This window comes from Electrophorus electricus, chromosome 6, assembly GCF_013358815.1.
Source record: "Electrophorus electricus isolate fEleEle1 chromosome 6, fEleEle1.pri, whole genome shotgun sequence".
NCBI classification, from domain to species: domain Eukaryota; kingdom Metazoa; phylum Chordata; class Actinopteri; order Gymnotiformes; family Gymnotidae; genus Electrophorus; species Electrophorus electricus.
The window spans coordinates 18,367,815-18,481,005 of NC_049540.1; the positions used below are offsets into that span (position 1 = coordinate 18,367,815).

The 113,191-nt window shown below is 40.1% G+C and overlaps 9 protein-coding genes, 1 long non-coding RNA gene and 1 pseudogene across 15 annotated transcripts; 8 read left to right on the plus strand and 3 right to left on the minus strand.

The window, feature by feature from the left end:
* Positions 1–2,192: 2,192 nt before the first annotated feature.
* cryba1b (crystallin, beta A1b) lies at positions 2,193–3,586 on the plus strand. Its single transcript, XM_027017915.2, has 5 exons — positions 2,193–2,237; positions 2,394–2,512; positions 2,694–2,835; positions 3,065–3,207; positions 3,439–3,586. The coding sequence occupies exons 1-5, from the start codon at positions 2,193–2,195 to the stop codon at positions 3,584–3,586; spliced, it is 597 nt and encodes a 198-aa protein (XP_026873716.2).
* A 1,282-nt stretch (positions 3,587–4,868) lies between these two features.
* Positions 4,869–13,864, plus strand: cpdb (carboxypeptidase D, b). The gene is made up of 21 exons (XM_035526905.1): positions 4,869–5,461; positions 5,642–5,889; positions 5,973–6,115; positions 6,517–6,683; positions 6,766–7,118; positions 7,356–7,547; positions 7,628–7,816; positions 7,900–7,982; positions 8,095–8,185; positions 8,688–8,833; positions 9,061–9,230; positions 9,618–9,893; positions 10,007–10,202; positions 10,830–10,968; positions 11,120–11,251; positions 11,498–11,593; positions 11,948–12,009; positions 12,727–12,858; positions 13,010–13,195; positions 13,355–13,451; positions 13,653–13,864. The coding sequence occupies exons 1-21, from the start codon at positions 4,869–4,871 to the stop codon at positions 13,862–13,864; spliced, it is 3,903 nt and encodes a 1,300-aa protein (XP_035382798.1).
* A 4,044-nt stretch (positions 13,865–17,908) lies between these two features.
* trarg1b (trafficking regulator of GLUT4 (SLC2A4) 1b) lies at positions 17,909–19,134 on the minus strand. Its single transcript, XM_027019398.2, has 3 exons — positions 18,751–19,134; positions 18,421–18,544; positions 17,909–18,298 (listed from the first exon to the last, which is right to left on the minus strand). The coding sequence occupies exons 1-3, from the start codon at positions 19,132–19,134 to the stop codon at positions 18,291–18,293; spliced, it is 516 nt and encodes a 171-aa protein (XP_026875199.1). The 3' UTR covers positions 17,909–18,290.
* A 1,799-nt stretch (positions 19,135–20,933) lies between these two features.
* LOC113583094 lies at positions 20,934–26,269 on the minus strand. The gene is made up of 2 exons (XR_003411229.2): positions 26,187–26,269; positions 20,934–21,381 (listed from the first exon to the last, which is right to left on the minus strand). It is a non-coding gene; the product is annotated as an uncharacterized LOC113583094 (long non-coding RNA).
* Positions 26,270–30,226: 3,957 nt separating this feature from the next.
* Positions 30,227–34,775, plus strand: LOC113582228 (annotated as a pseudogene).
* Positions 34,776–36,645: 1,870 nt separating this feature from the next.
* c6h17orf97 (chromosome 6 C17orf97 homolog) lies at positions 36,646–38,683 on the plus strand. The gene is made up of 2 exons (XM_027019202.2): positions 36,646–37,154; positions 38,044–38,683. The coding sequence occupies exons 1-2, from the start codon at positions 36,953–36,955 to the stop codon at positions 38,424–38,426; spliced, it is 585 nt and encodes a 194-aa protein (XP_026875003.2). The 5' UTR covers positions 36,646–36,952; the 3' UTR covers positions 38,427–38,683.
* Positions 38,684–44,182: 5,499 nt separating this feature from the next.
* Positions 44,183–47,973, plus strand: si:ch211-274p24.4 (coiled-coil domain-containing protein 92). The gene is made up of 5 exons (XM_027019290.2): positions 44,183–44,490; positions 45,299–45,446; positions 45,771–45,818; positions 46,210–46,568; positions 46,854–47,973. The coding sequence occupies exons 2-5, from the start codon at positions 45,317–45,319 to the stop codon at positions 47,181–47,183; spliced, it is 867 nt and encodes a 288-aa protein (XP_026875091.2). The 5' UTR covers positions 44,183–44,490; positions 45,299–45,316; the 3' UTR covers positions 47,184–47,973.
* Positions 47,974–48,474: 501 nt separating this feature from the next.
* Positions 48,475–62,003, plus strand: LOC113583114 (clustered mitochondria protein homolog). 6 transcript variants are annotated; one of them, XM_035527568.1, is made up of 29 exons: positions 48,475–48,774; positions 48,899–48,942; positions 49,210–49,333; positions 49,445–50,999; positions 51,424–51,593; positions 51,811–51,982; positions 52,311–52,454; positions 52,657–52,784; positions 53,046–53,200; positions 53,380–53,505; positions 53,636–53,783; positions 54,104–54,196; positions 54,364–54,758; positions 55,156–55,455; positions 56,817–56,857; positions 57,122–57,222; positions 57,390–57,542; positions 57,652–57,714; positions 57,855–58,099; positions 58,351–58,435; positions 58,729–58,882; positions 59,225–59,364; positions 59,496–59,576; positions 59,660–59,785; positions 60,214–60,356; positions 60,473–60,566; positions 60,889–61,023; positions 61,138–61,211; positions 61,402–62,003. In XM_035527568.1, exons 4-29 carry the CDS (start codon positions 49,469–49,471, stop codon positions 61,439–61,441), a joined length of 5,037 nt encoding a protein of 1,678 aa, XP_035383461.1. In that variant the 5' UTR covers positions 48,475–48,774; positions 48,899–48,942; positions 49,210–49,333; positions 49,445–49,468; the 3' UTR covers positions 61,442–62,003. The 6 variants fall into 6 exon arrangements, with proteins under 6 accessions (XP_035383461.1, XP_026875052.2, XP_026875042.2 ...); XM_027019251.2 differs by having other exon boundaries at positions 48,475–48,942; positions 49,155–49,333; XM_027019241.2 differs by having other exon boundaries at positions 48,475–48,942.
* Positions 62,004–68,780: 6,777 nt separating this feature from the next.
* On the plus strand, positions 68,781–82,378 carry pafah1b1b (platelet-activating factor acetylhydrolase 1b, regulatory subunit 1b). Its single transcript, XM_027018398.2, has 11 exons — positions 68,781–68,932; positions 73,109–73,390; positions 75,409–75,493; positions 75,703–75,777; positions 76,171–76,377; positions 77,519–77,687; positions 78,387–78,489; positions 78,832–79,060; positions 79,320–79,421; positions 79,593–79,749; positions 79,918–82,378. The coding sequence occupies exons 2-11, from the start codon at positions 73,359–73,361 to the stop codon at positions 79,989–79,991; spliced, it is 1,233 nt and encodes a 410-aa protein (XP_026874199.1). The 5' UTR covers positions 68,781–68,932; positions 73,109–73,358; the 3' UTR covers positions 79,992–82,378.
* Positions 82,379–88,884: 6,506 nt separating this feature from the next.
* mntb (MAX network transcriptional repressor b) lies at positions 88,885–104,085 on the plus strand. The gene is made up of 6 exons (XM_035527378.1): positions 88,885–89,179; positions 92,397–93,054; positions 93,372–93,413; positions 94,274–94,385; positions 100,641–100,833; positions 101,153–104,085. Exons 1-6 carry the CDS (start codon positions 89,107–89,109, stop codon positions 101,824–101,826), a joined length of 1,752 nt encoding a protein of 583 aa, XP_035383271.1. The 5' UTR covers positions 88,885–89,106; the 3' UTR covers positions 101,827–104,085.
* Positions 104,086–104,604: 519 nt separating this feature from the next.
* sept4a (septin 4a) lies at positions 104,605–110,480 on the minus strand. The gene is given in 16 exon segments (XM_035526906.1): positions 104,605–104,664; positions 105,088–105,145; positions 105,147–105,170; positions 105,203–105,247; positions 105,249–105,357; positions 105,652–105,748; positions 107,264–107,312; positions 107,314–107,363; positions 107,493–107,613; positions 107,615–107,656; positions 107,803–107,923; positions 108,109–108,161; positions 108,163–108,187; positions 108,294–108,390; positions 110,211–110,297; positions 110,352–110,480. Coding segments are annotated over 16 exon segments (1,167 nt in total).
* Between the last annotated feature and the right edge of the window lie 2,711 nt (positions 110,481–113,191).

Consider the following 113,191-nt stretch of genomic DNA (forward strand, 5'->3'; position numbering starts at 1 on the left):
CTACTTTCCAGAGAAAAATATTTATGCTCAAAATAAAGTCCTGTCAAAAATAGATCAGTTTACCAGTTGACATTGGCATTGTGTAGTCTATGGTTTTATCCACAAGAGGACGCCATTGTCAAAAATAAACGAAATAAGCTTACTAAAATAAAACTTAAATATTCTTTTATTAAAACCTTTTTTTTTTTTTTTTGCCTGGATGACTTTTGGACTGTGTACTTTATTATGTATTCTATTTGATTAGTAACAATTCCATCCATTATGCTGTCAGTTTAAAACTGTACAATAAGATAAAAACACAACATGGCATGCAGCAGTTTGTCACATTAACTTGTGCAGTATTCCATTCCATAACTATGAAGCTAACCACATGTAGATTCATTACATTGAGGAGCATAAAATAAAAGTAAGATTATAGCCATATAAGACCTACAGCATTTTGTCCAGAGGATAGTAAAGACTGAGAATGAAAGGGGGTACAATGTGCGTACCTGTGCCCCCCACACTGTTATTTTATCTCACAGAACTGCTGACTGGTTATGCTCTTTGTCATCAGCTGCTCTCATCAGCAGAAAACATATGCTCTCACATACAGACATTTTTACACACATTCAAGGTTACATTGGAACAAGTACACAGACACTCACTAAATTTGCACATGCACAAATACACCTTTCCCAACATCCCTGGATGCTGTGGGATCTGAAATATATATTTCCCAAATATATTTTAAACAAGTTGCATAATTTCACTTATATTAAGCAAAACATGAAAAGACCAGTGAATATAAACCACTGTAACTTTACCATTTAAATAACTCAAACAAATTGGAAGGTGGAAATAAATCATATTCCATTTACAGCTGTTTACTTAAAACAACAAACATTTTTATCACCTGTTAATATAAAATGACAAATGTTTTTTTCTCTGAAATGTTAAACAGCATTGTACATTCATCACTATCCATCACTGCTTTCCTATATTTGTCCCACATTTTCCCATATTTAACTGTATTTGATGTATTTCTCGCTCTATTTTCCTTAGCTCTGTTTATATTATCTACATTATGTACATTTCTTGCCAAAACCAACAAAGAGACTCAAAATTAGAAATAGTCCATCTAACTCAAACTAAATCAGAGCCTTAGAGCAATCCAGCCCTGATTTTTCAGTGCTGACAACACACATAAAATATATTGCTATTAACACTGCTCAAATTGCACTTCCTCTATGGCAGGGGAACACTGACCCACACAGGTAGCAAACTGTGAAGGGTAGCCATAGCATACGTACACGGGCTGCAAAGTTTTTGATTGTCAGAGTCAGGCTTCTACGTGAGAAGTGGAGTGACAGAATTAAAGGCCCACAGCTCAGCCCAGAAACAAAAGGGTCCCAAACCAAAAAGTGCTGACAGCGTTCAGTGTCTTTGAGTCAGGGAGCCCAATTCACCTCAGCTGTGTATAAATAGCGTTGCATGCAGCAGGACAGGAGGCCACTTGGTGGAACCCACCCCTCTGCTCACATCTCATTCATCGGGGTAAGTCTTTAAAGCACCGAGGTACATGCCAGATTCTGCCTCCAATTAATTAGCCATGACAGACACACCAAAAAAACCCCAAAAAAAAAACCCCAACCTGCATGAGACACATCCAGTTATGCTAATTTTACTGAGTGATTCATATGGATATGCTAAATTCAATGAATGATTCATACAGATATGCTAATCTTTGCTTATTTCATTCTTGAAAGGATTTCTGATGTAGAAAGTGTTCTGAGTAATTATTTCAGGTAATGTCTTGGCATATGAAAATGGACAGCCCTAGAAGGTGTTAAAGAGTAAAACAGAAAGTACTATGAAAAAGTAAAGGGAAAAAACAGACAAGTTTGTTTTTCATAAAACCCATCGAAGACAACAGTAAAGACGATTTACATCACAGCCATTAGTTTACAAAGTATTGCTGCTGAGGATAAAAATACTTAAGTAAACAATGAACAATAAAACAATGCTTCGCTCAAACCATCAGTAAAATAAAAGTTCATTAATCTACATTATTTTAATGTTTGTGTGTGTGTAGGTGTTGATCAGGTAGACCTGTCTAAGAAAATGATACAGATAGCACTTATGAAAGCTGCATACAGGTGTGAACAAGCTTCTTCTTGCCCTCAGGTTTATCAGCACTGAGATATCAGACAATGGCTCTACCAAACCAGACAAACTTGGCCATGGGACCATGGAAGGTAAAGCCTGCATATCTGCTTTTGGACCAGAACATCAAACTCAAATTTTATTATATCATCTGACCGCTAGGCTGCTACTTACCCACTGATAAGCACTCAGGTTGTTACCCATTTCCCATGACAGTGTAAGTTTAGTGCATCTGTGTTTTTCCACAGATTACAGTTTATAACCAGGAGAACTTCCAGGGCAGATGCTGGGAGTTTACTTCCTGCTGTAACAACATTATAGAGTACAACCTGGAGAATATCCATTCCCTGAAGGTGGAATGTGGTGTGTGAGTAGATAGGGGCATTTAAAGTTTCAGAAAGACACCTATCCAACAATAAAAAAGCCTAAAAGACACATTCAAACTACATATCCAATCTTTTTCTGGACACACACAGAGTGCATGTGTTGTACCAGCATGAAAATGTGAGTTGACACCCTTCTCCATGTTCTCCTCTTGTTGCACCCAGCTGGGTGGGCTATGAGAATTCCAGCTTCAATGGCCAGCAGTTTGTTCTGGAGAAGGGAGATTATCCTTGCTTCGAGGCCTACATGGGAAGCCACTCCTACAGTGTTAAGAGGATGATGTCTTTCCGTCCCATCTATTCCGCTGTGAGTGATGTAACAACATACATCCATCAGTACAGGCAAAACAGTTCTAACAGGTTACTTATATTCAGTAAAGCCTACACCAGTATGTATGCTTACTAAAAATATTTAAAGCTAAAGTTTAATCTTCTTATCACTTGTGATCAAAGCACATCCATTGTCCATAGGAAGAGTAATGGCAAGGCTTCAAATGCTAATCTTTCTTTTTTAAAAAAATTTTATGTTGGAATAGTGCCACAAGGATTCCCGCCTGTGTGTGTGGGAATGTGAAAATATGAAGGGCAGGCAGTGGGAGTTGAGCGGGGACTATCCCTCTCTGCAGGCCATGGGCTGGCACAGCAATGAGATTGGCTCCATGCACGTCAAGAGTGGCGCGTAAGCACCTCCGGTGGCCACACATCAACACACTCTCAGTCATAACATAATTGTCTCAACTACTGCTTGTGATGATAATTATCTATGGTTATGGGTTAAATTAGCAATTATCAATAAGCAGGGTTACAAATTTTGAGAAATTTTAATAATAGAATCTACTGTGGTACCTTTGGTGAATTAGAAAGTTTTTTTTGCCTGACTGCCTCTGTTATGGTCTCTGCCCTCTTCCAGCTGGGTGTGCTACCAGTACCCTGGTTACCGTGGCTACCAGTACATCATGGAGTGCAATCATCATGGAGGCGAGTACAGACACTACAGGGATTTCGGCACCCACGCCCACACGCCCCAGATACAGTCCATCCGCAGGATCCAAGACTGAACAGCCTCCCCACCACCCCCAATTCTCCTCCACCTCCAATTTCTCTTCCTTTCTGTACAAAGCTCTGCTGGACGGGGCTAGTCCCCAAGGCTGCCGGTTGACTGATGTGCTACATCAGTGAAACATGTCCAACCCATCACTCAAGGAAAGAAAGGCCATACAGCCAACAAAGAAAATGATAAGCTCTCTGACAAGAGTAAATCTTGAAAAAAGTGAAAAAAATCCTGGAAGGTGCTGCTGTTAGTTGGTTGTTGAATTTCTTCATAGCCATCAATTGTGCTTGTCATGGTCAGCTTCTGTACAAGACTTAATAAATAAAGCCAGCAAGCAAAATCACTTTTTTTGGAACAATTTTATTTCAAGCCTCTCCAGAAAAGCAAGATTTTTAAGTCCATCTAGTTTGTTTTGAAAATGAAGGTGTTTTGAAAATTGGCATCTAGGACTGAATGATCATTTAAGAAAAGCAAAAACATTTGGCTTGGCAAGCAATACATTGCTATGTTGCATGTTTCTCACCATACAGTAGTTTAGTCAAAGCAAATACAAGGGATGACAAGGGAATGGAATGCAAATAATCTGCATCAGATGGTTAGAGGAGAGTATCAACATTTAAATTTAAGGAAGTCAGCTACAAAAGTTAGTTAAATTTTTACCTGATATTGCTAGCACACTGCTGGCTGAATTTAGATGCCTCTGAAATCTTCCTTGGCTCAACCACTACAGAAAACAAAGACAGATTTACATCAAATGTTTATCTGAAGCCTCTAGATACTACATTCTATGCATAGCCTACATTTATGTCGTATTTTAACAAGATTACCTATGGTAAATCCTACAGAATCAGCACCCCGTTTACCAAAAGCATGGTAGTATTAAGATCGTCTTAAATCTGAGAGAGTGTTGAGTGTAATTCTCGGTATAGGCTACCATTTAAAGATTACTTTTGTGTTACGTTGCTTTTGGGAAACCCCCCACTAACTGTTTAAACAGTCATCAAAGATGTATAATAAAAGTGAATAAATTAAATAATAAAACTAGTGAATAAATTATTACAAAATCGAGTATTAGTGGTTACTTACTTATTATTTGATTAGAGTTAATCAGTAAATAAGTAAATTATTGGCGTATTCAGCAATATTAATTGTTTTCCGTAAATTATTTGGCTGTAAGCGCCCTAGAAGTGCAACTGCGACATTTCCGCTGAATGTGGCGCGGAACATGAGCGTGCACGTTCATTTACTATGATATCTTGAAGGCCAAAAGCAACTAGATCAAACGGGCAATGGCGTATTTCTGGATAATTCTACTACTCTTCGCGGTTTTGCGTGTTATACATTGTGAAATAAGCCCATTCGGGCCAGAAAATGAGGAAAATTACAAAGAATACTACAATTATTTGGCGCTTACACGGCGTCTTCATAGTTTTGTTGAGAGGTACCCTCGTATTTCTAATCTAGCAAGCATTGGAAAGTCGATTGAAGGCAGAGAACTTTGGGTCATGAGGGTGACAACTCACTCTATTATGGATGTGCCTGGAAAACCACGAGTCAGATATGTGGGGAACATGCATGGAGATGAGGCGGTATCCCGGCAGGTGTTGGTTTATTTAATTGAATATCTTTTAACTCAGTATGGAACTGATCCGAGAGTGACCGCACTGGTCAATTACACGGATATTTATATAATGCCTAGTATGAATCCTGACGGTTTTGAGAGGGCCATAGAGGGTGATTGTAAGGGTAACAGTGCGGGTCGAGATAATGCAAAACACGTCGATCTAAATCGAAGTTTTCCTGAGCAATTTGATGCCACAAGTACCTTGGCAAATGATGCACCTGAGATTACAGCTGTCATTAAATGGATTTTACAAAGAAAGTAGGTGTTTAATAATTGTTCTAAAACTATTTTTATTGTGTTTGCTCTGCACTACGTATGTCAATTTATGTCCTTGTTTTCAGATAGATGGGCTGTATGTACCAAGAATATTCATTCAGAAGAATTAATTTTTAATGCGTAATTTTCCTCTAATCTTCCAGTAATCCCTCTGTTTTTAAGATTTGTTCTCTCAGGGGACTTGCATGGAGGTTCTGTCTTGGCCAGCTACCCCTTTGATGACACCATTTCGCATATAATGCTAGGGGTGTACAGCCCAGCTGATGATGCTGCTCTCTTCCGCTATTTGGCACAGACCTATGCTCAAAACCACCCCATTATGAGAGAAGGCAGGGCTCAGTGTCCAGATGACCCAAATGAAAAGTTCAAAGATGGCATTACAAACAGAGCAGAGTCTTATGATGTGAAAGGTAAAGCGCAAGCATCTCCCAGATCCATTTGTTCCTGATGTCAATTTCCATCTAGATGTTGTAGACATTTATTTAAATTGCAGGAGGCATGCAATACTTCAGTTATCTCAGGGGAAACTGCTTTGAAGTCACTTTTGAGTTGAGCTGTTGCAAGTACCCATTGGCTTCAGATCTGTATACTGAGTGGAACAATAACAGGGAAGCCCTGCTCACATACATGGAGAAGGTGAGAAAAAGGCAGAAAAAGATAAGGATATAGCTCCTTACAGGTTTTGGATATCTGGTTCTTCATACATCAAACTTTTGTCATTGAATTATTAATGATTGGCTCTTTTTCATCTTTCAATCAAACTACTGTTACAGTGAAACTTTTTGCTATCTTTAAATAGTTTGCATAGTTTCAATAATGTTTCAATGATATCCACAGTATGTACAATATAAATATGCTGCTGAGTCATATGATTGATCACTATCTGTAAATAACTTCTAGGGTCTTATTAAAAAGAAAGTTGTTCAATACAGAGAGTAAGCATCTGTGGTGAACAACAGTATATGTGATGAAGATTTCCTGGTGCATGAACTTGTAAAGTTCATTGTTGACTGAGCTTTCATTGTTCCTTTTTTAAGGTACATATTGGCATTAGAGGTTATGTCATGACAAGTGCAGGAATAGGTCTGCCAGACTCGAACATCTCAGTCGCTGGGATAGACCACAGCATCACAACATGGATATTTGGCGATTACTATCGCTTGCTGCTGCCAGGAACATATAACATCACGGCCAGCTCTCCTGGGTGGTTATGCTATCATAATTGCTATCAAGCTGTGTCTGAATACTTTTAGTTATCTTAACTTTCAGTGGCGTGTCTTTCTCAGGTACCATTCAAAGACTGTACACAATGTGAAGGTTAATGAAGGCAGAGCCATGCTTCTTAACTTCATCCTGAAGGATTTGATTGAAGAGATGCCTTTGCTAGAGTCTCCCGCTAGTGCTATACCCACCACAGCAAGGCATCAAGTCCTCAGCAGCCAAGGGGTTTCCACCCTTCTGTCCAAAGTCCAGCAACATGACTCCAGTTATCACAGTTACTTGGACATGGAGCAGTTCCTGCATCGGATCAGCACAGTTCATTCTTCCGTTGCCCACTTCTACTCTATTGGCCAGTCGGTGCGGGGCAGAAAGCTCTATGTCATGGAGATTTCCACTAATCCTGGCACTGATCAGCCAGGTGCAATTTGCTGAACTCTGTTGCAGTAGGAAAAAAAAAATCTGCCCCTCAACATATAAATAATTAGCTGTTTTTTTTGTTTAAACAATAGTATGTTTTAAGATGTTTAAAACAAACTGCATGCCTCATAGTGTGGTATTCCCTTTGAGTAGAACAAAGCCAAAGCAAATTTGTTAAAGCTGAGCTGGTGATTTCTTTCTCTTTTCTTTTTTTTATTCGTTGGCCACTCTTAAACAGGTAAACCACAAGTCATGTTTGTGGGAAGTATGCATGGCAATGATGCTGTAGGTCGAGAGATTCTCTTGAACTTGGTGGAATACTTGTGCCTTAATTATGGCAACGAACCTTTAGTCACACAACTGGTGAACACCACAAGAGTTCACATATTGCCTTTCATGAACCCAGATGGCAATGAAGGAGCAGTAGACGGTAAATGAAAAAGAAATGGACAAAATTTGTTATTTTCCATATTCCTATAATTTAATTAAATTCCCTTCTATATTTTTTAGCTCAAAAATACTTTGCAGTAAATGAAGATCTGGGTGGAGGTATGAGATACAGCATTGATCAAAACACTGACTTGAACCTGAACTTCCCTGAACTTTCCTATGCAAGGGATTTTGTGCAACCCGAGACAACTGCAGTTATGAATTGGATCAAAGCTTATTCCTTTGCCCTGTCTGCTAGTATTCTTGGAGGTAAGTAATAGAATTAAAGTCTGAGTGCTTCACTTTTAACAGAAAATTCAGGCTCTCAACATGAAGCTTTTTATGATCTCTAGGAATGATTGGAATAAAATATCCTAATTCAGTTGGCTCCCTTGATGAGGCTGTATTTAAATCAATTACAAATGCATATTATATGGTAAGTGCTGAATTGGTGCCATCAGTGTCTGAGTGATAGCTGTGGACTAATTGACTTTCAGATGCATTTATTCTTCTTGATTTTTTTTTTTTTTTTTTTTTCCTCCTCCAAGGAAAACCCATATCTAGCGATTTCCCAGCCATGTCAGGAACCAAGGCCTTTAGACAGAAATTACATTAACCCTGACTTCTCAGCCCCCAAACGTAAGATCTTGTCATAATTTCTGCCAACATTTTGTAAACATTGTTTTATGGCCTCAGTGCTGATTGGAATTAAAACGGCGACAGCGTTACATTTAAATATGGTTTAGTTTTAATATGGTTTTTTGATTTATTGTGAATGGGTTATGCATGTTTTTAATAACTCTGTGGTGAGACCAAAGAAAAAATATTCAGCCTTGGACAATAACGCTCTGTTGAGTTGTATGGTTCAGAGGTGCGTTCTATTCAGGTACAGTAATTGTCTACTTTAGGCTTCTTGAGATCAAAACAAAACACTGATTAATGCATTGACACAACAACAAAAAAAACTGGGGGGGCGGGGTGTATGTATGTGTGGTTTTTTTATTTAATTATTTATTTTTAAATGTGTATATTTATTTATTTATTTATTTATTTATTTATTTACTTATTATTTCATCATACATGGAGAAAGCTAATTTGAAAATTGACTATTTCTGTTTTTTACTCTTCTTCCCAGGATCAGGGATTGATCTGCAGACCTGGGCCTACCGTAACACAGATACTCTGGGAGTTAGCATTGGCATGAGCTGTGATCGGAGTCCACCAGCTGAAGACCTCCTTGCCTATTGGAAACAAAATCATAGGGCCTTGCTAAAATATATTCAGCAGGTTCTTCTATCTATAGACCTCCTATAATCCCCTCTCTCTCTTTCTCTCTCTCTGCCATCCTCAGAGGTTCACAGTAGAGTTTGTGTCATTGCATGAACATTCTGTGATTATAAATACCCTTGTTAGTCCTTTGTTGAAAAAAAAAAAGATTGCATGTTGCATCACTTTCTAATAGAAACTGTTCCTTTCCATTATTTTCCATCTTTAGAGCTGTTATTTCTTGTCAGGTTCATTTTTCTGTCAGGGGCAGAGTGACCGATATCCAGTCTGGTCAAGCCATTGCTAATGCTACCATAGTGGTGGAAGGCTCCAGGCACCAGGTCCATGCGACTAGCACAGGGCGATACTGGAGACTCATGGCACCTGGTATATACCAACTCCATGCCTTCGCTCCAGGGTGAGAATGAAAGTGCCTTAAATTTTTTTTAAACATATAGAGTATTCTTCATTTACAGCTCAGTTCCTTCCCTTTTTGTATTTGTATTACATTTTTTGTTGTGGCTTTAAACATGGTGATGCTGATCAGTTAACCTGTATTAACACTAGCAGAAGCAAGCCCTCATTTTTCATATCTTAATTACATTAGTGCTTCTGTGAAACATGAATCATAACTATGCTTAGCTGAGAGATCTGGGGGTGCTTCTCAGAAAATGTTAGATGCAGATGAGCTGTGAAACATATTCTCATTAATGCATTTTTTTTCCACTCTCACAGAACTTAAATGGATGGCCGGCCTTGATGTGTTCTGATTTCAGTGTGATCCATCACTGTATTTTCTCACCAGATATGCTGCATCCGTGATGACAGTAAGGGTGTTGGAGACTCAGGTTGAGCAGGTGGACTTCTGGCTCACTCAAGAGCAGCTCCTGCAGTCTGAAGGCCAGATGGAGGAAGAAGAGTTCAGGAAGCTGGTGGAAGGCCTGTCTTCTGCTCTTAGCCTTGAACAGTTGGTCCAAAGCCTTCTTCCAGCTGGGACGTTGCTTTACAGGAACTACAAGGAGCGGTCAGAGTTTCTGCGTGGACTTGCCCTGAGCTTTCCTCATATCACTCGTCTCTATGGGTAACAGTTTCTAAAGATAGGCATGACTTAACAAAAGCCAGCATGTTATACAAGAGCTTACAAAATACCCTGCATCTATCAATGTGTGAACAAACTGTTGTTCTTTGTACCAGTCTCGGTCACAGCTGGGAGTTCAGGACCATCTGGGCCCTGGAGATCTCTGGAAGTCCTGAGTCACTTCGGCCCACAGAGCCCAAGATGCGCTATGTGGCGGGTGTCCATGGTAACGCTGCTGCAGGCCCAGAGCTGCTTCTGGAGTTTGCCTCAGTTCTCTGCATAAACTATGGGTGGAATCCTACCATCACCAAGGTGGGCATCATGAGTCGGCACACCACCTCCCTTTTTTCCTCAATACTTCTTCGCAACTTTCTTTTTTTTTAGGCAATCGATTTTTATTTGTTGATTTTTACTCTCATCCTGCAGTTTTTGTCTTTTCATCTCTCTTGTTCTTCATGACATTACATTGTATAGTCTACAGTGTTTTTCCTAGAAAATATTAGTGGCTGGTATTTAGTTGCTGATTTGACAGCGGATTACAACAAAAAAATACATAAGATGGTTTGTTTTAAACCATTATTATATTAAAACCTTTACATATAGATCCCATTTTTAATTAAAACTTTTTAAAAATAGTTGAATCAAACACATACTACAAGGTTAGCCTCATTTTGCTAGCCATCTTAGAGTGGAGGAATAAGAAATGGAGGTCCACACAAGTGAACACTCAACATGGACAGCTGTTGGTGCTGTGCTGTTGTAGCAGTGTGCCTTTCTGTTTGCTGAGGAAAGAAATGGGGATGATGCGATTTCGTAGGCATGTGATCCAGATTACTGGGCATCCTGCCCCCTAATTCCTGTGGTAGGGGAACCACTACTGTATGCAGCATGAGCATATACATGGCTGAAATGAATTAATTCAGCCCTCTGGTCTTTAAGCTTATCGACAGGAGCAGGATCGTGATTGTGCCATGTGTGAATCCAGATGGGAGAGAGTTGGCCCAAGAGGGCAGGTGTTTCTCCACTGCAGGGCTTACCAATGCCCACAGCGTGGACCTCGACACAGACTTCCTTTATGGTCAGTCAGCACAATTCAAACTGTTTTTGTCATCTTAGGCTATAAAGGACATTTTTGTGTGTCTTTAAGCTTGCAGACCCAAATCAAAGGTTTATTGGACCTGAAAAGGGCTACACAGCATAGTAAACTACATTTCTGTAAATGTGTTTAGGAAACATTTCTGTGCAGCCAGAGACACATGCCATGATGGATTTGATAGAGGGAGGAGGCTTCACTCTGTCTGTAGTCTTGGAAGGAGGCTCTCTGATGGCCACTTATCCCTATGACAGACCCACCCAGGCTGGTAACTAAAAACAAAACCATAGCTAGCACATTTTCAGGCTTATTTAGTGTTACGTGGAGCACTGATACTGTTACACTTCCCACTGAACCACTAATCATGTTGATTCCAAATGTACCATGAAATGGGGAAAGGCATAACTTGCCAGTCTTTCCACTTGCAGGACAACAGTATTTTAAGTAATTTTGAAAGTTTTCATTTCAGCAAATGAAGATTAACAAAGTGTTTGTCTTTCTCGCATCTCTCTAGTACAAAATGAAGAAACGCTGAGATATTTGGCCTCTGTGTATGTCAGCAATCACCCTCTTATGCACTTAGGGTACATTGGATGCTCAGATGGACTAGGTAGGAATGAAAGTAATTTACACATCAACTCTGTGATGATGCTTAAGTATCTTAATATATCAATTTGAGAGGACATGATCTTCACTTCTGAAGAGCTTCAATGCAGTGCAAGTAGTATGAATGCTAGAAGCCATGATGGTATACTCAATATTGTGTACTGTACGTGAACAGCATAATCCATGATGTCAATCTATAGTGTGTGCTCAGTCTGAATGTCATAATCAATATTGTATGCTTAGGCTGAATACCACAATTCCTGTTGCCATAATAAATGATGTATGCTCAATCTGAATGTCATAATCCATGATGCCATAATCAGTTGTGTGTGCTTAGTCTGTTTGCCATAATCAACAGGGTCAGTCCCACAAGGGGTTCTGAGGGGTGCAGAGTTCAACAGTCACACAGGCAGCATGAAGGTACATTGGATGGGTATTCTTAACTCATGTCTCCCAAATGCAAGTCATGCCATATACAGTACATAAAATGTTATAAAACTCTGTTTCATATTACACTTAAATAGCTCATTAACATTTATTATAATTTGTATAAGTCTTTTTGTATTAGAATTGTTGTATTAGAATTGTATGTATTGAACACTGTGTAAACAATTTATACTCTGTAAACAAAGCAAGAACCTTCAGTGTAGTTGGTGCATGGTTACATTAGTTTACACAGACGAAGAATGCAAGTCCTCAAAAGGTAATCTTATATTCTGTATTTATTTACCAGGAAATAACTTCACTAATATTAGACATTAGCATTTAAATAAATATGTACTGATGATAAAAAAGGTAGGAATACAGGGAGTCAGGAGATGGTGGTGGTGAGAATATAGATCAGTCACAAAGGTGCTTGATTATATACAAAGATAACACTTCAGGTTTTAAAATTTTGATTAGCTACAACCAATCTACAGATATGGTTTGATGATGGTCTTATTGATAGACATTTTGCATAAGGGGGTCATCGCCTCATGAGGTCACTTAAAGTATTATTTCACTTTTAGTTTTAATCGTGAAATATTTTCTTGTGCTCTTCCCTAAGGGGAAGGAGAGTTGCTTCCAATAATGTCCTGTTGGTTCTGACATGTTTGTTGAAAATGTGATTCGTACATGTCTCTGCGGTGTTTGCAGGATTTTAGCATGGATGTGGACGCGTGTCCAGAGGTAACGGTGTACGTGGGCTGTTGTCTGTACCCACCTCTACAGCAGCTGCTCCCTCTCTGGACAGAGCACGCCATGCCTCTGTTTGCCATGCTGTTGGAGGTCAGCCCTATGGACACACAGCACTCTTTGAAATAGCCCTGCGTGCACATTAACTGTGTGACCTCCTATAGGGACACTATTTTTTTTTTTAATAGGTGTGGAGTTTCTCTCTCTTACCTTGTTTTTGTTTGTTTGTTTTTAATCTTGCCAGATTCATAAGGGGGTCAGCGGTGTGGTACAAGACAGGGAGGGCCAGCCAGTGGCCGGTGCTGTGGTTAGGGTGAACGGCTCTCTTCTGGTGCGCACGGACACACGTGGTTATTTCCACACGCTGCTGGCTCCAGGCACACACCAGCTTCAAGTCCAGGCTCCGGGCTTCCAGGAGCAGCTCACACAGGTCGGAGACTAAACCGTTTGTTGTGATTTCTGGTTTCTAAGTATAAGGCAGGTACCTCCAGTGCCCAGCAAATGGGAATAAACTATATGAACTATACTCTTTTTCTGTAACTCTGCTGGACCTGTACTGTGGTGCTCTGTTCTTTTGGCTCATCTTCAGGTGAATGTATCCTCTCATCAAATGGCAAGTCCTATCATGATCCAGTTCACTGCAAATAGTAGTCGCTTTGCCCAGAAAGTGGAGTTGGCTGCTGCTAGTAAGGACATTCAATAGCATAAAAATAACTTGTGCTCAGTGGTAATACACACTGAAATTGCACAGTTTGCATTTCTGTTCAAATCAATGTGAAATACTATCAACACAGCAATTTTATTTATTTATTTTATAAATGCCCTATTATCTTCAATTTATGATTATCCCAGAATGACTACATTGTGCCTTGTTTCTTTGCTGACAGTCTCAATAGCTACAGTGATCCTCTGCTCCTTGTTGGTCTGGCACTTCCGCTCCTCCAAGTTTAGACGAATCCGAGACCACGTTCGATGGCTGCATCGTCGACGAGATGACCTTCACCTGGAGGCTATTTTGTCAGAGAAGTCGCCCCTGCGTCGGGTGTTTCTGGAAGAGAGCGAGAGTGATGATGACACTTTCTACCTTGAGCACCACTGATGTGAATCTTATTAAAAATGTTAATTTACATCAATCTGAGTTAAACCACATATTTCTCCAGTTTTCTTGGTATGCTCAGTGTGTTTGATACAGTAATTAATTAAACAGAAGCTTTCTGTGCAATTTAATTTAACTTGTGTCTTCTGTGATTACAATTACTGCTGGTGATTTCAGTCCAGAAAAATAAGGTTTGTACATTAGCTATGTGCTGTCATGGACTAATTTCAGTGCAATTCAGTCTTATGTCCACTGTAGTACAGCAGGTGTCACTAAAGTGCCAATACCTCAGAGACAGGTTATTGAATAAGGCTTAGAGCTTTAGTGTTATTTCTTTGTAGGTTTGCTGGCCCAGACTTCCAAAGGATCGTAGTATAAAAACTGACCTAGGATCAAATTTCTTAAGTTATTTAAATGCTATAGTTTTAAATCACTATAGTTTTAAAAAATGCTACACTGATCCAGAAACTGCACTGCTAAGCTGAGGTGTTCTGTCTATAGAGAGGGGTGTTTCGATGTCTTGCTTTCTCTCATATTCATTTTTCTTCTTCCTCTGGAGAATTCTCTAACCTGCACAGCATCTCTTCTTTGTTCAGTTCTAATAACCAGAGCTGCTTTGGTGTGCTGTGAGAGGGCATAGCTCGCATAAGAGTCTACATACAGGAAGCCTTAGGAGAATAAGCACTGATTAAATCACCAATATATTATGGCACTGATTTAGCATAATTTAATTCCTTATATTTCAGCTTTTGATCACATTCAAAACTATAATTTCAGAATAAAGACACTTTGAAGTAATTTGACTGAAAGAAGGACAAAACAATTTGTCCAGTTTCTTACAGATATGCTGTGTTACCTGTACTGCGTTCTACAAATATATTTCGGGGTGAAGCACCCTTATGTTTCTGTGTAGCTTTCTAAGTGCAGACAGGAGCAAGATTAGGCTGGCGGGTGATCACCACAGTAACAGGATGTCCCAGTGGTGCTCTCTTCCAGTAAAGGTGAAGGATGAGGAAATGGTGGGGAGGGAGCAGGGATGTGTGTGTGTGTGTGTGTTCATGTGTCCGTGCATGCAGTTAGAAGTACTTACTATATGGTGAATCAGAGCAGTTATCTTTTTTTCTATACATTTGTACTTTTGTATGCTCACATATAGAGAGAGGAGAGACTCTAACTTCAACTATTTGTGCTACACACAAATAGTATCACAATTTTTGTTCCTTATGATATCATTTATGCTGCTCTTGCATCAACAATGATCTTGTGTAAAAAAAAAAAAGCTTTCCAGAAATCAATGTGTATAAGCTAACAGCTTTATGTAGCAATCTATTAAAAGGCCTCAGCACTGTGAGCATGATATCAAATGCTTGAACTGAGACACTGAAGCTGGCTTTTGTCTTCAGTCAAAATAGCATTTATGTGACAAGAACATGAAACCAGCATAGCGTAATATAACAGACAAGCAGAAGAATACACTTGTGAATACATGATAAAATGATGAATGCACACCCATACTTCCCTTCTCCTGGCTGAGGCTTTGTTCTCAGGAGGAGGATGCAGGAACAGTGTGCTATTGATTTCTAAACTTCATTTGAGCTGAGAAGGATCTACTCTGTGCCAAACCAGCTCACACTGCTCCATATAATTGAGCAGAGACCTGTAATTCAGTCACTGGTGTGGCAAATCAGGTTTTCTGCAATAATGTAGTTTTACATCGTTTAAACAGCCTGGTGATATACCTAAAATAGGATGACTTGATATGACTGGAAGGTTTAGCTACACTACTGAGATGGGTTGAAATGCCCACACTGGATTTATTAATGTGAAGATAATACTTGAAAGTAGTATTCAAAGAAAGATTATGTCCTGTGAGATGTAGTTCAGAGCTTTGAAAGCTTTTAGATTCAGCATAAAATAATTGTAAATTGGTTTTGTTTTAAGTCAGAATTGGTACTGAAGTGAAAGCCAATCCATGTGTCTCTGGTAACTATCAGCAAAGCCATTTATACCAAGGCAGATGCTTTTTTGCTCTCTTATGGCCCACATAAGCACTAGAAAAGATGAAGATTCTTTATAGATAGTGATGGATGAAATGCTCTGTGGTTCATGGAGATACTGCAAAATTCTGCCCTGTCATATAGTGATATTGACAAAAGAATGGAATATAAGGAAAGTTGCAGGACTGATTTCTATATTAAGCATCCAAGACCTCCCCCTAATTTCTCATATCCCTTTCCAAACTTACTGTTGTTAGCTCTTATTGCTATTTATTGCTTATTGCTTATTGTTTGGTCTCTTATATAGCATTAAGGCATTAAGTGAGGAGTATATCCACTGCATCCATAACCAGCCTTCTTGTGAGAGGCATATATTTCTCCTGACTGTACTGTGAATTTACTGACAAATCTCAGTCTTATGAATCCATTGCGTGCTTTGTGTATGGTCTGAAATTCACATCACCAACACAACACATCTTCTAACTGGGTCTCAGAATGCAATACCAATAAAAAATAATAATCACAACGATAATTTCTGTGATAATTGTGCAGCCCTAGCACACAGTTAGTGGTCATGATATTTGTGATTTCCGGTGAGAGAGTTCAGTTTTGCAATGCCACTGCCCTTCACTTTGAAACTAGTAACGACTAAATGCACAGACATATGAAAAGAGTGCACTTATGGAGACAGCTTATCGATTACTAGAGATGCCTCTGTCTCCTCTGATCTCTGTTTCTCAGAGCCTCCCTGAACTCTGCCTGTTTCCTTAGCTCTGGAAGGCTAATTGATACCAGAGCAGAAAGCCATTTAGTCTAATGTCTTCCCACCCCTACTCATGTGCACATTAGATAGGTTGTGCACATTCAGTGGTTGTTTGTAGCACATCTTGGATTGAATGCTAATCTGTGAGGGGTTTTTTTCTATTCATATCCTTAGATATGATTTACATTTATAATAAAAACAAAGATGCAACTTTAAGGCATAGTTACAATGAATACACTTAATCTATTAACCAGGCATGTTTACTTTAATTCAGGACATGCAAAGTGTTAATATGGCACCTTGTCTGTCAAGGTCACATTTGCACAGTGCATGGATATCAAACATACATAATGGCTTTCATGCATTTCAGACAATTCACTGCATACAATATGAACACCCCATTTGCATATATAATGATCAAAACTGAAAGGAGTCAACATTCAACTCCTTGTTAAGGAGGACTTTTTAAATGGCACAGGACTGTTTCACTGGAATGCTATGCCAAGGATGCGGACCAGCCACCTTCCTATTACTGAGCTCTTTAACATGTCAGCCTCCACATAATACATCATGATAATGCAATATGACCTTCTGATCTGTTTCAAAACAAAACAGAAACAAAACAAACAAACAAACAGTGATGACTGAGTTGGTCTTCGACCTTAACCACACTTTTGGCATTAGTCAGTTAGTCTTTAGTATTAAATTAATCTTAATTGAGTTATTTAAATACAATTAATGAATAGGTAAGTAAAAGATAACAATACTCTATTTCAATTTAGTGTGATCTTTGTATGCAGTTATACATTGTCTAAATAAAGGTTATAATGACACCTTTAAATATTACCATTGCAAGTCATTTTACAAGGAACTAATTCTACTAATAAAACTGCAACATGTGGATATTTTGTACAATATTAAAATAAATAATATTTAAAAATATTTCCCTCATGAGTTTTCAAAAGCAATATTTAAATGCATTGTTGCTTAAGCATTTTTTCAAGTGGGTTGTTTTTGAACATTTACATAAAAAATGAAAGATTATTAATTTAACTAGACCTATTTTAAGAAAAATAGTGCTTGAAATTATTTGAATTATTTTCTACCTTTTTAAAATTTATTTCAATATACAGAAGTAAATATGAATGAGGCCTAAAATATTTTTAAATGAGAAAATGTGAAAATATAAGGGAAAATTTTACTTCAGAATTATAGAAAGAAATGTTAATAACAAGTGCATATAGATTCAGTTTATATTTTATATCAATCTCTTTTTTGCTACAAATGCTTGTATTTTTTATTTCTATTTCTATTTTATTAAGTTTAATCAGCACAGTTCTACTCATGAGTGCATTTGGTCATATGATTATAAAATAATAAAGTTTGATAACACTGATCTTTATCAAGGTGTCAACACAGCCATGAAAATGAAACAAGATAGCCCTGAAGTAGACTTTCTCTGATACCTCAGAGAACACAAACTGAGGCACACCATGCATTAGAAATCCATATTGATAAGTGTATTCTGTGCATTGTCCAGAATATGACTTGATGCTTGACATCTGAATGATTTTTCCTTTAGGTTGAAGATTCTGCTACACCAGGTCACCTCTTCATAAGACTATTTAATGTCCAATAGATCCTCCATGGTGTTCTATACAACAAAATATCAACTCCCTAGGGAACACAATAAAGAGAAGGAAATGAGAGTACAAGGGAGTTTGTTTGTTTGTTTGTGTGTGTGTGTGTGTGTGTGTGTGTGTGTGTGTGTGTGTGTGTGTGTGTGTGTGTGTGTTTACCTGTGATCGCCAAATAAAGAATTACAATCAGACCCAAAGTAATCGCCATGATACTGAAGATCAATGCACGCCGTCCCAGTTTTTTTGCTCCCTCAAAATCATTTGCCTGTATCATGGAGCGTGACTGAATATCACAGATAGAGACAGATCATACATACCGACATAATTTAAGCGATACATAGAGATAAAGTACAGTATTAATAAGTTACAGATTTCAACTAACACTTCAGATATCCTAAGCCTACCATTATAGCAAAAATAAATGTAATTAAACAAATTTCAAATTGTTAGATTCTATTATTGTTGCGCTTAGGTTTCGAGCAAACTTACCACATGCGCAAAATAAAGCGCAAATATGTTCAGTGGAACGGAGGGACAAAAACATGAGATTAAGGCAAGCCACATAAAGCTTTGGGGTTCCGGCACGTTTGGTGCTGGTGATGACGCACGGCTAAAGCTGAGAGGAGACGGAGAGCGTGACGCCGTAGTTACATTTCCAGCAGATCTTGATCTAAATGGCGACCTGTGTCCATTCTGCTCCGCATTTAACGATTTCGCACTCCCCCTACGCGAGTCAGAAGTTTTGAACCCGTCTTTTGACTCTGTGGCTCTGACGCAAAGAAGTTTCTGAGTATCTCCAAATTCCCCCGACTGCGACGCACCAGTCTCGCCTAAGGTGCTTGTAGCAAAATTGGCATCGGTATTAATGGCCATTTCTTACAGATAACCGATAATAAAACAGCAAAAATATTTAGATCGGAACTGTTCTACATGAAACTTATGATGTAAATATTTTTAATTAATGCAGTCAAGCGCATAGGGGTTAGGGCGATGATTTCTTCCAGGAAATAGATCCAACTGCTTCATCAATATTTGAACAGACGTACATTTAGGAGAGGCTTTAAGCGGAGGGTAAATCTATGGTCAGATCTGAATGCTTTGTAGCGATCAATCAGTACATACTGAGTTCGCTTTAAACCATCCTTTCCAGCATCTTATTGGTGGAGTTACGCGCGTTAATTGACGTTATGAACGGGGCAAGGAGTTTGTTTTTAAGGAGCGAGCGCCCCTTTTTGCTTGTTTACACTAGGCCGTAAACTATTTTTTGACCGCACTCTTTCTGGAAGTCGTTCTCCTGAACAACGACGGACTGACATTTCAGCAGGAACAAGACAAGGTATTCGTAGTGTTTGTTTGTTTGTTTGTTTGTTTGTTTCAACTGACAGGAAGTATGTTATGCTTTTACAAAAGCAAGGTGTCAAGATTTAGGTGCAATAGACAACAAGTTAAACGGTAAGCAGTTTTATTTCCCAATAATAAGCAATTACGGTGCTTTTCATCTTTAAACTGATATGTGATAAGACCTGTATAAAGACATACTATCACTATTATAAGACAACTTTATTTAGCCTATATACTCTTTAAACTGTATTTGAACGGATCCACTATAAAGGAAGTTTTGAAAGGATTACTATGGGTTATATTAATTTTGCACCGGTCAATATTCCAAATGTTATGCTGCCTCTGACCATAAACGCGGTGCAGCGTACTGTATGTAACTGGTTTTCGTTACTGTGTATTATTGTTAATCAACGGTGCCCCCTCAAGGACACACCGCTACATTGCCCTGAACTCCATTAAACATGAGAACGTATTATTTCGAGAAACTTCTTGCTGCTATCTGTAGTTCTACTAACGAGAAAAAAAAACAGTTTATTCATTTTATTATTCCATTTTTAAACCACTGAAATTTTAAATAGTGTTAGTGATAAAATCAAGGTTTAAATATTGTACATTAAAAAAAATCAATTTTAAAATGCTACCTTACACATGCTTGACAAATTTCTCCAAGAGTTGTTAAAGTGGTATAAAAAGATGTTAAAGCAATTGTGGTGATCTTTGGTGTGTAATCAGACTGTCTGGGGCAGAGAATACTTGTCCTGGAATCCTCACCTACATTAACACAAATTTGTTTTTTAATCCCAGATATATAATCCCATCTATCCTGAAGGTCTTTCACTCCCCTTCTCCCATTCCTCTGATCTAATGGGGGTGTCTAATGTTAAATCATAATATCTCATATGTGTTAAATCATAATATGTCATAATAGTATTTTGCACATATCTTAAATTGCACTGTAACCTGCAAATTTATATGTAAAAATTTTCATTTTCAAAGGCAAGAAAAGTCAACAGAATTATAGGCAGGTGAGTAATATGAGACAGAGGCCTTTTTTTCAAGAAAGTTATTGGCTGCTGTATCTTATGGCAGCAGCAAAAATATTAGTTATAATTAACTATGTAGGTAGCTATTACTATAGCTATTACTATGCACATTTAATCTCTGAATCACAGGTCAACAAAGAAATCAAATATTTTATGGTGTGTAACAACACATAAAAACAAGTCTTTTTAAAGTTTTATTCCTGCAAAAACAGACAAAATACCCCACTCCAGTGTTTTACTTGCAGTTCACAGTGCACTCCAGCTCCCTTTCAAAAAATATAATTTACATTTTATGCATTTGGCAGATGCTTTTATCCAAAGCAACTTACAATTTTCAATCATGTTACAGAAGCAGGCAAGGGTAATTATTGGAGCTTTGCCCAAGAACTCTTATTGGTATAGAATTTGCCCACAACACCCCACAGGTGTTGCAGCATTGTTACCTACTACACTCTACCAACAACATGCGTAACGTTACATTTTCTCATCACATTTTTGAAATAGTTATTTTCAAACTGCCAAGAAAGCTCAGGCAAAACATACTAGTTTAGAGGGTAAACGCCTGAGATGGTTCCAGTTGTGAAGGGCCAATGCAGGGCAGAGCTGACCACAACAGTTCTTCAGCTGGCAGCTTTAGCACGGGGACAGGAACATAAAGTTTGCCAGAGAAGAACTGCTGTAGGTTAGCCAACAGTTCCATGCAGACTCACACTCTCCCTGGCTCCTGCCTGCACTCCTGGAGAAGGGGAGAGAAAAGGTGTCATGTTAGGTATAGTACGAAGGACGCAGACAGATCTAGTTCTGCTATGCTAACAATAGCAACTTGTGGTTTTCACCATCCTTCTAGATAACGCTTATGCTAGTATGGAGGATAGCATGAGTCTTCCGTGAACAAGAGGAATGCCTGCTGATGTAAGTCAGAGGAAGTCTGATCATGCTGGGAATGCTCAGTTCTTGCTGGGAGGAGCCTTACTAGTATGGGAGTGTAGGAGATTTTCCTGTATGGTTAGAGTAGTGAGGACTTAGATCGTTTCAAAAACACATAAGAACCTCACAGCTTAGCTATAAAACCACTGACTACATTAATATGGTTCCGGTGATTCTAAACTGCATTACTTGTATGCAATTACACAGATAATGTAGTTATTTAGCTAAGCCAGACAATATCCCTGCTCTTGCCCTGTAACAAATGTTATTCATCTGTCAAAATAATATGTATAGATAACCATTAATAAAGGACATCAATGTTCAGATACCAGGCATATGTTTATTTTCTGCTTTATATCCATCTGTTTTATTCTCATCACATACCTATGAGCCAGGAGCGACATATTATTTAGCAAAATACTTCGTCTATGAAAATACTGCAATGTTGATTAGAAGAGGACACGCAGTCTTACACGAGAGTGCCTCATTATACATGTGTGCCTGCCTGTTTGTGTGTGTGTGTGTGTGTGTGTGTGTGTGTGTGTGTGTGTGTGACTGTTTGTGTTCTCAGCATGTATGTGACCATATTTCCATTGCCTTTACATCCTATTGTCATGGGCCTTTCTCTGACATTCCAAAGCCTGGGTGTGAGAAAGTGCCACAGGTGTGTTCACAGCCATCCCATATGACATGCTTTGATATTTAACAGGTGGAATGCAAAATTTTCAAATGCAAAATTGGCTTGAGAGACATGAGAAATCGTGACTCCCTAAATGCCAACAAACTAAAACGTAGGCCTCGCTTCCAGACACTTGCCTCTGACACTTATCTTATGCACAGACACCCAAGCTGATGCAAAAGAATCGTTATGACCCCCCCCATACACACACACACACACACACACACACACACACACACACACACACACACACACACACACACACACACATTAAACTGTATTATCTTACAGTCTGTCTGTAAGCCAAAATAATGCCCTCCCTCCCTCCCTTTACTCAGGCGTATGGCTTAGGTCAAAATGCCCAGCATTCTTCCCATTCCTCCTGCACATGCTGGAAATTCCTCACACTCACTGTTTGCATAGAGCTTCCATTCGTTCTAGGAACTAAGGACCAACTCAAACCACACATTCCCCCTCTCTGCCACACCCTCCTCGCCACTGAAGGCCATCACTGTTTAGAAATAGTTTTTAAACACATTAAGTCTTCTTGCTGGTTAACCAGAAGGTCCAGAACAAGGACCCGGGCAAGTTCTGATCAGCATTCTTCTCCGGCGAACAAAAAGCTCTCTGCACTGACTGCACTGGTGGGTGAACACTATGTCTCGAACTTACAATCTGCACTGTGGTTGCAGTGCCATGTAGACCATCCTAATCTAACACGTGGCTGCCTCCCAACACACATTAATCAGTCCATCAAAGAAAGCAAATCGAATTTGCTGAATCATTTTATATTTACAGCCAGAGACAGGTCACCCTCCAAACCCCCCACCCCCACTAACTTATTTCCTCCTCGATGGTCCATTTGGTAATGATCTTCCGTTCCCTTACTCACTCCTCCCTTCCTTGGTGTAGACATGAATCAGCAGACTGCCGGGGGGGGGGGGGGGGGGGGGGGGGGGTAAGGCTGCCTGCGTCATCATCACCAGTGTTTACGAAAAGCACAGCAGCACAGCGCACAGTCTCAGACTGGCGCTATCTGGATCTGGCATTGAGTCACAAGTGTTACAGACTAACTGAGGCATTCATTAAACATACTTCAGAAAATCTTTCAGATGTGCATTATATCTCCTCAGGGGATGTATTCACAGAGGTAGGACATGGGGGCGCTCAGATTGTGTCCCAGTTTGATATGATTTTATAGTCCAGATTATGTATGATGCATATATGTCTGCAAACTCACAGCATATTTTCCTGATGTTAAAAAAATGTAAAAGTATTAATATGCATTATTTGAACTTTGTGTACATAAATCATGTACAACTATGTTAAAAATGTCAATATATTTCAGTATTGATAAAGCATGCAGAATAGCTGACATCAGTTTGGAGGGGAAATAATCAGCTCAGGAGCATAAATCGAGATTGTTCGAATACATAAACTGCGCTCTTCCATCTCAGTGCTCCTGTTGTGAGTCGACCTATTGATCTGGGGTGGCATATGGCTATGTGGAACACTGCAATGCGTGAGCCCAAATGAGGGAATACTGTGGTAAGAGAGCTAACTGCTAAATGCTAAATGGACAACTTGCTAGCTTTTAGCCACAATGATGCTAGCCCCATACCCTCGGTGGGAATTCAAAGAAAGCCCATTTCAAAGGAAAAGCTGGCAAGGTTTCACGCCTTGAGCCAGCGTGCAGGAGACGGTCACTGGCAGCCACGCCCAGAGCCGCTGCCAGTGCTGCAGGAGTGAGAGAAGGAGCGAGCGAGCAGAGAACGGAGCCAGCGTTCGGGGGCAGTGAAATGGAAGGGCGCCAAGACGTCCCCATCAATCCTCGCCATTTGAGGGAGATCACGACATCAGCTTGCCAGAGGCTGAATCACAGCAAGGACGTGACAATGCTGACTTACCATGGGTTCCACACAGGCCAATGACGCCAACACCCTGGTGTGGCTTTCTGTTCAACAGATGCTGTCCGGCTGCATCTCAAGAATGTGTGCATGTGGGTTGCCCTACATTGGTAAACCACCAGTGGGCCTTAGAAATTTGTTAACACAGAGCAAGGATGTCATCCTCTGAGGTGTTGCGTCTGGATTTTACTTGCATTTTGCTCGCCTTACAATTGCACCCATTTTATTTAAGAAAGCTGTAGGATACATATTTATGCATCACCTAAAATCAGGTTAAGGGGATTTTTGATTAAAAACCTCGTTCCTATGCACAGTTTATTCTTGATAAAACCTGAGCCACCTGTTCCTGCTCAGGCCCACTTGCTATTATGAGGTGAATCTCAGGCAGCTGATTAATTCCTGGCTGCTCAGTCTGGTGACCTAAGTCAGACAAGGCTGGGCTTGTGACGGAGCTAGTGGAAAGCAGGAGGGAGGATAGATAGCTGGTACTATAGTACTAGAGTGCTATAACCAACCCACTATGACTGCTTGGTCAGAAGGCTTTGGGTCTGAGTCGTGGAAAGTTCTACAAGATTTCGTATTACAATGGAACAGTTACACCCTAACTGTGTGAATGGCTCCTATTTAAAATTCTTACATATATGAAAAACCCTCATGAAAAGCGAATGAAGACAATATATGTACAGTTTATGTTTTTAAGCCTGAAGGATCTAGTTCCTCATACTGCAGGTCTATTGGGTAAAGAGGCTTTTATAGAGCTTGACAAATCTCCCCAAAATGTGGGATCGCTCGTCCTACATGTAGCAGGGCGTGGTCTTTAAGAATTCTACCCACAGTTAAAGGCTACTTTAAATGCAAGAAACGCTGTTAAAGAAAAAAAAAAAAAACAGGTTTAGTCCCACATCCGGAATTCAGTTTAAACATAACTTTCAGAAGGCTGGCATGAGGATTGAATTCGTATTGCAAAGGGACAAAAGAAACAGCATTTTGAACTGTGAACACGTAAAGCATTTCTCCCACATGTAGACAGACGTGATTACGTGATGGGGAAAAAAAAAGATCAGAGTGACGCGAATGAAAAATTATTCAAGGGATCACTGACATCTACGGTAGCCACATGATAACCATTTAAAGTTTGCATTGAATGTACATTTCAGTGTAACCTACCGGTCATGGTCTTCCTTTGGCATAGCTGTGATCCACTTACGGTACTCCTAACTTTGTAACGATATTCAGTGATACATTTTATTCCATCTGAACATTAGTAGACGACATTTTAAACAGCACTACGGCTTAAGGCCCCGACAACGGAGAATTGAAAGCAAGCCTCTAACAAAATGGCATTCCTCCTCGACGGACTACTAGATTGAGAGAATTACATAAGGACGTCCTCACCCGATTCTCCTAAACCAAATCAGGAAACATGGTTAAGCAGACACGTTGGCAACTGTGCAGCAATACAGTGAGCTAGCATTATTGCGCGAACTTTGCCTTCATATCAGCAGGCTCGATTCAGTCACGACTCCGTTATGTTACATTACATCTTAAGAAAGAAGACGAACAATAAGAACACCGATGTTTTAACTACCGCTTAATGTATAGTTTGCTCTTGGTATTGTATTAACCAAGCCTACTTCTAAGCAGGTTAGCTACTCCTGAACAGAGTTGGTAGGATACGTTTTGTGCCGTCTATTACTAGGCTATTTCTAAGTTTGATCACTATGTTAGAATCTAGATTATATAATGATTATCAGACTGATTACTGACTGTTTAAGAAATGAGCAAGGTCTACTCGAATGTCTACGTTTACCTTCAGCTGTCATGAGATCAGTCTGACTCGTTTACGAACGTTTTTTTTTCTTTCACCAACGCCCCACACGTATCGGCTCGATCCAGAGTAGGTTAAATGCCTCGCCTTTCCCAGAGGCACTAATCGGTCTTATTTCTAAACTGGGTAATGCGTAAAAGTATTTATTAGATCTACTAAAAACTGAGATTAATCAAAGTTGTTTTATCAGAAAACCTCACCTCACGGGCAGGCTGCTTCTTTATCGTCTCTCACTCTACCGGTGTCTCCGATCAGCTGGCAAGAGAGTGACGCGATTTGTAACAGCTGGCTATTGGTACTCCAACGTCAAAGGTTATGTATGACGATTGTATACCGTAGCGTCTGAAAGCCTACAGTTTTACCCAATGCCTAGCCTCTACTCCCAAGTAAAAGGGAGGGATGAAGCACTATTAACCAATTACAATATGTTCTTTTCAATGACGGTTCACTTCTACCCAATAAGATATGTGTAAAAGTTTCAGAACGCAAAGTTGTATTTGCTACCGATTTATAGCGTTTATGCTACCAAGCTGTAAAGGCCTAAACAAACGAAGAAATATAATGAGGCAATACTAAAATACATCTTGAAGGAACGCTTTTTAACCAGACAAGCAGGTCTTTAGACACTCCTCCTAGTAATGTCCCATAAGTATCATATTAACCTGAAGAGGATCCATGACATTTTCTTTCATAATGAGTCCAGAGTAGAGAAAAGAGTTGGAACTAATTCTACCCTGTAGCCTTATTAAATTCTCATGTAACCCATCTAGACCCTTTTAATTATTTGGAGGAATAAATGTCCTTATAATTGTCAATTTACAAATAGGCTTGTGTCTGCTTGAATACTGTATAGTGAAGTTATCGGGAAGTCTCTGTTATATAAGATTATATTTAATTTTATCATATGCCAGACAGATTTAATTTTCACAATAAATAGTCTATATGAGCTACATGAATAGAAGAGATGCTTAAAGTAAGACTGACAAAGTTATTTAAAGGAAGTAAGGCTTTAACATTTAAATGTATTTTAATAATCATTACAAAATCCTCGTAAATCACCACACATGAATTATTAACTGACATGTCACTGTAGCTCATTTATCTGGTTTTAAGACCATCTTAATTCAAGAGTAAAAGCCGAACTGCTTTTTTTGTGCCAAATGGGAAAGGATGATCATGCAGGCTCCAGCTTTTGCAAGATGCTTTATGTATAATTGCCAGCAGTGACATGCTCTGCAAGCAAAAGTCCCACCTGTTTAATCATTATAAACTATTTAATGTACCTCCTGTAAATGCAGGAAATACTGCCCTTACTTCATATTCATCCTTTGTTTGTTATTATATTATTTTGTAAACATTCTCTGTTTTGATTAAGTTCTAGTCATCTCAGACAGTAAAGCTCTAAATAAATTTCTGTAAAAACAAAACAAAACAAAAAACACACATATAGCCAGCACTTCATACTCATTGCATTCAGTCTCCCTATACTCCTCTGCGCTGGACAGCTAAACTTTGCCCATGGAGAAGAGACAATAAGATTGGGGGCATCCCCGTCCGAAACTCTGAGTGGGTAAATTTAGCCTGTCTCTTTACCATGGACTCCCCACAGGTTTAGCCCTCATCTCTCTGCTCCCCACTCTGCTTACAAAGCATTTGGCAGCAAAGGGAACTTCATGAAGGGACTAAGCTTAGTCATGATCACATCACTGCTCAACAGAAACCAAGACTGTCCACAGAAAGTGGAAAAGCAAATATGCAGCTTATCAAATAAGTTGTAAAGATCTGTCATTGAAACTTTTAAGTGTGTTCAGAACAAATTTTGTTCATTGATCTTGTGTCACTTCAGAGATCCCACAAACATAGTCACTAGCAGACTGTTGTAATTCAGATGCCCCCTCTTTGATAAAAATCTGTAGTATGTTTTCTGGATTTTCTCTTCCCATTTGCCTGCATAGATTTAAATGGTGTCTGTATACCGGACTGTAACCTTTATCACGGCTGCTAAATTTGGCTGCCTGGCACAAGTTATGTTTCAGCTCTCCTGATCCTGTTCTAAGTATAGGGTCAGTTTCCGAGCCAAATCAGATGTTATGTCAAAGGATTTAGCAGCATTTTTCATTGGAGTAAGAGAAATATCATTGGTCTGAGACAATCTTCAAGTCTTGGAACTACATATTTCATACTTAATGTTGTTCACTGAGCAACACACAGTCCCTAGCCACAATTGATATGAAAAATACCTAGATTTTACTTGCACTCAATAGTGCTTTATTAGGTACACCCATGTAATATATTCATTTTAAATTATAGACTTCATCTCATTTGCATGTACAAATCATCCGCCACTTCATATTTTGTTCATCATTAGTCAGTTGATTTGTGTGCTAGAATATACAAACACTGGTATTATGCTAGTGACCTGACATTGCTGTGGTTGTTGAGTGGGTATTACAAGTTTAGTAAAAGTTAGTAGTACAAGTTTATCAGGCAAAACAGTGTTACTTTTTGGAGTTGTTGTTGTATTTATACATGTCAGTGTTACTGCTGAGTTGAATATCCATCCAAAAGCAGTCTGGTGGTCAGAAATTGCGCATTTATAATGAACTAGAAAATGGCGGACATAAATGGGCTGCTGTCATGGTTGGCCAGCCAACAGCCAGGAGGGACACGCCCACTCCTGAGAGGAGCCGTACTTTATTTCTGCCGCGTTCCCAATCACCAAAATATTATTGCAATACACCAGTTTTCATAATTGACTCCACTATTTAGTCCTGCAGGTCCCGAGAGAGGACATTGACGGACTACTGCCGTGAGACTAGCTGCATATTCCACTGCTACAAGTATCTTTTGTTGTTTGTGGATTTTCGTTGGTTATTATTAGAATGGATAATAAAGAACACTTTACCTCAGACTTACCGTTTGCTTCATCTGTGTCGCCAGCGTCACAGCTGCACTACTCTAACTGGACACCTAAAGTAGTTTATGATATACTCGTGTTTCTAATAACACAAAAAAAAGTGTCTCAAGCAATAAAGTATATTCGTGTATTTGTGTGAATATACTACTAATATTGAAAGTAGTATATTTACATATACAAATATACAGGATATACAATACACTGCATTTACTATAGCAGGTGACATATTAAGGTAAGAAGTAATCAGGTCACAGCTTGTCACGGTTAGTTCCTCCCAGCTTCCATGTTCCATGTTTTCCCTGTCTTGTGTATTTGAGTTCCATGCCATAGTTTCGTTTTCTCCACCCCTCATTTGATTGCTCACACCTGTCCCTCGTTTCTACCTTGTTAAGTTCATGTCTTTAAACCATGTCTGAGGCCCTGTGTTTTTGCTGTTCATTGCATTTATGTGTTTGGTGAATGTTTTTGAAAGCCTGTATATGCATGTATTTGTTTGTACTTGTGTTTATGCTAGCCTTCGTGTTTCCCAGCCTTTGTTATAGCCTGCTTCCCCTGTTTGCCTTTGTGTGTTTTGTTTGTTTGAGCATGTATCCCCGTAATCTCCGTATTGGCTCAATGACCCTGGACTACCCTTAAGACTACGACTCTGGATTTGCCCTTAATAAATCTCGCTCTTCTCCGCACATGCATCCGCCTCCTTACTGCTCACCATTACAGAATGAACAACCTACTAAGAACACAGTGAGTGCGCACCTCTCTGGTCAGTGGTCACCTTGCTGTGAAGACCAGTTCTCTCAGCAAGACCACACTGGGTAGAATAACTCCTGTGGCACTACCACTCCCCTGGGTACAAGGAGTTCTTGATGTAAGTCCAAAAAGTCCACCAAGGTTAAACAAACATCAGACACTAAGGCTTCCGGTAAGTGCTTACACCATACGGATCTCAATACTAGCATTAAGGATGCACAGCGTGTAGGGCAGGACCTAGAGGGACTAGGAGATGCGCTTACTGCAGAAGTCTTTGACAGTGTTCATGTTTCTGGCATTGTAGGTGCCACTCAAGGAATGGATGTTGGGGCTATGGACCCACAGATATTTTATCAGGACTTGTTGAACTGGCTAAAGACTGGTGAGCATTGGTCTCTCCCTTCTGCTATGGGTCCTCCACATGAGTACAATGGGGAAGGTTCATTAGAGAGGTTCATATTACAGAGCAGGTTATATTTCCAATACCTCCTCTGTCCAGATCCTCCAGAATTCCTCAAGGTACATTTCTTGTTACAGTTTTTAGAGGGTAAAGCCTTACAGTGGGCAGACCTTCACATGACCCACAGGCCCAGAGAAGTGGGTACCTTGAAGGGGTTTTTTGGCCAGCTGAGGGCCAGGTTCTCAGGAGCTAGACCCAGAGACTCCCATGTAACTCAAACCAGCACGGTACCCCATTACCCAGCCTCACAGCTACCCAGACTACGGACTATTGTAGCACTAGTAAGCAAAAGCCACCAGCCCACAAGTGTGCTCTCTACCGGGCTGCTAGATCCTGTTACAGGCACCTCAGCCAGGAGGAGCAGCTTCGTACCCTGCTGCATGCTCGAGTCGTCTCCAGCAGTAGTTGCACCTCAGGACGGCCAGCCAGTCCCTGCCTCTGGCGTGGAGGACGCAGCCGAGCCAGTCCCTGCCTCCAGTGTGGAAGACGCCGCCCAGCCAGTCCCTGCCTCTGGTGTAAGAGACGCCCTCTGTCCTGATCTGGTTCCTGTTCCCGGCGTGAGAAACACCGTCCATCTTGATCCGGTTCCTGTTCCTGGTGTCAGAGACGCCACCGGTCCTGTTACCAGATCTGTTCCTGTGGCCAAGCCTCCAGACACCTCAGACCCACTGCCGCTGAATGCCGCAGCCACTCCTCTGGATCCACCGCCGCTGGACGCCACAGCCACACCTCCAGACCCGCTGCCGCTGACCGGTGCAGCCCCGCCTCCAGACCCGCCGCTGACTGCTGCACCCCCAGACCTGTCACTAACTGCTGCACTCCCGGACCTGCCGCAAAACGTCGCAGCAGTACCTCCGGACCAGTCTGATCCTACTTCTGATGCTAAGGACACCACACAGCTTGTTCCTCTTCCTGGAGTGGAAATAGCCAGGCCTGTTCCTATGCCTCGTGCCAGGCATGTTCCTGGAGTTGTTCATCATGACTCTCCTGTGCCCAAGGAGGCTGCTACTGGTGGACTCCCTGAGATGCTTAGGACTCCTCTGTTCCCTGATGCTGCTGTGCCAGCCCCCATGTCTGCCCCAGTGATTACTTCTCATGTTACCTCATCTCCTGTGTTGCCTGCTCCTGTTCCTGGTTTTGTCCATATTCCTGTTCATACGTCTATGTCTGTTTGTGTTACCATGCTTCAACTCGTTACCCTGCCTTGTGTACCCCTGCCTGTCCCAGTTCCTGTACCCATGCTGGTTCTATGTTTCATTCCTGTACCCATGTCAGTCTTAGTTCACATAATTTCCTGTCTTTGCTTCTGTCCCTGTACCCATTCCCACAGCTATGACCCAGTCCAGCAATTCTCCTCAAATCAAACCCTGCCTGTAGTCGTGCCCCAGGACCTGTCTCCACTCCTGTGTCTGCCTCTTGCTTTGTCTCAGCCCCTATGTCTACTTCTAGTGTTGGTCCTTCATTTGTACCTCTTTTTTCTGTTCTGGCTTCTGGTTTCTTTTCTGGTAACTCCGCTTTGGATTGTTTCGTGCTTCAGGAGCCATGGGTTAAAGGGGGCGTACTATCACACCTGCAGACCTGAGTGTTCCCCGTTTCCCTGGCAACCTAGTCACTTCCGGGTTTTCGTCTGTCTCTATGGTTCCCTGTCTCCTCCCCTTTATCCCCAGCTGTTCCTAGTTTGTCCCTAATTGTGGCCCTATGTTATCCTTGTTCCTGCATCTCTTGTTTGTCAGTCATTGTTTTGGTATATCTCACTAGATTTCCATTCCTTGTTCCTCTGTACTTTTCTTCCCTCATGCCATGTTTAGTTACCCTCTCTATCTATGTTACTTTCCCTATTCATGCTGGCCAGTTCTCTGCTGTTTGTTATACTTTCTGTGTTTTAGTCTGCGTTGTTTTTCCCGTGAGTATTCATCTAACTTATTCCACTCTGCTTTCCCATTTGGTGTTCTCTCATCTCTTCACTTTGTTTAGGTTTATCTTCCCCTTTTCATGTACACAAGTGTTGTCTGGTTTTCCTTTTTAGTTCTACCTACCTGTATTTCTGTTGGTTAATCATACGTAGCCCAGTTTTGTGTATTCCATACTAGTTAGTTATAGTCCTCATCGTTATTCTTCATTAGTCTTCCCTAAGCATTTGTCCCTTTTACCCAGTTCCCATACTCACCTTGTTAGCCTGTTATTCTTATGTTAACCTGTCTTTTTTTATTTTGTTCTGTGCTGGTGTGTTTGTTATTAATTTTATTATTCATTTATTCTATCCTGTCTGTCTGTCATTCACATTATGGCTTCCTCCATTAATTCTGTTCTTCATAACATCCAAGGCGCCGGCACTTAGCAAGTGTGCTCGCTCATCACCTCTCCATCGTTACACAGCTATTATAAAATTGGAATTTTTCCTTTTGCTTTTTCAGATTATTATCTGGCATAGATTCCAAATTGGAAAATGTCAACAATAACACATAAGACAACCAAATGATGACCGAGCCATTGTTGCAGAAGTGCATGTGCTTGGTGAAATGTCTCGTAATGGTGAAATGCCTGATATGCTCATGTAAACATAACATCTCCTACCAGGCAGGCAAGGAAGAGAAACAGGACCTGGGAGAAATCCGTGGGATCCTCAGGAGGAAGCTCATTTCTCTATGTGGGGCTGAAGGACACAGGAGACAAGCAAGAGAACAGGTCAGGAGACATGCAGCCTTCATTTCAAACCCATCTGGATTTCCAACACAGCTACAAGTGCAGAAGCACAGTGGCCACTTCACCTGCTTTAAAGAGGAGATAGACCATCATCTCCTATAGTCATGCAACATGGAAGGTCCTAGGCGAGTCCAGTGCCTTGATTAATCCAACTCAGCCCATCCTTGATTTTAAAAATAATGATCACAGGTGGGGGGAAGTACAGGCGAAGTCCAGGCAGCAAGAACCAGTTCAGCCCTAGGACCCAGTGGACTGCCCTACAAAGTGTGCAAGAGGTGTCCAAGAATCCTGCTCTGACTGTGGAACAATACACTGCACTTATGATGGTTATCTGGAATAGGGGAAGGTAGCCCAAGAGTGGAGATGTGGGAAAGGAGTGTGGATTCCTAAAGAGGAGAATTCGAGCAAGATTGAGCAGTTCAATACTATTTCAATGCTCAGCATCAAGGGGAAGATATTTTTCATTGTCACGGTGTGACACCTAAGTGCTTTCTGAATAATGGATACATTGACATCTGTTCAGAAGCTTGTGATCCCAAAATGACCCAGGATGCCTTGAACATACAGGAGTCATGAAACATCTTATCAGAGAGGCATGAGAAGAGGTGTCTTGACAATGCTGTGACTGGACCTCACCAGTGCATATGGATCCATATCACACGACTTGGTGGAGACAGCACTGGAACAACAGTGTTCCAAGTAAGGTCAGGGTAGTGGGAGCTCATTGGTTATGGTGTTTGACGTGTGCTCAGAAGGTTACCGGTTAAAATCCCATGACTGCCAAGTTATCACTGTTGCTGAGCAATGCCCTTAACCCTCAATTGCTCAAGTTGTATTCAAACATAATTGCAAGTTGCTTTGGATAAAAATGACCTCATTTTGGACTATTATCATAGTTTCAATCTAAGAGGGATCATCACTGGATGGATTATTTCAGTGATGCTCTTTTCCTTGGTCATAAACATGATGAACAAGTCAGCTGAGGTGGAATGCAGAGGCCTTCTGACAATGTGGTCTTACAGCCCCCCATCAGAGCCTTTATGATGATCTAACAGTTACAGTAACCTCAGTGACGGAAGGTGGATTCTCTAGGGTTTATAGAAGCTCATCACGTGAGCACAGATGTGCTTCAAGCCAAGTAAGTCCAGGTCCTTGGTGCTGAAGACAGGAAAAATGTCTCACCACTATTGTTTACATCTAGGAGGTACAAAGATTCCATCAGTCACAGAGAAGCCGATCAGGAGCCTCAGAAAGATCTTTGACAACACTCTGAAGGATGCTGCCTCCGTTAAGATAACAAGCCAAGAAATGGAGGCATGGTTGTCAGCAGTTGACAAGTCAGGGCTACCAGGAAAATTGAAAGCCTGGAACCATTAGCAGGGTTGAGGGGCTGTATGTAGGTCAAATGGTAAGTATAAATCAACAGGGAGCACAGACAACATAGGATCAGAGAATGGACCGGAAGATGTCCTGGTCTGAGATATGGCAGGTTGAGCTCTTCCACATAAAGTATTTAATACTACCCACTTATGACATGCTTCCCAGTCCCTATGACCTCTTTAGTATGGGAAAGGTCGCTGTACCAGCCTCTTGTGCCTCAGGAAAGGAACAGTGGAGCACATCCTTAGTTGTTGCTCCAAGGCACTATGTGAAAATTGGTACCATTGGCGGCATGACCACATGCTGAAGGCTATTGCTGATATCATCTGCAGTGCCAAAGACTGAGTCAATGCTTCCAATCATCAAATGCCAGCAGTGGTATTTGTCAAAGCTGGGGAGCAACCACAACCTCAGCCAAAGGCACCAGTAGGAACAGCACATGAATGGCAGACAAGGGTTGATCTTGGTAAGCAACACAGATTTAAAGAGAGCATTACAGAGACCATCCTGGCAGTAGACATTGTGTTGGTATTATAAACATTCAAACAGGTAGTTATACTGGTGCTCACTGTTGTAACATAGATCAATCATGAGAGAGTTGTAAATGCTGAGAAGAGCAAGATATATTAAGGATAAATACAGAATCACAGTCATTACCACAGTCCAAGGTCATAGAGCCAACATCCAGAGTCTGAGAAAACATAGTAAACACAAATACACAGCAACAGAAATTGGAAGCAGGCTATAACAAATAACACTATTTACATAAACAGGGGTATTCACAAATAACTATGATAAGCAAACATAACAAAGGTTAGGATAATATATGCAGCAAAAACACAACCGTGTTTTGAACAAAACAAAGGTTTGGATTCACAATGTCCAGCAACATGACTGAACAGGGTATATATACAAGTACTAATGAGAATTAAACAAGAGATAGGTGATACAAATGATACAGTGAAAACCAAAACAAGAACCAGAACAGGAACTTAGAAAATGAAACAATAACACGAGACAGAGAAACAATGGAGACAGGACACTAGGAATGGGCCAATCATGAAAACTATGTCCTGGTAAGAGAGGATGGATGAATCCAACAAAAGGAAATGAGCCAAGTACACAAGTATGACTTGGTGAACAAGTGCCACAGAAAGGGGTGGTGAAATCAGTGTAAGCCAAGAGAGGTGGGCTGCAGAGGATTAGATGCTCAGTCTCTGTGTAAATCCTACTGTCACTTGGGCATCACAGTCACACACAAGAGGAGGGCAATCAGGGCCAGCACAGAATCAGCAGAAAAGGATTCTAGATGGTTGTAGATCAAAAGGAATGATCCATGGGTGCATGCTACTGGGACACAAGCTGCGAATTGATTACTCCCGGCTGGGTTTCCTGGAAAATGGTGTATGATGTTTTTATAAGACCTGAAACACCCAGAGTGACTCTAGGGAATATCACTGGTGGTGTGTCTAAGTGTATCACTAGATGTATTTAAACTGTCCCCTCGTTTTGAAGGCAGTTTTGTGGGTATACAATTGGGTATTCAAAATATATATAACAATTTGGTGCTTTATAAAGGCACATCCTAAAGACATCCAATGTCAATTATATCATTTATATCTATTATATCATTGCCCCCCCCCCCCCCCCCCCCCCCCCCAAGATACAGTTCATTTTCCTCTCATTAGGAAAGTCTGTGCACAAACCTATATGAAGGCCCTGCTAGGGAAAAACAAAATGGCTTTCATTAACAAATTAATAATCCTTAGCCAAATCCAGAAATTAGTCAATTCAAGTACAGCTTTATTTGAATTAAGGCTTTTCACTATTAGAATGTGACTAATGGCAAACCACTTAAAAGGTCTGAATTGTGCAGAAACTATAGGCTAAATTTAAAAATTGATGTTAGGCTACGTTCTGTTATGGCTTTCATGTATGTCAGTTGACTTGATTCTTATTTAGCCAACCAAAGAAACGATTACGGTTTTTAAGTGTAAGATAATACTTAAATTTAATAATAATTTAGCATTGAAATGTCTCATCTGATGCAAAACTTTAACTTAGTATTGAAAATGTTTTAAATCGCCATTACTTATATACTTCCCGATTGTTAATTATTTAAAAATCTTATTAAGTAACCTGACTTTAATTCAGTCTGATTATTGTGGTTCCTGTACTTAAACATTAGAAACCAGATTTGACTTGAATTATTAATCAGTAACATGTTAGTTCTATCTTCACGTTCACATAGTGATATCAAAAAACGTGATTTCATATAGCGTATTTAAAGCCGAGGATGCATGCAGCCCACCACGGCAGTAGCTTCCGTTTAAAGGTTTAAACCTGCAAATCTTCCAAAACAGCAGCATAGGAGGAGCTCGGTTACCATAGAGAGGCGTCCCTTTGTGCTTTTCGTTTCGACCCCGAGGACTCAGTCAATCGTCGACGAACAGTTTTTCACATACCGAACTTCAGGCAGCAGGATGACTTAGCATGAACTTCTTCAAAATCGTTTTAAATCTGGAAATTATTTTACAGCTCTGTATTTTTTAGGCTCTCGTGGGCCATTTAAACTTACTCTCCGTACCAAAACAACGAACGAACAAAGAAAAATTAGGGGTTGGAGAAGAGTAGCTTCTAGCAAGAGCATATTTTGTTATTAGTTCAGTAAATGTACTAAGGCTTTTGACCAATGGATTGATTAGCCTTTAAAACAACAATGAGGTAACACATAGTCACAATTTAAATGAATTCATACAATGGAAACTTTGGCAGTTCCCAGTAGGGTTTCTGAGCCCACAACGAATAACCTGCGTGCAGAGAATTCAACGAGGAAAGGTCATCGCATTGCACCCTTGACTGGGACTATTGTGAAAGAAAATAAAAAGAAGAGGAGAAACACAGCAAAAGGGAACAAGAAAAGATTACATGTTAGTACGCCATTAAACTCAGATGATTCAGGTTAGTAGCTTCTTATTTTAAAGTTTTGTTTTGTTTGGAACTTCACCCAATAAGTATTCGTCTGTAACAGATGCCTTAAGCTGTGATCATAATGCATTATGTCAGGCCTTGTTTATACTTGTATATAAGTATGTGTTATGTAGTAAAAATAATTTGAGTGTTTCATTGTTTTAATACAGATAGCTAGAAAAAAAATCTATTCTACGGTTAACTGCTGTACTGCAGTTAACCAAATAAACATCCCAGTTCTTGACTTTTACCCCAGTGTGTTCCTCGACCCTTTTTAATGGTTATGTTTAACCATTTGTTCCAATACTGGGTGAAAGCCTACAAACATTAGTGTGCCAGCTGAACTGCACCTGTTCAGGCTGATGTAGCCTACTCATGTATTCACAGATGTGCCTGTCCTTATATAAGGTACCACAAATCTGAGTCTATTTTAAAGGTTTTGTAAACTTTTAAGGGGGAATCCAGGAAATACTACAGGCTTAGCATAGAAGTGCCACATTTCACACCTCAGTGTCTGGTGAAACTCCCATCAGCAGGAAGTGAGAAGTACTCTGAGATAACAATGATTTGACATGAGTTTTTGTAGATATTTACTGGCTGGAAAAATCAGGATACTAAATTCTAGCACAGTTAGCCATAGTCTATAGTCCTTTTTGGATGGTGTGATGCTAGCAGCACAGATGAAGTGACAGGCAAGTCCGAGCTGAAGTGTTCTTTATTTTCCATTCTGACAATAACGAATGAATATGTTGGTGATTGGGAGCGTGGAAGAACAGAAGTACAGCCCCTCTCAGGAGTGGGCGTGTCCTTCCTGGCTGATGGCCAGCCAACCCTGACAGATGGTGGTTTAACCTGTAATGTTTGTTTCTCTGCATCCTAGAGAAACCTCAGGCAGACCAGTGGACCAATTCTAAGAAGAGCGGTAAACCAAATCCTGACAAAGGCAGCACCAAAGAGGGCGGTGCCAGGAAAAGCCACAAATCCAAATCCAAACCGCCTACAGTGGAGGAGGCCCCAGCACTGGCTACAGAGGACCAAGAACAACTGAGTAGCCATGCCAAGGAGAGTGTTAGGTGGGAAGGGGTTCTGGAGGATCCTGGTGCTGAAGCAGAGAGGCTGGAGATCTACCGAGCAAACCGGCGCAAGCGCTATATGGCCTCTAGACAGATGCTCTTAGAAAGCATCCAGGCAGGTTTAGGTCCAGACCCACATTCTAAGATAGGCAGCACACACAAGGTCGGGCCAGCAGCAAAGGTTTTGTAGTCCTGTGCTTGTCAGTTTTAACCTGTGATTTATAGAAATGTTTATTCCTATCAGTAACCACAGCCTCATGTAAAGTAAGCCTCTTTTCTAGTGTACCTCCAGTTTAATTTGCCACTAACTTTGTTTCAAACTACAACATGGCCCAACCCAGCTGCTCAACCCATTCAGAGGGAAATACTAAGCACCTGACAACCCTTGAGCAAGCAGACGCCTTAAACCTTCTCACCTAAAATTAGAATGTAGACATCACATGGCAGAGTGTGTGTGTGTGTGTTTATATATATATATATATATATATATATATATATATATATAAAACTTATTGATAGTTAAAGCTTTAGGGATGGCATACCATTGGGTCCTCCGTAACATAATTTATTTTAAATTACTATTTTAAATGACTATTTGATACATGAAGCACTGAGGCAGTGTTCAACAGCTTGAGTTATTCTACTTCTTTTTGTGGTGACATGAGCAATGGTGCAGTGAACATGTCCATCCCAGATTTTCAATTACTGGCAGTTTGCCTTTTATTTCTGCTAACTCACCTACAACAATTCATCCTCAACAGTCTACAAGCACTGAAATACTTCACAATATGATTTCCTAGAGAAAAAAAAAATCTTTGTCAAATTTTGTGCGATTCTTTTTGAAAATGTCAGGTTTTGAAGCCCATTGTAGCAGTTAAAAAGATCAAGGATATTTCATATTTGGATCTGAGGTTGTTGGTTTTTTTCTATTTTGTTAGTAAATATTCTTTGTTTGTTTGAGACATCATGCTTATCAACAAGATTTATTTTCTGATCTGGGATCAGATTTTGTGTTTAGCCTACATTGATGTTTTGATGCAGCCTCGACACTGTGTAGAATTGTAGTAAAAACAGTAAAACTGTAAATATAAAAAGTGAGCACAAACTAGTTTGAAGTGGTGGGTAAATACTAGGAGCATAATCGATAACCTTTGCTTTAATACAATTTCAAAGTGTAAGGCAACAATTCAGTATATGGTGGTTTTTCACTACAATGTGATTTGACACAATTCCGCTGAGCAACATGACTGAGACATCTAATGAATAAAAACTACATTTCATGCATATTCTGTTTTCATAGGAAAACTTGATCTTATGATTAGATGGCAATACAAATCCATATTTAAAAACTCTCTAATACCATTGTAATTATGTGAGTGATGTTTTTCTTGAGAATGTCTCACTATGCAAAATAGAGCACCAGCTGTTTGCCTTGGATATATGGTGCACAAACTAATGTTCCTCTGTTCTTGTCACACTCACGGACCGGAGCGTCTCCCATTTCCCTGGCTTCCTGATCTCTTCCGTGTTTTCCAGTTTTTGCCTGTTTCCATGGTTTCCCTGTCTTGTGTGTTATTTTGGTTCCAGTCATCAATTTCATTTTCTCCTCCCCTCATTTGGTTTTCCACACCCATCATTGCTTTCACCTGCCCCTCGTTTTTAGTCTTGTTAAGTTCATGTATTTAAACCTTGTTCCTGCGTCTCATGTTGGTTGGTCATTGTCTATTACTATGTCTATGCCATTTTCTGCCTCTGCCTCGCTCGCTTCTGGTTACGCTGTGCTTGTTCTCTTTGTCCCAAGTTAAGTTGCTCACTCTGTTTACACTCACCTTTCTCCTGTTGTTTAGTTATCTCTCTCATTCTAGTTCCTATGCATTTTCTGTCTGTTCTCCAGTTTACGTTGCCATCCCAGTTTATGTTTGTCAAGTTTATTCTGTTCTCCTGTGCACTGTACGTTATATTGGTGCTTTTTTCTACATTGCTTTCATGATTTGTAATCGCCAGTCTTTGTCTAGTTTTCTTCCTCATCGCTTTTAGGTTCCATTCCCCTTGTTCAGTCATGCAAGTATTGTTTGGTTTTTAAATCTGTTTCCTGTATTTTAGTCTTCGTTATTGTTTCCCTCATTAAGTAGCCCAGTTCTATGTACGCCTTCCTTGTTTTTCTACCCTGTTTGTCTTAGTTTCATGCTTCATTATTTTCCTGTATGTCTTCCCTTAATATTTAGTTCCCTTATTTATCTAGTGTTCATCTTTACCTTGATTAACCTATTATCCTTTTGTTTGTTCCTGGGTTTTGTTCTGTATTGTGTTCTCCTGGTGTTTCCATTATTAAACATGTCTTTCATTTACGCTGCCCTGTGTATAGTTTTCATTATGGCTTCCCCTGTTTTAAATTCTGCCCGCTCTCATGTCCAAGGCAGTGGTACTTCGCACGTGTGTTCTTTCCCACATTACAGTTCTCAATAGAGCATCTGTGTTAAAATGCATTTAGACTAAATAGTTGTTCATAGTTTCACACCAGTATAAATAAACAACAGTGGCAATAAGAGCTCAACTGCAACTGTTACAGAGTGTCCAAGAAATACATCCTCAACCACACAGGGGGTACTTTTAAGATTACTGCTTAGCAGTTTTGGTATTTGGTGTTGTCTGAGTAACATTCAGCTATAAAGAAAGTGTCATTAATCAGTTTTATAGCAGCACAAAGTAATTAAAAGATATCTCTAGTTTTCACTTCCCTAGTTGCTCCCAACTGTTGTGTAAACTCAATCTGCTGACATAAATAATGTCTAATTTGGAATGCTGTACATGTCCTGAATACTGCTTAAACCAACTTGTGTACATAAGGATATACAGAAATTTGGAAGTATGGTGAGCTGGTGAGTAAATATGGGAGATAAAGGGTGCAATGAGAAACCACAAAATGGCATTCATTTAATTAAACAACTCGTAATTTAAACATGTTCTTTTTGTGTTCTCATTACACCCCATTCACTTCCAACTACTACCAGAATCCTTTGGTGATCTCAGAATAATTAAGCATCTCTTCCAAGATACTGCTTGGTGTTCACATAATCCCTTTTCCCCAACCTCACCATCACACACTCCAGTGGTCCACTCCACCCAGAGGTCTGGTCAGTGGTAATCTGTATTGTTATGTCACAGGTGCTTTTCTGCTCAGAGCCAGACAACTATCTAGCTACACCAGATTCATCATGTGTCGAAACACCACATTGACAGTCATTTTCTGATCAGAAAATTGCTAGTAACTTCATCCTTTTTTTTACTGAATTTTGTTTTTCAGTTAAGATGTGATATGATAATACTGCATATATGGGTGATAGGTTCTGTGAAGTTATGATAATGCCACATACATGTGTGCTAAATACGGTGCTGTGTACTTTCTGATTATGATGTTTATGAATTGTTTATTATACTGTTCCTGAATTTAACTACATTAAAAAATCATGTATGTGTTACATTCTGCAAAGTCCAGACTGCAGTAGCCTTTTGTACAGCTGTCCTCTAGTATTAGTTTTCGTCTAAGAACAAATGAAGGTAAAGCACTGAGGAGCCTGAGTAGCAGGAGAAGAGCATTCCGGAAGTGCATATCGCTGTCAGTGTTCATCAGGCACCAGCTTCAGCCGGCTCAAGCCATCTAACCCTAAAAAAAGAAAAGAAACATTCGAAGGAGCTCCCACTGGTAGTGGCCCTCCCTCATAATCACCTAAATTAAGCTGTGATGTGCTGGTCCATGTATTCTATAACCTATATATTTTCATCATGCTCAGCAAAAGGAGAGGCAGCACATCTATCATCTAACTCTGCCTCGTATGGTGTTTCAGACAGCTATTAATGGACACAAACACTTTCGTCTTGTGACGGGCTGGTGATGCAAGTGTCCTTGGCTCACTAAATCTGCTCTTGACTTTGTAAGCACTTTCCCTGCTGTTAACCTCTCATTCAGGAAACCTCATGGTCAAAGTTCAAGCCTGCTGCACCCCCCACCCTAGCACCACAAGAGGTAAATGTTAAAGATATCTGTTCTTATGGCATAAAAATCATTTTTGGTAAAATGTCATGAAAAGCACTGGCATTCTGCAGTTCAGCTAATTACTTACATTGATGGCATTTAGCTGATGTTTTTATCCATAGCGACTTACTATCATGACTGGACACAACTTGAATAATTGAGGGTTAAGGACCTTGCTCAGGGACCCAAAAGTGGCAATATGGTGGTGGTTTGGCTTGAACTGGCAACCTTCTAATTACAAGTCAAGTACCTTGTAGTAATTAATGCTCCCCTTTAAGACTTATTTACTTACTTGAGGTAAAATGCCAAGAACCTCATAGTCTATCCATACTAAGTCTGAATGCCCTTACTATACTCTGTATGTTATGGTAACAGATGATAGAGTCACATGCTGTTAACATCCTAAAAATGTTCAGAGGCAGTCAATGAGCAAAGGCAGGATTTGCATTCATATGTGACTATGGTTTTGCAGAAGGTTAACTGTAACTTGTAATAATAGTCAGTAGCCCCAGTTATAATGACAAAAATTCCATGTCCAAATAATGACTTTTAATATAAATAATTTAAATGAATAACATTTAAAGATAAATCCAGCAATAGTATAGCAACTGAAAGATATTTTTGAAATTAGCATTATTAGAGCATGAGTAGGTACATGTTTATATAGGATCACTTCATTTTGCTATTAATGATCTTATAGCTCTAATGGGAAGAAATAAAAGTTTTAGCTTAAAGCCTTTCCTACTTTATTAGTCACACCTGGGTGGGGGGGTGGGGGGGGGGGCATTTTAAATCAAACTATGCCTTTATCCAAAGGACTGGCTATTCCTACATATCCAATGATCTTCACCAGCAGAGCGGTCCAGTAGAATGAAGTTGATGTACTGTAGGATGCAAATGTGTGTCTAAACTTTAGTAGTTCCATAGTTTGGAGTAGCACTAAATGATTTTCTCCCACAGTGGACAGTTCAGTATCTAGAATGGAAAGCAAGCCAGTGCCAGAGGATCAAAATGAATGGGATGGTATGTAGGGATCAGTCCCCTATATGTCATTTTTTTGTTTGTTTGTTTTTTTGTTTTTGTATGAGTGTAGCTGATTTGCTAAATGTTGAGGATTTTAGTGGGAATACCATAAAATAAGTAGATTCACTTATCAAGACAATGTGATGAATGCAGGGACTTCTGAATTTCTGAATTGTTAAAACTGAGAGAGGGATGTAGACAAGCAATGTTACTCAGGTGGAAGAATACTACGTTAGTAAAGAATATTACTTTAGTTAAGGAGGTAATATTTGTTTGGAAAGAGAGTGTAGGGTAACGTTACTAAGTGCTTTAAAGGGGACTATACATCTATATATTATGTATAAGAGGTTTAAGGTTTAAGATTAATTTTAGTTATTGATACTTTCAGACAAACAAAAATAATTTTAATTTGTCTTTTTTCCAGCCTGTGCTGGCAGAGAGCATTTTTTGAAAATCATAAATGCTTTTGTCCAAGCCAAAATTTTGTAAGAAGGTAACATGTAAGCTATAAATTATATCTATATAAATTGTATCACTTTCACTACACGTGCTGGGACGTGTGGTAATTAACTGGTGTAATTAAGTCAGTGTAAACTTTCTATATCATGTAATAAAGATATGATACAGATGGCTGTAGGAGATCTCATTTTCCTCCTGATGAATACGACTTAAATAGACGCCTTTTAGATCATTCAGTAGCATAACACTATTCAGGTGCTACCGGAATCCGTCGAAGAGTGAACTTTCAACCTAAAATCATAACCGCTATAAACCTGACCACTAGAGAGCAGTATGTCCCTGTCCAAGGTACTGAAATTATAGGGACACGATTTCTAAAAAAAAAAAAAAAAGTAAACTAATGACACATTTTTGGCCTGTGTTTCAGTATCTGTGCTCGTCTAATATAAACATTCCTCTATAGGATCAACAGTCTATTTGACTGTCTTAGTTTCGAAAACAATTATTCAAACAACCTAGTTTGGATACCCCTGCACATTAGAGTAAATTATGGGGAGTGAATAGACTCTTTAACGAAATCGACCTAATTTGTCACTTCATCTCATTGGCTAAACGTGTCCGATCCTTAACATCATGGCAGAGAGCAAACCCTTTCCTGTCACGGCGCCTTGACGCGCCGTCCTGGCGGCGATGCTCTTGTCGAGAGCCGTCTTGCACCATTCATCTGTTCATCCAGATCGTAAGTAACGCTTTTCACAACATTGAAAAGCATTCTTTAACGTTTTGACCTCATTATTCAGTCGCACGTAAATCGTTATGAAAATGTCGATTTCTTATAACTTAATTATTGGAGTGCTTGAAAGACAAACTTCAGGTCACCTAGCATAGCTGCAAAGACATGCCATATTTGCGATTACATCACTGTCAACAAATGCGGCGCTCTTTGGATTATGCCAGAACTATAGGTTAGATAAAAGGAAATTAACTACATTGTTTGGATGATCGGGACGGGAAAGCTGAACGGTTGGATAAAAATTAACATCTTTAGAGAAGAATGTTGTAAATGAATCATAAGACAGCACTGGGTCAGAGTGTCATAAGAACGTGGACATAATTTGTGATTCTTGGTACCTTTGGCTAACGTTTACACAAGCATGTTTAAACGAAAGTGTAGAATTTGTGGCTACGTGGGTACTTCGAAATTGTGATGTTTATAAATGACTGCAGTTGTTACGCAGTTCCTATTCCTAGTTCACCATGCCCCGGCTGTAAAGATGACGTATCTAATGTTGCATTATACTTACACGTGGTTTCAAAAAACGAGGCATAAAGAAGTTGTTGTTTTTTTCCCTAGACTGTTACCGTATATGCTTAATCTTCTAAAAGTTAGATCTTCTAACGTGAAAATCGCAGCTTACTGTATGTATCCTGCATTTATATGGTACGGGAACTTGGTCAAGTAAAGGTGTTTATTTTCTATGCACATGGCACATTGTCACATGGCCTCCTGTATCTTGTATATTGAGATCCTCTACCCCTCTGTTTAGAGTAAACGTGGTGTTTCCATGGATACTGGCCCCCTAGCCCTTCAGGTGGAGAGTGTTGAGCGTAACATAGCATTCCTGCAAAAGGAGCATCAGCTCCTACTGACTGGCCTGCGCCTGGAGATCCGACACCTGAAGAAGCGATGTAACGGTCTGTCATTTCCTTTCCCATCACTCGTCCTCTCTGGGCAGCTGTGTCTGTTACTGGCGTCATGTACTTACATGTAACTGAATGTCAGTTCCATCATATGCAACATTGTGATGAAAGGCCTTGAACCTTGTGCGGCTCGTTGGTCTTTGTAGATGTGCTAGCAAGTTGGGGGGTAACATCTATAACTGCAGAAAGTTTTCTTTCAAATCAACCTCAGCACATTCCTTGCGCATCTTATCTAAAATGTGTAGCACACAAATCTAGCAGCAGGTTGTCACCTGTGCTGTTAGATTCTTTCATTTGTGTCCACCTCCCTCTGTGCAGATCTGAGCTGTGAGCTGAGCAAAAGACCTCCTGGAAGAAGTAGTGAAGGTGAGGACACAGCTTAAAACATTTTACAAACTATTTTACATACTGCACCAAGAATTCTGTTCTCATAATGACAGGTGATTGAGTCCAGAAACCCAGCTGTCTAGATGTAGTGGATGAATTGCATTGTCAAACTGGTGTGGGAAGATGGGAAGATTATTTAAAAGAAAGGAATGAATCTGGAAAGGAGCAAGAATGTGATTTGATGTAGAAAACAAAAGGAGATATTCAACAGTATGCATGGGCAGAGTCATATAAATCTTCTAATGAAATCACTACCACAGAGCTCTAATTACTGTACCTATGCAGGCTATGGACAAATATTGTACTTACATGAGTCACCTTGAACCCTCCTGTGAGTATTAAGAGTGTAATATTTCGGTATGTTGATCAGACATAGAAGCTGAGGAGGAGCAGATGCAAGCTCAGCTGCTGGAGACCGAACAGCGGCTGGCCGAGCAGGAGTGCACGCAGGCGGAGCTGAAGGCCAAACTGCGACTCAAGGGGGCGCAAGCGAGTGCCCTGCAGGTGCGACTGCGCGACGAGGAGCGCCGCTGCCTGGCCGAGCTGAAGCGGCGCGGCCACAAGATCACGGTGCTGGGCCGAGACTTACGCAGGCAGACCGACATCGCCGCCCAGCTCACCTTCAAGCTGCACTCGGCTCGCTTCCGCCTCTATCACCAGACTGAGGAAGACGAGGAGGAAGAAGAGGAGGAGGACAACGACAATGACAACAATGAAGGGGACATGCAGGTTAGAGAAAGCGCACAAACAATAAATACATTAATAAATACATGTATGACACAACTTGTAAGATTTTTTTTTTATTGCACATTGTCATAGGTCTCTACTTGACAGTAATATAAACATTTTAGCATTAACATTATTGTCATACCTCACTGTATCATTCGCTAGATACTATACTATCATACCTATCACTAGATACATTTATTTTGTGAAATAGCTGAACAGTAAAAAGTGCTTTCAGTCATTTTATTTCAAAGTCACTGTGCTCAAAAGCTATTGTTCTCTGCACAGGGGCCAAGCTGCTCAGCTAGCTCTCACCAGGCATCCCTTGTCAGAGCAGAAGCCAGACATCATAGTCACTCCTCAGTGAGGACAAGGCGGTCAGAACGAGCGAGGGAGTGTGTACCACAGGAAAGAGTGCTGGGACCAGAGGAGCCTCACCCCATGCCTGATCCTGCCCTCTTCCTATACCCCTTCAGACATAGGCTCCTCCCACTTCACATGTCACTGGGTGGCCACTGGAGGGAGGGGAACCTATCAGAGAGGTCAGACAGACAGTTAGGTAGACTAAGGACCCAATCACTGAGAGAGGATACTGGACCAGAGACTACAGAATTATAGGGAAACATTAGGGTAAATAAATCAATCATGCTTTTAAGAGAGTTATAAGTTACACTATTTTTCAACTCTGCAGTCTCTTATTCCAAAGTTAGTCTGCTAATGAAGACCATATCAACTGCCCAGCAAAACCAAAATTATTTCTAATCCTGCAATTCTTAGTACACCTCTGAATGTTAAATAGAAACAGCTAAGTATGTTGAGTCTTATTGCTGGTGGTCTCACTGGATGCAAAGAGTTGCTTAGTTATTTTTTGCTGCTGGCCAGTTGAGGGTGTCCACACTCACATGCATAACTAAGTAATTAGTGCTCCCTTCCAAGAGTGTTCAGCTATTCAGCCATGTTTGGAATGTTAACTGGCTGCATTTGTTAGTGAAAGCATGCTTCACCCTCCCAGCCTGGAAGCTGTTGTGTACAGGGAGAAATTGATGCAGTAGGGTTATAACTGGCAGAAAATGTAGTTAATGTCTTTAACCCTCCCCTCAGATAAAGACATTCTGGACTCTCTGACCTCACATAGTTCAAATGGAGAATGTTGATCTTCTGTTCGAGTAACGTGTAGACATAATTTATATGGTTTTCAGCTCAAAAAAAGAACCAGTGTGGAGTCTTAATAAAGTTGTCAGAATGCAAATAGATGCTGTAAAGGGAAACCCAAAACCTCACTCTGAGTTCACACTGTAAGTTTTTGTTGTTTTTCAGCTCGATGAGATATAGAACTATTAGAGCTATATGTCTTTACAACAACAGTGATGTGGTTTATTTAAGACAGAATAAAATCATATTTATGTTATCTCTTTGATTTGTGCCATTGTTTTGCCATTGTTTTGTTGTTTATTTTGTTCTGACAAAAGTGTAATGGAGCTAAACATTAACAACACTTGCTGGTTCATAACCACTGGTCTTTTGTAAAGGATTCTGGGACCCCAGAATATTACAGTTAAAAGATCTCCCACTGAAAAAGTGTGCCCTTGAATGCAAGCATACCCTTGAATGTGTGTGTGTGTGTGTGTGTGTGTGTGTGTGTGTGTGTGTGTGTGTGTGTGTGTGTGTGTGCGTGCGCGTGTGTGTGTGTGTGTGTGTGTGTGTGTGTGTGTGTGCATTCCGGGAGAAGGTAGAAATGACATAAAGACATTTCACATAAAATTTCATTCACCCTTTTTGCTTAGATTTATTGCATTGTTGCTTAAAAAACCTTACATATAACTGGAGCCTTGCTGGCTCAGCATTCTGCATTACTGCAGCGCTCTGTCATAGCAACCGCTCGGGAGCAGGCATGAGCCAGCAGTCAATTCAAAGGGGACAAAGAAGAGGTGTGTCTAACTCGAACCTCCCCCTTCTGCTTGATAAGCACATCGCATTAGCAGAACACTTACCCTGGCTATTTCTGCAGGCGATCACGCCGAACAAGCAACTGCACGTGGTGGATGTAATGAACTGGATCCAGGAGGTTATATCACATGGTCCAGTGCTTCTTTGAATGGTCACTGCCTGTGTCTGGAGATGAGGGATGAGAGGATTTTCACTGCTGGGAAAGAGAAATGGACTAGGGAAAGCACTGGGGCCCAGACTCCTCCTCCCTGGGAAAATGTGTGTGAGTGCCTGTGTGTAAAGGAGAGTGGAGAGCATGAGAGAAGTGCACAATGAAGGGCAGAAGAGGATACAATACGAGGTTGCATAACCTGAAAATAGTGCTCTGCTTTCTCATGCTACTGCAGATATCTGTGGACTCTTAAGAAGCCATGCTGAGGAACACACAATGGTGAGATCTGGTTAATTTTTTGTAGCACTGCTTGTAAGAATCTGCAGTTCTGTAGGTTTCTAGACCATGAAAATGAAAGTAGACCTATGATTAACTTTTTAAAGTCTGGTTGTGCCAGCCTACAGAAAGTTTTCATTTTTTGAAGAAACATTTACAACCTTGTGTATACTTCACAAGAACCTTCCAGATTTAAACCAACTTCTGTCTTACAGAATTTGTGCTCTACATGTAACAACATTCCAGTCATGTTTATGTTATTGCATACAGCCATGTGCTCTCAAACCTCAGAATTGATACATCAGCTGCTAGCTTGATCTGCTCTGCAATAGCTCCTCAGACACCAAGGAGAGCACAACTGTGAAGGACACACGCCAAAGGATTACAGTGATTGGTAGTGGATTAGAATCCTCAAATTAAATATTCACGTGATTAGCAAGATCTTTTTTAGTTCACATTCCGTGAACATAATACTAATTTCATGCTTGATGTCATAATTTTACAGATTGAGTAGTAATTCACTCACAACATGGGAAGTGTACTTCAGTGCTGTTACAGAGTGTCACATTTTATCTGGCACAAAGATGTTCCTGACCAGACTGAGGAAGGATCACCTCTTTTGTCATGGGAGAACAGTAACACCGAAAGCCTCTCTCCATCAAGAACTTCCACTGACATGCTGGATTCTCCTGCCCTGGACCAGGGCCACCTTCTTTACCCTGACATAGTCCTGAGCAGTAATCTTCGAGCTGCCCAGTACAGAGAAGGTGTAACCCAGCAACAGGAGCTCATGTTAGAGGCGAGAGGACAAAATCAATGGAGAAGAGAGGGGAAGGGTGAAAACCATGAAGAGCTTGCAGGAGAAGAGGACATAGAGGGAATGCCAAGCACAAATATCATTCAACAGGAGTTCCAGTATTTAGATAGAAATCAGTTATGCACCACTGAGAATGAATGGCCCTTACTGTCTTCCTTCCACTCATGGCCTACAGAGCAATCAAATATTGATAGTTCTACCTCTCAGACCCTGATATACACCCAAGGCCTGGGAACTGGCATTTGGAAGTCTTCCCTCTGTCAGGGTGCGCAGTTACTAGCACAGGGTTATGGGAGGAATGGACTTATTATTTCAGAGCCACAACCCACTGGTACCTCCAGCACGTCTTCACAGGGCAAAGTTGTGAAGGATGCTACAAAGACTACTTTTGATGCCACTCAGGCAGGAGAGATTGGGATTCATAATGAGCAGAGAGAACGAGGTGCCACCCAGTCAGCCAAGGGCATAGAACAGATAGAGCTAAACCTGGCACACAGGGACCCAAGTCTAGCACAAAAGGTACAAGGAATGGAACAAAGAGCAAAATGCATGCTGCAAGAAGTGCACAGTGTTGTTAGGCATGAAAAAAGGGTTGCATGTTCAGGCAAAAATGCAGCTCAGATAGATGAAAATACAGTAGTGAAAATGGACCTTGAGGACAGCAAACAGATGGAACATTGCTCAATTCAGATAGAATATAGAGAAGCACAACATAAAGTGAACATATCACAGCTAGATGAAGATGAAATGAAGAGTGAAACAATTATTATGGCTCGAGATAGGGAAAGTAGAGAACTAGATTTAGAACTTACAGACCAGGATACATTATCTGCAGAAGATGCCGTGCTAAATTTATCAAAGACAGACCAGCTTGGTTTAAAGTGGGAAACCACTCAGACAGGGGAAGACATTACACAGATGGCAAAAGCCATGAACCAGACGGGCAGGACATTAGCAGAGATGGAAGAGCCAGGGTTAGCAATACATCAAGACGTGATAGAACTAAGTTTTGTTCTAGAGGGAAAGAATGGCCCAAATTCAGATATGCTGCAGTTAGAACAAGCACAGGCTAAAGAAAATGTTGGCCAGACAGAAGGAAATGCAGTGCAGATCCAACAAGAGATAAATGCATCACTAAGACAGCAGGGTGCTAAGAAGACAGCCCTGGCCATGGACCAAGGCTCGGAACAGTTTACCCTGTTTGTGGTTGACAAGCTGTTCCTGGATACCCCAAATATGACAGGTGTGTAAAAGATAACAGAAAGAAATCTTATTGAATTTCCTTGCAAATATGTGGAAATGTTTGAAGACCTGGATAAAATATTATACATTATTAAAATATTATACAGAGATGTCTCAGAAGACATCAATATATTTGTATTTTAAAGTGTAACTAAATCAGTTAAATCATTTACAGGAAACGCATTTCTTTGCCTAAAAGAATATATTATATATATATAGTATTTGTGCAATTGGTAAAACAGGCACTTTTGTCACACCTTCAACTACCTTGCATTTTAGTTTATTACATCATCCTATACTACACTATGACATTTTGAAATAAATATTCTTCACAAAAATTACATGAGTATAAATATTTTATCCAAACCAATGGTTTACATCGTATTTCTCACTATGCATCATTTCTCCCGTTCACCTCATGCAAGGACTTGGGAATCTAGATCGTGCGCTTAGTGACCAAGAGATGTTGGAGCTGGACAGTTATGGTGACAAAGCACAGCAGGAGGATCCTGCTGCACTAGAACCAGATGCCTCTGATGACATGGGGTTCACAATCAAGATCCAAGCCCCTGGCATTGAGCCCACTGATTTCCAAGTAAAGGCTTTTTTCCTGTATAGAAATACCAGAGTAGCTGTACATTTTGTGTTAAATGATAAAACATCTATTATTCCCTTTTAGAATGCTTACAAGATAACTTAGCTAACCTGACCTAATGCAGCCTCATATCTAGTTACTTTCCAATGAAGAGTGCTTAATTGACAGAGAGAGCACTTCCTCTTATAATCAATTTGTTATTCTTCATGGCTTCCAGGTGTCACCTTTAGCAATGGTACAGGAAATCAAGCAGGTGTTGATGGACCACGAGGAGACGTGCCACCGTACCTGCTTCTCCCTGCAGTTAGAGGGGAACACACTGGATAACTTCAGCTACCTGAAGGCTATCACCAGCCTACAAGAGGGTTCACTGCTTAAGATAGTGGAAGGTACACTTCTAACATCTGACACCAATTTTCTCAGCTGGATTTTTTCTCTGCGCCTTTCTAAAAAAGTCCAAAGTGTCATAACTCATTTTATGTTCAGGGATACCATAAGCTAAATTAGTTGTATTATATAAATAACATTTTGGAGAAAATACTGAATTGAGGTATGCATTTTGCAACATTCAAAGCTGCAACAATAATAATGTTTTAATAACAAGATTCAGCTCTCCTAAGGGTAAGCTAGCACTGTGTTGGTTAACCAGCTATGTTCCAATAATACTACCTGATATGACTTACTAGTATGCTACCTTTGCTCCTATATACATTTCAGAGCCATATACAGTTCGAGAGCTTCGTATACATTTGCGCCACATCAGAGATCTGCTGAAGAGCATGGACCCCACAGATGCTTATAATGGTATGGAGGGTAGCTCATTGACGTTCCTCAGGTTCTTCAGTGAAGAACACATAGAAGGTGAGAAGAGCACAGTTATTGCAGCAGAATGTGCTCAAACCCTTTATGACAGCATAAGTTTTTATGGGCTTTAATCATCCTTCTCAGCATGCAGCGAGAACACATAAATATATTTCAGTTTGTTGATAATATTATAAAGGACTGGACCACTGATCAGTGGTTTTACTGTCTTGCCATTTTAAGCTATGCCTTCTTTTCTCAGAGAGCAGCAGGGTCAGTAAGAGGGGTGATGAGCTTAAACTATTCAACTGCAGCCCCCCGGAGTATATTCTCCCAGGAGCTAAAGAATGCTTACTTAGACCTCTGCAGCCTCAAACCAAGAACTTAAAGGTATGGGCTAATTAACTGGTTTAATTGACAAAGGATATCACCCTTGGCCGTTCAGTAAAATAAGTAAACTTAATTGTATTGGGCTCACTTTGGAGAAAATATCACACAATGGTGGCAAATCCAATATATAACTAACAAAGCATTTATTTGCTGTACACAATGTTGACTACATCAGTAGAATTGTGAAAAAATTGCCTATGTTGTCTTCATCTTGAAAGCTAAATTTTAAGTGCCATTGTGTCTGGGTGCTTATGTTGATAGCCCACTGAATGCCTGAAGGTCCTGACGACCAGTAACTGGAACCCTCCTCCAGGAAACAGAAAGATGCATGGCGATCTCATGTATCTTAACATTGTTACCATGGAAGACAGACACTTCAGCATTACAGCATCTACTCGGGGCTTTTACCTCAATCAGTTAGTAACCAAAGATTGTTATAAAAATCTCTTCAAATAAGGCTCCAGGTCTGGAAATTGAGCTTAATGAACAGAGACTGAAAAATTAAAAATGTGTTGAAAGACACATTATGCAACATTGCCTTATGTACCATCTTGTCATCTTATTGGTATGGATGATGGTGTTCTGTCTTTACTAGATCCACCACTTACAGATTCAACCCAAAGCCAGCAAATCCCAGTCTGCTTAGTCATTCTTTGATGGAGCTCCTGAGTCAGATCAGTCCAATTTTTAAGAAGAACCTCAGTGCTTTACTGAAGAAGAGGTAAATGGTTAATAAGTTAAACATATAATGTCAGTTTAGTGCTGTTTCATCTACATTAATAAGTTTATGAAAAGCTGTGGCTAACAGGATTTTTTTTTGGGGGGGGGGGTTCTTTTTGGTTTCTTTTCAGAACATCTACGCATCCCTTTGAAAGGATAGCCACACCATTCCAGGTGTTCAGCTGGACTGCCCCAGCACTTGACCATGCCATGGACTGTGTTCGGGCTGAGGATGCCAGCCCCTCCTGTTTGGCCTATGAAGAACATGTGCCTGGACAGGTAAAGGTCTTTGAAGATTGCCCTCTAACTAAAACAATGTAATACAAAACACTTTGCTGGACTACAAATATCCACATGGTTGGGACACCAGTCAATGCTGAAATCCTTCCATGGTTTTTATGGAGAAAGGACTCTAAGCAGTGGTCTCAAGCTGTAAAATGCAGATATAAACATTGCTTTCATAACAGAGCAACAAGCTAGAAAATATTATTAAAATGTAAAGAATGTAATAGTTTGAAGCGTAATAATCAAAGTCATTGCTAAATTCCAAAGTTTGTAATGAATGCCTTTAATAAATATGTTAAATATGATAAATGCAGATTCGTGACTGGAATGAAGAGCTTCAAAGCACCAGAGAACTATCACGCAAGAGCCTGAAAGATCGTCTGTTGAGGGATAGGGCCATCTTTAAGGCAAGCATGTCCTTCTCACAGAATGTCTGTAGAAGCATGCTACTGTCGAATTAGGCTTCTTCATGCAAAGTAATATAAGTAATGCTATTTGTTTCCTAAGTAGCCCAGCAATCAGCTTTTTCAAACAGTTTATTCATAATCATAGTCCCATAACTGACTCTCCCTAGGCTAACAGTGACTTTGTGAGCATTGCCACAAAAGGTGCCATGGCGGTGGTCGATGGCGACGTGATGCCTATCAACCCTGGCGAAGAGCCGTGCAATCAGATGTACATTTGGAACAGCATCTTGTTCAGCTTGGGCTTTGACACACGTGAACACTATCAGGCATTGGGTGGTGAGGCCGCTGCCCATGCCGCCTCAGCCGTCGATCTATGTGGCGTTAGGGCATACAGCACAGTCGATGCAGATGGACTATATGTGCTTGGCACTGTGGTGGTGGACTACCGAGGTTACCGTGTCACCGCTCAGTCCATCGTTCCAGGCATTCTAGAGTGTGGCCAGGAGCAAGCTATGACCTATGGCTCCACTGACTTTGGAAAGACTGTCATCTCTGATGAAACGTAAGTTGGTTCATTAAGCTTTTACATACATCAGTGTTGGCTGTCTTAGATTTTAGATTCTTCAAAGTAGCCACCCTTAACTTTACTTTTAGCCTTGTCTGCTCTTGGTGTTCTTTTAACCAGTTTCATGAGGCAGCCATCTATGATACTTCTCCATCATAGTTTTCTTACATATGCTGAGCTAAATTCTTACATATGCTGAGCACTTGTAGGGTGAGGGACTAAACCTGTGAAGGAAATTATTTGCTGAGAGGGCATTTAATTTCATGATTTTTTTTATTTTATACATTTTTTTTTTTTTCCATTTTAGAAATCAATTGATGTACAGGTCATATATGGTTATGATTTCATAGGTTGTCAAACACAAAATAAAAGTAAGCACTCTAAATATCCCAAGGTACCTGAAGTTGTTGGAGAAACCCAGCAAACACCTGAGAGTGCAACGACACCATGTGCTTAATGAAGACAACATGGCTGTAGAGTTATGCTCCTCAGTGCAATGCAAGGGCATTGTGGGTAACGATGGCCGGCACTACATTCTGGACCTGCTGTTCACATTCCCGCCAGACCTCAACTTCTTGCCAGTGGAAGGGGAGGAGCTAAACCCTGAGTGCCAGCTGCTAGGTTTCCCACAGCAACACCCACATCGCTTAGCCTATCTGAGGCAAGAGATGACTGAGGCATTTGTGAAGCACAGGTGAATGTCTTTTATACATATTTATTATACACTGCCTGTATAATAGGTCACCACCTGGATTTAACTAAGCAAATAGGTAAAAGCCTCCCATTGCATAATTACTGCATGAGTGATTGTTTCAGGGGGCAACAAATTATTTAACCCTAACTGATGCAGTAAGTAGCTTCTCATTTGTTAAACAACCGTTGAAAGACACATCCTGTGGTCATGGAAAAGATGTTAATCTGTTTCAGAAGGGTCAAATTATTGGCATGCATCAAGCAGAGAAAACATCTAAGGAGACTGTTGGAACTACTAAAATCGGGTTAAGAACTGTCCAACGCATTATTATTAAGTGGAAGGACAGTGAGGAAACATCATCTTCGAGAAAGGAATGTGGTCGGAAAAAAATCTGGAATGATCGTGATCGGTGATCACTTAAACGTGTGATGAAATCAAATTGTAGAAAAACAACAGTAGAACTCAGGGATATGTTAAATAGTGAAAGTAAGAGCAGTTCCACATGCACAATGCAAAGAGAACTCAAGAGATTGGGAGTACAGAGCTGTGTAGCCTTAAGAAAACTACTTGTCAGTGAGGCTAACTGGCAAAAACGGCTTCAATTTGCTAGGGAGCATAAAGATTGGACTCTGGAGCAATCGAAAAAGGTCATGTGGTCTGATGAGTCCAGATTTACCCTGTCCTAGAGCGATGGGCACATCAGGGTAAGAAGAGAGGCGGCTGAAGTGATGCACCCATCATGCCTAGTGCCTACCATACAAGCCTATGGGGGTGTGAGCTAAAATACAAGTGTTATGATCTGGGGTTGCTGCAATTGGTCAAGTCTAGGTTCAGCAACATTATGTGCCCAAAGAATGAGGTCAGCTGACCACCTGAATATACTGAATGACCAGGTTATTCCATCAATGGATTTTTTCTTCCCTGATGGCACGGGCATATTCCAAGATGACTATGCCAGGATTCATCGGGCTCAAACTGTGAAAGAGTGGTTCAGGGAGCATGAGACATCATTTTCACACATGGATTGGCCACCACAGAGTCCAGACCTGAACCCCATTGAGAATCTTTTGGATGTGTTGGAGAAGACTTTGCGCAATGGTCCAAATCTCCCATCATCAATACAAGATCTTAGGGGAAATATTAATGCAACACTGGACAGAAATAAATGTTGTGACATTGCAGAAGCTTGTGGAAACAATGCCACAGCAAATGTGTGCCGTAATCAAAGCTAAAGGTGGTCCAAGGAAATATTAGAGTGTGTGACCTTTTTTTGGCCAGGCAGTGTACATGACACATGTTATGATCATTTGCCCCATTAGAAAATATGGTCATTTTGTCCTAACTATGTCCTCTTTCTTCAGAAACGCTGACATTTTCTTCAACCCTAACATTTTCTCACCAGGTATGTTGATTAGTGTATAGTTGATGACAGAATATTTCTTATTGTACAGTCAGCTGACACAAAAATGTGTATTGAAATAGGAAGCTCCATAAAACGTGTCCAGAATCAATACAATCATGAAGTAAAATTTGCATAAGTAGCGACATGAGACATACATAGTCTTATATTATTATGTTTTGAGGACCAAATAACATCTAGATAAAACCAGAATAATTGTCTATCTGCATATATCAGTCTTAGATCCAGAATATATTCATATTCCAGGTGTACGTTTTCCAGTGGAAAGCTCTAAGGACATCCAGGAACAGAAACAGCTTTTAAAGGATGCTGCAGCCTTTCTGATTTCCAACCAAATCCCTGCCTTAGTGAGTATTTTAATTTGGTCTGAATTGCACATGAATCCATTTTTTATTAACAATGATCATCTACAGTATGTTATACATATATAATGCTTGGTCTGAAGAGAGTCAGTGAACAGAGTGGGATATTTCCTAGATCTGATAGCTAATAGAACACTCATGTGGTCATACAGATTCAGAGTTGTCTTGATCACACTTCAATGCCCATGGATGGTGGCACACTGACCGAGGCTCTGCACCAACATGGCATTAATGTCCGATACCTGGGCACTGTGCTGGAGTATATTGAGAAGTCTCCCCAGAAACTCAGACTGGATCACATTTATGTGAGCCTGTCAGCAATTTCTGCTCTTCATTATGACTCATAATGTTTTCATGGCATATATGTTAAACATCTCTCAAAATGACAGTGACCACTAGATTATCTTCCTGCAGAGAACTGCACTGTGTGAACTGATCACCCGATGCACAAAACATCTGTTCAGGACATACTTACTAGTAAGCATCCAAGCAGTTTTAAGATTTTAGCCCTGAGATCCATAATGGTCAATGCATTCTTTAATGTATGTCTTTCGCATGCCTTTCAGACCTTTTTTAACTTAGTGCGGTAATATCATTTTTGCATATTCTGCTGTCAGGCGGTGGAGCCATCTGCCCTCTCTGCTTCAGTCAGCCATTTCCTCAACTGCTTCCTCAGCTCTTCACCTGATGGGCTGGGTCCCCAGCAGGTCGATGGACTAGCAGCCAAGCGCAGGAGCCGGAGGAGAAGGAGTCGCGGCTCCGTGGGGGGAGCCATGACCACATGGGCTGTCATGACCTCCAGTGACCTCTGGAGAACCATCCAGGCTGAGACTATGGAATACTATCATTACTGCCTGCCGTGGTGAGAGCTGTACTGACACCATTTTAAACAGTAGCTCATGAGTGTGCGCTCATAAAGTAGTGTGTGTTCACAGGGTCACGTAATATGTTTCCTCATTCTCATAATGTGTGATGTCTAGACCTGTTCTGAGCTACATTCCTCCAAATAAGTCTATTGATAGCCTGGGCACTCTGCCCTCTACAGCTATGTAATCTTCATGCATGGTTCATCTGTCACTTTCTTCAACATGATGTCTCATCTGTGTCTGGCAGCGGCAATGTAGAGCAGGCAGTGGGCAGGTGCGGTCTACAGAGATTAACCCTGCTCAGAGAGCATTCCATCAAAACTGGCATACAGGTAATACAACATCTGTCTGCCATTCATCTTACCAGCAAGACATGTTGACAGGTAATATTCTTTCTCTGGCAGCATGGTAACTCTTCTTCTCTACATCTACCCAAATGTTCCTGCTGCCCGGTCTGTCCCTACCACACACACACACACACACACACACACACACACACACACACACACACACACACACACACACACACTCACTCACACACACACACACACACACACACACACACACACACACACACACACACACCCGCGCACACACATGAACCCTTCTGCCCCACCCATTTCAGATGCTTATCAGAGAATACCACTTTGATGCTAAGCACAAACCAGTGTTCACTGAGGAAGACATCCTCAACATTTTTCCTGTATTGAAGCACATCAGCCCAAAGGCCAGTGATGGCCTCTGTCTCCTGCACTGTGGTCAGGCAAAGGTCCAGCAAGGTATGTATTAGAATTTACCATATATTTAATGGGATTATGCTTACCAAAATCCAAAATATATAATGCTAATTATTCATGTAATCTTTAAATCACTTATAATTGCATTTTCATGAATGAAAAAGGGAGTTATCAATATTGTTTTATGCATTCCACATATTGTGTTATTTCACAACTATTTCATCACTTTTTCACATACTTAAGATAAGAAAACATAAAAACACAAACTACATCTTTACTAAATATAAATCTGCAGGAAAGCACTGGGCTAATTATTATATTAGCACCTGATAATTATGCTACATACTCTATACCCAAACACTTTTTGTCTACACATCTCATCAGGTAGCTTGAAAGAGGGTTGTGAGCTGATCAGTCAGGCCCTGGGCCTGTTCACTAACGTGTACGGCGCTCTGCACCACGATGTCTGCACCTGTCTGCGCCTCCTGGGCCGCATTCACTACATCCTGGGCGAATATGCTGAGGTGTGGATCTGTCACTCTCTACTGCCTGACTCAAGGGTGTAGATCTGCATTATCTGTGGAATCTACAGCCCCCCACTCCCACCCCCCATGTGTTTTTTCCTGCTAGGCACTAACGTGTTTTTTCTCCCTAGGCACTAAGTCACCAGCAGAGGGCTGTACTGATCAGTGAGAGAGTGTTGGGAATAGAGCATCCTAACACCATAAGGGAGTATGTGAGTACTGGAGAACTTTTCTTTTGTATGGGGTATTTAGTTGCATGTAAGTACTACTAATTCCTATCTTCATTCATTTGTAGAAGCACCTGGGCCTCTACTGTTTTGCGGGTGGCCGAGCGGCTACTGCTGTGAGGCTGCTGTACCGGGCCCGCTATCTCATACTGCTGGTGTGTGGAGAGGATCACCCAGAAATGGCCCTACTGGATGTGTGTAATGATCTTAAGGGTCAAACTCTGTACAATAAATAAAAGCTTGTTTTCCAGACACAGATTCAGTCTAATCTTAGTCTTAAACTATATTGTCAAGACTGTGTGCTTCTAGTTAATAGCCTAGATTGCGCTTTTGTGCAGGAAAGTTTCTGGTGGCTGAAGAATGCAAAGTTTCTTTATAATGTAGAATTATGATGCTTATTCTATATTGTCGAAAAATATATTTAAAAAAATATTTTAATAAAAAATAGTGGAGCTGAAAGCAAAGCATAAAAGTGAAAATTCATTTAACATGACTTAGCAAGTAACCATTTTCCTCCATTTGTACAGTTAAACTGTATGTCAACTCTTCTGTGCAGTCATTGTCAGTGTATCAATGTGAGGCCCAAGTGTTGCTTAACTGTTTCAGTTTACCACTGTTTCAGAGTCCTCTCTCACCTGTTCAGAGTAAGATTGGCCTCATGCTGTACAGCATGTTGGAGTGTGACCTCGCCCTGAGCTTTCTGGGGAATGCCCTGGCCATGACTTCCAAATACCATGGGCCTACTTCCCTTAAACTGGCCCACAGGTGAGCAACAAATCAAGACAAACATGTTAACAGTCTGTCTAAGAAATATGCCAATGATGCCAATGATGTGTTGCTCATCTTCAACAAAAAGCTTCTCCTCTGATTGTCCTTTACAGTCATCACTTAATGGCAAAGGTGTTTGAGAGCAAAGGAGAGTTCCGTTCAGCTCTCAGGCATGAGAAGGAACGCTATATGATCTACAGGAACCAGGTGATCTCTTAGACAAACAAAATAACACAAAACTTTCCAATGACATGACATGATTAATTACTGTCTTGAAAGCACAGGATACATTTTCTTGCTTGAGTTTTTTCATGGAGCCTAATACTAAAAAGCTTCCACTGAATTCATTGAGTTCCAATGCTTCATTTAGTAGAAATGCTTCTCAATTGTAGTTGAACCCCAGATCCCCAATACTCCAGAATGATTTACCAAAGATCAGCCTCAAGATTCATCTTTATAAATCCTTGAGATTATGGGAATAATCTTTTTTTGGCATCAGCATCAGCATAATGATTGTTGTTTTCTACAGGTTGGAGAGTCACATGAGAAGACATGTGAGAGCTCAGAGTACTTGAAACACCTCACAAATCAGGCTGTGATTCTGCAGAGGACCATGAACATGATCTGCAAAAACAATTCGGAGGCCAGTATTGCTTCTCTCAAAGTGAGTACCACACTGTGTGTCTTTTTGTGTGGATGTTGTATACACATGTCTGCAATGTATGTGTATGTGTGCGCCTGTTCATTTACACTGCACTTGTCTTGGCAATCTCTGAAGCTGATTGCCCCAAGACGCCTCTGGATTATGGAGCAGCTAAATCTTGTAACTGGCATAGTCCTGATCCCCCTCAGGTAAGATATACTGAAGAAAACAAAGAATAGAAAACAATGTTACAGCATGCGAATGGTTGGTTTAAACTGCATTTGTTTATAACCCTTCTCTTCTGACTTCTGGCTTCTTTAATCTCCTTCTTGTTTTCCTACCAATCTCCTGGTCTCCAATGTGAACCTTTGTCTACTCTACACCTTGTTATCACTCAAGTAACAAGGACCTTGAAATTCTCAGAGCTGAGTCCCATTAAACAGATGCCTAAATATGAAGAGACTTTTTATTTGTCAGTCACCAATTACAGGAGCACAATTATCTTCTTATATAATGTTGGAAAACCAATATTCAATGTTGTACATTAAATGCAGTGCATTAGTGAAGAGCACTCAAGATCATAATGATGTCAAGAAGGAAAAGGATCTGATCTGATTTATGAATGAAATAAATGAGGGGAGAAATGATCTTGGATTACATTTCTTGAACAACTGCACATGTCCATGTTTGTAAAAGTCTAAAATGCAGTGGTTTTCATTTTCCCTTGTACAAATCTTAAAACAGCAAGTAAGGAAATTATTAGAAAGTTTCAAAGTTTGAAAAAAATGAATAATATTCTAAAATAATTAATAATGGATGCATAACTTTTAGCTATTGTCAAAAATATTGTCAAGAAATTTTTTGTGAACTATGTTTTTGGAGTATGCAATACTCGTTTGGATAAATGTGCATGTAGTGAGAGTTGTTTGCCTATTACAGGACAAAGACTTGAACATGCTATTGTGAAAAATGTTTTGTGAAAATTACTAATATAAATAAAGATTGATGCAACTGAATTACTGTAAATGTGCTATGATTGTGTTTATTTACTGGCACAAACAGACATACACACTTATAGATTTATAGAGTTCAGAGGGTTAGTTTAAAAATGTATTCTATTACAGATTACTGATTAAAATGTAGCTGTAGCCTAAGCAAAATGATTACTATATTAAAGTATATTAAAGTAATTACTATATTAAAATAACAATCTGATTATTTTCCATTACATTTGGATTTCATTAATCCACAAACCAACGGTTTTGGAATATTCTGGAACACTCTCGTTTGGCCACCAACAAGCTCCCACAAGTTCCTGTATTTTCTCTGTGCAGACTCATAAACAACTCAGCACATGTGCAGTTGTCCAATATGCATATAAACATGTACCATTCCCAGCATTGCCTTTATTACAAAATGCCCAGTCCTCACTCTCCAATCACATCCTGTATATACAGTCTAAGGTATAAACACCTGGCAATGCAGATCACTTAAGGATTCCACCATGTTTCTTAGCCAAACAGGTAGAGATGGGGGGGAGTAATGGGGCATTGGGAGGTGTCTCATAGTGGCTGAAAGGAGGTCAATGTAAACACAAAACAAGATTTGGAATACAGTTATTGATTTTCCAGAGCACCTAATACACAAGTGCTGATGCCAGTGATAGAACATTTTTTATGTTCTACACATTTCATAGATTATTTTCATTAGTAAGAAAAGAGGTAAAATTGATGACTGTACCTTAAATGACAGCAAAGAAATGCATGAATCCCACCAGAAAGATCTTGCAAATGCACATCTGTTTCCACTTACATATTGCAGGGGAATTAAGTAAAGGACTCAAAACCCATCCAAGGCAGGAACACAACGCATGGTAGCTGTTTGTCCACAATATATATAGGAGGGATGTTACCTTGTCATTTTAGTTCTAATATTTACATTTTTTACTAGCATAGAGTCTATAGAAGCAGTTGAACATAAAATTACTCTATTTATTATTCTGTTTTTCAGTCTTGCTGCTTACATGTTTGTGTGCTCATCTATGCTTTAGCATAACTCTTAACTGTAAAAGAACTAATTACTGGGAAATTTGCAGCAAGTAAGATTCCAACAGGTGTGATTTAAGCCAATGATTTCAATGCAGCAGTTTTCATGACTTTTTATATAAAAAAGTATGTACCTGCCTGCAGTATTTTCTTCTGTACATGCAATATAGTCTGTAAATTCATGTACATGCAATTTTGTCTGTACATGTAATTTTGTGGGCACATGTAATGTTATCTGTAGACATAATATACGTACATGTAATTTCGTCAGTAGACACAAGATCGTCTGTACATAAAATTTCATGTCTACATGTCTGTACATGAAATATATACACACAGTATCATCCGTACATGCAATATCATCTCTACAAATATTTTTGTCTGTACATGCAATGTCATCTGTACACATCACATTGTTTGTACATATAATTTCATGTGCACACACAATGTTATCTGTACATGCAGATTTGTCTGTACATGTAATTTCATGTGTACATGTAATGTCATCTGTACACATATCATCTAGAAATGTAATTTCTAGATTTCGTCTGTACATACTATGACATCTGCACACAGTTTTAAGTGTATACAAAATATCATCTGTACTCATAATTTCATGCGTACCTCCAATGTCATCTGTACAGGTAATTTCATCTGTACATGTAATTTTATGTGTACTGTACACACAATGTTGTCTGTACAAGCAATTTTGTCTGTACCTGTAATTTCATGTGTACATGTAATGCCATCTGTACACATATCTAGAAATATAATTTCAATTGTACATGAAATTTTGTCTGTACACATAATTTTGTGCATACACACAATGTCGTCTGTATGCATAATTTCATGTGTACACACAATTTCATCTGTACACACAATGTTGTCTGTACATGCAATGACATGTTTACATGAAGTTTCACATGTACACGTCACTGCATGTAATTTCGTCTATACGTGCAATATCACCCGTATATGCAATGTCATCTGTACACATAATTCTGTCTACATGCAATTTCGTCTGTACATGCAATTTCATCTGTACATGCAATTTTGGAATCTTAGGGAATGACCAATAAACATTTAAATTCTGTCAAATGAGTCCTCACTTATTGCGAACAAGAGAGTCAGTATCCAAGGGGGAAGAGGAAATAGAAGATTTTTATTGTCTCTTTTTAGCCTTATCCTTGTCCCTTTTATCCTTATTCTTGTGATAAGCACCAATCATTACCTTTCCCATTACCATGGAACTACCCCCACACCCCACCCCTCCACTCTTCTGGACTGCTCATAAAATACACCACTGTTTCTTTAAGTTTCTTACTGTTTCAGCATCTCTACACATAATTATCTTCAACCCAAGGTATGGGGATTTAAAAAACAAAACAAAACAGGCACATATATTTATCTTTAATTTCAACACAATGCCAGTCAGCTCGTATTCAGGCAGAGGTTAGATTCTGAGGTGAAAGAAGTATTTATATTTAATATTTATATTTAAATTATATTTAACCAAATATCCAACATTTTCCTCTATTAATGAATTGGTATTTTGTGACACATTTTATAGGATTTAATGCAACATGGTTGAAGTAGCACTTTTCAATGATTCCCCAATGGTCCATTCCACACAATGCTCAATAAACATAAGGCCTTTGGTTATATTTTAAGAGTACATAAATGTAAAAAATTGTTAACAACATTTATTATGTATCATTATTAATTTATTTGTTAATTGATTTATTTGGCTCTTGAGATTACTTTACCTGTACATTCAACTTAAACTTGTTTGTTCACCAAAGCTTAAATATATTTTTTAAGACAACAGGTTACCTCAACATTTTCTATATTAATCGAACTAATCCAGGCTTAAAATGTAATACAAAATATAGAAGAACAAAAATCCATGAGCAAGCATTCATAATAGGGCAACAGTACCAATAAAACATAGTCCAGATATCAGAGTCAGTGCAAAGGCTGAGAGTTCAGTCACAAGAAGACAACACAAAAGGGTAGGGCAGACAAGTCCAATAAAAACCACAATCCAAAGAAACGCAGACCAAAAACACAGAAAGGGTAGTCCAGATATAATGGAAGAATGCTCGGAATTAGAGTGTGGCATCTTCCACACTGGAGACAGGAACTGACTAGCTGGTGTCCTCATTGCTAGACAGGAATTAATTTCTGCTTTGTTTGTCTTTTTATTTGACTTTAATATTCATTTATTTTTTAAAGTAAAAAGAGAAATAAGAAAAGAAGAAGAAGAAGTGAACAGATACAGCTTGTGCTGGTTATATTTTACAGCCAAAGAGTAGATACTTTACATTAGTTGCGCTTTACATTAGTTTGTGATTCATGTAATTTTTTCTTAATTTTTAATCTTAAATATCTCCTGCACAGTATATGTTCATTCTGGGAAGGTGAGACTTAAGACAGTTTCTTCTTATGGTTTTTCTACTATCTCTGCTCTGTTGTATTTTTCATAAATAATACATAGTTGGCCCCTCCTATGTTGCCCTGTCTCTAAGGTTTCCCTGTCTCATGTCATGGGTTCATTTTTACCATTCTTGTTTCATTCCTTGTTTTGGTTTTCACCTTATTTGTATCACCTGTGCCTTGTTAGTCATCATTACCCTGTGTATTTAAAACCTGTGTTTTTTTTTTGTTGGTTTTTTTTTAAATTTTTTTTTTTTTTTTTTAAGTTTGCTGATTCCATTCTTGTATTCTCTGTAGTTGGATTTACTAAACCCTGCTGTGTTTGCTCTTTATTTATTTATTTATTTATTTATTTTCATCTCATCGTGTTTTACTTTCTGTTTGTCTCATCATGTTACCTGGCTCCCTCCATATTGGTAAACTGACCCTGGACTGTGACTACGACTCTGATTATGGATTTGCCCTTAATAAATCTCGCTCTTCTCAAAATATGCGTCCGCCACATGATCGCTCCAAGTTACGCTTCTTGTGTCAACTCTACATTAAGTTCTTTACCCCATTTATTTTTCATATATAATGTTGAGTAAGTTCTACATGCTATCAAAGACTAATAGACAGTGGACATATTTGTAGATGCCTTATATGTAGTCCTTATCACTTTCATTAATAGTTTCATTTAAATCCATGAGCTTTCTTTTTTATTTTTCTATTACAATAGTTTCTAAGACAAAGTTGTCTACCCAGATCTGAACAAATCCATCTTCAACTTACTAAAGTTTAAGTGGCAGGAAAAACTGTACAAGAACAGTATTAATGTGGACAGTGGTGAAGCCTGCTGGGGAAGGTACATGTTTATAAGTTTTACGCCTCCCCCGGTCTGTTCATGAGGTGCTTCAACCAACAGGTGAGGTGCCAAAAATGTATCAAACACTGAGTGTCACAACAAAAACACAACAAACTTTGTGTGTTATAGCAAAAAATCTGACTTTAAAAGCATGATGTTTCAGCCTACATTCAAGGTCTACATCAGATGTAACATACAGTTAGTGTTGCACTTTTGTCTTGAGCAGTGTTTGTTCATGACTCTACACAGGAGTTGGCTGTTGGCCAAATTCTGGCTGGCATTGTAAATACCAGTGTTATAAAACTGTCAGTTTATTGGTTAAAAAGTTGTCCAAAAGTAATGAAAAGTAAACAGATTACATTACTGCAATATAGTATTCCTTTGGATTAGGTTACAGATACATTGTTTAATACGTAATTAGGTTAAAAGCAGCTAAGAACATGCTGGTGAGGACTTAGAAGGCAGTCGTAGATAGACTGCACTTATGAGGAAAGGCTCAGTCTTTCTCAACTTGGACCCAGAGATTTTCTGATACAGTTCCTGTTCCCAACTTGTTCATGTCACCTACTGGTTCATACTTACCATCCGGCTTACACGTATCTTCTCAACCCTTCCTCTTACCTCCTCTTGTACCAGGTGATGCCTGCCCTTGCCATCAGTTTGGTTATCATGGGTTCATGTAAAGCAGCCATGCCCTGCTCTCCCTGATGGCACTATCTCTACCAGAGCTCTAGGTCACAGGCCTGATTTCACCTGGTTCATTGCATCCAATGAGGTTGTTGTAACTGCTAGATCATCCATAAACCCTGGGGGGGGGTGCAAACTTGGTCAGAGGGCCTCTGCATTCCACCTCAGATGACTTGTCCAGAATGTTCAAAGAGGATTACTGAAATGTTACATCAAGCATTGATCCTTTTTTTCAAGATGGTGCCATCTGAAAGCCAAATGAAGTCCCTGACCTTATTTGTGACATGTTGTTCCATTGCTGTCTCAGCTTGTGTGGGATAGAGCCATATGCATTGGTGAGGTCCATCCACAGTACTGTGAAGTCCTTTTCCTTTTCAGGTATCTCTATTTAGCTGTGTCATGACATCTGCATGTACAAGCTATCCTGGCACATGTGGGATCCCACCTTTCTGAAGATAAGTGTCAATGTACATGTTCTTCAGAAGGTACTTAATTAGGTGTTGAGTCATGACATTGAAAAATATCTCACTTTCGATATCTTGAACTGCTCAATCTTGCATGAATTCTCCTTGGGAATCCTGACACCTTCCCCACATCTCCATTGTTGGGCTACCTTCCCCTATACCAGATAACCATCATAAATTCAATGTATTGTTCAACAGTCAGAGCAGAAGTCTTGGATACCAGTTGCATACTTTGTAGGGTCCTAGGGCTGAATTGGCTCTTGCTGCCTGTATAACCGCCTGTACTGTTGTGTGCTGTTCATCTGGTTGTAGTTATTTTTAAACCTGCTAAGGACCAGGTTATTTTTTATTATGTCCTGATGTAAAACCATAGAATTCAAAGAGTGTGTACTTTGTTTTTTATGTGACTGTATAATGTCAATATATGTATTCCATTACTACCCAGCCCTGTTTATAGATATATCACAGTTATCACAAAACTGTGACAGGAACCAAGGATAAAAAGGTTAAACATGTCCTCTTCTAATTGGTACTAGACAGTGACTGAACAATAACAATATATTTCAACAAGCAATAACACTGGTTGTTACATACCATTAAGATGTATGACTCAGTTGCGATAATAATAAGATCTAGTCCAAGCAAATAATCACAAATAATATTAGGTTTTGGAACATGTCTTACAATATTTCAGAAATTCTATAAGAAATCTAAATGATGATGATCTGTTCTATCAGGATCAAATAAATTTAGGTCAGTTCTCTCCATATGGATGTGGAGTCCATAGGATTAAGGAGGTCCACGATCCAGAGGAGACAAGATGTAGAATATTTAGGTAAATGAAGAGATTGTTATTATGGATCTATCATGAAAGACATGGTGGGGCATGGTGTAATATGTTCTGTGTGTTCTCCCATCTCATAGCCTCCAAGCAAGGTCAACAATCCATATAGTCCATTAAGGGTATTGAGCTCATTTGATGCCAAACATTCATCACCTTTAAAGTTAACAGTGAGCTACAGCACATTTACATGATCTGTGTAAAAGGCTAACAGTCACAGAATCAGTGAGAGGCTATTCACACATATAGTAAAGCATGTAACATCATTATTTTTTCTATAATATCTATACTAAGCTTACAAGGAACACTCGCTTAATTCCTTTTATATACTCTTAAACATCTCTAACTCTGTTAGGGCCTAATCACAATATTTTTTCTGCGATGAAAGACTTGAAATTTTGTTGAGTTGGGCTTCTTAAGGCGGGCGCGCCACTCGACACATTGTGCGCGTGGCCGGCAACCATAGACGATTGCGGTGCAGTAATCAAGGAGGAGAAACAGGGTTGACCGAGCCGAGGAATCGGAAGTGACTTGCTGGAGAGATTATAGCTATTCATTTTACTTTTTGTCTAGCTGCGTTACCCGGTTAATAAGTGACACGTCATTTAGCAAGGTAAGAAGTATTAGATTTGGATGTTCATCTCAGTGTTTGGGGAAAGTGGCGATAAAATGCTTATCTATGTGGATACAAAATTTGCGCCGTATATCTCAAAATGGCGGCTAGGCCGTTAGAGTAAAAATAATAGGGTGTGAATTGCAATACTGATGCATCTTAATCTTGTCGTTTAGTCACAGAAATAATAATAATAATAATAATGTATGTGATGATTATAATCAGAACGCATTAACTAAATGAGTAACGTTTTTCGGACGCTATCGTAAGACCACCCGGCAACATTGGTTTATCGTACTTGCTAGCTAGCGTTTGCTTAGCTAGGTTAACTAACATGTTAGCCCACCAGTATCTCTGGTTAGCTAGCGAACTTAGCATGGTAGATAGCTAGTCATGTAACCTAGCCAGCTAGCTTGTTAAAGATGTTAGAGGACGTAGGGCTAGCTGTGCGTTTAGCTGTTTATTTTTGGCTCAGATTTGCTATAGTAATATGCTTGCGGACATTGTGACGACCTCAGAAGCTAATTGACCCAACTCCTGTGTCTGGCTGTAGCTTGGGTGTGCCTGTGATTTATTTATTTATTTATTTTTATTTATTTATTTATTTGTGTGTATGTATATGTATTTATTTAGAGCTGGGTCTATTTTTGGTACCCGGCTAACTGTCTGCTGTTGGTAAGCTGCCTAGCTAGCTAGCGTTAGCTAGCTAACCTAACTTGGCTATCCTAATAACTGAAGTTCGTCCTGGTAAGGTAGCAAGGGCGTGATTAGCAGGCCCGTTAGATCGATTATTTCCTTAGAATAACAGGTAGCTAGCTAGTTAACCTATATCTACCAGGTTTGTCATATGTCTACAATGTTTTAGCTATCTGTCTCTGTCAAACACACTTGCGGGCCAAAGAGATTGATATTTTGTGCTGGCACAGCCCAGTTTTTGAATAGTCAATAAAAATGTTACAAATGGTTAACACTGTCTTGCTAAGTATTGTGGTGACTGCATTTTGCGTATGCTGCTTTACTGGCTAAGCACAAATCTAAACTACTTTAGAATGCTCCGCCGTTTGAGCGAACCTTTAGTCTGACGGATATGTTTCCCAGGCAACAGTGTTCATAATGTGATTATACATTTAAGATATGTTGCTCGCAAGTCAGTGGTCTGGGCTCAAATTAGCCAACACACAAGAAGTAAAATTTTCTGTTAAATCATTTTATATATATATATATATATATATATATATATATATACACACACACACACACACTTTTAACGCATTATCTTGACCTTGGCACAGTGACTAGGCCTAGACAAATCCAATAATATTGTTTAGAATGACAGTGTATTGGGTGAAGTCTTCGTTTAACCATGTGATCTTGCTTTCCAGAAAAACAAAACAACCGATGAGCTAAATTCTTTGTATAATAAATGACATATATGAGCATTCTTATATTTTCGTGTTGTTTCTCAACCTTAATATGTAAGGTTCCTTCCATGAATTACATCTTACATATTGCTGGTGGGTGTCCATCTAGCAATTTATTCTTCTGTGAATGTTAGTTTATGCTGTGACCCACTTTAATTTACTGCTCATTTCTGTCTCAGCCTTGCAGGCAAATGTACTTAAGAAAAAAAATTCAAGGCACCTTTTATGCCTGCTTCACAAAGTAAAGCCTGACCCGTGTTGGGCCTAATCTCCTCAACCCCATATGGGCACTTCAGACATGATGCAGTGAAATTGGTATTTCCAGCAGTTGCTCTTAAAAAAAAAAAAAAGTCAGGCATTTCTGGCTTTGAAAGGGTTTTGTTGGAGGTATATATTATATATTTTTATCTTGAAGCTCTTTTTTTTTTTTTTTTTTTCCCCTCAAGGAAGAGTCAGGATAAGGACTTGCACATTCAGCATCTTGATCACAAATCCATCCTCTTTATCCATGACATTACTCAAAATCGTGTTTCCTATGAATGTGTTGAAATTGGATAGATAAGCCTACCTCTGCTTAATACACGTGTGTGTGTGCGGGCGCGCGCGCGCACACAGGTATGCTCATTTCATTTTGGGCTATACATTATGCAAATCGATGAAGTAAAGAAATGCCTTTCATATTGCCTGAAATGGCACCAGCCCCTCTCATTTTATGCCAAATTGCATAGGCCCGAACAAAGCAGGTGCCATTGCAAAGCCAACTTTTAAGATTCAGCATGCTTCTTCTCCATCCAAATGAAGCTGTTGTCATCACGCTTAAGTCACCCAATTCATTTTTACATACGCACCAAGAATTGTCTCTGTATTCTGTTACAGAAACAAAAACAGACATATTGTGTTGTTGGATTCCCTCAGTTCCAAAACGTACATGTGCTGTTATAGTGGAGGCTGGTTTGCTGGCATTTAGCACACTGGCTGACATATGACCATGTTACGTTAGAGTGGTTGGAACATGGGATTCTGCTCCAGAGGCTCAGGCCACAGTTCAGTATTATCAAACAGCATGACTGATAATCAAACACTAAATACCGTGACATGCAAATAATTAGCACCTTTTATAATAGCCCAGGGAATGATGGGAAGCAAAATGAAGTGCTGCAGTGGTATAGCTTTCATACATTCCTAGCATGTTCATTTTCTGCTTGCATTTACCTTTAAACTATAAATAGTAACTATATGTGCCCTCAATTATGTCACACACAGTCCACTTGCATTCTGTTTCCCCTGTCCTGCATGCTAGGGAAGTATGGTAAATACCTTTGCCCTCCAAATGCATTTGCTCATCACTGCAGATCCCTATATGAAGCATCTCACTGAAGATTACCTGCATGCAAATTGAGTGGCAGGTGAAAGGGACATCGATGCTTCCCCCCTCTTAGTGTCCGACTGGCCCGGGGCATTAGGATTCTCAGCATGGCCAGCCTTGTCCCAGTCTAACCACTAAGCTGCAGGGAAAAAGGGCCCTGGAGCCCTTTCTCTCTCCACTGGCATAAACCGCATAGCTTTGCCTGCACTAGATAACGAAACGAAGCATACTTGTTCAAAGTTCACAGCCATGCTTTGTTAATGGAATTAAATATCAGCAATAAAGATTTACAGCTGCCAAATGATGTCATGCCTCATCGAAGGCTGTTGAGAATGGCCACAAGCACACAAACGGCTTTCACATAAAGAATGGAAACGAAGCTGACTGGCATTAGTGTCCACTGCCTAAGCATAGCTGCACAGATGCCGAGTGTAAGGAAGGTGTGAGGCTGGCGGAGAGTGACTGAAAGGTTGATGCGTTTTGCAGCTTGGGCAGTGGCCATTCTGTTTTCAGGCTTCATGCTATTTGTCCTCACTGCTGTTCCAGGCCGTAGCATAACCTGTTAGCTGGGTGTCCGAGTTGGTGCAGCTGTGTGGACATGTTCACAATCCGCCTCTTTTTTGGCCAGCCTTTAAATTATGAGGCACAATAACATTTGCTAGGCCTTCTTACAGGAGCTGGTTCAACATGAATGACTCTCTTGCTTAAGAGGCTTCCATGGCTCGTGTTGGATCCCCCCCCCCCCATCCAGGTTATACATGCATGTATGGGCTTATCTTATTTTATTTGTGGGAAAAATCTGTCATGTGGGCACATGGACTTTGGAATGGAGCATTACATTACATGTGGCTTTGTGCTTTGTCTGGCTGGCGAAGACAAGATTAGGTGTTTTTCACCTTCATCAAGCTGTTTCGTTGAGCACCCACCAGATTCAAGAGTATATTTCAGTCTGCCTGAGACCAGAAGGATTACAAAGACATGCCTCTGCCTTTTTGATCCCCTCTCACCAGATCACCCCACCACACTTCTGCCTATTCATCTGGAGGTCTGTTTTAGTGAACCCTCTGGATTATACAAGAGAATTTAAGGCACAGAGCCAGTCTGGCTGCTTTAGAAGGGCTACACACAGATGTGGTTGCAGGACCTTGCTCTTTGTGTCTTTGCTGTCAGAAGGGTACATGGGTCGTTCAGGTTGCATCGGGATACATGCTGCCAAACGAGCAAGTGGAATGTTGTAAAGAGATGAACTTAACCTTATCTTCTAATTAAACAAGTCTCAAGGATTCTTAACTGCTTTTTTACTGCATGTCATGGACATAATCAGCTGGCTAGAATCTTAATGATGAATGTTGTCTAATCTCCTCTTTCTTTCTCAATGTCCCTCTGTAGATGAAGGGAAGATCCCACTGCTGAACGTCTGTGCAGCTCTGCTCTGTTGTCTAGCATAAGTGCACCTGTCCTGAACCTGTGACTGGATCGCTGCAGGTGCCACTGACACGCCTTTTCCCCAGAGTGTGTCACTCCCTCCAGGTGTCTGTCCCATCTCATCCCATCCTACGAGGGCTCACCCAGTGTGCTGAGGACCATCCACAGGCTCCCAGCCCGGGGCAGAGACAGCGCCCCCACACACACCGCCACCATGGTGCTGTCACAGAGGCAACGAGATGAACTGTGAGTCTATATTCTTCATTCTCACAACCACCACACAGCCAGAACATTGTCAACGCATTAGGAATAGACCCATGTGGAAATCATGGGGACATGCTCATAATCAATATTTCTATATGTGTAATCACATCTTGATGCCTTTTAATTTATAAGCCCCAGCCAATCAATTATAACTTTGAGAGCTTGATCATATATTAACCTGAATGTATTGAACCATTTAATTTGGGTAAGCGAATGGAAGAAAAGTGGATTTTTAAAAATGTACAGAAACATCCATATCACCTTGCCCAGACTGGCTTCCAGACTAATTAGAACAAATCTCCACAGAATGTTCACAGCCCTGTCATCCTTGCTTCTCCTACTTGTAAGCTCTCGCACACCTGCTTAGCCGTTGGGTCGAGTGAAGAAATGTTTCCCGTGGACAACATGGGTGTCTGTGCCTCAGGGAGTGACATTCACTGGCTAGTTAGCTTTAATATTTCATAAAGCTTCATATGAGAGAGGTGCTCACTTAATTTTTGCATGAGCAGCTTGGTCTTTTGTTTGTGCTTCAGCCAGCAATAGTGGTAGTCCTTAAAACGAAAGAACAGGAAATTGAACCAAATTCCTTTATTTTTAGGTTGGTGTGTTTTTTTTTGTTTGTTTTGTTTTGTTTTTTGTTTTTTTTTTAATAGGGAAATCTTGTTTATTTTTAGATTTATTATTAAAAAAAATAAATAAACCTTATGTAGATCTGTCAGGTTTATTCCTTCAATTCCCCTCCACCAAGGTTACATTCTAAATAGTTTACTCAATTGTTCCTCTGTCCATTAGTTGTGTTTGATATTTTGAAGTCTGTTTTCCACATTTGCACTATTTTCTACTGGTTTGTTTATAATGTGTAATATATAAAAATAATAGCAACCTTGTAAGTTCCATATAATCTGAAATCTGAATCTGAAAATTGCACACCTTAACATTTCCTTTAAAAGGGGGATCAGATATTTTTCAGTATAGCAATACCTGATTATCTTTAATGTTCTGTTTATTTCTGGTATTCTGAGTGTTTGCTGCTTGCTTCATGGCTACTTGATGGCTGACTCACTCACTCACTCACTCACTCTCTCTCTCACACACGCACCCTCACTCACTCCCTCTAAAGGATCTGTTACCAGCACCAGGAAGAATCAGGAATTTAACCTGACCTCACTGTCTAAATTTAGCCATGTGGCCAGTTCATAAAATATTCACCGCCATCTCAAGAAGTGAAAAGCTCGTTTACTTAATGATGAAGTGCTGCACATCTGTGTGTGGCGCATGTGCATGTGTGTGTGCACACCTGCTGGTTGCTCCCTTGGTTTAGTTACGTTTCCCGCAGTGTCATCTGAGAACAGTTTCATCCACTAGCTGGTAACCATGACAACAAGTGCACTGTTCACCCCTCCCTCCTTTGCTTGGTTAGTCTAGTCTATATTTTTCAATCCATTTAGAGTAGGAGGGCTCAGCTTGCTAGTATTGTTTCTTCACACTATGGTTAGCTTTCAGAGGCTGGCTCAGAATGCTGATTTAGCACAGAGAGCCTGCCTGCTCTTTACATCCTTTGGCTCCCTTAAGATGTTTTCGTTCTCTCTGTTTGTGTGCACGTGTGTGTGCAAGCGTTATTCCCTGTTGGAACATTTTGTGCTTTGCATTTGGTTTGTTGTCTTTGAGCGACTCTGGTACTTCGTCAGCAGCTCAACATTAAAGGAAGACCTAACCTTTTGTATTCCTCGTCTACTAAATGTTTTTCATCTGTTCTCGGTTATTGCTCAGCTTAATCAGTCATTGTATTTCTCATGTGTTTTGTTTTATTTTGGTCTTGATAGACTATGGAGTTCTTTTGCAAGCATGTCAGCAGATAAAATGAGCCATTTTGCTTATTCTGTCATATTAACATCATAAAACAATGGTGCTATTTACTTAATTGTACAGGGACAATACAGGTTAAAGATTTTATTGTCTCTCGTTTAGTATGTGCTGAATCGAAGCTCTTGTAATTTCAGAAATCGAGCGATAGCGGACTACCTCCGTTCTAATGGCTATGAAGAGGCCTATTCTGTTTTTAAGAAGGAGGCAGAGTTAGATATGGTAAGACCTGTTTCTGTGACTTAAAGACCTGCTCTCTCTGAAACAAAGATTTATCCTTGTCTACTGAACATTCTTTCTACTCCACATTGTCTTTATCTGTATCCAGAAAACTAGTGTCTGCTGCTGGACATAAGTGACTATTCGCTGTCCTATTGCAGTTTCTGAAATTCTTATTACCACATTACCCTTTCTCTTATTTTGGTCTCCAGAATGAAGAATTAGATAAGAAGTATGCAGGTCTGTTGGAAAAGAAATGGACCTCAGTCATCAGATTACAAAAGAAGGTCAGTGTGCCTACATCAGGTTGAACTAGTTTATTTAGGCTCCAATGTAAGATTTGCTGTGTAAGCAATGCAAATGTTTCACATGTGGGTATTTTGTGAGCTTTTTTTTTGGTGATGTTTTTTTAAAGTATTGTTCAAGCATAATTTATAGGATGGTAATTAAATCACATTTACGGCATTTAGCAGACACTTTTATCCAGAGCGACTTACAAAAGTGCTTTGTCATTTACTCAGTTTTACTCATAATTTACTCATAAATTTAGTTAAGTATGTTTTAATTATCAATCTTGTTAAGTTGTAATGTTCAGGTTGCCCCAGGGTATCATGGTGCTTACATTGCAGATCCCACATTAATTCTGTTCAAAAGCTCATTGTCTTATATTGCTCACTAAGGTGATGGAGTTGGAGTCCAAGCTGAATGAGGCTAAAGAGGAGATCACTTTAGGAGGACCTGTGGGGCAGAAGAGAGACCCCAAAGAGTGGATCCCCCGCCCCCCAGAGAAATATGCGCTCAGTGGCCACAGGAGTCCTGTCACGCGTGTCATCTTTCACCCTGTGTTTAGTATCATGGTTTCTGCTTCAGAGGATGCCACCATCAAGGTGAGCATCCAGCGGTTCATGTCTGGTTGGGTTTTAGATATCATATCCTGTGACACAGCATGTTCAGGGTATTTGGGTGGGGGGTGTGTTAAAATTTTACCAGAAGAACGTGAATGTGTTCCCAGGTTTTTATGCTGAGTCACTTACCATCTCCATGGAGCTGCTGTGATGTGCTGGTTTCCCAGGGCAACAGCAGAGCAAGCACTTCTCTGGGCACCACACATGGCGCTCAGTGCTGCTTTTTTTCTGTTTATATTTTTTCCCTTGTTTTATTTATATAGCTCTTCTTCTTTTTTTTTTTCCTTGCTCTTTTTAGGATCCAAGTATCTCTTAAGACAGATCACTGCTGCTCTATTCATTTTCTACAAGCATCTATCTTGGAGCACCTCTGAGCCGTACCCGTGCCAGAGGCATCTTCACCTTCTTATTGTCTCTGTTGGATCTCGCTGACATTTCACAGCAAACAGCTAGCTAAGAACAGAGTGTCTGTCTTTTCCCAGGCTTTGAGGCAGTAATCTGTGATGCGCTTTTATCAATTGGATGTGTAATAATTGTAATTTAGGGGAAGAAGTTTAGTTCAGGACTGGGGAAAAATCTTTCCTATTCCTATTAGATTACCTGTATACCTAAGCTTGAAGCACTTTATAGGCTTGGGGCTCTGTTAGGTGTCTGACTTATAAAGGTCAACCAGCAGCCTTTTCATAGGAGCTGCCCTTTTTAATCCCTGGTTAGGAATACCCAAGTTTGATTGGTTGGTTGGACGTACTACCTGCAAAGGAAAAAGTCTGATTTGTGTGGTTCACTTGGGGAAAGCTGGTGAGTTTCTCACTGAAAGATGGTGATCCTGTGTTTCCACTGCAGCATTGCTGTTTGCCATTGTAATACAGTTACCTGGAATTAGTGAATCAGTGCTAGTAATAACTTCAGCTTCACTACCAGTGAATATGCTATTAGTATGTGTTCTGTGTTCTGGCCATTGCAGTGTTGTCATGGTTTGAATGCAGCTGTTTCAGCACTAGCTTCTTCCCAGCCATTTGCAGAAGTTCCCAGTAACAGTCTAATTGCATGTTTTGGTTAAAATGAACAACAGCGATCTTTCCTCTCGACTCAGGTCAAGGCCATTTTTGTCCTATTATTGCAGGTCTGGGACTATGAGGCAGGAGACTTTGAGCGCACTCTGAAGGGACACACGGACTCTGTGCAGGACATCTCCTTCGACCAGACTGGAAAGCTTTTGGCTTCCTGCTCAGCAGACATGACCATCAAACTCTGGGACTTCCAGGGCTTTGAGTGCATCAGGACCATGCATGGTGAGAGGACCACAATGGCATAAGGTGGTCAGGGGTACACTGTGAACCTGCAACCTTTGGTGTCTATCAGGGACATTAGCAGCAGGATCCACCACTGATAATTGGATTGGCTGATGATCAGCACATGGGTCTTTGCACATGAGTCCTTATGTGCTATGTCCCTGTAAAGATCAGTGGATTATATGGGTAGTCTGGGAATGAGATTGTTGAGGTTAGGATTAGCGAACTTGGAGACTTTCATCTCCCTCACCCAGTTAGATAACAAGGATCCCTGGTGAATTAAGATAAGGTAATTACTTTAACTGCACATAACTACAAGCCTTGCATGCTTTAGTGACACTAATTGATTTGTAGTGACATGCTGATATGTCACTTTTAGGGCAGAATGTTAAATCCAGTCTATTAAAGGTTTGGGGAAACATCCACACTTGCTCTTAAACAGCAAACACTCAATGCATATTGTGCCGGTGTTCTGGCATGTGTTTATCCAGGATATTTACTTCTACTGTGAATTTTCAGAAAGACAAAGTCATTATTGGAATTAAGAATTAAAATGAACATCCTTGGTGTTTATACTTCAGCATGTCAAATAATAGGCCACCAACTCATCCATGTTCCTTTTTAAGGTAAAGCTTTTGCAACTCTCTGACTTCCAAGCATTTCTTACTGAAGTTCCCCTTCCCCTCTTGTCTTACACAGGACATGATCACAATGTGTCCTCAGTTGCCATTATGCCCAATGGTGACCATATAGTGTCTGCCTCGAGGGATAAGACCATTAAAATGTGGGAGGTGGCCACTGGGTAAGTAGAGAAGGCTTTGTATGGTTAGGCCGGAACGAACAGCGAGCTAATTGTGTGCCTGAGCGAAGAGAACGATCATGTTGCTCTTCCTCCTGAGTCATGATGCAGCATGTCTAGGATGGCACAGATTTCAGTGGACCTTCACTTTTCTGCAGTTAGACCATCATTGTTAAGGCATCTTCACACTGGCATTCATGCTCATCTTTGCTTTTGTTTTTATATACTTTTGCTGTTCATAGTATATTTGTGTTAACATTTTAATGCATGTATGTAGTGAAGGCTGTTCTTACACAAGAGAGAGTCAACAGAAATGGTTTGTTTCCATGTATCTGACATGTGCAGCTACTGTGTGAAAACATTCACGGGCCACCGGGAGTGGGTGCGGATGGTGCGGCCCAACCAGGACGGTACACTGTTGGCCAGCTGCTCTAACGACCAGACGGTGCGTGTGTGGGTGACCGCCACCAAGGAGTGCAAGGCGGAGCTGCGGGAGCATGAGCACGTGGTGGAGTGCATCTCCTGGGCCCCAGACAGCGCCCACCCCACCATACTGGAGGCCACCGGCTCAGAGGTGCACAGCAGTCTCCTCCCTCCTTTAGGACACTTGATGAAAGTGCAGCTGTAAGAATTACTGCCACAGCATTTTGTAGAAATGCTTCATCGTAAGGCCTGATGAATGTTCTGTATTGTACTAGCAAAATAATATTTAAAGTACCGCAGTCTCACTGGTGTCTGATAACTGGGCGTGATGCAGCAGACATTTCTAGCGTTTTGAGAATTGCAATCATTGTTACTTTTTAACTCAAATTTTGGTCATGTGCTTTCTGTAGAACAAGAAGAGTGGTAAGCCTGGTCCCTTCCTGCTGTCGGGATCCCGAGACAAGACCATTAAGATGTGGGATGTCAGTACTGGCATGTGCCTTATGACACTGGTAATTTAACCTTGAATCCCTCGATCCTGGGTATTTCAGGTCAAAATATTATCATTTACAACATTTGTGTAAGGAGCTTGAAACTAGAATATTTACTGGCAACAAACTTGCATTTGACTTTAACATCATCTGAACTTCTTCTCAAACTCTCACTCACTCACGCTCATTCAGGTTGGCCATGATAACTGGGTGCGAGGGGTGCTCTTCCACCCAGGAGGGAAGTTCGTGGTGAGCTGTGCAGATGATAAGACCCTGCGCATCTGGGACTATAAAAATAAGCGCTGCATGAAGACCCTGAGTGCCCACGAACACTTTGTTACCTCTTTGGGTAAGATGCCATTGCCTAGTGATTTCAGGATGGCAAGAGGCCAGGGCTATGACCAATAGTCCCTTTCCAAATGACATTAAGCTGTGTGCTATAGTGTGGCATGGTGTTGCCTTTTTTCATGTTCTCATGGGTTTTACTCACAAACATCCTTCATCTTTTTCTTCACAGATTTCCACAAGACTTCCCCCTACGTGGTGACAGGAAGCGTAGATCAAACAGTCAAAGTGTGGGAATGTCGCTGATCTCCCCCCGTCCCACCCCTTGCCCCTCCCCATCTTTACCATCACTTTACCCCTCACCCTGACACTCACCCTTCAGGAAACATTCATCACCATGGCTACTATCCCATCCAGCACTCTTCTAATAACTATTGTCCTTTTATGTAAATTATTCTGGATGTAGTTTGAGCTTATTAAATGTTACACAAGACACCCTCAAAAGGAGTGAAAAAAAAAGTCATAAAAAGAAAAACAAGTATTCTTGCATGGTGATTCCAAAAACTTGTATTCTGTCAAAAAAAAAAATAATAATAATAATAAATAATTAAAAAAGGTGGGGGGGGGGGGGTTACCATCGTCTAGAAGTTACCATAAGACTGAAAGGCACTAGCAGTGCTCAGGCATCGAGCATCTCGTTACAGAAGGCAGAATGATCCTGTCTGGGGAATTCAAGTACAGGGCACTTAAAGCGAGTCTCACTTTTCTTTTAAGTTTCTAGAGGGGAAACAAAAGGGGGTCAAGATTTTCCTTGAAATGTACAGCTTTGTGCTTCTGAGGGAATTGATGGTTACTGTAATTCTGATGGATTACTGATGTATGACCTTTATTTGCATAATTTGTTTTGTTTAAGAGGCCGATTACTTAAATGAAACGTCTGACTGTCGTTTGCCTCCTGCCCCAAAGGACCTACTCCAATAATGCATTTTAGGTGCTAAATGCTGCATAGTAGTCATAAAACCTAGAGTGAGGTGTGTGGTTGGTTTTTTTTTGGTTTTTAAATCAATATACAAAAATCTCTCACACTGCAAAGATTATCTAGCGCTTATCATGGGTGTAGAGACATGGGCCAGACATGCTCTCAGCGAAGTCTGCTTGTGTATTAGGTTTAAGATTGACATGCGCTACAGGCCATGAAGACCATTTTTAGCCATGGTCAGCATTGACAGGTTTAACACAATGTCTGCCTTGCTAACATGACTATGGCCTTGGTTTTTCCCCAAGACCCAATCATGTGCCAGTTAGTCTCTAACAACTGACAAGTGATTACATGGTGAGCATAATCATGGTGATGATATTAATGAGAAGACGAATCAACAGTATGACAGGGAACCGTCTTGTTTAAGTGCACTTGTTGAAGGAGGTACATGGTGTGTGTAAAGCAGGGTTTACATTTTGATTCTTTTGCCTTTCTCCATTTTCTACTGCTTGCGGGGAGCTGTTCTCTCTGCTCACTTCATCATTTCATTTTGTCATGATTATCCCCAGGAGAACATCTGTAAAGAAATGGTGCTTGTACCAAATGCGGTTATACATACTCACCTTTTTCTGGACTACATAATTAATCAAAGAAAGATGCCTACAGAGCCAGTGCATTCCACAACGTTTAAAAGAAGTCATATTATCTACATTACTATAGACAACCTCATAGCCGTTTTAGCAAATAAAACCATAACTATCAGCTAACTACAGTTTTCTAGTCATAGCATGTGTCTTCTGTAGAAGTTGTCAAAGCTCAGGCTGCCTACTGACAAACTCAACAGGTGTATGTGCCCCCTCAATATATGAAACACCTAAATGAAAACCGTGGTTTCATTAGTGTGATCATGGCACCATTCATTGTTTGTATTTTCTATGTATGTGTCAGCTGGGGGGGGGGGGAATCCGCTAAAAGTTCTGCCATTGAAGTAAGCTTTGTGACATTCAGTGGTACTGCTGTGTGTCACTGTATTGAATGAGCTATCTAGTAAAGCTCTCTTGAATCAGGGAGGTTGTTGAAACTGCAGATTTAATATCTCAGCCAGTAATTTCACTCTGATGGACCTGCAGAGTGGCTACCTGTAGTAATGGGAAGATGCCTCCAAGGTAGATCAACAAGTGCAATAACAATAGGCTGCTCTGTGTTAACTGTTGATGAACAGGTATGTATGCATGTGTCAAAACAAACATTTAGGAAAATTGACCTCTGTTGATACGGATTTAATGGAGGCAGCAATTAATGAACTGTTTGACATGAATATGAATACAAAATTAGTTATAGATAGGACGAAGAGACAGATTTTAGCAATCTAAGGGGTCATGTCAGTGGTGCACGTGGTTGTAACTTTTTTAATGGCAGTGGTGTAGGGCTAGCTGCGCTATTCCAAAACTATGTAGTATCAGTTGAAGTTGAAGGATATTAGAGCTTTTCTGTATGTGCAGTAGGGTTGTGCATCCAGTAAGCTCCAAGTTGAGTTTGCTTTCTATGCCTTGTTAATATACTGAAGCCCCTTGACGTAAAGAATTTCATTCTGCTTTTTGTGATCTTACTGTTCTCGCACACATGTACACACACAAAATATAAATTGTGTACCGATATATCTGGATGTCATTGTTTGCAACATAAGAGTAATAAAAATGTAAATATAAAGCAATCCTTTTGTGTCCTTGATTCATTTTAATAGTGTAAGATGATTCAAGGGTTCAGTTAATACCTTGTACTTTTGGGTTCACAGGCACAGTGGGATTTGTAAGTTGGGCTGTCCAAGTTATTTGGCTTTGTTTCATAGTGGAAACTGCCTTTTTATCTATTCAGACTAGATTTTTCTTTTTTCTGAAGCCTATTCTTCCATCATGTTTTTATTCCTTATAGTAATGTAGACCTGGTTCAATGATTAAAATAACATATAACTTGGACATTTGGTGCCAATTTAATGCCAATACAGATATCATCTATTTTTCACTGATGGATGAATTTCTTGATAATATGACTTGAACATTTCAATCATCTATATACAGTGGTGGGAATTAACAAAGTATGTGTACTGCATTACTTAAGTCATTTTTGAAAGATATATGTACCTGAATATTCCTACTTTTTATTTCTGCTCAGTACATTTTAAAAATAGGATTGTTACTCATTTTTCCCTTATTAATAATAATAAAAAAGGCACCTTATCAAGTGCTAATCGAAATCTAACTGGATGTGAAACCAGAGGGGGGTGTTGTATTTTTTTCTGGACCTTTTTTATTTCTTCATATGAAAACAGGAAACTCATTGTTATTATTATTATTATTGTTGTTGTTGTTTTTTCTCTACATCCACATTAATTCAATTATTGCTGTGGTTGCCTATCAAGATTTTGCTCTACAATAAAAAAAAAGTGTCATTTATATGATTTTGCAGATTATGCATGCATAATATAAACCATTATTTATGTGGAATGTTGTGTTGCTTACATCTAATTAACACTCAAACAATACTCAGAAATGTATTTAGAAACACTTTTAAATTAGTACTTTAGTATATCTAAGAGCATGTACTTCTATGTACTTGAGTAAAAAAAACCCTATACTTCAACTTTTAACAGAATATTTTTTACCAGAGTATTTGTACTTTTTCTTCAGTAAGAGACTTGTCTACTTCCTGCAGCAAACACACAAACAGTAGATACCTGTGCAATTCATGTTTAGTTCCTGTTTAGATACACACAGTGTTGATTTGATTTGGATGAGTGGTCACGTGATTCTCTGTGTCAGTCATCTGATCTGTCAACTGCTGTCTGTCCAGGAATGTGAACCACCGAACAAAAACATAAGATTGTATTACTTTTTCGTTTATTCAAAATTACAGCAACTGGCTTGCTGATTTCTCTGACAGGCAAATATATTTTTGCCTTGAACATCCCACTAAATGCACACCAATTTAATAAATGGAATGAATGGCTCTCAAATGTCCTTTGTCTAGACCACCATAGCAACAGTTCCCCTAGAAATTGTGTATGCTCTGATGTTCTGCATCTGTATTTACTTCCAACACCTACTGGCCACTGACAATGAACTTCATCATGCTCAAGGACCTTACTGATATGATATGGTTGTTATAGTTCTTTGTTTTATTTATAGAATATAGTTCTTTATTTTAGTTCTTTATTTTTATACTCTCTGTATTCCTATGAGACCATATGGACACGTAACAAGTGGTGATAGGGAGTGCTGAGAGTGAGAGTGAGAACACTGTCAACTGTATCATCAGGGACCCCCCCCCCCCCCCCCCCCCCCCTCCTGCAGCCATGAACATAAATTAGCTACATTACATCTCTGATAAGGTGATGATGGGGTCATTTTGAACGATGTAGAGCAGGCACCATTTCTGCCTGAAAATGACAATCAAGTCAAAGCAAAGGGTCTGATGCTGCTGATAAAGACCAAAAGGGCAATGTATGTGGAGATGGGTCACAAGGCTAACATGTTTCCAATATGTATTGCTAATAATTATGATAAAGAACCAGCAGTGACAATGCTCAGACAAAAATGTGATGCAGCGTTTCATATAGTCTGAATGGCATCACCTGCAGCAAACACATACTAGTAATAGTTTGTGTATGTGTTCCCAGGGTTCTGTGTCCTGGCAACAGTAAGTGCGTCTGTATGTCTGCGTTTATGCAAAATCTGGTAATAATGCATCTAAAAAACAAAGTATGACATGACAGCATTCACAAATAAAAAGCAAACAAAAGCAAAATAAAAAGCAACTCAGCTTCAATAAAGGGTAACAACCAGGACTTTATTGGTTAAGCAAACAGGAAGTCATGTGTTCCAGTCCACCAAACATCCTGGTTCCAGTTCAAGTGAATTTTCAGTGCACAACTGAGAATGACTATTGTAGTACAATCTTGTATAAGTGAACATTAGAGATCTTGCATTAGCAAAATTAATCACTAAATACATTTGATCACTTGAGAAAGACATGTTTATACTATTTGAAATACAGATTAATTAGAACTCTTTTTTGTCCATAAAATCAAGCACAACACTTTTCTTGGTCAACAGGCTGAAAAATCCAAAATCCAGGGAAGTTTAGGTATATGCCATGTGTAATGCATACTTGAACTGTTATCTTAAAGAACTGTAACAACCATACCATATCAGTCCTTATGAGTCACATCACGTTGTAATTCAGGCATTTCATTGTTTCTCAGACTATCCACTCAGGCTTTGATTTAAACTCGTTAAGGTCTTCATAATTATCTGACTTGTTAAATAAGATGTGTTGGAGCAACTAAACTGTGTAACATACAGCTCTCCATGTCTTCAGTGAAATTGAACTCTTGTGCTCTAGTACATTAGAATAAAATATAACGCTAACAAATACGTACAAGGGTGTTGTAGGTTTGACCTGTGTGACAACTGATTTACCTTTTTACTTTATGCCAGGCCCCATATTTGTTTAGAATTATGTACACATATTATTAAGTTTAAACCTCACTAAAAAATGTCCAGAGTTAATAGCTTTTAAAAAAGAATCTTGGTTAGGAATTTGTGGTTAAATGCACATCAGAGATTAAAGCAAGCTGAGTGTAACGCTTCAGCTTCTACAACATAAGGCAATGTAGACCATTTACACTGCTTTTACACTGCTTTCACTCCAGTGAGCCTTTGACTGCACTAACATTCCTACTGGTGCAGTGTACAGTAAAAACCTTAAACCCTGCACATGCACGTGAGAACATGCTGTGTCCTTAGCACAGTGCATGTGGGCACAGACATTAGGAATTCCAGCACCCAGCTGTTAAGGGGTACCTCTACACAGCAAAGCAGTACCTTCTCCAACCATGACCTGAAAAGATATGTTTCTGTGTCGTTGTTTTGACTTGACATTGTCATATTACTGACTATTTGTACAGTATAAGTGACAGCTCAGATTTATAAATGAAATAATTTTGAAATAAAATAAAGATCACAATTACAAGAGATTGCATGTTTTTAGTGTAATGAAGACCAATAATATCCTGTTCTAATAATGTTTTGCTGGATTGAAAGCTTTGCTATTAGGTCAACTACCTGTTTAAAGTTTACAGTCAAAACGGAGTCAGACCGTACGTACACTGATCACAGATCTGCCCGATGATTGGCATAGTTGATTTCCTACTGCCATAGTGCTAATACATGTTTCTAATATGTATAGCTAAAATTTACGATAAAGAACCGGCAGTGACAGTGCTCAGACAAAAACGTGTTGCATAGTTACACAGTCTGGACGGCACTGACTACGGCAAACACACATTATAATTGCCTCTGCATCCAGGCATCAATTGATTAGCTGGGGCACACATATGTACGACTGTGCTCATTGGTTGTCCACAATGGGCGGGACTGGTAAGGTACTTACTTACGAAGCAGAGATAACATAAGGAAAGGTCTGCAACCTGCTCCCTCTAGTGGCTGCTTTCCTGCAGAAAGGAGTTGCATTACATCATCTACAGCAGTGCCACAGGCCACGACTGAGGTAGGCAGTCTTGCTCCTAGAGTGGGGTGTGTGGTCTTTTGTTCTAGCACTGCGCAGACAAATCTACATAGGTTTGATATGAGCATATTATTATTAACAACAACAACAACAACAATAACAATAACAAGAAGAAGAAGAAGAAGAAGAAGAAGAAGAAGAAGAAGAAGAAGAAAAGAAGATTTTTAATAAAATTTTACAATTATACAAAGCTTTGTTCAGGTTAGATTATAACTAAATTTCAGAATGACTGCTTTATGACAGAGTGTAAAGATATTGATTATTCATATAGATTAATTTTTTATTGACATGTCTAATAGAGACATTTCTTAATAAAGAACATTCATTATTTTTATTGATATATTTATTTAATACAACTGACAGAAATGCACTAATTCAGTGGATCATATTTTATGCTGCCTGGTGTTTATATAAATATAACTATATTATATTATATTTAACATTCTGACATACATGTTAAGGTCTGATTCCCTTCCAGAAAGATCAAAACATGCTCAATTTATGTTCAGACATGACTTCAGTTTTGCTAATGATAAAGTTCAGAATATATTTATGACTGATATTCAGTTTTTTCTTTGCATAGACCATTTGACACATGTGAAGGTGTGCACGAAGCAGACTGTTGGAAGTAGGTTTGGGCACTCTAGGAAGATACACATTTTAGAATTTACCACAAGAGGGAGCACTTGGGTATAAGATGGACTCACGCTTGAGACAAATAGCGCATTAAAACCAACTCCACAAGAGCATTTTGTGATTAAGTGCTGTTAGTGTATAGTATTTTCTTAGGACATTTAGTACACACCACCAAATTCCTAGGACCTGATTTCTTTTATCAAAAGAGCTTTCAGAGGAATAGTGACAACATTCCTCAAAATGCCATTCTTCCCCTGAACTATGGGCAGGTATGTATGCCTTTAAGAGGCAGAGGCAGTAATGGGGAAAGAACCAAATCATGACCAAGCAGAATACACACAACACAGCACAGTCAATGACCCCAGTTATCATGGACCTGTGCATTTCAGAGTGAGACACATATGTGTGCATTTGAACTCTTTTAGTATTTGTGTATACTTGTGTGAGAATGTTATGCTCTCTCTCTCTCTCTCTCTCTCTCTCTCTCTCTGTTTGTGTGTGTGTGTGTGTGTGTGTGTGCTCTACAGTGGCATCAGGGCTTACGCAGTTCCAAACCCAGTGCTGATTGGATAAGATGCTCTGACTGTTTCCTAGTCGCCCAGGGTTTTCCCTTCTGTAAACCTATCGCAGCCTGTTACCATGCCAGCACTCATTCATACAGATGGTCTGAATGATCTGACAGCACTACTACAGCACCTTAAACTCACAAATAACATATTAATTTCGTTTTACTCAGCCAAATGTACAATTCCCATTGTCTTATACCTGAACTGAACAACATTTCGCTGTATAATATATCAAACTAGGCAAAAGAACAGCCTTAGTCATATTCTTGTGTATGTCAGTATTAAAAAATGTTAGCCAACAATTCAGTTTGAATCAGCAACACTGTGCTTTTCCTGGAGTTGTTAAGCAACATTGTTCAAGCTGCATACATCACTCTGTGGACTTAACAGGTTGAATCAAAATTTGATACAGATATTTTATAAACCTTCCAGTGTTGTGTTATGTCCAACATCTCTAACTTGAAACACCAGACAAAGACAGAGATGACATAACTCAGCAGACATAGTTGGTTACAAACACATGTATTGCTTAATCTAAGATCTAAAGGTACAATAAATATTAACTTCTACTGTATATGCCACACACACATACACACACACACACACATCTACTTCCACTCAACCACAACCATGTGTGAGTGTGCTGTGGGAGTCTGAAAATGAGAGAGAGAGAGAGAGAGAGAGAGAGAGAGAGAGAGAGAGAGAGAGTAAACATTGTGAACTAAGATACTGGGCACTTAATTTCAGAGGAGATTGCCTGTAGGAAAGGGAATGTATACTAGATTTACCTCGTAACCAACTTTCGGAGCTTTTTTACTTCAAGTTGTTTTAAACATAGAAATAATGTCGAACGCCGAACTGTTTAAATACGTTATTTTTGACGCGAAAACATTGTATTTGTTGTTTTGATATACTGTAACTTTTGTTAGTCCTGAAAAATCTGATCTAGGCCTCGGCGTGGCTACCGGAGTACGTACTCAGAATGATTGTCATGTTTCAAGACAGCGAGGCAGACTCACGCGGTTGACATGCAAATGAGCCGCGCTTGGGCCTAGCGGGTGCCCATGTGGACAGACACCATGCCGTGTTGTTCTCTACGCCCATTGGTTCCCTCGCATCGACATGTTTTAATCATATGCAAATATACTGCAGGGAACGGCAGTGTCGAAAACACGGAAGCTGGATCCCTTGGAGACTGCACATATTACTCGCTTTATCATGCACATTTAATCAGGATAAAGACACTTGGAGTGGATATCATGCATGCACACCCAATTTCGCATTTTAAAAGAGGAGAACGACGCTGTAGTTTCCTTTTTAATGTTTGCATCTATGAGAAAACTCCCGATCCGGCTGTCTTTCGGGCGTTGTGCTTTGCCCTACTTTTTGATAGCTGGTAGTATTGGGGAGGAGTAGCAGTGAAGAGGGCGGATCGTGAATGCTATGCCTTCGACTTGTTGTGTTTTCTGTTACTCGCATCGCCATCTTGTTGCAAGTCAAGTAATGAATATCTGAGGATTTTCTGAAGAGCGTTGGATAGTTTATGACTCTCTTTGGACCCCTTTGTATTATAGTGCGATTGAGCAACTTCGGACACCGGCAACAGGGGCCCCGCTTGCATTTTTAAATAGACCGCATTGTATCGGTGTACGAAATGAGTATCGATACGCTGTTGGAGGCGGCTAGGTATCTGGAGTGGCAAGCCCAGCAACAACAGATTACACGTGGTAAGGCGGGAGGGGGAGTCTGCCTGGGTAATTGTTGATTTTGTAGACAATAATTAGGTACTGATGAATTAACAACCGGATTTGTTCCTGGTCAAATGATTTCGAAGCCGACAGAACAGTGCAGCACGTTGGACCTTCGTAAGGAAGTGCACGTTAAATGACATGCGGATCATGTCATTGTGAATGTCCAGTCTTTGTCTTGAAGTGTGATTGCCATTGTAATCTGCCGGGTGGTAAGGAGCGCGATTAGGGCATATTTTTCTTACTCGGTTTCCGGGTTAAATCCATTCTATATTTAGTCTGCTACTATGCGCGCTCAGTACCGCTGCGGTGGGTGGGTACATTCTTTCCCTGGCAGATTGTCTTGTATGGCGCGGACTCTTCTTTTTTCGGTCGATATTAATAAGCTTAGGTATTTTAACATAATTATTTGGGAAGTTATTGTGATTGTTTTATATTCTGAAGAGTCGGCACCTAGAATTAAAATCGATCCCTACTGATTGGTGGCTAAATTTGATCTCATTTGTATCCTAATTACCTATCTAAATAGTAAGCGAATGTCGTGCTGTCTGTGCGTTGGGCGGTGGCAACGGACCTGAGGCTTTTTTACATAATGACATTGCCGAGTAGATATCTCATGACTTTCAAGGCCATCTCGCTTTTTCTTTTATGATTTATCGGTGCAGGTTTATGCGCATTGTGTCCGATTATCGCAGGCATAGCTCCTAGTTTTAATACTTGCTTGCTATATTTCTAGTTCGACAGTTTTTATCGATAAAATCTGGGAGTCGGTTTTTTGTTTCATTCTCGAGATGACGTGTCAGTGAATCCACACCCCTAGCAAATACCGCGTGCTGAAAGACCGCCCCTGCTACCACGTGCGTGCCAGACACCCCCACCCTCCACTCCCACCCCCATGAAGACGGCCCACCGCCTGGCGCAGGTCACAACGGGGGAGAAACTAGGGCAACCCCCCCTCCCTTCAATGAAGAAGTTATATAATGTACTTTTTTTCGCGCAAGTCAAAGTAGGCTTTTTTTGGCTGTTATGAAATAATTTCTTTTTTCCTTCAAATGGAAATAACATGGAAATGAACTTCTCATTGTTCCTCTCCTGACATATCTCAGATTTGAGAATAATATCAGACCTCGTAGCAACCATCTGATGTAAACAAACAAATCACATTGCTCTAAAAGAGGGTGTATCAAAGGTGTGTGTCCCCACAAAACTAACCAGACAGGACTCTTCTAAAAATGTATAGAATAACCCTTCTGTATCTTTAGCAGAAGAGCTTATGCCTTTTTAGTTCGAGTGCATGCCAAACAATTTTTTATGGGCCTTGAACACCATTTGGACTTTGTTCCCTTGCAGAATATTTCAGTGGGATATTGGAGTTAATGAAGTTAAGATTGTGTGCTCCAGAGACTATTAAGGACTCTGTGGTGGTTATGTACTGGCCTGTGTTTCTGGTTGTGTTGAACCAGAACCACTCCAACAATTTGCTAGGAGACATCTGATGCACAATACTTAGTAATATCTGACTGAGCCAAACATTTATTAGCTCACAAATACAATCGTTCTGTATTTTGATAGCTGTCAATCAAAAGCACATAGGCCTTACAACATACATAATAAGATCTTCACCTATGTTTTCTATGTAATAGTCTGTGCTCTCTCACTTGTTTTCTTTTGAACATGCCATGGAGAAGGCTCTTAACTGATTGGGTCATCGCATCTCCTAGGCTGCATGCATCTGGGCCCATGCAGCCTCGCATGGGTGCCTTGCTTTGTTTGTGCTCCAGACTGTATGTGCGAGTAATTGCATGTGCTCTGGAGGGAGGGAGGGAGGGAGGGAGGGAGGGAGGGAAGTCAAATGGCTGTGTCCTGTTGGCACCTTTTTCCCTGACTCATAACAGTCTGTATAATCTATGTCAGGAGAGCAGGCTCTGCCGTGCCAGAAAGGCAGGGCTGGAAGAGTTGAGCCCTCCCCTCCAGTGCTCTGTGATCACAGCGCTGTTCGTCTGCTAAGCTCTTAGTTCTGAGCCTGTGTCCCTTTTGTAGAGAGGTCACTGATTCAGGCTCTGTCTGGGCCGTTTGATGTCTACCACCCGTGATCATTGTTTGCTGTGTGCTGTTACTTCGTTTTGCCTGTTCGAGTAAATGTGTGCATATGAGAGGGCCTTTTTTTCTTGTGTGAATGTCATATGACCCACGCCCAGTCCTTGTTACAGGTGCCTGAGTCTGTTTTGTGTTTCCTGGTTACACCTTTCCTCAGCACGGCCAATGGCTTGTTCCTTACGAGCGGCTGGATGCCCAAGAGGAGGAGGAGCCTTCTGAGCACGTTGCCTCGTTGCGGTCGCTCAGCTCCTAGCCTCACGAACAGACGAGGATTCCCATGTGCAAGTCTGTTGGTCTCCACGTGTCCATGGCAACCGCCGCCTGGCTGTGCCGGTTGTGGCTGCGTTACGGGCTCCCTGCGGCGGTGGGGGTGGAGTGGCTGTAGCAGTAATGACATCAGCTGAAAGACGGCAGCTGCAGTCCCCTCCCCCCTTTTTGTTTTCAACCCGCTGCACAAAAGCAGCAACCCTTGAGGTTTCAGGGACCCATCCTACCATACTGCCTCATCTGTCAGTCACAGTTAGCCAGCCAATGGAAGAGTCTGGTTGGGCTGCAGGCGAGGTGGTCTGGCTTGTCCTCAGATTCCCTTTGCTTCTCCCGTGGGCTGCTGGGTGACGTCAGCGCTCCAGTATTGGGGAGCAGGCCAGACCCGGACCAGGGCTTCTCTCTTAAAGAGACAGTGATGCAGTCAGACTCACAGCTCTCAGATCTCCTTTACCAAGATTAAAAGTCCTCACTGTGGTTAGCTGCCAACTGATTTGTCCTGCTGTACCTGTTTTAAAGTCAGATCATGGGAAGAGTTCTTGTTTCTGGCAGCGCTGGATTTTCAGTATTTCATGTCCTGGCAGAGGTCCATATGGTAATTTTATCTTAGAACTCATTGTTCCAAATCAGGTGGCATGGTTCAGTTTGCAGTCTGCTGCTTCATCTCAGTATCTGGGATTCCTTCCCAAATCTTGAAGCCAAGTTCAAGCAAAACTTTGATGTATCTCTCCCTTTCTATAGCAGCATGTAAAAATGAGTTAGATTTTTTTTTTTTTTTTTTATTCTAGCATGCAAAAATTAGTTTGATATTTTGATTTGATTTCTCTCTTTGCAGATGAGGAGGAGCGGCGAGAGAGAGCCCTCTGCTCCCTTGGGTCTGAGGTGAAGCGACCTGAGGTCACTGCCTTGCCTGTCCAGCCTGTGCACGTCAACCATGTGACCTGGGCTGACGAGACACGGGCGGAGCCCCACCGTCACAGACCCCACCCCCCAGCGCCGCCCCCTCCCATCCCTCCATCAGTCCCCATCACTGTCATCCCCTTCCCCATAGTCTCTACTAACCCTGCAGCACAGGCCCTCCACACCGCCTCCTCCATGACCCCCTTGGCAACAGCTCTGTCCCCCCAAACTGCCCCTCTGTTCAGCTCTGCAGTGAAGGATGCCTATTCTCCCCCCCAGCAGCACCAGCACCAGCAGCAGCAGCAGCAGCAGCAGCAGCAGCAACAACCACAGCAGCACCTGTTGACCCACATAAAGACGGAGGCTGGCCCTCCCCTGCCTCTCTCTGGGAGTAGCCCCAAACAACAGTCGCAGGCCTTGCTACAGCCATATCCGGCCCCTGTCATCACTGCCCAGCACCCAGCAACCAAGCATGCCCTGTTGCCTCAGCCTGCCCTGGCCCCACCCCAGGGCCAGGCCACACAACCAGCCAGACCCAATGGTGCAGCCTTGGAGGACGCCCGTGGCCTGGAGGGGAAGAGGCGACCTGGAGGGTAAGAACACTGCTTCTTAACATGCCTAATTATGTAATGGAATGACTTTTCACCCTTCTGAGCAGTCTGCTGATTTGATTTGGCATTTTTATTGATTTTTTTTTTTCTTTTAAAGTCTTAAAACGCAGCTCTTTGCAAAATGCTGTTAATGTGAGGGATGCAAATTAAAGAATGTTTTTAACTGAACTAATTGATGTTTGAGCATTTTAAAATATCCATGGAAAGGTATAAGAGTGACCAAGAGCGCATGTAGCGTGCCCACTGATCCTGGACAGCTTACATGTTTTAACCTAAATGCATCAATCCTGTACTTACAGAGCTGGAACCAGAGAGGTGCACAATAAGCTAGAAAAGAACAGGTAAGGGCACATTATTATTTGCCTCTTTATTTCTGTTTTATTTTGTTATACGCATTCTGCAACCAGCACTTATAAGAACAAAAAACAAATGCCTAATTGTCCTGTATAATACTCCGTATAATACATCAGTAATAAATGTCTTGTATAATACATCAGTCTGGTATTTAACCATATTAAAAAGGGTTTGAGGGAACTTCAAAAGAAATTATATAAAGATAACATTTTATACTTTTTATAGCTGATCTTGAATTATGGTTTCTTTTGAATGTGATAAAAAAGAGAAAGAGAGAAATGTAATTGATAAGCGTTAAGGCAACAAGGTAAGTTTGACTGGAAAATAATAGGCCTAAAGAAACTTTATGCCACATCAGGAGATATGCGTGTATATGTCTATACGTATTTTAATAGATCCCCAGTTATTTAACCAGAGATTCATTGTTTACCAGGCTAGCTTACCATTAAAAAATATAATGTCATGAATTATTTAATAATGATATGGAACATCTTTTTAACCCTTCTCTGTTCAAAGTACTTGGTCTGTGTTCTGTCTAGACACTCTTATCATGAATTAACCAGCCTACACTGTTCCATTTAACCCATTCTTGGAGCTAAACATAATGGTGGTGTGGGTGGAAGATATTCATAAATGAGCGAATTATAGAAATGCTATTACAGAACACAGAAGTAGCTTTGCAGGCATTTTTAGATGCCTTCTCTCTGTAACGGCAGCGTGCTGTGCACTGATATCTCCTCTCTGATACTGCCAAATGAACACAAGCAACGAATCACATTTTGCAATGGCGCAGTAAGGGCAAGGATGGCATTGATCTCTCATGACGCGCTCTGTGTGGCACCTGCAGGCGAGCACATCTGAAGGAATGCTTTGAAACCCTGAAGAGGAACGTTCCCAACGTGGATGAGAAGAAGACCTCCAATCTGAGCGTGCTCAGAAGTGCCCTGCGCTATATCCAGGTGAGGACTGGGTTGCCTTTTTGAGTGCTCTGAAGTCTCAAACACGTACACACACGGGTAGGGCGTGTTTGCCCTCCCAGATTGGTGGCGCTGTCATGTGACAGGGTAAAGGAGAGACCTACTTACTGGAAATTGGCTATGGTTCAGTTTAACAAAAGAGAGAGAAAAAGAAAATGAAATGAAGGTTGAAGTTAAGAGCAGTGGGGACAAAAAGGAGGAGTTGGAGTGAGGTTTTGGAGCTGTTATTGTAAAGCCTTGCTCTGGTCTCTGTGTTGACCCGAAATGTGTGTAAGGTAGCAGATTTGTGAGTTTCTGTTAATGTAATGCCCTTAGGTCAAGCATTTATGAAACTTCGATCTTGAATCGTCATTGGTGTGGACAGGATTGGATTAAGGAGGTTGTTGTTGTCGAAAGGTTAATGTTTAAAACGGCGGGTCAGAGTGGTGATCAAGGGTCAGATTGCTGGTGAACGATGCTTGACTGACCTGAACCGTCGGAGCTGAGATTTGATGGAAGACTGAATCCAAAAGGAAAAGAAAAAGGGAAAAAAAGATATTGGACTGATCAAGGGTGCAAACTTGCCAGATATGCTCAAGAACTGATTTTGCACCCACGGGCCTTCTCTTTCGTTTTGGAACTAGCCGCAGGATTGTGATTTTGGAGCCAGATTCATTTGAGGTCTCACATGTTCTCTCTCTATCTCTCTCTCGTTCTCCCTCCCACCCTCCCACACACTCTTGCACAGCAAGGGTGCTATTGGCAGAACAGTGCCATGGGCATATGTCTCCCTCGCCCACTTCCATTCTTGCAGGGAGACCTTGTCTAGTCATTATCTCTTATGTCACTTCATCCCTCTTTTCACCTTGCACCTGTCTGCCTCTTTGTATTTGGGGTTTATTGTAATGTCAGTATTTCTGTACACACCATGCTGCTTTGGTCATAAATAACAATGTTTTTTGTTTGTTTTTGTTTTTTCCATGAACGAGAGGAGGCTTTTTGGATCGATTAGCCTAATTATTCTCTGCTTCTTTGATTAAACTTAATCTTCTCATGGTTAGTGTAATGTAACTTAAAGTTGTTAGATGTACATTAATTAATAATATATTTTTTTTATTATTATTATTAAATAGATCTTAACAAATTAGATTTTTTTGTTTTTATAATGTGTCTCTTTTGATGTAATGCTTACAAGGGCCAAAAAACTGTTTGTAGTTTGGAGAATTTAGACCATGCACCAACACATGGAACATGGAATTCTCCCTTACTGGCACCAAGCCAGAGATTTTACTGCTTCCTCTCTCTCCCTCTCTCCCTCCTTCTCCCTTCAGCTCTTCCCTTGCTCGCTCGCTGCCTGCTCCCGAGGCCACGTGAGGAATGAGCACATGGAGAGCGCAAGCCTGTCGACGTCAGCTGCTTCTTTAGACAAGCCCCTCCCCTCCCCTCCCCTCCCCTCCCCTCCCACTTGCTTCCTCCCTCTGGCTGGGTCTGCCAGACACGGCGCACATGCTTGCTGGCTGAGAGCTACAGCCTTGTTAGGCACCGAGAGCACAGGGAGGACAGGGCCCAAAAGAACAGGGATAATGGCGCACCTGCATTTCAGCCATGGCGTGGTTCATCGTTGAGCCCTTTTTCCGCGTACCCCCCCCCCCCCAACCTGAGCCCATCCACAACCCCCTCCCCCCCACAAATCGGTGTTGCTAAGGCGACAGCGTTAGGACATAACTCGTGGGCAGTGAACAGCGGGGAGTCCCTCTGCTTCTGCATGCCGACTCGCTGCTGATGTAATACACCCAGCCTGCCCTTCCTTGCGGTCAAGCCACCCGCCCTTGCCTTGGGTCAGTCGAATAATTGACGGAATTGACTGTCTCATGGTCACGCTGTGTCTCTGCATTCATTGTACTCATAATGCATTCTAAAGTGATAGCCCCACACAACCGGACTCTTTAGATGTTTGTTCCAGAACCATCGAGGATGCAGCTACGTCCTCTCACATCACTGTTAATGGCAGAGAGCTCTAAAGGACAGATCATTCATCGCTAAAGTGAAAGCGAGAGTGTAGGGGAGACTGTAATTACAGAGAAAGCACTTGGGGGGGGGGGTGTTATAAAAGTAAAAGGGAGGGGGAGGTGTACGTGTGAGAGGCGTCAGAGTGGAACATGCCGGCAGTCGTGCAATCACATTGGCTCCGATCGCACTCGGTTCCGCCCCTGCCAAACTGCCGCCCCCACCCCCTCGCCACGCTGCTCCCTTTATGTTTCGTTGCCAGGGAGACTGTGGTGGGTTCCAGCTGTTGCCGTGGTGATATCCTGCGGGGACTCAAAGGAGGCTGTCTGCTCAGTGGCTTGGGCATTTTGCACGGGCAGAGTTGTGCATCCCTGGACACCAACACATCTCCTCTTTCTCGTCGTGTCTGTCCATCACTGCATGGACTGATGTATTATACTGAGGCTAGAAGCACTATCCATAACTAAAGCATCACTTTGTGATGGCATTGAGTCGTTCTTGAAACATGTTTTTTATTAATAAATAAAATATGGCTTACAGCAAGCCAATATCTCAAGGCTAAGGTATACTCTGACTAGCCCTGAAAAATTCATTTAAATTGTCTAATAAATAAGGAATACCAGGCTATATTCATGCATCATGTATTCATGTGTCATGTCTCATATATATATATATACATATATATATATATATATATATATAATTGTGTGTGTGTGTGTGTGTGTATATATATATATATATATATATATATATATATATATATACGTATATGTATGTTTATATATATATATATATAATATATATAAACATACATATATATATACGTATATGTATGTTTATATATATATATATATAATATATATAAACATACATATATATATACGTATATGTATGTTTATATATATATATATATATATATATATATATATATATATATATATATATATATATATATATATATGTATATGTATGTTTATATATATATAATATATATAAACATACATATATATATATATATACATATATGTATATATGTATGTTTATTTATATATATATATGTGTGTGTGTGTGTGTGTGTGTATATATATATATATATATATATATATATATATATATATATATATACGTATATGTATGTATATATATATATATATACGTATATGTATGTTTATATATATATATATAATATATATATATATATATATAATATATATATATACGTATATGTATGTATATATATATATATATACGTATATGTATGTTTATATATATATATATAATATATATAAATATATATATATATATATATATATATATATATATATATATATATATATATATATATATATATATAAACATACATATATGTATATATATGTGTGTGTGTGTGTGTGTGTGTGTGTTTATGTATATATGAGACACACACACTCGCCACCCAATTATTAGACACACCTACCTGGAAACGTATGTACCACTGTCATATGGGTGTTCCATTACTCTGGCCTGTCTGTTGCTATGTGCAATTTGTCAGCCACCCTCTTTCCTGTTCATCTCTGTAGCCATCCCCCAACTCATCAGGACCACTGCGGGATATTTTTGGGTGGCAAACCACCCAGCAGTGACGTGTAAAATCTCCAGCAACACTGCTGTGCGTGATGCATTCATACCAGCACAACACCCACTACCCTGTCACTGCTATACTACACTAACAACAGTTCACCACCAAATGCTATCCAGTAAGACATGGTCTCATGGTCAGACTCTGACCACTGAGGAAGAGTTAGAGGATTGTTATACTACTCTGTTTAATTTACATGAAATTCAATGTGAAACTGACTACTATCCAGAATGTTGTCCAATTGTGATCCTTGTGGTGTTTTCTGCATCTCTGCATTATGAAACTTTGCTAAACTGCTGTACTCAAGCTATGATCATATAGTGCTAAAGAGTCCTCTATTCCTGAAGCTCTTACTCATCAAATCATATGACAGTCCTGACCAAAGTGAATGCCCATTTTTAGGCAGTAGGGCAGGAAACACATCATGTGACATGATGGGAAAATAACTGTAGAACGACAGTCACTCCCACCTGGTTTTAAACCAAAACAGCCAATAGGATGAGATGAGCTGAATAATGCATCTCAACAAGTTTGATGAGTCAGAAATGGTAACTGCCTCGTGTGTTTTGTTGTTACATGCATTACTGGGCCCATGTACTGGTTTTGGGGTGTGCAAAATCCAGTCCAGCAGAGTCACACAGCTGGATGGTTGAAGGATTTCTGTGCCCCAAGACAGAAACCAAGATTTGCAGGATTGCAACATTCTAGATCTGGGACTGTTTCATATGTCACTATTCCAAAAAGCAAAACTCAGAAAATTGATCAAACTAATATGTGATTTGTTTGAGAATCAATCTTGTCCTTGGAGTCATGGGCTCTAACCACTACTTTTGATGTCGACCATTTTAGTCTCACCTGTTTTGGACCAGCTCGAGCCTTGATGTGATGAGCCAGTACTAAATTCACTCATTTCTTATACTGTGTCATTCCTTTAAACTGCACTGCACTGAAATAAATTGCATGTCACCAGAGGTAAGATCAGATACCTTTTGTTAAAGAATTTGGATACCCTTGCTACATTTTTGTATTCTCTCTATATAAACTCTTCTACCAGATTTAGTTTGAATCCCTTACTAATTTTTAATAGTGAAATGTGTTGTTTAATACATGAAGATGGGTTGTGTGTCCCTTTGTGTTTCTCATTTTGAGTTTCTGTGTGAAGGGAATTTAAGGTACATCCACCAGCTAGATGACTCCGTCTCACTAATCCCGGATCAGGCTCCACAAGGGTTCATGCATGCTGCACTCTCGAGTCAAGAGCAGCATCCAGCTACAATCTTGTTCCCCTTAAGATTATCAGTGTTATATTATTACATGCAAATGTAGACTGTACCTTCTGGAAACCATAAATGTACTTTTCTTCTCTGCATGTATTTCCTCTCTTTCTTCTTTTTGGCATGGATTGATCCAACCACCTCTCACCCCACTCCCACCCCCCGGGTCGTTGCCTTCCTGTCATCTTGTCCACCATTGTCCCATTCTAGGACACACTCACAGTCATGGCAATTGTGTAGGCTGCTCTGCTCTTTAGCCCTGGAGTAGTTTGGTGCCCACAAGCGGTCCTCTGGTCACTAGTGGCTGTGGCAGAGAACAGCAGTAGTAGCAGGCTGGAGGGGGAAGCAAGATGATAGACGTGTGTTTGGGCCATCACGTGTCCTGGGCTCAGGCAGATCAGGAAAGGTTGGGGGATGGCGGGGGGTGTTTAAGGTGAGGTTAAACAGCCTTTTCTGTTTTACTAAAAACATGCTCTAAAAACATTTTTTAAACATGCATCCATGGGACTGTTTCATGGTTATGTTTTGTTCACTTATTCTTTCTTCCTCTGCGGTTCTAAATGTGACCTGTAGTACTTTTTTTTTTCTCTCCAGCTCCATTTTCATAAACAATTTTTTGTCCTCATGTTATCATTTGACTTGAGTGGACATTGTTTTGTTCTTTGTTGCATCTTGGGGAAGGCCTTTCATAGACAGCAAAAATCAATAGGCCACGTGCCATAGTACCACTATCATGTTTTAATGCTCCACTGTCAGCTGACAGTGTAAAAGTGGGTCAGCAGACCTTTTAACCATGTGACTGTGTTTTTGCTCCTCCTCCCCTCTCTCACTCCCTACTGAGAGTCCACAGTGTTGAATCTTTAGTGCTATGTTAGAACATTAACCAAGAGGTTATGATTCATAGCTCAGAGATGACACACCCACCAGTGGTTGTAAGGTTTGCTGGCTTTCAGCTGAGAGAGTCATGTGGAACTAACTTGCAGAAGTGGTCAAGCAGGTTTTCTATGGATAAGCCTATTGGCTGAAAAAGGAGGCAGTGCATTTATTCTGTCTGGGCCATGCCTACTGTGCTACTGTTGATGGGAAAAGGAACAGCTTTTACATGTGCTTTTGTGTCAGAGAACTAAAAAGACTGTGGGGTTGGTGGGTAAACAGGACACATCACTACTAACTTGGAGGTGTACAACAAAAATAGCCATGCCTTCCCAGAGCATAGACGTGGTCTTTACTGTGGATTTGGACTGACTTACCAGAAGGATTGAATTCAAAAAGTGCTATATGTGTCATGAGGAAGTTTCCCATGAGCGTTGAACATTTGGGATGCTGAAAACACCTGTCCTGTCTCCGTCCTGGCCGCAGACACTGAAGCGTAAGGAGAAGGAGTACGAGCACGAAATGGAGCGGTTGGCACGCGAGAAGATCGCCACCCAGCAGAGGCTGGCTGAGCTGAAGAACGAGCTGAGCCAGGGCATGGATGTCATGGAGCTGGACCGCATCCTACGGCAGACAGCCCAGCCCGAGGACGACCAGGCCTCCACGTCGACGGCGTCAGGTACTCGTGCTGGCGAGCTAGGGCTGGGACAGTGTATTGGTTTAATGATGAACTGTCGTAACCTGTCAGAACTTATATAAGTTATTTATTATATATAATATAAGTCAGAACTTATGCATTATAATATATTATAATGTGGTTTGTGGAAATGACTTGCGTACATGCTCACACGTATAAATTCTAATGATAAATTCAGATGATGCATTTCATTATCTTGGAGTTCATACAAAATGGATAACACTATGCTGTATTAATCATGATCCTACTACATATTCAACTACTACATGTTATTGCATAAAGTCCTTTCTTCTTCCTATAGAAGGTGAAGACAACTTTGACCAGGATGTGGAGGATGACATCCTGCACTCCACTCACCCATCAGTCGGCAGATCCCAGCCGGCCCCCTCTGAGCCCCGTGCTCCAGTACCGCCAGCCTCTGCTCTCCCCTCTCACATCTCCATCCAGCAGAAGCCCTCAACCCCACCCTCTGCCCCCCCACCCCAGCCACAGGCGCCGGTGATGACCCCCCAGGCCATTGCCCCAGCACCGCCCCCGCCGGCCCACATTGTCTCCCCTCCTCAGCCCACAGTCATCGCCCACGCTTCTGTGTCACATGCATCCGTCATCCAGGCCGTCAACCACGTGCTGCCGGCCGGCTCCAAGCACTTAGCCCACATAGCGCCCTCTAGTCAGCCAATTGGACACATCACTGTGCACCCGGTCGCCCACCTACCCACTGCGCTCTACCCACAGTCAGTGGCCGTCTCTCAGCCAGCAATGGTGGGCCACATTACACACACACTTGCCCACCATCCACAGGCCCATGGCCAGATCAATGGCACAGCAGGGCAACCCCCGCAGGGGGCAGTGGTGGGTAAACCCACAGCCGTGGTGGCCCACCATCACGCTGGGCTGGTGGGGCAGACCGTGCTTAACCCAGTGACTATGGTAACCGTACCACCCTTTCCTGTGAGCACGCTTAAGCTAGCATGAGATAGAAATGCGGAAGGTAGACTGTGTGAAAGGTTGCTTGGAAGGTTGTAGGGTCTCCTGTGCATGAGGACCATGAGAAACAGCTTGATGGATCAGTCAGTACAGCACAGAACTTTATTGTTTTTGTGTGTGAAGACAAAATGTAAGAGGTATATCATTGTGAGAGTGCCTCCTGCCAAAGGTAATAATGGGAGTTTGAGTCTCGCTGACTTAAGTGTGGAGCTGTAAAAGGAGGGGACTTTCTTGTGTTTTGTTACAAAGACTGAATGAGTAATGTGTAATGCACTTGCAAGCTTAAAATCATGAAACCAGTTTTTAAACAAGTGAATGGAGTGCTAAAAATTGAAGCATTTGTTTCTCTGCCTCTCTGTCCCTTTTATCTGCTCCTCAGATTAAGTAATGTACTGAAACTTCTCAGGCACTTTTTCATCCAGTCACCAAAAAAGAAGAAAGGAAAAAAAGTAAAAACAAAGTGAAACAAAAACAAAACACAAAAGACCAGATTCACAGCACAGCGGAACTTCTGGCGTGTTGCATTTGTCATGTTATTGTCTCAGAAAATCTTAGTAATAACCAGACCTCAAACTGAGCAGATGTGTACATGATAAACATACAAGTGCCTAGCCCCTGGTCTAAGTCCAATGGCGCCCTCTGCTGCCTAAATATGGTTGAAGATCATTTTTCTGATATGAATATGTGACTGTAGCTGTAATGTCCTTTTATCAATGTTCTCTACAGACTGATTATTTCCAACTAGATGTCTGTACAGAGCAATGAAACACTCAGCAACCAGGAGAGCACTGACACATTCAGACTATATTCAGCAAATTATACGTTTGGCATTTATATGTACAAATTCCAGTGCTATAACTTATAAGAATTTCTTAAATATTACATCCTGTTGATTTAATTGTTATTAATCTTTAATATTGCATTAATCGGCTCCACAAAAATACAGATGCAATATAGCACTGGACTTGATATTGTTTAAATATATCAAAAATAATTCTTAAAAAAAAAAATTACTCACACAGGCAATCAATCTGATGTAGTTCTACTCATTGTACCATTTGTGTGGATGCCAGTATAGTGCGTATGTGAGAGCTTGCCCCTGTATTCTTTTCAGTTTTTTTTTTGTTTTTTTTTTGGGGGGGGGGGTCTGTGTGGTTGTGGTTGTGGGTGTGGGTGTGGGTGTGTGTGCTCTCATTTGTATAACTTGAGAAAATTATTTTCTATGTTTGGATTTTATGCCTACATGGTAATCCTCTGTTAATTTTTCCACTTTAAATTAGTTCCTGTCTCCCTATATTTGCATCATGTTTTGCTCACCACTTAACATCCATGTAACACCCTTCATTATATGCTGCTTCCTTTCGGTCATTTCATAGTTTAACTTCCATAGTTCTTTAACTCTTGCAGTGATGGTTCCTCTGCCAAAATTCTGACCCAAGTTTTAATGTTGCGACTACGGCATGGGGAATGCTACCCTACTAAAGGTGGTACAATGCTGTGACGTAGTGTTTCATTGCTACGTACTATCGATTTCAGCCAGAACACTGTGATGCCCTGTTCTTAACTTCCAACTACTCCGACAAAAACGTGCAAATCTGAGGCTTTTGGTTTACATGCCTAGGTGAGAAAGATGACTGTATGCTTATGTCCACTTCAGCTGTGAAAACATTGCCCTATATTTGGTGACCCAGAGATACACAGAGATGTGCTCAGTAAAAAAAAACAAACAAACAAAAAACCCCAAAAAGAACCCCAATAGCAGCAACAAAAAATTTAATTAAGGGGAAAACGCATTTAAAAAATTAGCCTGACATTTGTAAAATTTAGTAGTGTTTTTGTTTCCTTTTTTAATATGTCTGTGTATGTGTATTATAAATGTGATGTATATGCACGCATTCACATATACGTCTGTATTTGAAGATTATGCTGTTGCCTGGTTTTGCATGTAGATTGCAATTTTTGTTTAACATTGAATCCCCCACCCCCTTAATCTTTTGGGACCATGTTTAATACTGTATGATGTGGTGGGGACCATTAGACCTCGTTCTACATTGATATTATATATAAATATATAAAAATCTGCATTTTCCCTATGGAGAAAGTTTAAGTTATATATCGCCTGTACATTTTGGGCTGCATTAAAATCTTAATTGTCCACCATGTTTAAAAGAAATAACAGTAATGTTGAAATATGCTAGATTAATTAAAAAACATAATGACTATTCATAATAAATCTTATGACATTTACAAGATTATTTGTACTGTGCTTTTTTTTTTTTTTTTTTTTCTTTTTTTTTTTTACTTGACTACCCAAATTTATGGTTAACTTTTGTTCTTACTGACAGATCAACACTAGCATTACTAAATCCTATCATAGTTTTGTTCTATTAGGAACACAAAACTGGTCCCTAAACTAAAGCTATAACATTGTCCTGTACATGTATTTAGAAACAAAAGAGTAACACATAAACTGCAAAATAACATTACTTTCAGAGATTACTGCCAACAAAGTCTAGCAAAATCATCCAGAAATTCTTTTTCCAAACTAAGACAATTTTCAGGTTTTCTAAGACAATTCTGGGCCTAAGAAGCTAACACACATCTCTGAAATATGCATGTTAAAACCTTAAGTGTAATGTAACATGTTTATACTATAGGTAAATCAACTGCACTGCAGGATAATGGCTGAATGCTAACTCCTCTCCACTCTGTGAGGGAGGAGTGGACCTGGCGTGGCTGTGAGGCACCGTGCAGCCTGGCTCGCGTTCATTGGCCAGGCCCCAGCTGCTCCTGCAAGCGCCACAGCAACTCTTGTATTTGCCACAGCTGTAGGGAAAAGAGATCAGATTTAGTGAAAAAGGTGTAGAAAAAGTTCTGTAACAGCACTGGGGATAGCTCTATACTAACCAGAAGGATTTCAAACTGTGTATGTCTCACTGACTCATTTTCTGGATGCAGAATACATTTAACTCAAAACTTAAATACTATTCTTTGGGGCAAGATTCTCAACTCATCACTTAATTACCAGGGCTAATGGCTCTGTTAGAGCAGGAATGTCACCAAGGTGTGCTGACCCCAAACAGAATTGTGCACCTCCACTTTAGTCCACAATGGTCATAGGAGAGGTTCTAGTGCTATAGCACCGTGGCTGAAGATCCATGTACCACCTAGCACCAAACCCACAATGCTTTCAGTGTTACTCATTAGACCTAAGCTCTGAAGCCAAAAGAACTGAAATATTTTTGTTACCTCTGCATCTTTCTTCCAAATGTGGTGTTCCATCTCACTGTCTACAGGCACCAGAGGCACTTTCCTTCAGTTGGTTACACGGACTGGGGTTCAGTGGGGCTGCTTGTGTGCAGACCTACGTTTCCTCTCTCTGACTACCATGCGGGTAATGTTGTGGAGTGTGGTAGTTCTTGTAATGCGTCTCCTGAGTGACGTCCTTCAAGGCCTGCAAATGTGTGTGGACCAGCATGCTTCTCAGCTTCAGGAAGTCTGAGTGGGCAGGGTTTTCCACTGAAACAGCAGCAGATTCACACCACTAATTATGTAAAGCTATTCGTTTAAATATGAAATGATTGGATTCAATTGTCAGCAGCCTTTAAGCATAGTTTGGTGATCTCTTATGTGAAGCATATGGTATTGTCATTCTTATTCTTTGAATTTTGGGAACTGTTCCACTCAGAGACACTGTGGGTAAATATTCTGTGGAACATTGTGTGTTAGAGGCAGACAAAGCACTATGAGTCATGTAATACCAATACCATTAAAAGAGAATGCACAGGCAGGGAGGATAATAGGTCTGAGTACCTTCCACTACACCCCAGGGATTTGTGCGTCCACAAAATCTTCTGCCTTTGCTTTCCACTAGAATATTACTGCCAACCACAGCAAAAGGAATGCTGTCCTTTGGAAGAAAGAGCACTATATATTTAAACCAAAGCTTAGATAAATTATTTATAGAATTATTTTAGTTTGGTTTTTTTTTTAATATTACAGTATTTGCAAAAGGAACCTCTCAACATCTACAACGTAAAGATAGCTGCTTTGTTTGCTTTCTGAAATACCTGTGAACCTACATGTGTCTTTTAAAGCAATGTTAAAATGGTGGTAAATCAGTACATTTTCTTTGCGGCCTTTGAGTACAACGTCTTGCATATACATCTCTGCCCTACATAAACCAAAATCTTATGGCAAAATTATTGTAACTGTCGCAAATATAAGGCATCAGGCAACATATTCATACACATCTTACGTAGTTAATGACTGTGGTTTTTGCCACAAGTTTTGAGCCAGAATTGGTAATATTTTCTATAATTCTGCATTTTTATAAAAATTAGTAAGTCTTTGTTTAGTTTCAACAAACAAATTAAACAGAAAACTTTACAAAATCTGCAGAATTAACCTTTAAGGGCACCTTCAGTCAGAACATTAGTAAGAACATTTTTATTACAAGACATTTAAAGAAATTGGTTAGGAACTGTAACAGGATAGCAGGGGGAGATCAAACAGAGGGCGATTTCGGTAGTAATTATGGCAATAATGGAGATTTATTTTCCTCAAAAATCCAGTGAAAGGGGCATGATGCCATAAGCAGACAAAAAAAAATCAATTAAAAAAAAAAACAAAACCCAAGGAAAAAAACTTTTTAACCCAAAATAAGGCAACTTACGTGCTTCCAATTATGGCACTCAATCAACGCATCTCTCTCTTGGAATGCCGTTGGAATGCTCCAACGCCACTCCTTATATTTCATCTTTGCCCCTTAGACCAAACCATTCTAGATACATAATTTATTAAATTCATAATCTCTCCCCTATGGTTCAAAACAAAGGCTATCATTTAAAACATTTTCCCATTATCCAAAAATTCTCTTATTAAAATAAATATACCCATATCTAAACACAGAGCCATTAATCACAATTTTATCCTCCCCCTTTCTATTTGGAAAATTACCTGCTCCAATAACGTGAACCAAAACTACAACTCCCCCTCAATTCTGGGCACGACACTTAACTCGTCCCCTTACAACCGCTAATCAAAACAAAATAGGTACATGCTTTGAACCCAAACTCCCGTTACCTTATTATAATAAATATATCTATATCTACACATATACATTAACTCTAGTAGTTACCTACTCATGTACATTAACTCTAGTAGTTACCTACACATATACATTAACTCTAGTAGTTATCTGCACAGTCAGTTGGCCACTCTGAACAATGTAAAACAGTTACAATAACTTTACAAAACTCCAGCAAACGGCAGGTTTGTTCCCTCTGATAGCGGTGTAAGTAAAATAAAAGTCTTTCAGTCCCATGTATTGTCCACGTTATCCCTCTAACATTTGGCTCTGCTGTTTGTCCACATGGAACGGGCCAGAGTCTCGTTACAGGGACATTTCAATGATGCTACTAACTTTGAGCTGTTGGTCCTGGAATTTGAATTCCTCATCTTCATCTGAGTCACTCAGGAAACTTGTAGATTTTAATCCGAAGTCTCTCAAGCTCCTCTTGAATCTAGAAGGGACCAAATGCATAACAGACACTTGTGTTATGCCTTATGCCCGACAGCAACTGTCTCGAACTGATCTGCTATCAATCCAGCAGATCCACACAATTTATGATAATATTTAACCTATCGGACACACACCTTTTTTTTTTCTGTACTACTTCAAGTACTGTTAGGCAGTCAACTTTAGCCAGCACAGGCACAATGCTGACCTTCTTCTGTAGTGCCTTCATGAACTCCACATCAATAGGTAGACTACTGCTCAAACTGCTGGTCAATATAATCCACTACTGGCTTCCAGCTATCAAAAAACATAAAAAGAAAAAACAATCTTATAGCAGTTTCTTCTACTCTGAACAAGCATTCATCATATGAAGGCAAAAAAGATTAACTCTACTACCAGAAACCTGCTTATGGAGGCTTTACCTTGATTTGAGATTGTATTACCTTCCTGTGTTGTTGACAGCATCCCCAAATCCTGGTGTGTCCACAATACTGAGCTGCAGGACTCCTTTCTCCTCGATGCCTACTGTATGCCTGATGATTTCTATAGTCTTCATGATCCTCTCTATGAGCAGTGCAGATTCTCAGGTAAATATTAGCTAAAGTAGTCTAAGGTAACCACCTATTCCTAGTAAATATATTAGATCACTACCCAGATTGTCTCATATTGTTAATGTTATGTGACTAATTACCAAGTGATTTATCTAGATGTCCTAAATCTGCTCACTAAGATTACACATGGGGCCTTACCCTCAGCATTTAACATATTCCTGTCCTTGTACATGTCTGTCAGGAAAAGGCTGTGTGGACTTTCCTAAACCTGACTCCCCTAGAGTCAAAATATTGGGATAAGTGAGTTAGAGGAAGTACACTAATACATTACGTTCATAACCTTTTTAAGGCACAATATCAACTTTCAGATGCAGTAAGCTCACCACCAACCATAAGTGTAAATGTAAATCCCCTTTTCAATTATTTTCTGTGCACTTGGCTGGGAAGTATGGAAAAACCCACAAATTCCTTATTTTGAGCCTAAAAACAATAATAAGGTATCATTATGAAGTCATGGTCATTATGAGAACATCTTTACACAGCCTATGCCTGTTTTTTGTTTTGTTTTGTTTTGTTTTTTTGGGGGGGGGGGGGTTCTTCATATGGGGCGTATAAAGGTGGATATCCCAGAGAGAGAGCAGGCGCTGCCATCCAGCTCCCTGTTCAGGATCTTCTATAGATAAACTGGACCACTAATATATGAAGCAGACAATATGAGTGCAACTTTATCTTCTTGGGATTAATGACATTCAATTAATTGACAGCTATGCATTATTCTCTAGTTTATATTTCAAAAAATGAACTTCAGCAGATTTGAAACATCAATGTACTTTCTCCACTTCTCAATACTGCCTAAAGAGAGGGAAAAAAATTGAGAATAGCTGATCATTTGTAGTTTCTCTCAGGTCATGGAAAATAGGTGAATGACCAGGTTGCCTTCATGTACCAGTGGCCATACTGTGCCATGGGCGTTTACTTCACTCCAGTACAGCATTAACTAACTTGTAACCTGCATGCTCACCACATTCTCCCAGGAGGTGAGGACTTTTTGTACAATATACATTCATATACATATACATATTAAGAAAGTATCAGGATTAAAATGTACCATGTACAATCCACAAGAGTTGTCAATAAAATGAACCATTTTGGCTTTATATATTTAATACAAAATGTCAGATTTAGTTTAAGAGTATATACATCTATATTGGGTAAACCTTAGAGGAGACACAACTCTTTTTACACATGGTTGCTCCACTCTAGGAGACAAAAATATATAGTCTACTACAGGTTTCCAGCTGAGGGCAGATATGCAGAGGCTAGTTTCCCTTTTCAGACATATGTATGTATACACTTGGTATACACAAACATTCACATTTTATTTAATGGTGGTTAGAAAATCTGTTTGAATTTATTTAAAATGGTAATGTGAGCATCATTATCAACCAGACCACAATGACCACAGAAAAATCATTATCCACAGGCTATGTTTATAGTTCACTTTTTATAAGTCCATGGCAAAACTGCTGTAGCTGCAATATACTACTGTTTTCTGAAAGGTCTGACACAAAAGAAAAACAGTCAACATCTTATAAAATATCATTGTACTGCATACAGTAATGTACAATATCCCTTTAATTTGCAAAGATCAAATAAAAAGGCATTGGCCTTTAGATCGCTACATTAATTTAAACATGGTGAAATACCTGTTAGTGGGGTCAATAGCATCTGCAAAACCTGGAGTATCAACAATGTTGAGCTTTCCCTTTTCAACAATGATAACTGTCTTCTTAGTAATCGCTAGTCTGATGTATCCTGTCTGTGCAAGAATTAAATGTACGTTATAAACTTTCTAATCAGTGATATAATTTTTACACTGTGTTATCATTTTGGTTAGTCTCAGAGTGCTTACTTACCTTGAGCAATACTAACAGTCTGTCCTTGTACAGCTCTGTGAGGCACTCACTGTGAGGTACAGATCTGAGGCAGCAATTCCAAAAAGCAATTCCAATCAAATTTGCATTTTCTAATCATGTCCATTGTCATGGATGACTTAGCTAAGAGTTCCTAAACAGATGAGATAATGAATATTTGTCATTTATTTTTTATTTCACTGTAGGGTTATCTTAAAATAAGATCAAGTTGATTAATTACATATACATTTTTCAGTCTTCCTTGCTTATCTTTACCAAAATTTCTGAGGAGTACTGTATATGTTTTTGTTTATTAGAATTTGATGGAATTTCTGTTTATTTTCATTTTTTTTGAATGCGAGGACTTCTCTTTGTGTGAGATGGTACCTCCTGGGAGTCATATGGGTCGAAGCATGCCTAGGGGTTACTTGGTTGTGCAGGGCATGAGACAGGGTGGGTGTCACAATCAGACACCTACCCGCTGGACCCATCTGTGCACAGGCAAGGTGGACGAAAAGCGAAAGATGCCTGTGACTGGGCATCCACATCGTGTTCCGCTGCCTGAGTGGTACCATCAGGTGGACACTCTCTGAAGTTCACTTGTGACAGATGATGTGAAACTGGCAGACTGTCAGCAAAATAAAACTTATGATGCATGGCCTACCTCATCATCTTGATATAAAGAGGGGCAAAGACAAGAACTTAAATGAGCTATTGACTAAATAGAATTCAGAAAACAATTGTAAACACTGCTAAACTAAAATATATCTTACAGTAGTGAGATATCTTATTAGAAACATTATTATTATATAGCGATTAGCTATGCTAACGCTAGCTATATTTAATCTGTTGAGAATACATCAGTGAGCTACCGATCTAATTAGTCAACTAGCTAACAGGTACGTTAGCTAGCTAATCAGCTAATGCTATAAACGTTTCAGATCGATTTCCTCACTGAATATCTTTTTAAAAAAGCAAAAAAAGAGAGAAAGAAACACTGAATTACTCAAACACATTCAAACAAAAATTCCCCTTTCAGCTAAAATATTGTACTTAGAAAAGGTTTGCTAAAAACAAAATCGAACAAAAAACTTTATATTAAATGCTGTACTGGTTTTTCAGATCGCGTTTCATTTTTCGTGCTTGTAGCTAGCTATTACCCTACCTTTTAGCTCGATTTTGTGTTTGTGTCTAGAAAAAGCAGAACGGAATTAGCTTGCTAGCTAACCGAATGATCTGTTACGGGGAATACAGGAAATTAGAAAAATAGTAGTTTAGCTAAATACATTAGTGTGCATACTTGGTAATGTTAAATCTATTTAATTCATATCTTCTAACTCAGCCAAGTAACCAATCAACTAACAATACAATTAACACAGAAAAGATATCGCTAAGTAGCTAACGTTAGCTAGTTATGCTGACTAGCTGTGTGTAGCTAGTTAGGTAGCTTGCGTAGATAGCATTTTATATAGCTTTTCTAACGATCAACCTGTCAACTTATTGAATGTTTGTAAGGTGGTCTTTAGGGTAGCATATTACAATGGATATAAAGAAATACTTTGATAAATAGGAAATCCAAACTAAACTAGAATGATGGAGGGCTTTCCCTTGATGCTCTTGTAAGACTGGGCCTAGAAATCCTAGAAGTCTATCTGTTTGTGGATTATTTAAAAGACCAGTGACCCTGCTCCTATGTTGACTAAATAAAACCCTAGTACTTATTGTAGAGTATTGTTTATTGCACTGATGTTGACTGCTCCTATGTCGACTAACTCTAGTACTTATTGTTTATTGCACTGATTGTTGTCTGAGATAGAGCTTATGTATTTTGCACTTCTAGGCATCAACATTGATCCCTGTATTTCAAACATATTCTAGTTCAATGATATCTTGGACTCTAACCTACTATACTGGCTAGGATGTATTCTATGAGTAAATGACAAAGCACTTATGTAAGACCCTCTGGATAAGAGCGTCTGCTAAACACTGTAAATGTAAATATCTGGCACATGTGCTTCCTTCTTAAACTAGTAAGCAACTGCAATACAGTATATACTCCAGAAACTAAAACAGCTTAATACATGAAGTAAAACTACTCTAACAAAGTTAAATAGAAAATTTTAGAATGGCAATTCTATGTATAAGAGCACTAACTAACGAAATTATCTAATTTGTGAACAGAAACTACTTGGATACTGAAGCCTGGCTTAGTTCAGATGGAACAGCATCCTTGATTGAAACTGCTCCACAGAATTATGATTTTATCCATATGGTATGAGAAGGTAAGGAGGGAGTTTTTCTAGCTGTTGTTTTTTTTTCTTCCAATTTTGTAAATTACGAAAACAATGCAATTGGAATGGTTTCTTCTTTAGAATATCTAGCTGTTTTACTCAACAGTCAAAAATAATATTGCTAGTGGTTGTCTATCCTCTACCATACACACCCTCTTTTATACCAGAACTGTGTGAACTATTGTCCATCTGTGTAACTAATCATGGTAGAATTCTGACTGTTGATATTTACATATTAACATAAATGGAATTTTACATATTGCCATATCAGATCATCACTGTAATTTAGTATGTCTGCTTCTATTGATGCAAAAGAAAAAAATGGAAATGAATAAAAATGATATTTTAACACATCAACAGTGTCTGCTTTTTGTAATGCTCTACATAATAAACCTCCTTTATATGTTTTCTCAATAGTGCATAATTTGGTCATCAATTTTAACTATAAGATGAGATAGTTTTAGATAGTTTTGCACCAGAGAAAAAGTAAAGAACAAAGCAGAACTGCAGTCGAAGAAAACTAAACTAAATATTCACTATGACATTCTAAAAATTATATTAACATTTCTAAGAATACATTAAGATCAGAGAGACAGACATACTTTTTACATACATACAAATTTATAAATGACAACTGACACAACCCAGGAGTTTTATTTCTCTATTTGCACTTGGTTCCACTTCTGTTGGCTTTTAATCATCAGATGTCTTGCTTCAGGTGGTCACTAACACATGGGAGACCTGTGTATCCCCTGCCTGGGTTGTTGCCCCATTATAAAAACACTAAGACAGTGTTTTATAAGTATAGGTGAACATGTCTCAGATTATATATATGATATTCTCTGTGGTGTACCACAAGGCTCTGTACTTGGTCCGCCTGTATTCTCTTTGTATGTATTGCCACTCAGTCAGATCATTAAGAAGCATGGAATCAATTTTCATAGTTATTGCACAAAACGCAACTGTATCTATGTATATTTGTTGCACCAAACAATGTTGCTACTGTAGATAAGAAGGTAATAAGTCTGTTCAGCAGTGTTAGCTTGATGAATAGCATTTTTTTTATTTAATGAAGAC

Excerpts from the sequence above, each read along its gene's own strand:
- cryba1b (XM_027017915.2), top strand. The coding sequence starts at position 2,193 with ATGGCTCTACCAAACCAGACAAACTTGGCCATGGGACCATGGAAG. Across the intron at positions 2,513-2,693 it reads CTGAAGGTGGAATGTGGTGT|CTGGGTGGGCTATGAGAATT; the intron begins GTGAGTAGATAG and ends TGTTGCACCCAG. Across the intron at positions 2,836-3,064 it reads TCCGTCCCATCTATTCCGCT|TGCCACAAGGATTCCCGCCT; the intron begins GTGAGTGATGTA and ends ATGTTGGAATAG.
- cpdb (XM_035526905.1), top strand. The coding sequence starts at position 4,869 with ATGGCGTATTTCTGGATAATTCTACTACTCTTCGCGGTTTTGCGTGTT. Across the intron at positions 8,834-9,060 it reads TGCTAAAATATATTCAGCAG|GTTCATTTTTCTGTCAGGGG; the intron begins GTTCTTCTATCT and ends ATTTCTTGTCAG. Across the intron at positions 11,594-11,947 it reads TGGATGCTCAGATGGACTAG|GGTCAGTCCCACAAGGGGTT; the intron begins GTAGGAATGAAA and ends CATAATCAACAG.
- trarg1b (XM_027019398.2), bottom strand. The coding sequence starts at position 19,134 with ATGGCCATTAATACCGATGCCAATTTTGCTACAAGCACCTTAGGCGAG. Across the intron at positions 18,545-18,750 it reads CGCTTTATTTTGCGCATGTG|TCACGCTCCATGATACAGGC; the intron begins GTAAGTTTGCTC and ends TGTGATATTCAG.
- c6h17orf97 (XM_027019202.2), top strand. The coding sequence starts at position 36,953 with ATGGAAACTTTGGCAGTTCCCAGTAGGGTTTCTGAGCCCACAACGAAT. Across the intron at positions 37,155-38,043 it reads ATTAAACTCAGATGATTCAG|AGAAACCTCAGGCAGACCAG; the intron begins GTTAGTAGCTTC and ends TCTGCATCCTAG.
- si:ch211-274p24.4 (XM_027019290.2), top strand. The coding sequence starts at position 45,317 with ATGGATACTGGCCCCCTAGCCCTTCAGGTGGAGAGTGTTGAGCGTAAC. Across the intron at positions 45,447-45,770 it reads CCTGAAGAAGCGATGTAACG|ATCTGAGCTGTGAGCTGAGC; the intron begins GTCTGTCATTTC and ends CCCTCTGTGCAG. Across the intron at positions 46,569-46,853 it reads ACAATGAAGGGGACATGCAG|GGGCCAAGCTGCTCAGCTAG; the intron begins GTTAGAGAAAGC and ends TTCTCTGCACAG.
- LOC113583114 (XM_027019251.2), top strand. The coding sequence starts at position 49,469 with ATGGGAAGTGTACTTCAGTGCTGTTACAGAGTGTCACATTTTATCTGG. Across the intron at positions 51,000-51,423 it reads GGATACCCCAAATATGACAG|GACTTGGGAATCTAGATCGT; the intron begins GTGTGTAAAAGA and ends ACCTCATGCAAG. Across the intron at positions 52,455-52,656 it reads CAGTGAAGAACACATAGAAG|AGAGCAGCAGGGTCAGTAAG; the intron begins GTGAGAAGAGCA and ends TTCTTTTCTCAG.
- pafah1b1b (XM_027018398.2), top strand. The coding sequence starts at position 73,359 with ATGGTGCTGTCACAGAGGCAACGAGATGAACT. Across the intron at positions 76,378-77,518 it reads CAGAGGATGCCACCATCAAG|GTCTGGGACTATGAGGCAGG; the intron begins GTGAGCATCCAG and ends CTATTATTGCAG. Across the intron at positions 78,490-78,831 it reads ATGTGGGAGGTGGCCACTGG|CTACTGTGTGAAAACATTCA; the intron begins GTAAGTAGAGAA and ends TGACATGTGCAG.
- mntb (XM_035527378.1), top strand. The coding sequence starts at position 89,107 with ATGAGTATCGATACGCTGTTGGAGGCGGCTAGGTATCTGGAGTGGCAA. Across the intron at positions 93,055-93,371 it reads GGGAAGAGGCGACCTGGAGG|AGCTGGAACCAGAGAGGTGC; the intron begins GTAAGAACACTG and ends CTGTACTTACAG. Across the intron at positions 94,386-100,640 it reads GTGCCCTGCGCTATATCCAG|ACACTGAAGCGTAAGGAGAA; the intron begins GTGAGGACTGGG and ends TCCTGGCCGCAG.